The 144,179-nt window shown below is 40.2% G+C and overlaps 2 protein-coding genes and 1 pseudogene across 7 annotated transcripts; 1 reads left to right on the top strand and 2 right to left on the bottom strand.

Moving 5' to 3' along the window:
- The first annotated feature begins 32,086 nt into the window (after nt 1–32,086).
- On the top strand, nt 32,087–111,929 carry SYTL4 (synaptotagmin like 4). Of its 4 annotated transcripts, none has more exons than XM_055338560.1 (18): nt 32,087–32,211; nt 80,081–80,157; nt 84,779–84,959; nt 85,217–85,432; nt 85,567–85,676; nt 85,910–86,012; nt 94,751–94,852; nt 95,315–95,390; nt 96,485–96,575; nt 96,687–96,790; nt 97,538–97,630; nt 100,037–100,215; nt 100,515–100,617; nt 101,307–101,468; nt 105,309–105,417; nt 107,431–107,530; nt 108,289–108,497; nt 110,304–111,929. In XM_055338560.1, the coding sequence occupies exons 3-18, from the start codon at nt 84,850–84,852 to the stop codon at nt 110,450–110,452; spliced, it is 2,016 nt and encodes a 671-aa protein (XP_055194535.1). In that variant the 5' UTR covers nt 32,087–32,211; nt 80,081–80,157; nt 84,779–84,849; the 3' UTR covers nt 110,453–111,929. The 4 variants fall into 4 exon arrangements, with proteins under 4 accessions (XP_055194535.1, XP_055194536.1, XP_055194534.1 ...); XM_055338561.1 differs by lacking the exon at nt 80,081–80,157 and adding an exon at nt 32,712–32,805; XM_055338559.1 differs by lacking the exon at nt 80,081–80,157.
- On the bottom strand, nt 45,459–45,890 carry LOC129518429 (ubiquitin-conjugating enzyme E2 B-like; annotated as a pseudogene).
- A 2,743-nt stretch (nt 111,930–114,672) lies between the features above and the next one.
- SRPX2 (sushi repeat containing protein X-linked 2) lies at nt 114,673–136,510 on the bottom strand. Of its 3 annotated transcripts, none has more exons than XM_055339078.1 (11): nt 136,179–136,510; nt 134,266–134,491; nt 129,991–130,071; nt 122,488–122,679; nt 120,547–120,723; nt 120,121–120,247; nt 119,850–119,971; nt 118,395–118,574; nt 117,908–118,041; nt 116,233–116,354; nt 114,673–115,198 (listed from the first exon to the last, which is right to left on the bottom strand). In XM_055339078.1, exons 2-11 carry the CDS (start codon nt 134,345–134,347, stop codon nt 115,018–115,020), a joined length of 1,398 nt encoding a protein of 465 aa, XP_055195053.1. In that variant the 5' UTR covers nt 134,348–134,491; nt 136,179–136,510; the 3' UTR covers nt 114,673–115,017. The 3 variants fall into 3 exon arrangements, with proteins under 3 accessions (XP_055195053.1, XP_055195052.1, XP_055195054.1); XM_055339077.1 differs by having other exon boundaries at nt 134,266–134,348; nt 136,179–136,509; XM_055339079.1 differs by lacking the exon at nt 122,488–122,679 and having other exon boundaries at nt 134,266–134,348; nt 136,179–136,509.
- Nucleotides 136,511–144,179: the final 7,669 nt, after the last annotated feature.

Here is a 144,179-nt window from a genome sequence, read left to right as displayed (position 1 = left end):
GGATGTCTGTTTCATTCCTCAAGTAGAAGTTTTCAGCTATTTTTTCTTCAAGTAATTATTCTTCCCCCTTTTCTCTCTCTTCTTCATCTGGAACTCCTATAACAAGAATACTATTACATTTAATGGGAGTCCCTGAGTTCCTAGGTCCACTCTCATGCTGCATAATTCTTTCTTCTCTCTTTTGTATAGCTTCATTAATTTCCATTAGTTTGTTCTTTAGGTCACTAATTTGTTCTGCTGCTTATTCCAGCCTGCTGTTCATTGCATCAATCCTGCTTCCAATCTTGTTTATTGCTTTCTTTAACTCTCATTGATTCTTTTTTAACTCCTTTATCCTATGGTAAGGGTCTCACTGATGTCTTTTATTCTTTTCTGAAGCCCAGTGGGTATCCTTATGATTGTTGTTTTAAATTCTCTATAAAGCATGTTACTTATATCTGTTTCACTTAGATCTCTGGCTATAGCCTTATCTTGTTCTTTCATTGGAGATAAATTCCTCCATCTTGGCATTTTGTATAAATCTCTGCCTTCTCTGTGTTAGTAACCCTAGTTTTTCTCCTGCTCTTGAAAATAATGGCCTTATGAAGAGGTCACATAGTGTTCAGGGCCTGACGCTTCAGGAAGTGTCTCTGGTGTGTGCTGTGTGCTCTCTGCTGTTGTGTTTTGGCTGCTCTGTCCTTCAGGCCAGTCATCTGCAGAGGCTCTCCTTGCCTATTATGGACAGTATTTGGTCCCTGGTGAGTTTTAACTAAGTTTTTTTCTGGTCTGCTTATGAAATGAGACATTACACCACCTCTACCAGAACTTAGGCCCTGTAGAACTCTCTGGTTGGGTGAGGTGTGGTGGGCAGAGGTTTGTGCTGGTCTTCTGGAAGAGGGGTCTATCATGCTGGGGTTGAGGTAAGCTTCACTGAGAAGGGCAGTCCTGCCAGAGCACTGGGGGTTTGGGTTCATCGTATGCAAGTTAGTTATTCTGTGTTGGTGCTGTACTGCTTCCTGTAGGAGACTCTATGTTTATGCTGAGATGCTCAGGAGGGAAATGGTACCAACCAGCTCCTTTGTTTTTGCAGAGATGTCTCCATGAATGCTGCCTCTCCTTGATGCACTCCAAGAAGAGGGAATAGTCTTCCTATGGTGTGCCCCAGTCTTTAGATCACTGTTTCCATACTGTCTGCCCTCAATTGTTTGCCTTCCTTTTCTCTAGGAACAGCACAGTGCCCTCCAGGCTGTATCAAAGCCAAGCCACTGACACTTAAAACTCTAAGCTTTAAGTCCCACTGGTTGCAAGAACTCATGAAATTCAGCTTCTCTTGTTTTCTAAGCCAATGGCTTTGGGGAAATGTTCTCCTTGTTCATTCTCTTGTGTGCTTTTCTCTCTAGCCCTACTATGCAATCAGGACTCTCTCCCCTCCATAGCATCTGTGATTTCTTTCTCCCTAAATTATGTCCCCATACTTGCTACATGGTTCAATTTGGCTTCGTCTATCCCTTTAGTTGTGGAGTTTGTTCTGTCAGTCTTCAGGTTCATAGGTATTTAGGATGATTTTTTAAGGATGATTTGATAGTTATCAAGTTGTGTTCATGGGGCAAGATGAGCATAGGGTCCTACTCTGCCACCATCTTCCTTCTCCCTCATTTTGAGTTAATTTTTATAAATAGTGTGAGGTAGGGAGTCTACCTTCATTGTTTTGCATGTGTTCTGCACAAAAGATTCACAACAGCTGTGTTTCAGTTTCAAAAAGGAAAGAAAACTTTATTATTACAGAAACCTAATAGAAACGGAAGAGGAAAGGAATCTATACAAAGATGAAGGTAATAGTAAGCTGTAAATGAGAATAAGGCAAAGTTACATCAAATTGGGTATTTACAACATTCAACTTCATCAGCTGGGGAAGCCCTGAGGAAACAGCCAGGCTGGAGTCCCAATTGAGAGGGCTAGGAGGAACATCCTCCCCTCAGGTGATACTTCCAACTAATCATTCACATAAGAGCCATATTTATAGCCATATTTAGAGGGCAAGTAATAGGGTTTGAAATTAAACATTTGTTTGACTATGTGCAGTTTAGAGTGAGCTGCATTTCCATGTTATCATGTGTTTATAGTTTCAAGGAGCCTGGGAGATGTGTGTCTGCCTCCTCTCTCAGATTCCATTCTTGGGGAGCCAGCCCAGAGTAGGAGGAGTAGGAGTAGGAGGAGTAGGAGGAGATGTGAGAGACAAGATTTATATAGCTCTTGGTGTCCAGAACAGAAGGGCCAATTTTAACCTGAGGCCAGATAATAAATTTTAAAGAATTAGGCTCCCAAAGTTATTCACACAGCATGAGTCTCACAAGCAACATTCTTTAGCCTGCTGGTGTATATGTAGAACCAGGTGGTCAGTTATGAGGGACAAATCACAAAAACATGTATCTATACAGAAAGCATGTGGATATCCATTGTACCAGTATTATTGATTAAAATGTCTATTCTTTTCCTATTACATTTCCTTGACATCCACTGGTCTATATGTCTGTCTTTATGCCAATACAATAGTGTCTTGATTCTATAGGTTTGTAATGAGTTTTAAAATCAGAAAATATGAGTCCTTCAATTTTGTTCTTCCTTTCGAAAATTAATCTATTCTGAGTTCCTTGAATTTTTATATGAATTTAAAATCATCATGTCAGTTTCTTCAAAGAAAGCAGCTAGAATTTTGATAGGAATTGAATTGAATTTGAGAATCAATTTGGGATATGTTGCCATACTAACAATGTTGTCTTCTGATTCTGTGAACATGGGTTGTTAACATTGGTTTCCTACTGTTGGTGTAACAAATTTACACAAATTTGCAGCACAAAACAGCACAAACTTACTATCTTATAGTTCTGCAGTTCATAAGTTTGAAATGGGTTTGTTTCACTGAGTAAAAATCAATATGTCAACTATGGGGAGTATATTTCCTTGCTTTTTCCAGCTTCTAGAAGCCACCTCCATTCCACATGGCTCATGACCCTTACTCAGTCTTGAAAGTCAGCAGTGCAGCATGCTTTTAATGCTTCTAACTCATACTTTTCCCTCCCTCTTATAAAGAAACTTCTGTTACATTAGGCCCACCCAGATATCCAAGATAATCTTCTCAACTCAAGACCTTTAATCGCATCTGTAAAGTCCCTTTTTCTATGTAAGGTAATATATTCTCAGGATTTGGAGATTAAGATGTGGACATCCTTGTAGTCCATTATTCTACTTACTACAGATATCTTTTCATTTATTTAGATCTTCTTTAATTTCCTTTAACAATGTTTTATATTTTTCAGAGAGGAGTTTTGTTAAATTTATCCATTGATATTTTATTCTTTTGGTTGTTTTCATAAACAGAAATGTTTTCTTATTTTTATTTTCATATTGTTCATTGTAGAAATACAATTGATTTTGGGATTTACAAAAATCCAATTGTTTTACATAAATAAAATTGAATTTTTGTATATTACTTTTGTATCCTTAAACCTTGTTGAACTCATTTGTTAGCTCTAATAGTTTTGTGTGTGCGTGTGTGTGTATGTGTGTATTACTTAGTTTTTTTATATACAAGGTTATGCCATCTACAAATAGAATGTTTTGTTTCTTCAGAATCAAATTGTATGACTTTTGCTTCTTTGTCTATCTTAATAGCCCTGATGAGAACCTTCAGTAAATGTCGAGTAGAAATGATAAGAGCAACATTCTTGTTTTGTTCCTTATTTTAGAGGAAAGCAGTCTTTTGCCATTAAGTATGATGTTAGCTGTGGGGTTTTCATAGATGTTCTTTATCAGGCTGACGAAGTTACCTTCTACTCTTAGTTTGTTGAGTATTTTTATCATGAAAGGCTGATTAAATTTTGTCACATGCTTTTTTTTGCATCAGATGTGCTGATTATGTAGTTTTTTTTTTTACCTTAATTCTATTGATATTTTGTGTTATATTGATTGTCAGCTATCAAACTAATTGCACTCCTGGGATAAAAGTCTACTTGGTCATAGAGTATAATTCTTTTTATACCTAGCTGGATTCAGTGTGCTAGTATTTTGTTGAGGAGTCTTGCATGTATATTCATTAAGAATACTGGTGTATAGGGATCCCTGGGTGGCGCAGCGGTTTGGCGCCTGCCTTTGGCCCAGGGCGCGATCCTGGAGACCCGGGATCGAATCCCACGTCGGGCTCCCGGTGCATGGAGCCTGCTTCTCCCTCTGCCTATGTCTCTGCCTCTCTCTCTCTGTGACTATCATAAAAAAAAAGAATATTGGTGTATAATTTTTTATGTGATGTGGTTGCTTGGCCTTGGTATCAGAATAATACTGGTCTGGGACACCTGGGTGGCTCAGCGGTCAAGCCGCTGCCTCCGGCTCAGGTTGTGATCCCAGGGTCCTGGGATCCGTCCCGCATCGGGTTCCCTGTGAGGAGTCTGCTTCTCCCTCTGCCTGTGTCTCTGCCTCTGTCTCTCATAAATAAATAAATCTTTAAAAAAAATAATAATACTGGTCTCAATGTGAGTTGGAAAGTGTTTTCTCTCATTTTTTGGAACAATTTTTTGGAACAGTTTGTGAATAAGTTATACCAATTCTTCTTTAAGTATTTGATGATTCACCAGGAAAGCTATCTGGACTTGGGTTTTTGTGTGTGCATGTGTTCGGGGTGTGTGGGGGGGTAGTTTTTGGATTACTGATTCAATGTATTTTTTTGTGCTAGGTCTATTCAGATTTTATAAATATTCTTGAGATAGTTTTGGTAGTTGTGTTTTCCTAGAAATTTATTCATTTCATCTAGGTTATAGAATTTTTGGCACACAGTTATTCATAATATTCTCTTATGATTCTTTTTACTTCTTGTAAGATTAGCATTGATTTCAAATCCATAATTTCTGATTTTAGTAATTTGAATCTTTTCATTTTTTTGCCTTGTCACTTTAATTCAACAAGTGTCAATTTTATTGATCTTCTCTAAAAACTGACTTGGGGCGGCAGCATGGGTGGCTCAGTGGTTTAGTGCCAACTTCAGCCTGATCCTGGAGACCTGGGATCAAGTCCCACGTCAGGCTCCCTGCATGGAGTCTACTCCCTCTGCCTGTGTCTCTGCCTCTCTCTCTCTCTCTCTCTCTCTCTCTCTCTCTCTCTCTCTCTGTGTGTGTCTCATGAGTAAATAAATAAAATCTTTAAAAAAATTTAAAAAACTGACTTGGTTTCATTGATTTTCTATATTGTTTTTATATTTTCTATTTCATTTTTTCTTACTCTAATCTTTATTATTTTTTCCTTCTATTTGTTTTTGGTTTAGGGTTTTTTATCCAGTGTCTTAAGATGGATAGTTACAATATTGATTTGAGGTTTTTCTTATTTTTTTCAGGTAGACATTTACACTACAAATTTCTCTCTAAGCACTCTTTTAGCTGTATGTCACCAGTTTTGATATAATGTGTCTTCATTTTGTTCAAATCAACATATTTTCTAATTTCTCTTATAATTTCTTCTTTCATTCATCATTTATTTAGGGATTTATTATTTAATTTCCACATATTTGTGGAATTCCCACATTTGTTCTTTTATTGATTCATTATTTCACTTCATTTTTATAGGAGAATATACTTTGTGTGATTTGAATCCTTTTAAATGAATTGAGGCTTGTTTTATGGCCTAGTATATGGTATATTCTACTAAACGTCCTGTGTGCACATAAAAATAATATGTTCTTCTATAGTTGGGTGGAGTGTTATATAGGTATCTGGTAGGTCTATTTGATTTATAGTGTTGTTCAAATCTTATGTTTCCTTGGTGATCTTCTGTCTAGTTATTCTATCCATTATTGAAAGTGGGGTATTGTAGTCTCCAACTATTATACATTATCTATGTTTAGAAAGTCTAAAGTCCATTATTTGTGGTGGGGTATTGAATGCTGCAATTCTGTTGATGAATTGCATATTTCTCCTTTCATTTTTCTGTTTTTGCTTCATTTATTTTGGAACCTCATTTATTAAACCTATATGTTTATAATTGTTACATCTTCTGATAGATTCTTTTGTCATTATAAAATTTTTATCTCTAGTAACTTTTTTGTTTTAAACTCATATTTTCTGACATTAGCCACTCCAACTTCCTTGTGGTTGCTGTTTGCATGATATACCTTTTTCCATCCTTTCCCTTTCAGGCTATTTGTGTATCTTTGTATTTAAAGTATGCCTTAGTGCACAGCATGTAGTTGGACCTATTTTTTAATCCAGTCTGACAAGCTCTGCCTTTTAATTAGATTGTTTAATTTATTCACAATGTTATTATTGGTATTGTTGGATTTGTACTCATTTGAAATTTTGTCTTCAAGTCTTATGTATTTTTTATTTTTCACTTTTATTGCTTTGTTTTGCATTATATGAATATTTTTAATGTAACATTTTAATTATTTAATGATTTTTCTTTATATTCGTTTTTATGTTTATATGATATTTATATACATTTACTTTATATTTATATAATATTTATATATATTTACTTTATATTATATTTTTGTATTTTTTTCAGTGGTTACACTAGGACATACCATATACATTTCAACTTATTATAATCTATTTCAAACTTATACTAACAATTCAAGTGAGTATGGAAACATTAGCCTTGTATAGCTCTATTTCCTCTTTCCCTTTTTATGCCATTATTGTTATAATATTATGCTTATGTTACAAACCAACAGTACATTATTATAATAACTATTTTATATGATTTCGTACCTATTAAAGAAGCCAAGAAAAGAGAGCAAGTATTCATGTATAGAATTTGTGATATTAACCTTCTCATGTATCATTTCTCATTGTCTTCACTTGTTTCTGTGGATTTGAGTTATAATTGTATGTCACTTCATAACTCCAAAACAGCTCCCACCCACTCCTGTATGCTGTTGTTGTCATACATATTACATAACTGTATGTAATAGACTTAATAATATTATATACAAATTGTTTTATTTAATTGCTTTTTAAATAAGAAATAAAGGAGAAGAAATAGGCAATTATACTATCTTTTATAATTCTATAATTACCTTTACCAGTAATTTTTTTCTGATTTTTAAAAAGATTTATTTATTTATTTATTTATTTATTTATTTATTTATTTATTGGCTCCTTTTGGGATTCTTTTGTTTTTTTTTTTTTATTTTTATTTTTTTTTTATTATAAATTAATTTTTATTGGTGTTCAATTTACCAACATACAGAATAACACCCAGTGCTCATCCCGTCAAGTGTACCCCCCAGTGCCCGTCACCCATTCACCCCCACCCCCCACCCTCCTCCCCCTCCACCACCCCTAGTTCATTTCCCAGAGTTAGAAGTCTTTATGTTCTGTCTCCCTTTCTGATATTTCTCACACATTTCTTCTCCCTTCCCTTATATTCCCTTTCGCTATTATTCATATTCCCCAAATGAATGAGAACATACACCGTTTGTCCTTCTCCGGTTACTGTGGCCAAGTTCAAAAAGGGTGTTGCCTGAGTTCTCCTCTGGGATTTTGATGGAATCTTGTCTCACATTTAGATCTTTCATCTATTTTGAGTTTATCTTTGTGTATGGTGCAAGAGAGTGGTCCAGTTTCATTCTTCTGCATGTGGATGTCCAATTTTCCCAGCACCATTTATTGAAGAGACTGTCTTTCTTCCAGGGGATCGTCTTTCCTCCTTTATCGCATAATTAGTTGAGCATAAAGTTCAGGGTCCACTTCTGGGTTCTCTGTTCTGTTCCATTGATCTATATGTCTGTTTTTGTGCCAGTACCACACTGCCTTGATGAACACAGCTTTGTAGTACAACCTGAAATCTGGCATTGCGATGCCCCCAGATATGGTTTTCTTTTTTTTAAAATTCCCCTGGCTGTTTGGGGTCTTTTCTGATTCCACACAAATCTTAAAATAATTTGTTCTAAGTCTCTGAAGAAAGTCCATGGTATTTTGATAGGGATTGCATTATACGTGTAAATTGCCCTGGGTAACATTGACATTTTCACAATATTAATTCTGCCAATCCATGAGCATGGAATATTTTTCCATCTCTTTGTGTCTTCCTCAATTTCTCATTTTAGACAGAAGGACACCTACAACCTGAAAATAAAAGGTTGGAGAACCATTTACCATTCAAATGGTTCTCAAAATATACCCTAAAAACTACAGAACACTTCTGAAAGAAATTGAGGGATTCTTTTGTTTAATAATAAATTTATTTTTTATTGGTGTTCAAATATTTATTTATTTATTTATTTATTTATTTATTTATTTATTTATTTATTTATTTATTATAGACAGAGAGAGAGAGAGAGAGAGAGAGAGAGAGGCAGAGACACAGGAGGAGGGAGAAGCAGGCTCCATGCCGGGAGCCTGATGTGGGACTCGATCCCGGAACTCCAGGATCGTGCCCTGGGCCAAAGGCAGGTGCTAAACCACTGAGCCACCCAGGGATCCCCTCTGAGTAGTTATTTTGTTTTTTTAAAGATTTTATTTATTTATTTTTTATTCTTATTTTTTAATAATAAATTTATTTTTTATTGTTGTTCAATTTACCAACATACAGAATAACACCCAGAACTCATCCCGTCAAGTGCCCCCCTCAGTGCCCCTCACCCATTCACCCCCACCCCCCGCCCTCCTCCCATTCCATCACCCCTAGTTCATTTCCCAGAGTTAGGAGTCTTTATGTTCTGTCTCCCTTTCTGATATTTCCCACACATTTCTTCTCCCTTCCCTTATATTCCCTTTCACTATTATTTATATTCCCCAAATGAATGAGAACATATAATGTTTGTCCTTCTCTGATTGACTTACTTCACTCAGCATAATACCCTCCAGTTCCATCCACGTTGAAGCAAATGGTGGGTATTTGTCGTTTCTAATGGCTGAGTAATATTCCATTGTATACATAAACCACATCTTCTTTATCCATTCATCTTTCTGTGGACACCGAGGCTCCGTCCACAGTTTGGCTATAGTGGACATTGCTGCTATAAACATCGGGGTGCAGGTGTCCCGGCATTTCATTGCACCTGGATCTTTGGGGTAAATCCCCAACAGTGCAATTGCTTGGTTGTAGGGCAGGTCTATTTTTTAACTCTTTGAGAAACCTCCACACAGTTTTCCAGAGTGGCTGCAGCAATTCACATTCCCACCAACAGTGCAAGAGGGTTCCCTTTTCTCCGCATCCTCTCCAACATTTGTGGTTTCCTACCTTGTTAATTTTCCCCATTCTCACTGGTGTGAGGTGGTATCTCATTGTGGTTTTGATTTGTATTTCCCTGATGGCAAGTGATGCAGAGCATTTTCTCATGTGCATGTTGGCCATGTCTATGTCTTCCTCTGTGAGATTTCTCTTCATGTCTTTTGCCCATTTCATGATTGGATTGTTTGTCTCTTTGCTGTTGAGTTTAATACGTTCTTTATAGATCTTGGAAACTAGCCCTTTATCTGATAGGTCATTTTCAAATATCTTCTCCCATTCTGTAGGTTGTCTTTTAGTTTTGTTGACTATATCCTTTGCTGTGCAAAAGCTTCTTCTCTTGATGAAGTCCCAATAGTTCATTTTTGCTTTTGTTTCTTTTGCCTTCGTGGATGTATCTTGCAACAAGTTACTGTGGCCGAGTTCAAAAAGGGTGTTGCCTGTGTTCTACGCCAGGATTTTGATGGAATCTTGTCTCACATTTGGATCTTTCATCCATTTTGAGTTTATCTTTGTGTATGGTGCAAGAGAGTGGTCTAGTTTCATTCTTCTGCATGTGGATGTCCAATTTTCCCAGCACCATTTATTGAAGAGACTGTCTTTCTTCCAATGGATAGTTTTCCTCCTTTATCGAATATTAGTTGACCATAAAGTTCAAGGTCCACTTCTGGATTCTCTATTCTGTTCCATTGATCTATGTGTCTGTTTTTTGTGCCAGTACCACACTGTCTTGATGACCACAGCTTTGTAGTACAACCTGAAATCTGGCATTGTGATGCCCCCAGATATGGTTTTCTTTTTTAAAATTCCCCTGGCTATTCAGGGTCTTTTATGATTCCACACAAATCTTAAAATGATTTGTTCTAACTCTCTGAAGAATGTCCATGGTATTTTGATAGGGATTGCATTAAACGTGTAAATTGCCCTGGGTAACATTGACATTTTCACAATATTAATTCTTCTAATCCATGAGCATGGAATATTTTCCCATCTCTTTGTGTCTTCCTCAATTTCTTTCAGAAGTGTTCTATAGTTTTTAGGGTATAGATCCTTGACCTCTTTGGTTAGGTTTATTCCTAGGTATCTTATGCTTTTGGGTGCAATTGTAAATGGGATTGACTCCTTCATTTCTCTTTCTTCAGTCTCATTGTTAGTGTATAGAAATGCCACTGATTTCTGGGCATTGATTTTGTATCCTGCCACACTGCCAAATTGCTGTATGAGCTCTAGCAATCTTGGGGTGGAGGCTTTTGGGTTTTCTAAGTAGAGTATTATGTCATCGGTGAAGAGGGAGAGTTTGACTTCTTCTTTGCCAATTTGAATGCCTTTAATGTCTTTTTGTTGTCTGATTGAGGAGGCTAGGACTTCCAATACTATGTTGAATAGCAGTGGTGAGAGTGGACATCCCTGTCTTGTTCCTGATCTTAGGGGAAAGGCTCCCAGTGCTTCCCCATTGAGAATGATATTTGCTGTGGGCTTTCATAGATGGCTTTTAAGATGTTGAGGAAAGTTCCCTCTATCCCTACACTCTGAAGAGTTTTGATCAGGAATGGATGCTGTATTTTGTCAAATGCTTTCTCTGCATCTAATGAGAGGATCATATGGTTCTTGGTTTTTCTCTTGCTGATATGATGAATCACATTGATTGTTTTACGAGTGTTGAACCATCCTTGTGTCCCAGGGATAAATCCTACTTGGTCATGGTGAATAATTTTCTTAATGTATTGTTGGATCCTATTGGCTAGTATGTTGTTGAGATTTTTTGCATCCATGTTCATCAGGGATATTGGTCTGGATTCTTTTCGGTGGGGTCTTGTCTGGTTTTGGAATTAAGGTGATGCGGCCTCATAGACCGAATTTGGAAGTACTCCATCTCTTTCTATCTTTCCAAACAGCTTTAGTAGAGTAGGTATGGTTTCTTCTTTAAACGTTTGATAGAATTCCCCTGCAAAGCCATCTGGCCCTGGACTCTTGTGTCTTGGGAGGTTTTTGATGACTGCTTCAATTTCCTCCCTGGTTATTGGCCTGTTCAGGTTGTCTATTTCTTCCTGTTCCAGTTTTGGTAGTTTGTGGCTTTCCAGGAATGCATCCATTTCTTCTAGATTGCCTAATTTATTGGCGTATAGCTGTTCATAATATATTTTTAAAATCGTTTGTATTTCCTTGGTGTTGGTAGTGATCTCTCCTTCTCATTCATGATTTTGTTAATTTGAGTCTTCTCTCTCTTCTTTTTAATAAGGCTGGCTAATGGTTTATCTATCTTATTAATTCTTTCAAAGAACAAACTCCTGGTTTTGTTGATCTGTTCCACAGTTCTGGTCTCGATTTCATTGAGTCCTGCTAGAATTTAAATTAACTCTCTTCTTCTGCTTGGTGTAGGATCTATTTGCTGGTTTTTCTCTAGCTCCTTTAAATGTAAGATTAGCTTTTGTATTTGAGTTCTTTCCAGTTTTTGAATAGATGCTTGTACTGCGATGTATTTCCCCCTTAGGACTGCTTTTGCTGCATCCCAAAGATTTTGAACGGTTGTATCTTCATTCTCATTAGTTTCCATGAATCTTTTTAATTCTTCCTTAATTTCCTGGTTGACCCTTTCATCTTTTAGCAGAATGGTCCTTAATCTCCACCTGTTTGAAGTCCTTCCAAACTTCTTGTTGTGATTTAGTTCTAATTTCAAGGCATTATGGTCTGAGAATATGCAGGGGATGATCCCAATCTTTTGGTATCAGTTAAGACCTGATTTTTGACCCAGTATGTGGTCTATTCTGGAGAAAGTTCCATGTGAACTTGAGAAGAATGTGTATTCAGTTGAGTTTGGATGTAAAGTTCTGTAGATATCTGTGAAATCCATCTGGTCCAGTGTATCATTTAAAGCTCTCATTTCTTTGGAGATGTTGGGCTAGATTGAAGTCACCAAGTATAAGTGTATTATTATCTAAGTATGTCTTAACTTTGGTTATTAATTGATTGATATACTTGGCCGCTCCCACATTCGGGGCATAAATATTCATGATTGTTAGGTCCTCTTGTTGGATAGATCCTTTAAATAGGATATAGTGTCCCTCTTCATCTCTTACTACAGTCTTTGGGATAAACTTTAATTTATCTGATATAAGGATGGCTACCCCTGCTTTCTTTTTTGGACCATTTGAATGGTAAATGGTTCTCTAACCTTTTATTTTCAGGCTGTAGGTGTCCTTCTGTCTAAAATGAGTCTCTTTTAGACAGCTAATAGATGGGTCTTGCTTTTTTATCCAGTCTGAAACCCTGCACCTTTTGATGGGGTCTTTCGGCCCATTTACATTCAGAGTTACTATTGAAAGATGTGAATTTAGTGTCATAATGTTACCTATTCAGTCCCTGTTTTTGTGGATTGTTTCCTTGGACTTCCTCTTTCTTTTACAGGGTCCCCCTTAATATTTCTTGCAGAGCTGGTTTGGAGGTCACATATTCTTTCAGTTTCTGCCTATCTTGGAAGCTCTTTATCTCACCTTCTATTCTGTATGAGAGCCTTGCTGGATAAAGTATTCTTGACTGCATGTTCTTGTGTTTAGGACGCTGAATATATCCTGCCAGCCCTTTCTGGCCTGCCAGGTCTCTGTGCAGAGGTCTGCTGTTATCCTAATGCTTCTCCCCATAAAGGTTAGGGATTTCTTGTCTCTTGCTTCTTTAAGGATCTTCTCTTTATCTTTGGAGTTTGCAAGTTTCACTATTAAATGCTGAGGTGTTGAGCAGTTTTTATTGATTTTTTTGGGGGGGCAGGGAATCTCTTTATCTCCTGGATCTGAATACTGTTTCCCTTCCCAAGTTAGGGAAGTTCTCAGCTATGATTTGTTCAAATACACTTTCTGGACCTCTGTCCCTTTCAGCGCCCTTGGGAACCCCAATTAAATGTAGATTTTTCCTCCTGAGGCTGTCATTTATTTCCCTTAACCTATCCTCATGATTTTTTAATTGTTTTTCTATTTTTTCCTCAGTTTCCCTCCTTGCCATCAACTTGTCTTCTATGTCACTCTCATTCTTCTACCTCATTAACCCTCATCGTTAGGACCTCCAGTTTGGATTGCATCTCATTTAACTGACTTTTAATTTAGGCCTGATAAGATCTAAATTCTGCAGTCATGAAGTCTCTTGAATGCTTTATGCTTATTTCCAGAGCCACCAGTAGCTTTATAATTGTGCTTCTGAATTGGCTTTCTGACATTGAATTGTAATCCAAATTTTTTAACTCTGTGGAAGTGAGGACTATTTCTGATTCTTTCTTTTGTGGTGAGTTTTTCCTTCTAGTCATTTTGCTCAGTGCAGAGTGGCCAAAGACAATTTGTACTTGATAGAAGTGCAAACTCTTCTTAGTATAGCGTTCCAGCTGTTGTCTCTTTAAATCTCAGACCAAATTCGTAGGTTTTCACGATGATTTGAAATTTATCTAGGTAAGTTGGTGGGGACAGGTGACTTGGGGACCTTACTCTTCCAACATCTTGCCCCCTCCCCTGCTGTGTCTCTGTTTAACTGGAGTACCCTATGGGCTCCTCTTCCATTGTTCTGGCCCTCACTGGGCTCTGGTAACTCTATTACTTCCTCTGACCCCTTGGCTGTAGGGATGGTAATGGTTTCTCACTCATACTTCACTACCCATTGTTTCTTCCTATGACTGGCCACTCACTGTAATTAGTCATTTCACAAACTATTAATCCATATCATGTGGAGTGAATTATTCTGTTGTCAGCACCCTGCTGATAAAGTCTGTTTGTATCTTCATCTTTTGCTTTATCTCCATGATCTTAAATAACAATAATGCTGGAAGTGGAAAACTCCCCACTAGGGTGTTTTTCTGTACACTTTCTGGGCTGTTCTAGAGTGCTTGGAGATAGAGCACGAGGGAAATAAAAATGACTCACCTAGGAGGTTTACTGTTTTAAAAAAGAAGTTTAAAAAATCTATACAAGTAATACATGGTCCTGACAGAAAATTTAGGAAACTACAAAGAGAAAATAAAAATCTCCAGTGATCTCACTCTACAGAAATAACCACTGATAACATATTGAAAAATACCTTTTTAAACTAAGTTGTACACCTCCTAAAACATCCACAATTCCTGAAGCAGTGCTAGCTTGAATTCTTGGGTTTTTAGAATTTTCACAACTTCTCCCATCTGTGATAGTTTGTACAAACAGGGGCGATTGAAGAAGAGAGAAACACAATGGAGGAGGAAGTAGATCTGGGGTGGTTTCATAATTCAGCCCCTTTCTGGACTGTCATATTTGATGCACTGGATGGACCCCACCCACACCAAGTCCTGCTGTGCTGGGCTGGGCTTGTGTGCTCTCTGGGAGGGGTGCCTTTTCCAGTTCTCACACTCAGAGGAATCTAAGCCAGAAGCATAGGTAAATAAGCCAGTTGCACAGCTGGCTGCTCTGTACAAAGCTCCTTTGGAATACATGGAAACCTCTAGAGCAGCCAGCCCAGATAGAGAGGTTAAGAACCAATTAATTCCTCAGCAGGGGATCCCTGGGTGGCGCAGCGGTTTAGCGCCTGCCTTTGGCCCAGGGTGCGATCCTGGAGACCCGGGATCGAATCCCACGTCGGGCTCCCGGTGCATGGAGCCTGCTTCTCCCTCTGTTTGTGTCTCTGCCTCTCTCTCTATCTGTGTGACTGTCATAAATAAATAAAAATTAAAAAAAAGTTAATTCCTCAGCAGCCCTGAAAAGGTTAATACCAAATTAACTGCGGAACACAAATGTGTTCCCACAGGGCAGAATTTAATCTCATAGCGCATAATAACTTCAATCTTCAGAACTGGAGCTTATTTTCTATATGCCAAGGTCATTTTGTTTTCCCGCAGAATCTAAAGAGCCAAAAATCCCTGCTATTTGATTCTTGTATCTCCTCAAAAGAAATTACACTATTATGTATGTGTAGAACATCTTGTACCTATCCCCTGTATTTGCTTTTCCACTGCCCAGTGTTATGCTGACCTCAGATAATCAACCCTTTTGTCATCAAGTTTATAAATTAGGCTGGGTCTATAAAATAGACCCCAAAGAGGGGGTATCTGCACAGGCAGAAATGTACACACAGTGGAGTTACTCTCAGTTAGCTGATTGGTGCCAATGTACAACTTTTCTTCCTGGGGAATATCCCTTCTGACTTTTGTCTCACTACTTCAGAACAACTGAAGTATCAGCTTTCAACTAGTTTCCTCTTTGGGAGAGTTAGCAGTAGTAACAGAAGGATGGAATTTAGATATCATCCTTCTTGCTTGTGCTTTCTTTCTTGTTCTATTATTCTTCAAGCCCCTAGTTTCACTCTAAATAGATCCTGTTATGAGTCTGTTTTTTTTTAAAAAAACAAGATTTATTTATTTGAGGGAGAGAGAGAGAGAGAGAGAGAGAGAGAGAGAGAGAGAGAGAGAGAAACACAAGCAGGGAGGAGGGGCAGAGGGAGAGGGAGAAGCAGGATCTCTGCTGAGCAGGGAGCCCTATGCAGAGCTAGATCCCAGGATCCTGGGACCATGACCTTGGCAGAAGGCAGAGGCTTAACCAACTGAGCCCCGTAAGGACCCTATAAAGCTGCTTTTTTAAAGACATAAAGGAAGAGATATTATGTGAAAAATCTGTCATTGACCAACTGTAGGATTCAAAGTACAGCAAGAACCAATCTTCCTATTTAAAAAAAGACTACTTTCACTTTAACTCTGCTAGTCAAATAAATATGTTTCTTTTGGAAATCTTGTTGCACCTTTTCAGTTAATGTTGAGGTGAGCTAGTTGTAAGTTTACTGAGCTTCAAATAGAAAGGTATCTGGGAAGGGTGGACTCTCAGTAAATTTGTTTGCTCAAAATTAGTGCCAGGATTCAACAGATTTGCTGAAGCTTCCTAGTTACTGCTTGCACATCTAACTGAAATCTATTTTTGTCAAGCTTCATTCTCACAGACCTTTGGATACATTTTAGGAAGAGCCTCAGGATTGTCAAGCAGGAGTGCAAGAAGAACAACAAAGAGAATTTTAGGAGAAGAAAGCAGGAACTAAACCCAGGGGAAGAGGGGGGAGGGGCAAGATGGCGGAAGAGCAGGGTCCCCAAATCACCTGTCCCCACCAAATTACCTAGATAACCTTCAAACCATCCTGAAAATTTACGAATTCGGCCTGAGATGTAAAGAGAGACCAGCTGGAATGCTGCAGTGAGAAGAGTCCGCGCTTCTATCAAGGTAGGAAGACGGGGAAAAAGAAATAAAGAAACAAAAGGCCTCCGAGGGGGTGGGGCCCCACGAGGAGCCTGGCTAGGGCCGCGGCGAGTGTCCCCAGGACAGGAGAGCCCCGTCCCGGAGAAGCAGGAGCTGCACCAACCTTCCCGGGCGGAAAGGGGCCCGCAGGGAGTTGGAGCAGGACCCAGGAGGGCGGGGATGCCCTCGGGCTCCCTGGGACACTAACAGACACCTGCGAGCGCAGGAGAGTGCGCCGAGCTCCCTAAGGGCTGCAGCGCGCACGGCGGGGCCGGAGCAGCTCGGAGGGGCTCGGGCGGCGGCTCCGCGGAGGGGGCTGCGGGGCGGGAGCGCGAATCCAACAGCGCAGGCCCCGGAGCACAGGGCGCCGGGACACAGCCCAGGATCCGGCCTCCCCCTGGGACAGGCAGAGGCCGGGAGGGCCCAGGACAGCGAGGACGCTCCTGTCCCGAGCTGAGCAGATCAGCGGCCCCGCCCCGGAGCCTCCAGGCCCTGCGGACAGAGAGCCCCGTAGTTCCAGCGGAGGCTGAATCCAGGCTTCCAGAGCTGCCATAGCCACTGGGGCTGTTCCTCCTGGGGCCCCACGGGGTAAACAACCCCCGCTGAGCCCGGCAGCAGGCAGGGGCAGAGCAGCTCCCCCAAGTGCTAACACCTGAGAATCAGCACAGCAGGCCCCTCCCCCAGAAGACCAGCTAGACGGACCAGTGATACTCCCCCGTGTTCCAATACAACTTGTTTTTGGCCACTCTGCACTGAGCAAAATGACTAGAAGGAAAACCTCACCTCAAAAGAAAGAATCAGAAACAGCCCTCTCTCCCACAGAGTTACAAAATCTGGATTACAATTCAATGTCAGAAAGCCAATTCAGAAGCACTATTCTACAGCTACTGGTGGCTCTAGAAAAAAGCATTAAGGACTCACGAGACTTCATGACTGCAGAATTTAGATCCAATCAGGCAGAAATTAAAAATCAATTGAATGAGATGCAATCCAAACTAGAAGTCCTAACGACGAGGGTTAACGAGGTGGAAGAACGAGTGAGTGACATAGAAGACAAGTTAATGGCAAAGAGGGAAACTGAGGAAAAAAGAGACAATCAATTAAGGGACCATGAAGACAGATTAAGGGAAATTAATGACAACCTAAGGAAGAAAAACCTACGCTTAATTGGGGTTCCCGAGGGCGCCGAAAGGGCCAGAGGGCCAGAATATGTATTTGAACAAATCCTAGCTGAAAACTTTCCCAATCTGGGAAGGGAAACAGGCATTCAGATCCAGGAAATAGAGAGATCCCCCCCAAAATCAATAAAAACCGTTCAACACCTCGACATTTAATAGTGAAGCTTGCAAATTCCAAAGATAAAGAGAAGATCCTTAAAGCAGCAAGAGACAAGAAGTCCCTGACTTTCATGGGGAGGAATATTAGGGTAACAGCAGACCTCTCCACAGAGACGTGGCAGGCCAGAAAGGGCTGGCAGGATATATTCAGGGTCCTAAATGAGAAGAACATGCAACCAAGAATACTTTATCCAGCAAGGCTCTCATTCAGAATGGAAGGAGAGATAAAGAGCTTCCAAGACAGGCAGGAACTGAAAGAATATGTGACCTCCAAACCAGCTCTGCAAGAAATTTTAAGGGGGACTCTTAAAATTCCCCTTTAAGAAGAAGTTCAGTGGAACAATCCACAAAAACAAGGACTAAATAGATATCATGATGACACTAAACTCATATCTGTCAATAGTAACTCTGAACGTGAATGGGCTTAATGACCCCATCAAAAGGCGCAGGGTTTCAGACTGGATAAAAAAGCAGGACCCATCTATTTGCTGTCTACAAGAGACTCATTTTAGACAGAAGGACACCTACAACCTGAAAATAAAAGGTTGGAGAACCATTTGCCATTCAAATGGGTCTCAAAATATACCCTAAAAACTATAGAACACTTCTGAAAGAAATTGAGGAAGACACAAAGAGATGGAAATGCTCATGGATTGGCAGAATAAATATTGTGAAAATGTCAATGTTACCCAGGGCAATTTACACGTATAATGCAATCCCTATCAAAATACCATGGACTTTCTTTAGAGACTTAGAACAAATTATTTTAAGATTTGTGTGGAATCAGAAAAGACCCCGAATAGCCAGGGGAATTTTAAAAAAGAAAACCATCTCTGGGGGCATCACAATGCCAGATTTCAGGTTGTACTACAAAGCTGTGGTCATCAAGACAGTGTGGTACTGGCACAAAAACAGACACATAGATCAATGGAACAGAATAGAGAACCCAGAAGTGGACCCTGAACTTTATGGTCAACTAATATACGATAAAGGAGGAAAGACGATCCACTGGAAGAAAGACAGTCTCTTCAATAAATGGTGCTGGGAAAATTGGACATCCACATGTAGAAGAATGAAACTGTACCACTCTCTTGCACCATACACAAAGATAAACTCAAAATAGATGAAAGATCTAAATGTGAGACAAGATCCCATCAAAATCCCAGAGGAGAACTCAGGCAACACCCTTTTTGAACTTGGCCACAGTAACCGGAGAAGGACAAACAGTGTATGTTCTCATTCATTTGGGGAATATGAATAATAGTGAAAGGGAATATAAGGGAAGGGAGAAGAAATGTGTGAGAAATATCAGAAAGGGAGTCAGAACATAAAGACTTCTAACTCTGGGAAATGAACTAGGGGTGGTGGAGGGGGAGGAGGGCGGGGGGTGGGGGTGAATGGGTGACGGGCACTGAGGGGTACACTTGACGGGATGAGCACTGGGTGTTATTCTGTATGTTGGTAAATTGAACACCAATAAAATTAATTAAAGAAAAAAAAATAAACCCAGGGGAAGAGATTTGCAGATAGTCCCTTGTGTAAGTCTGAAGAAGGAAATTTTGATACGCATTATCAAAAAGGAATGGCAACAGCAAGTTAGATGGAGATGTGGCCTCAATATCCTTGAAATGAAGCTTGTGATATTAACATAAGGTATAAACAGAGTGGGGGAAAGGCCAGTAATGCAGGTTGTGGTATGAAATGCTTAGACTATATATCGGCAAAATTGTTCTTTGCATTGAGGCAACAGTTGACAATTGAGTAATTGAGGCATTATAAGGCAGACAGAATTCTATTATAATGACCACTATTCCCATGGAGAATTACATATGGTGCTAGAGCAGTCTTCAGTGGTGTTCTTAATAACAAGAAAAAAGTTGTACAATCCTTGCTTTCTTTTGATTCTGGCCCATCTAATAGTCACTCCCTGTAAGGGAAGGATTCGTTTAGTAATGATATAAAAGACTGCATAAAAAGAACTCTTGTGATTGTTTTCTGGAGTACTGAGATTGTTTCCCACTCTACAGAATTGGGGAAGGAGAATATTGAGAACCCCGAGGAGATAGAAGAGATAGCAGCACTTTTGGAAAGAGGGAAAGGCAGACTGAATCCCAGAGGCCTTTGGCCAGAGAGTGGGTTTGGGCCTGAGAAGGGACCCTGAAGTTACACATTAGAAAGGCCTATATGTGGGGGCACCTGGGTGGCTCAGTTGGTCAAGCATCTGCCTTTGGCTCAGGTCATGATCTCAGGGTCTTGGGATTGAGCCCCAGGTCAGGCTTCCTGCTGAGCAGAAAGCTTGTTTCTCTCTCTCTCTCTCTTTCCCTCCCTCCCTTTTTGCCCCTCACCACCACTCATTCTCTCTCTCTCAATAAATAAATAAAATCTTGTAAAAAGAAAAAAGAAAGGCCTATACGTGGAGTATATTACGTCCATCATGGCCTATTTTATCATAATCAAACTTTATCATTTTGCAGATGAGAAACCGAGGAATAGTGAGATAAATGCCATAGTCATGGTTTCAAGTACACATGACTACTTTTATGAGTTTCTATCTTTTGATTCCCAGGTCAGGAATGGGAATCATGCCTTATTGGACTATAGTGCCTCCAAATAGAAATGTACCAGAAGAAGATGGGGCCTACTCAAGTATAAAGAACCAAACAAAGAGTTAACTGATTTTAGAGTAGATGCCAATTTTTTTTCCTTTTAAAGTTTAACAGAAGCAAACAAAATGTAGAAAGTATTAGATGATATCTTCTGCCTTAAGAACTTGATCTGTATGTGCCTTGAACACTGAATCATCCTACTATGGTATAATAGAAGGATATAGTATTTAAAGACTTATTTTTTCACTTCAAATTAATGTTACCTAATTTCTACTGAGCCACAGCTTCCTCATCTGTAGAATGGAGATAATAAAACTGCCTAATTTTTAGTGCTATTGTGAGGATTAAAAGAGATAATGCATATAAAGCACTTTATAAAAATAGCTCAACAAATACTTGTTTCTCTTTCCTTTTCCACTTGTACAGAAGCTTGTCTTGTGTGTTTTAGCTTGAGTCAAAAGCAGTGGTTCTAAACAGTTCTCTGAATGTATTTAAAGCCCTTTGAGCCATTTGTAGAATGGTCCATCTCCCTGTAAGTCAGCATTTTTCCAAATATGGGTTTTAGCATACATTCAAATGTACTTTTGCTCATCCAGCAAGACCAAGTGAAACCCCAGCCAACAAGAACTTTATCGTTATGACTTCTTTTTCCTCCTCCTTATTATCTTAGGCCCCAGAAGACAGGACTGAATTTCATAGGCAGCTCTGTAATTCAGCACAAGAGAAACAAAGCTAAAAAGCACATCATAGTTGAGGGGCTTTACTTGCCCTCAGGCAGGGTTTTCTTAGCCTTAGCACTATTGATGTTTTCAGCTGGATACTTCTTTGTTGTGAGAGACTGTCCTGTGCACTACAGGGTGTTTAGCAGCATCCCTGGCCTCTACCCACTAGATGCGAGTAGCATCCTTCCCTGAGTTGCAACAACCAAAAATGTCTCCAGGCCTTGACAAGTGTCCCCTGGGAAGGGGTTTAACATTGTTACCAGTCTTAGAAACAGATCAGCTAGCTGTTTGGCATACAAGTGTCCTATAGAGGAAGACTAATGCAATCTTTAGGAATGATTGGAAATTCATAGGACAAGGAAGATTGAGGGAGATGAGAGTTCAGGTAGAGGAACAGTCTGGATTTAGAAAGAGAACCTAGTTCATATGCCAGGCCTTATGGATACAAAGATTAGTAAGACATAGGTCCTGCTTTTGAGAAGCTCACATTTTAGTAGGATAAGCAGCCACTGGAACAATGGGAAAACTGGAGTGAGTGTTAGAGGAACGGCACCCATCCTAGAGTGTACAGGGAAGGCTTTCCAGGAGAGATTACATTTGAGCTGAAGAATAAGTATTAGCATGGATAGGATGAAGGGAGAATGAGAGACATGTAAAAGAATTTGGGATTTGGAGGGAAATGCAGATCATTTAGATTAGGAGAAGAGCACTCAAGAACAAGGAGTGGTGGAAGAGAAGGCTTATTAAGATAGATTAGATAAGAAGCAGATCTTTAAAGTCCTCCAAAGCCATGTAAAAGACTCACTTCTGAGAACTCTCAGGAGTCACTGAGTTTCTCCATGATCCAATTTGGATTTAGGGAACATTACTTTGGAAGCAGTGTGAAAAATAGATCAGGAGCAGGGTGACTAGTTAGGAGGCTATTGTAGTCCAAGTGATTATGACCTGAGTAGTGGCAGTGGCATGAAATCAAGACTTACTTAGGTGGTGAGAATAACAGAATCTGGGGACTAATTATATATGAGGACAGTTTCTGGCTTGTGCTGCTAGGTAGACTGTAGTGCTGCTATTCACTGGGATAGAAAACATTGGTGCCAGAAGTTTGGAAAGAGGATGAAGTTTACATTTGGAAAAGTTAAATTTGAGGTGGTTGTGATCATTGAGGTGGGGATATTTGGTAGGCATTAAATATATGAGTCTAAAGATCAGGATAAAACTTAAGGGAAATTTATAAGATCGAGAGTCGTCAGGGGAAATTGAAGCCATGGGAATGAATGAAATCATCTAAGGAGAATGTGTGAAAAGGGATGGGGGCAAGGATATTCCTGTGGTTTGCTTCTTTATTTGTGTCACCTCCTCTAAGAGTCTCTCCTTGAGTGTATAAAATATCACCCTATCACTCTCTATTTCTTTACACTGCTTTTTTTGTTGTTGTTGTTTTTTAAATGATACATCGGTATCTTTTGTTATATATGTAACCCATTTACTTTTCGGTTATTCCCAGATATTTACAGTAGTTTAACTCACAGGCATTAAAAAGTTCAACCATTCAGACTAAAAATTTCCATCTCACATTCAATTTAAAGCTTCTTCTCCAGCCTCCAACCTCCAGCACAGCTCAATTGGAGATCCCACAGATCTCTAGCGGAAAATTGTTCTTTCATGCTCCTTTCTGCACCTCCTCCCCTACTTGCTCTGCTGCTTCTGACTCCTCTGGGGTTGAGGAGTGGGGTGGGTAGGGAGAAGGAGTCTTAAAGGGAAAGTGAGAGGCTTAATTCACTGAAGCTGGTATAATCTGGCTATCAATACCCTTTGTGAGGTTGATGTCCAAATACTGGCTTTTATTGTGCTGTGCTTTTGTGGTTTCTTTAGAAACCCCTTCACTCCACATCCTCCTAGTGGGGACATCTACCCAAACCATTTCGTGATGGGAACAATGGATCCTCTGACTGTTTTCCCACACAGCTTTCTTCTCATGAGATCATCATTCTTCTGCTAGAGTTGCCAGCTATACTAAGAAGAAACTATCTGGCCCATAGAAGACATGGTCCCTTGGAAGTCTAGATACTTTTCTTTTCCCTGCCACTGTGAACAACTTCAACCAGGCTTCTGTCTTTAGACTTCTTCAGGTAAAAGTCACGCATAAGTTTCTATCTTCTCCAGATACCACAGGACATGCGTGAGGTTCTCTCATGAACTCCTTCTGCTTCAGTGGCAACACCGGCAGGCCTACAAATTTCTGTAGCACGGTAAGCCTTCAGGCTGGAAGTAAGATGCCAGTCTCCCCCTTGAAAGGTTTAATTAGGACATGTTTACTTGGCTTGAGGAGAGGAGCCATAGTGCTTTTTACTTTCATGAATTTCCTCCAAAAAAAAAATCCTCTTTTCCTTCCTCAAATTCATCTCTAGAATTCTGTGTAAACTGGAGTTGAATGGTGAAGAATTATAATTGAAACACCAGTTTGGCTACTTCTTAGCAAGCTCTATTTGATATATTTATCACTGAGAGGTGATACAGATTGCTACTTAAGAGCATGGACTCTGGAGCTATACTGTCTGACTTCAAATCTTGATTAATCATTTGACCTCTCTGTGCCTCAGTCTCTTTATGTGTAAAATGGGAGTAATAATAGTGTCCACATCATGGAATTTTTGTGAGGACTAAATGTGTGTGTGTGTGTGTGTGTATCTTAGATTCATACCTTAAAACAGTATTTAGAATAATAATACGTGCTATGTGTGTTTGCTGTTAGTGCTATTGCTTATTTTTCTTTGACTTAGAATGTAAGCTCCATGTGCACAAGACCTTTTTGTTTACTGCTGCATTTCCAGCTACTAAAACAGTGCATATAAGAGGCACTAGTAAATGTGAGCGCTCTTGGACACCTTCTGAATAAATTAATGTGACATTTAAGCCTTAAATGTTAAGATGTGGACAGAGCAAGTGGGGTTTGAGATGATTAAGAAAGATAAGCAGAGAGGAGATTCAGGAGGCTGTGATGTTCCAGAAGCCATAGGAGAGGAAAATTTAACAAGGAAGGATTGGGCAACAGTGTCAAACATTGCTAGAATGTCTTGTTTCCACATCACGGGATTTAGGAAAATAAAACTAAAATACAGTCAGTACATTTTGTAATAAGGAGCCCCTATAGTTTTGCTTTCATACCCTGGTAAGTAATGGTTTTATTTTCCCCAGAAATGCTTTTTATTAAAATGAAAAACCACTTTGAATAGGTCTTAAAGTCTTTAGCACTGCATTATCAACCTCCAAAGAACAAACCAGTCCTGGACTTACTTAGTTTTGTCCATAAACACAAAGGACCCAACCTCAATACAACTTAGTACATTTCCCCTTGATCTGGATTCTCCTCTTGAATCAAACAACAAAACCTACTGTGAACATCTGCTTCTAACTCCATGCTACTTCCCCTTCTGAAAATGTTCTACTTTCCTCCTACCCACCTTCTCTCTTTTCAAAAGTATAAGTGGAATGTATAAAAATCTCTTATAACTCAGTAATGAAAAGATAGGGGCACCTGGGTGGCTCAGTCAATAAAGTGTCTGCCTTTAGCTCAGGTCATGATCCCGGGGTCCTGGGATAGAGCCTCGCATAGGGCTCCCTGTTTAGCAGGGCATTTACTTCTCCCTCACCTCCCTGCTCATGCTCTCCCTTGCTATCTCTGTCTCTCTCTCAAATAAATAAAATCTTTAAAAAAGATAAATAACCCAATTAAAAAATGGACAAAAGATATGAATAGACATTTCTTCAGAGAAGATATATTAATGGCTAGCAAATACATGGAAAGATGGTTAACATCATTACTTACTATGGAAATGCAAATCAAAACTACAATAAGATACTACTTCACACCCATTGGGATGTCTATAATAAAATAAATTAGTACTAACAGATGCCACTGGGGATGTGGAGAAATTGGAAACTTCATGCATTGTTGGTGGGAATGTAAAATGGTGCAGCCACTTTGGAAAGGAATTTGGTGATACCTCAAAGGTTAAATATAGAGTTACCATATGACTCAGCTATTCTACTCCTAGGTATACAGACCAGAGACTTGAAAACATGTGTTCAAAAAAATCTCATAGGGACCCTGGGTGGCTCAGCGGTTTGGCGCCTGCCTTCAGCCCGGGGCATGATCCTGGAGTTCTGGGATTGAGTCCTGCGTGGGGCTTCCTGCATGGAGCCTGCTTCTCCCTCTGCCTGTGTCTCTGCCTCTCTCTCTCTCTGTCTTTCATGAATAAATAAAAGAAATCTCATAGATGAATGTTTATATCAGCATTATTTATAAGAGCCAAAATGGGGCAATAACCCAAATGTCCATTGACTGATGACTGAATAAGCAAAATATGGAGTATTTGGTGGACTATTATATAGCCATAAACAAAGAATGAAGAATGATTTGAGTGATGTCATCAATGAGAATAGAGAACGCTAGAGCTCCTTTAATGGTTGCAATTAGCCACTGAATGAAGTCCAGATTTCTTAACATGACTCATAAGGCTTCTGAAGTTTTATTCTCTACCCATCTATTGTGTTTTAAATTGTGTTCCCCCTCCCCAATTCAAATGTTGAAGCTCTAAATCCCAGTACCTTAGAATGTACTCTAATTTGGCAATAAGATCATTGCATATGTAATTAGTTAAGATGAAGTCATTTGGTTGGGCCCCAATGAAATATGACTATTATCTTTATAAAAAGGGGGAAATATGGGCACAGGGACACACACACAGGGAGAATGCCATGTGAAGATGAGGGCAGAGATCAGGGTAATGCTTATATAAACCAAGAAAGGCCAAAGATTGTCAAGAGACCACCAGAATCTAGGAGAGAGGCATGGAACAGATTTTTACAGCCCTCAGAAAGAATTATCTCTGCACCATGATCTCAGACTTCTAGGCTCCTGAACTGTGACACTTGAACTTTCTGTTCTTTAAGCCACTCATTTTGTGCTATTTGGTTATAGCAGGCCTAGAAAACTAATACACCATCTTTCTAGCCTCATCTCTTGTCATTTTTTCTTTACACTTTATGCTTCAGCAACACCAACTTTATAGTACTTACTTCCTTTGCATAGACCTGGTGTTTCTAGCCTTTTAGTTTTTGCTTATGCTATTCTTCTGCCTGCAATGCCTTTTTAGTCTAGGTTTGGCCCTACTTATTCTTTAAGATTCAGAGAAGGTATTACTTTTTCCAAAGACTCCTCACTAACCACTCCCCACAAGGATATAAGTAGCCTTCCTATGTGCTTCTACATGTCCTGTGCATCTCCTCAGCTTTGTATTTTCCACACTGTATTATAATTTCCTTCCACTTCACGCAATATACTATGAACTCCTTGAGGAAAGGGCCACCAAAATCCTATGGCCTAGCACAGTATACTTTGTACATAGTGGATGCTCAGTACATTTCTTTGAATGAAGGGACTTGTTTCCAGTGTTTATTCATTTTCTTTTTTTTTCCCATAGCACCTACTAAGTGTTTCACATACAATGGGTACTCAGTACATCTTGGCCAGTGATTCTCAACTAAGGACATTGGGCAATATCTAGAAGCATTTTTGGTTAACACTGCTGGCATCTAGTGGGTAGAGGCCAGAGATGCTGTTAAACATCCCAGAATGCACAGATAGCTCCCCACAAAAAAACATCATCCAGTCCAAAGTGTCAATTGTATGGAGGTGGAGAGATCCTAATCTTGACTGAATAAAAGACTGAATCTACTTTTTACACCATACACTCACTATAGATCATTAGTGTACTAAATTTGCTTTGTCAGGAAACCTGATTTTTTTTTTTACAGAAGTAAACTATTTCCCAACAGGAAATGAAGGGGTGGGGGGAGCCTCCTGGCATCCAGAATTAAGATTTTGGTAATTGAAAAATACCTGATCAATAAGAGAACAGAAATATAAATTACATTATCTTTAACTCTGAGATTCTCTACAGCAGTGAAAATGAATGAATTAAAGCTATATATATCAACAGGGATAAATCTCCTAAGCATAATGTTGAGTGAAGACGGCAAATTGCAGAAGGTACATACAGAGTGAAACTGTTTATATAAAGTACTACATATAGTTTGGGGATAGACACATGTAGTAAATGTATAAAGATATGCATGGAAAAAGATCAAGATCGAATCTGGTGAGTAGTGAAATAGTGAAAACCTCAGGATGGAGGTGTATACAAAGGGCTTTAATTGCAGTGGTAATGCCTTATTTCTTAAGCTAGGTAGTGGGCATATCCTTATTATATTATTCTCTATACATTTATGTATTTTTGAAATATTTAACACTTTTATAAAAGAGTAATTGCTCAATATTGGTGCATCCTATCACCTGGGGCTGAGGAAAATCTCCATCTTACTAGTTTGCACTAGCCAGAACTCCCTCAATGTGACAAAATCAAACAACTCATTGAATCCAGTCATTCACTATAGGACAGGACTTTACATGGTATACATAGAATAATATTGCATAAGTCCCTGTTTCCATTGTCCTGCAATGTCTAAATTTTGTGATAATCATGTATTTACTGAAATTTCATGTTATGCAGTCTAAAAATATATTCAATTTTAGTATTGTTCATTATTTTTTCGAAACTATGAAAATGCACTTTGATGTTCATCATTTAAAATAACAAGATAATGGAAAGGGGCACTTGGGTGGCTCAGTTCTTTAAGTGGCCATCTCTTGATTTCAGCTTAGGTTATGACCTCCGGGTCCTGTGATTGAGCCCCATTTGGGTTCCGGGCTAAGTGCAGATTCTGCTTGAGGATTCTTTCTCTCTCTCCCTCTGCCCCTCCCCCTGCTCTCGCATGTCGTCTCTCACTCTCTCTCTCTCTGTAAAATAAATAAATAAATTTTTACAAAAATAACAAGAAAATGGGAAAAGGACAGTCTTTTCAAAGACTGAAAAAAAAAGATGACTGGAAACTGGATATCCATATACAAAAGAGTGAAGTTGGACCTTAATTACAACATACACAAAAACTAATTCAAAATGGATCAAAGACCTAACCATAGACCTAAAACTATAAAACTATTAGAAGAAAACATATAGACTTTGGATTTGGCAATGATTTTTTTTGGATATGACATCAAAGCACAGACAGCAACATAAATAAATTGACCTTCATTAAACTTAAAGAATTTTGCACATCAAAAGATATTATCAAGAGAATGAAAAGACAGTTCACTGAATGGGGGAAAATATTTGCAAAGCATATATCTGATAAAGGATTAATACCCAGAATATGTAATGAATTCCCACAACTCAACAACAACAAATGGAATTCAAAAATGGGCAAAGGACTTGGATATGTCTCTAAAGAAAATATATAAGTTGAACAATAAGCACAAGAAATGATGAATAACATCACAAGCCATTGGGAAAAATGTAAATCAAAACCAAAATGAGATATCACTTCGGACTCATTAGGGATGGCTATTATATAAAAAAACCACAAACAAACAAAACTCCCCAGAAAATACCACGATTTTGTGAGGATATGGGAAAACAGGAATCCTTGTGCATTGCTGTTGAAAACAATTTGGCAATTCCTTGGAAAGCTAAATATAGAGTTACCACATAATATAGCAATTCCACTTCTAGGTATATGCCAAAAGAATTGAAAGCAGAGACTCAAACAGATACTTGTACACCAATGTTCATGGCAGCATTCACAATAGCTGAAAGATGGAAATAATTCAAATGCCCATCAACTGACTGATAAACAAAATGTGGTATATTTATACAATGGAGTATTATTGAGCCTTAAAAAGAAATTCTTTTTTAAAAAAATTTTATTTATTTATTCATGAGAGACAGAGAGAGAGAAAGTCAGAGACATAAGCAGAGGGATAAGCAGGCTCCTTCTGGGGAGCCTGATGCGTGACTCAATCCCAGGACCCCTCAACCACTGAGCCACCCAGGTGCCCCAAAAAGAAGTTCTGATACATGTTACAACATGGGTTTGCTTATACTGGACCCCTCATGATATTTGGTTATAAGAATTTGAGCACAGAATCCTTGTGGCAAGCAAGGAGGATCAAACAGAAATGGACAACACAGAGTCTGTGGGAATAGGCCATTGCCTAACTTTGTTTTGGTTCATTGTTTATGTGTGTCTTTCTCTGTGTATTTGCAGTAGGTGAGCAGAGACTGTCATAGGGTAAAAGAGTCGGATTCTCACATCCTGTTTAATGAGGTGGATGTTAAAGAGTGAGAAACTGCACAAAAAAAACCCAAAATATCTGGAAATTTTGCTGGGGAATAAGGGGATTGGACTAAAATGTTTTCTGGAGTCCCTCCTGGCTGAGGGTGTTTCCAGCTTCTGCAAGCATCATCTGCAAAAAAAGGAGCAGAAAAGTGCGTGGTCTAAATTCCCACAGGCCAGGTTAGGGAGATAGAGCATATGCAAAGCCTAGGGCTGAGCACAGGTCCTGAGGGCTGAGTCGGCAAAGCTAACAAAAGGATTTCCTTTTTGAAGTGGCTTTTCTTCACACTTCAGGCAGTGCATGGGATACTGGAGGGCTAAAATATGGAAGCAAATTTTGGGTAGAACCTGGGAGCTAAATTTTACTGTTTTGTCTGTTAGAATTAAAATGATTTTTTTGGAGGGGGGAGTCTGGATGGCTCAGTTAAGTATCTGTCTCTTGGTTTCCACTCAGGCCTTAATCTCATGGGTAGTGACGTTGAGTCCATGTCAGGCTCCGTGCTCAGCAGGGTGTCTGCTCAAATAAATAAATAAAATTTTTAAAATTATTTTTTCCCAAGCTTTTTCAAAAACAATTACTTATATTGTCAAAGCCATATGGTTCTCATTATAACAAAGTTGAAAAATACAGAGAAGTAGGAGGACAACCAAAAATTCATTTATTTCCATCACATAGAGACAGCCACTACTAGTATTTTGCAGATTTTGTTCTAATCTTTTCCCCAGGCAAATCGACCCATTTTCATTAACTGTTGTGATCATATTTTATATTAAATGTTGTATCCTGCTTTCTATTGATATTAGAGCATAAGCATTTTCCTGTCATAACCTATGCATAAATGTCAGTTTTATTGGCTATATAATATTCCATTGTATGACTATATTAAAATTTACTTAACCATTGAACCATTAGGTTTTTTCTTAGTATTTTATTATTCTAAGTAATACTAGGATTAGCATAGTTGTACAAAAAATTTGTGTATATCTGTTTTCCTTAGGACACATTCATTCATGCATTATATAAATATTAGTGAAGGCCTAATATGTTGCCAGGTACTATGCTAGGTGTCAAATTTCTGCCTTGGGTGGCATGTTATCATTTACTGAGATAGGAAACACTGGAGGAAGAGCAAATTTAAGAGAAAATATGGTGTGTTCAGCTTTGGATGTGTTGAATTTGAAATGTCTGCAAGACATCCAAATGGAGATGTCAAGAACACAGAGTTCAGTGAAGAGTTCTGGATAGAGCTATAAAATCATAGCTGTGGTCATATAGATGGTAATTAAAGCCAAGTGAGTGAAAGAGATCATTTAGCGAGACAATATATGCAGCCTAGCTCTGAGCATGTCTATCAGAGGTTAGATAGCAGAAGTAGAATCTACAAAATGCTAAAAAAAAAAAGAATCTACAAAATGCTTCAGAGGAGAGGGCAAAAGGGTAGGAGGAAAAGCAAGGCTATGGAATTACAAATGTCATAGGAAGACTTTCAAGTAGGAGGAAATAGTTAATAGTGCTAAATGTAGGGAAGATGTCAAGCAAGATAATAATTAAAAATATCCCATTTATTTATTTATGCATTTATTTTTAGAAGATTTTATTTTTTATTCATGAGAGACACAGAACAAGTGGCAGAGACATAAGCAGAGGGAGGAGGAGGCTCCCTGCGGGGAGCTGGATGTGGGACTTGATCCCAGGATCCTGGGATCACTACCTAAGCCAAAGGCAGACACTCAAACACTGAGCCTACCCAGGCATCCCTCCACTTTATTTTTTATTTATTTACATAGATTTATTGACATGGGGGTCATTCATTGGTTGGGTATTTTGTTGAGCTCAATTTCAGTAGAGTGTTGGAGAAGGATGCCAAGTTGGTAGGTGAGAAGAAGAGAATAGAGATTGCAAATGTACCTGCAAAGTACATTTTCAATCAATTTGCCCATAAAGAGGAGCTGGAGAAGTATCTAGTTTGTAGGGAGGACTTTTTTTTTTTTATGATGGTAGACTTGGGATGTTTAATTGAGCATGGTTAATGGCTGATGAGAAGGCAAGGCGGGGGACAGGAATCTACAATTACTGGGTAGATATAAATATTCTAAAGTCTAATGATGTATATTGCCCACATGCCTTCTAAAAGGGTTTTTAATCAACACACTCTCCCACCAGCAATTATGAAAGAACTTTGTTTTTGGTAGCTACTTTGTAATTAAATGTGATAAAAACAAACAAATACTTTGCCAAAGAGTCTCGTTATTGTTCTAATCTGCTCTTATTTGATTACTAGTGAGTTGAATGTTTTAAACATTTGTGTCTGTGTGTATGTGTGAATTTTAGTTTAGGTCCTTTGTCTCAAACATTCCTATTTTAGACGCTTTTATTTGCCGCTGTTATTGGCCTGAAAGTTAAAGGATCCGAATGGTATCGTATTTTATCTTCCCAAATCATATGGTCTAGAGTCTTCATCTTCTTATAAGGACACGACAGTTTGACAACTTTTGGCTCAGCTAAGCGGAAGAGGCAGGAGATTTATCATCTGAGTGGCCACAGATGGAAGTGAAAAGGGGGCCACGTCCAGGTTTAGACCCCAATCCTCGGCCCTTAAGCTTCTTTTCCTAACCCAGGAGAGTATCCCTCTAGTGACTTAAAAGTCTTTGGCTCTCAGAGTACACTTTGGGTGGCGCAGCCCCCTACTAAAGGGCCCAGAGAGCTGTGCGGCCCCTTTAAGAGTCCAGCTCCTCCCCGCTCCAGGGAAAGTTGCAGCTTTTTCCGCCTACCGGGAGGGTGAGTAGGGCCGGCCGCCAGAGCAGGATTGCAGTCTTCCAGGACCCGGAGACCCTCCGTTGAATCCGGCACTGGGACGTCTTACCCTTTCGTGGCACCTGTTGCAGGTGACAGGTACGTCTGCGGCCGGGGGCCGCCCCTTCGCCCTGGGACCCGGGCTCCTCCCGGGCCCCTCCCTGCTTCTCTCTGCCTAAGCGCCCCCCCACCCCTATCTCAGGGATCTGCGCCCTTCCCTGCCCCCGCCCCCCGTCTGTGATCTCCCAATCTTTCCTTCTCCCTGGCTGACCGCCTGTCCCGTCTCCCTTGTCTGCCTCCCTGGACCGCACCCCCCACGCTTTGACTCCTGTCTGCTTGGGGCGGCCCCTCCCCGCCAGTTTGCGTTCCCTCGGGCCTCTTCTGGCCCCTTCCCTGGCCCACCGGTCGCTAACGGAGGCTGTACCCGTTGGGGCTCTGCCTCCTCCGGGTCTCGCCTCAAGCAGAGTTGCTCGGCTTTTCCCGCCAGCCCCGGCTGGAGCCCCTCCCGAGCCGGCCCTGGGGGCGGGTGGGGCCGAGCTCCCAGCGGGAACTGCACCCTCGGAGACCTCGAGTCACCTTTTCGGTGGTTCCTCTCTCAGCGCTTGGCCATCGCGCCGGGTCTCGGTCTCGCCCTGCTTCCGGACCTCGGACCTCGCGGCGTCAGCTTCTCTGGCCTCTGTAGGTCCGCCAAAGGTAAAGGCTGGAGGCAGGTTGGCTGTGAGTCTTGCCTCAGTGGGCTCCCCCTGAGCTTGGGGCAGGGGACCCAGCTGTGTGCTCTGGAGTTGAACTGCTTCTTGCCACCCTTGGAGCAGGCGTTGGAGGTTTGCTCCTGGAAGAGGGTCCCCAGGGCCCTCAGAAGGGGCACAGAATGCTCTTATCCCCTGTGATGGTTTGTAGAGGGCCAGGAAACCTGTTCCTCCAGCCCCCAAAGTTGAATGAGATAGTTAGGAGTTTTTTGGCCGTGAAATCATTTGGTTAGAATTCTGGTGAAGGAAAAGGTGATCTGTTTTTCATTAACCAATATTTTCTTCCCCCACTAAGTACCCTGCTCCTTTAGGACCAGAGGACCTAGCATTCCAGAATATTGATTTTGGCAGAGTTGACCCTAGACCTTGTACAGTTGTGACAGAAATTAATCGTCACTGCCTCCTGGACCTCTTATTTTTAACTGGCTTCTTTTCTGTTCTTTCAGCTCCCTACTCCCACTCATCATAAACCCATTAATATTAAGGTGTTAATGACCTAATGTGTTTACCCCACTGGGCTGTGGAGAGAACAATGCAAGGAATTGAGGCCCTGATGAATTTTTTTTGTTGCAGTTCTAGGGTTTTTTTTTCATCTGTTTTGTTTTTTTACATGTTTGTTTGTTTTTAGCACGTGCTAGAATCCAAGTAGAAAAAGACCACCAACTTGGCTTGTGAGACTTCTCCTGGCAGGGGATGAACATTTCTGCTAACACAATTTTAGGTGCCTCACTTTAGGTCAGAGTGGTGAAATGGACCTTGGAGGCCTATTCTGCGATAATTGGTCAGTGAGTCAATGTGGCATTCTGCTTGATGCTCTTGGAGCTCTTCCCCCTTAATGCTACTAATAATGGTTGTTAGGCTCTATTGAGCCATGTACTCTGATAAGTTCTTTACACACTTATCTCATATTATCCTCATAGTAACTCTGTGTGGCAGACACTACAGTTATAACCATGTTATGATGGAAAGGAAAATCAGAGATTTAGGTGCCTTGCCCCAAATCACCAAACTGGGCCATGTGGCTGCAGAGCTTGTGTTCCTATCCCCTGTCCCCACCGCTTCTGCTGTCTGAGATTTTAGGAACACTAAATAGCTCACAAGTAAGGACTCAATGATTGAAACTTGCCCTTCCAAGCTGAAACCTGAGTTTTGGTCCCTGACTCCATTTCAGATGTGCTGCGGAGACTTTGGCCCACTTCTCTCACTGATAATCTGACCCTCCTTCACCACTTCACTTCTAACAGGGGACCACTTGCCACTTTATTACTATAAGGACACAGCCCTGAATGTACCTGGCTGAATGAAGCCTCTGGGGCTCTTAGCTCAGTAGGGATTGTCCTGAAATGAGGAGAGGGTTACTACCCTCTGGATTCTAGGGATGTGCGTCTGACTCAACTTCTGCCTTTCCTGCTGGCTAGGGAAGAAATGAGGGTGTGGTAAGTGATAAGGATTTCCCAACAGTCAGCCCAGAGAGCCTGAGGGTGAGTGTGTGCTTGTTTTATCGTGCGGTGGACAGAGTACTGGAGGCAGGGACCATACTGAAGAAAAAATAGCCTCACTGATTCCATCTCTGGACCTTTGCTCAAATGGCTTCTTTTTCCAGAAAAGCTAACTTGCCACCCATACCTACTCTCCTGCTGTGAGCTCCTACTCATCTCTCAAGATCTAGCTCTAAGGTCCTCTCCTTTGGGACAGCCTTACTGGACATACAATTACTTTCCCTGGAACTGGATTACCAGTTACCCTGTCCTAAATCACTTTGTTTATACCTCAGGAAAGCCCTTCACATCCTTCTTTGTTGTTTTTCCACCTGGAAGGTCATTAACCTCTTTAAGGGCAAGGTCTGGCTCTTTGGAGCTCTTTCTCTTAAGTACAAGAGATAAACAAGGATTCGTGCTAGGCTGGGGATACCAGGCCTTTAAGGCCCAAGCTTTGATGATGGTGGAACTGGAGCACACAACAAAACAACTTCCTGAGGCACTTGAAATCCGACCTGACCTTCCGGAGTTTGTACTTAAATACAAACTTCAGTGAGGCCTTCCCAAACCATGCTATTGAAACTTAAAACTCCATCCCTGAACATTCTATATAACCCTTCCCTACCTATTACTTGAATATAACACATTTTTTTTCATTTTTCTTTCTTTTTTCTTGTCCCTCCTCCCTCCAGAATGTAAGCTCCCTGTGGGCAGGGATTTCTGTTTTATTTACTAGTAGACCCCAGCACCCATAACCGAGCCTGGCACATCATAGATGCTTAACTCATATTTGTTAAATGAATTAATGAATGACATTGCCATTCTAGGAACTGGCGGTTTTTTGTGCTCTCCTGGACCTTATTTTATTTTTTTTAATAAATTTATTTTTTATTGGTGTTCAATTTACCAACATACAGAATAACACCCAGTGCTCATCCTGTCAAGTGCCCCCCCACCAGTGCCCGTCACCCATTCACCCCCACCCACCTGCCCTCCTCCCCTTCTACCACCCCTAGTTCATTTCCCAGAGTTAGGAGTCTTTATGTTCTGTCTCCCTTTCTGATATTTCCCACACATTTCTTCTCCCTTCCCTTATATTCCCTTCCACTAATATTTATATTCCCCAAATGAATGAGAACATATAATGTTTGTCCTTCTCCGATTGACTTATTTCACTCAGCATCATACCCTCCAGTTCCATCCACGTTGAAGCAAATGGTGGGTATTTGTCATTTCTAATGGCTGAGTAATATTCCATTTTATACATAAAACACATCTTCTTTATCCATTCTTCTTTCGATGGACACCGAGGCTCCTTCCACAGTTTGGCTATTGTGGACATGGCTGCTAGAAACATCGGGGTGCAGGTGTCCCGGCATTTCATTGCATCTGCATCTTTGGGGTAAATCCCCAGCAGTGCAATTGCTGGGTCGTAGGACAGGTCTATTTTTAACTCTTTGAGGAACCTCCACACAGTTTTCCAGAGTGGCTGCACCAGTTCACATTCCCACCAACAGTGTAAGAGGGTTCCCTTTTCTCCGCATCCTCTCCAACATTTGTTGTTTCCTGCCTTGTTAATTTCCCCCATTCTCACTGGTGTGAGGTGGTATCTCATTGTGGTTTTGATTTGTATTTCCCTGATGGTAAGTGATGCAGAGCATTTTCTCATGTGCATGTTGGCCATGTCTATGTCTTCCTCTGTGAGATTTCTGTTCATGTCTTTTGCCCATTTCATTATTGGATTGTTTGTTTCTTGGCTGTTGAGTTTAATAAGTTCTTTATAGACCTTGGAAACTAGCCCTTTATCTGATAGGTCATTTGCAAATATCTTCTCCCATTCTGTAGGTTGTCTTTTAGTTTTGTTGATTGTATCCTTTGCTGGGCAAAAGCTTCTTATCTTGATGAAGTCCCAATAGTTCATTTTTGCTTTTGTTTCTCTTGCCTTCGTGGATGTATCTTGCAAGAAGTTTCAGTGGCCGAGTTCAAGATGGGTGTTGCCTGTGTTCTCCTCTAGGATTTTGATGGAATCTTGTCTCACATTTAGATCTTTCATCCATTTTGAGTTTATCTTTGTGTATGGTGCAAGAGAGTGGTCTAGTTTCATTCTTCTGCCTGTGGATGTCCCATTTTCCCAGCACCATTTATTGAAGAGACTGTCTTTCTTCCAGTGGATAGTCTTTCCTCCTTTATGGAATATTAGTTGACCATAAAGTTGAGGGTCCACTTCTGGATTCTCTATTCTGTTCCATTGATCTATGTGTCTGTTTTTGTGCCAATACCACCCTGTCTTGATGACCACAGCTTTGTAGTACAACCTGAAATCTGGCATTGTGATGCCCCCAGATATGGTTTTCTTTTTTAAAATTCCCCTGGCTATTCGGGGTCTTTTCTGATTCCACACAAATCTTAAAATAATTTGTTCTAACTCTCTGAAGAAAGTCCATGGTATTTTGATAGGGATTGCATTAAACGTGTAAATTGCCTGGATAACATTGACATTTTCACAATATTAATTCTTCCAATCCATGAGCATGGAATATTTTTCCATCTCTTTGTGTCTTCCTCAATTTCTTTCAGAAGTGTTCTATAGTTTTTAGGGTATAGATCCTTTACCTCTTTGGTTAGGTTTATTCCTAGGTATCTTATGGTTTTGGGTGTAATTGTAAATGGGATTGACTTCTTAATTTCTCTTTCTTCAGTCTCATTGTTAGTGTATAGAAATGCCATTGATTTCTGGGCATTGATTTTGTATCCTGCCATGCTACCAAATTGCTGCATGAATTCTAGCAATCTTGGGATGGAGGCTTTTGGGTTTTCTAAGTAGAGTATTATGTCATCGGGGAAGAGGGAGAGTTTGACTTCTTCTTTGCCAATTTGAATGCCTTTAATGTCTTTTTGTTGTCTGATTGCTGAGGCTAGGACTTCCAGTACTATGTTGAATAGCAGTGGTGAGAGTGGACATCCCTGTCTTGTTCCTGATCTTAGGGGAAAGGCTCCCGGTGCTTCCCCATTGAGAATGATATTTGCTGTGGGTTTTTCGTAGATGGCTTTTAAGATGTTGAGGAATGTTCCCTCTATCCCTACACTCTGAAGAGTTTTGATCAGGAATGGATGCTGTATTTTGTCAAATGCTTTCTCTGCATCTAATGAGAGGATCATATGGTTCTTGGTTTCTCCCGGACCTTAAACAGCCCCTTGTCTGTCACCCTACAGCTGTAAGTTTGCCCCAAGGCTTGGGTCCCACACGGCTTTCCTTCTGCTAAGTTTTGCTTTGAGGCTGCATTCCTGATGACAACTTTGACCTAGTTGGAAGTACTTCTCTCTTTTTTGAAGGCATGAGTCTCTGGATGGAAACTTCTAAACTAAGCATGTAAAGAGTCTGTGCTCTTTGTTGGTTGGAAGGGAGACTATCACTGAGAGGAGAGGATGTGGATTGTCAGATGTCTTGAGGCCTTTCAGACATTTGGTGAGCTCAGCGAGCAGCTGGGGAAAGTTACTGTGTAACAGGGAAGTGACCACCCCGAAAGAATAAAAGGCGGCATGAGTTTGGCTTCTGTCCTTGCATTTTCCTTAGCTTTTCAGGCATGAGGTGGTTATTGGATTATAAGCTTTATGGAAAAGCTATTACTGAGTGCTATGTGTGTGGTACTTGACTAGTTTAGTTTTGTTCTGGGAGAATTATACAGTGTGAGGAAACCACGATGTAACAAAAAAGAAAAAAAGTATTATTGTCTTTAAATGTGGTTTGAGGGTTCCTGGGTGGCTCAGTCAGTGAAGCATCTGCCTTCAGCTCTGGTCATGATCCCAGAGTCCTGGGACTGAGCCCTGCATTGGACTCCCTGCTCAGTGGGGAGCCTGTTTCTCCCTCTCCCTGCCGCTCTGCCTGCTTGTACTCTCTCTTCTCTCTCTCTGTCAAATAAATAAGTAAATAAATAAAATCTTTTAAAAATGTGTTTTGAAATATTCACAAAGAAAAAAACCCCTAGAATTCCTTAAAAGACAGGGTTGGAAGGAGTTGGGTCCTTTGATGTGGTGGTACATATGTGATTTCCCACCATTTAATGTGTATTAACTTCTTAAAACTAAAGTCTGTTTTAAAAAACTTCTGCTTAACCTCATCTACTAAATGTATCTCCTCAACCTCTGAATATTGGAGTGACCTAGGACTCAGTCCATCCACTTTTTTCCATCCAGAATCTTCCAGGGGGCGCCTGGGTGGCTGAGTCAGTTAAGCTTTTGCCTTTGGCTCAGGTCCTGGGATCGAGTCCTGCATTGGGCTCCAGTTTGGAGGGGAGTCTACTTTTTCATCTCCCTATGTCCCTCCTGCTGCCTTGTGCTCTGTCTCTCAAATGATAAATAAAATACTTTTTTAAAATTAAAGATTTTCTTTATTCCTAAGAGACATAGAGAGAGGCAAAGACATAGGCAGAGGAAGAAGCAGGCTCCCTGCGGGGAGCCTGATACAGGACTTGATCCCAGGACCCTGGGATCACAACCTGAGCTGAAGGCAGCCGCTCAAACGCTCAGCCACCCAGGTGTCCCTAAAAATTTTTTTTAAACAAAACAAAACAAAGCAAAACACCCAGAATCTTCCTGAAAGCACTCATCCAGCCCCATGGCTTTAAATACTGTCTATCTATATACTCATCATTCCCACACTTAGATGTCTGACTCAAGCTTTTCTTTTTCCTTCTTTTTTTTAAAAATTTATTTATTCATGAGAGACAGAGAGAGGCAAAGACATAGGCAGAGGGAGAAGCAGGCTCTATGCAGGGAGCCTGATGGGGGACTAGATCCCAGGACTCTAAGATCACGACCTGGGCCAAAGGCAGATGTGCTTAACCGCTGAGCCACCCAGGAGTCCCTCAAGCCTTTCTTTTAAGCTGCATCCTCATATATCCAATGGCCTACATGACATCTCTACTTGGATGTCAAATAGATATTAAATGTGGCATGGCCAAAATGGGACTCCTGACTCTTCTCGGATCCCTAGCCCTTTCCCTCAGCCCTCTGTATCTCAGCAAAATGGCACCATCATTCATTCAGCTGCTCTAGCCAAGATTCTAGGGTCACCCTTGATGCCTCCCCTTCTCTCACCTCCCCACATCCGATTCATCAGTAATTCCTGTTGCCCTGATCTTCCAACTGTGCCATCTACTCTGCCACATATCTCCATCTCCTTTGCCTATTACCCTAGTCCACGCAACACAAGGCTGCAATAAACATCTTCGTGGAGTGCTCAAATTGGATGTAGATATAGATATACCTGCACAAATATTTCTGTAGGATAGCTTTCTAGTAGGAATTATTGGAACAAATGATATTTACATTAAAAAATGTGAATAGGTTTTGCCAGAGTGACATCCAGGAAGGTTTACATTCTTACCACAGGGAGTGCTTTTCTGTATGCCCTTGCAGAGGATGGACAGTCTTTTTAATTTTTACCAGTTTGATAGGTGAAAAATAGTGTCTGACTGATGTAACTTACATTTCTCTTATTATTAGGAAGGCTGAGTGTTTTTTTCATGTGTGTTAGCTATTTGCATTTTTCCTGAGACTTGCTCCTTTATACCCTTTTTACATTTTTCTTTTGGGTTATATATTTAATTTGCTTGTAAGATCACTATGTTTGTTAGGGACAATTTATTCATTGCCTGTTACACGGTGCAAGTTTTTCTCTCTTGTCACATGGCATAACTTTGTTCATGATGTGTACCCCTCTTGTAATCAGATAACAGACACTATAAAACATTGTAAAAAACATGTTCATTAGATTTGGCAATTAGGAAGTCAGTGACGAATTGACATCAGTGCAGCAGGAGGAGAGAAGGCATATTGTAGAGGATTGGGGAGTAAGCACTTTCAAGAAGGACTGATGACGAATATGGTATATACTTTGAAGAGGCTTGGCTACAATGGGAAGGAGAGAGTGTTCCTTATAGACAGTTAGATAGAAGATAATCTTAGACAGAAGATAATCTTGTTAATAATGTTTAGTTTTGAATATAGGAGATGAGCCCATTCACATGTAGATGGCATAGAACTTGATGATACATAGTTGCTAAGGAAGCAGAAGGGTGGGGGCTCCAGAGTGAAAGAGTGGAAAAGACTGGCCTTAGAGAAAGAAAGGTAGCTCTTCCATTGAGAGGAGGGAAAGGGACAGGATTGATGAAATTGTGGGAGCACAAGATTTTGAAGAAGGTCCCATCTGATGTGATCAATGAGGGATTGGGATAGCATTTGAGAAGGATGAAAAGAGGAGCTTTTTAGAGGCCTAGCATATCACCATATCATAGTGAGCCAAGAAAAGCTTGGATATCTTGAATTTGTCTCCACCCTGTCACAGAATCCTGTATCCATTCTCTTCAGGAGCACTTATCAGTCCAGGTGTAGAAACAGAGTGTAGATGAGTTAGTTTGGGGATTTTTGGGGGTAGCTATGACAGAAATATAAGAGGGCAGGAGACTGGACAGTGACGGCATAATAGTTGAAATGGTGGAACCCTGTGGCTGTCATATCTGTGAATAATTCTACTTTGAACTTGGGTAATTCTTTTTTTTAAAAAAATTATTTGTTCATGAGAGAGCCACAGAGAGAGGCAGAAGCATAGGCAGAGGGAGAAGCAGACTTCCTGCAGGGAGCCTCTTGCGGGATTCGATCCCAGGACCTGGGATCATGACCTGAACCAAAGGCAGAGCTCAACCACTGAACTACCCAGGTGCCCCAAACTTGGGTAATTCTTAAGAGATGGAAAATTTTCATGTCATCTTGTACTATTTGTTGTTTGTAGCTCTATTAATTCAGGCATCAGAATAGATTTAGTATCAGTGTCCTTAAACTGTGGTTTGCAACTTATCAGAAAGCATGGGTTGATTTACTGGGGGCTTACAGTGTGCCAGTTTCTAGATGAGGTACTCGAGATATAGTGGAGAAGAAGACCATGGCCTCTTTTTTTCCCATGGAACTTACTTCAGCAGGAGAGGTATGTGTGAAACAGCATCACGTAAGTAGTGATTTCATCACAATTGTGGTAAGTTCTATGAAGTTTAATTTTTTAGAAATCACATTGTCACATTGCTTTCTCTAACAGGTTTTACCAATTTACATCTGCCAGCAAAGTATTAAAGTACCTCTTACATCTTCCCGTTTTGAAATTGAATACTGTCTGCTAAAAATTTTACTGAATTGATAGACACATATGAAAATATTTTCATTACCAGTAAGAGTGAAACTTTTTCTTTCTTACATCTATTGGCCATTTGATCTTCTGCCTTCAAGAAATACCTGTTCATGCTCATTTTCTGTTAGATACTTACCTCTCCTTGTTTTTAGTAGACCTCTTTTCCATATTTGAACCCATTAACCACCCTTTTCTCTCTCTCCTCCCTTAGCTCAGGAAACTCTAAAATGTATTTTACCCAGTCTCTGGCCATTCCCTTTTGATCTCTTTTGAACTTATTTCTTAACTACTTTGGAAACTTTCGTGTGACTAGGGATCTGACTACATTTTTATTACTTGACCCAACAAAAATGATATATGTCTTCTGTTCTCCTTTCCACATCTCATTCCCCAGAGGTAACAATATTAAATTTGTGTCTCTTTCCAGACATTTTCTATGCCTATATAAAATATTTCCTTCCTCCCATCCATCCATCTATCCATCCATCATCCATCCAGCATGTTAAAAATACAAATGGAATCATAATGTATATGTTTTGCAATGGATTTTTTTATCTAATGGATTTTTACTTAATATTTGTGGCAAGCCTTCAATGTCAGTAAAAATAGAACTATCTCTTTCTTTTTAACAGTGGCATAGATGTCTTAAAATGTATGTGTAAAAGGAGGAGTTAAGATGGCAGAGGATTAGGGGGACCCTAAGCCTGTCTTGTCCCTCAAACACAGCTAGATAGTTATCAAATCATTCTGAATGCCCAAGAAATCAATCAGAGGTCTGAGAGGACAAAAACTGCAAGTTTACAAGTAGAAAAGTGACTACCTTTTGGAAGGCAGGAGGTGTGGAGAATTGAATTGGGGGAGATACTGCTGTGTCTACAGCAGTAGGGAGGAAGCCTCCTTTTGGAGGATACTGTAAAGTATCATACACAGCAGAGCACAAAATCTGAACTTTTGGAAGTTTGCTGTGGTTGGGGATGTTCCTGGATTACAGGTGCTCAGGTGACAAGCTGGGGTAGAATCCCAGGTGTGACACCATTGTCTGATGTCTTGGAATCCATCCCCTGGATTCCAAGAAGAATGAGTGGTGCTTAAGTGCAGCACTATTCCCAGGCATAGGAACAGGGATACTGGATGGAGTCTTGGTGTCAGCTGTCTGCTCTGTTTTGCCATAAACTGTGAACTGTGAACCTCAGTCCTGCAACTGCTTTCCTGTGATATGCTGGCAAATGGCAAAAGCATGATGAGACCCTCCCTCACAGAAACAGTGTGGGTCCAAGCCACGGAAGTCCCTAAAATTTGGAGTTTTGAAACTCAGTCACAGACCTAAGATAAAAAAAGCTCAGACACAGGCAGGGTGAATGCAGGGTTCTGACAAAAACAGGGGACACAAGAGTGATTGATTGCTCTTCTGTGAGGTTTCACTGAAGATGGGGGATGCAGACTTTCACCTCCAGGGCTAGAGAGCTGGGCACTGCCATATTCATCCCATCAATCAACACTAAAAGCTTTCAGGGAGCAAAAGACTGCCACCTCGTGGAGGCTGGAGCTGCTTACACGAAGGCGCACACCACTGTGCCCAGGAGTTGCCTTTCAACTAGGGCAATTCCACCTGAGAATCAGTAAAACAGGCCCCTCCCCCAGAAGACCAGCGTGATCAACTTGCTTGTACCAAGTTTACTGATCATAGACTACTGCAAAGCTTTAACTATAAGGGGAAAACAGGATCTAGTTTCCTTTTTGCTTTTATTCTTTATTTTATTATTATTTAATTTCATTTTATTCCTATTTTTAAAATTCCTTTAAAAAAAACCTTTAATTATTGGGATCCCTGGGTGGCGCAGCGGTTTGGCGCCTGCCTTTGGCCCAGGGCACGATCCTGGAGACCCGGGATCGAATCCCACGTCAGGCTCCCGGTGCATGGAGCCTGCTTCTCCCTCTGCCTGTGTCTCTGCCTCTCTCTCTCTCTCTCTCTCTCTCTCTCTCTCTCTCTCTGTATGACTATCATAAATAAATAAAAAAATTAAAAAACCCTTTAATTATTAATTTAAAACTTTTAAATTTATATATTTATATGTATATTTTTGTTTACTTTTCTTTTATTTTTTTTTATTTTGGGACCTAAGTTCTCTCTCTCTCTCTCTCTCTCTCTCTCTCTCTCTCTCTCTCTTTGGTCAATTCTCCCAAATTAATATCCAAGTTTATTTTTTTGTATACTTTTTATTGGAGTTTTATTTGCCAACATATACTATTAACACCCAGTGCTCATCCCATCAAGTGCCCCCTCAGTGCCCATCACCCAGTCACCCCAACCCCCCGCCCACCTCCCTTTCCACTACCCCTTGTTCGTTTCCCAGAGTTAGGAGTCTCTCATATTCTGACGCCCTCTCTGATATTTCCCACTCATTTTCTCTCCGTTCCCCTATAGTCCCTTTCACTATTTTTTATATTCCCCATATGAATGAAACCATATAATGATTGTCCTTCTCCGATTGACTTACTTCACTCAGCATAATACCCTCTAATACCATCCACATCGAAACAAATGGTGGGTATTCATCATTTCTAATGGCTCAGTAATATTCCATTGTATACATAGACCACAGCTTCTTTATCCATTCATCTTTCGATGGACACCGAGGCTCCTTCCACAGTTTGGCTATTGTGGACATTGCTGCTAGAAACATCGGGGTGCAGGTGTCCTGGCATTTCAATGCATCTGTATCTTTGGGGTAAATCCCCAACAGTGCAATTACTGGGTCGTAGGACAGGTCTATTTTTAACTCTTGGAGGAACCTCCACACAGTTTCCCAGAGTGGTTGTACCAGTTCAAATTCCCACCAACAGTGCAAGGGGGTTGCCCTTTCTCCACATCCTCTCCAACAGTTGTCGTTTCCTGTCTTGTTAATTTTCCCGATTCTCACTGGTGTGAGGTGGTATCTCATTGTGGTTTTGATTTGTAGTTCCCTGATGGCAAGTGATGCAGAGCATTTTCTCATGTGCTCGTTGGCCATGTGTATGTCTTCTTTGGTGAAATATCTGTTCATGTCTTTTGCCCATTTCATGATTGGATTGTTTGTTTCTTGGGTGTTGAGTTTCATAAGTTCCTTATAGATCTTGGATACTTATCTTGGTGAAGTCCCAATAGTTCATTTTTGCTTTTGTTTCTCTTGCCTTCTTGCAAGAAGTTACTGTGGCCAAGTTCAAAAAGGGTGTTGCCTGTGTTATCCTCTAGGATTTTGATGGAATCTTGTCTCACATTTAGATCTTTCATCTATTTTGAGTTGATCTTTGTGTATGGTGCAAGAGAGTGGTCTAGTTTCATTCTTCTGCAGGTGGATGTCCAATTTTCCCAGCACCATTTATTGAAGAGACTGTCTTTTTTCCAGTGGAGAGTCTTTCCTCCTTTGTCGAATATTAGTTGACCATAAAGTTGAGGGTCCACTTCTGGATTCTCTATTCTGTTCCATTGATCTATGTGTCTGTTTTTGTGCCAGTACCACACTGTCTTGATGACCACAGCTTTGTAGTACAACTTGAAATTTGGTATTGTGATTCCCCCGCCTCTGATTTTCTTTTTCAATATTCCGCAGGCTATTCGGGTTTTTTTCTGATTCCACAGAAATCTTTTTTTTTATTTGAAAAAAGTTCAGATTTACAAAATGTGTATCATTCTGTCATGAAAACTCTGCACCAACATTATACACTTGGAAAAAAATACAAACAGGATATATTACAAGTTTATGTAAGCAATGACTTAGTTCACACCATGCAATAAAAAGTACAATAATCAAGATATACAAGCTTTTGTAGCTTCTAAACTGAAGGACTTTTTTTTTTCTGCAGAATCCTTAAAACTTATGGCACTTAAAATTTGTTAGCCTTTCTACTGAAAGGTTAATTATACACAACAATGATGAAAAAAATTAACAGACAAGTTGTCTATTATGAATCATTCCAGGTTTGTTAAACAATGGTTGAAACTCTTTTCTCATATTCTCGTTTGTTTTCCTGATAAAGCTGTGCTGCCTGGCTATTTGCTGGACTGTTTGGATTTGGTTCATCCAGCAGAGACTGAATTGATGTTAAGATAGAAGGTACATCATATGCTGGACTCCATCAATTCTGAAGGATATCATTTGGATGAAACATTTTGGATAAAAACCCAACAGTTAGTGGTTTATTTGGATACTCTTCAGAAAATTCTATTACTAGTTTAAAAGTACCATCTTCAAAGGGTGTCCCCCTTGGGTCCAAATATAACTGCATTCCACTGCATAATGTTGTTTATAGATGGCATGCCACTGACACCCACAGGTGGGTCCTCTTGGAATCGCTTAAATCCCGCATGAGCCTCCTCCGGGCCAGAGTTGACATGCTCCCCAGCTGCCCCGGGGTCAGTCTGATTCCACACAAATCTTAAGATAATTTGTTCCAACTCTGGGAAGAAAGTCCATGGTATTTTGATAGGGATTGCATTATATGTGTAAATTGCCCTGGGTAACATTGACATTTTCACAATATTAATTCTTCCAATCCATGAGCATGGAATGTTTTTCCATCTCTTTGTGTCTTCCTCAATTTCTTTCAGAAGAGTTCTGTAGTTTTTAGGGTATAGATCCTTCATGTCTTCGGTTAGGTTTATTCCTAGGTATCTTATGGTTTTGGGTGCAATTATAAATGGGATTGACTCCCTAATTTCTCTTTCTTCAGTCTCATTGTTAGTGTATAGAAATGCCACTGATTTCTGGGCATTGATTTTGTATCCTGCCACACTGCTGGATTGCTGTATGAGTTCTAGCAATCTTGGGTTGGAGTCTTTGGATTTTCTATGTACAGTATCTTGTCATCTGTGAAGAGGGAGAGTTTGACTTCTTTGCCCATTTGAATGCCTTTTAGTTCTTTTTGTTGTCTGATTGCTGGGGCTAGGACTTCTAGTACTATGTTGAATAGCAGTGGTGAGAGTGGACATCCCTGTCGTGTTCCTCATCTTAGGGGAGAGGCTCTCAGTTTTTCCCCATTGAGAATGATATTTGTTGTGGGCTTTTCGTAGATGGCTTTTAAGATGCTGAGGAATGTTCCCTCTATCGGTACACTTTGAAAAGTTTTGATCAGGAATGGATGCTGTATTTTGTCAAATGCTTTCTCTGCATCTATTGAGAGGATCATGTGGTTCTTGTTTTTTCTCTTGTTGATGTGATCTATCAGGTTGATTGTGTTACGAGTGTTGACCCAGCCTTGCATCCCGGGGATAAATTCCACTTGGTCATGGTGAATAATCTTAATGTATTGTTGGATCCTATTGGCTAGTATCTTGTTGAGAATGTTTGCATCCATGTTCATCAGGGATATTGGTCTATAATTCTCCTTTTTGGTGGGGTCTTTGGTTTTGGAATAGAGGTAATTCTGGCCTCATAAAAACGAGTTGGAAATATTCCATCCCTTTCTATCCTTCAGAACAGCTTTAGTAGAATAGGTATTATTTCTTCTTTAAACATGTGCTAGAATTCCCCTAGGAAGCCATCTGGCCTTGGACTTTTGTGTCTTGGGAGGTTTTTGATGACTGCTTCAATTTCCTCCCTGGTTATTGGCCTGTTCAGGTTTTCTATTTCTTCCTGTTACAGTTTTGGTAATTTGTGGTTTTCCAGAAATGCATCCATTTCTTCTAGATTTCCTAATTTATTGGTGTGTAGCTGCTCATAATACTTTTTAAAAATCGTTTGTATTTCCTTGGCATTTGTTGTGGTATCTCTTCTTTTATTCATGATATTATTAATGTGAGTCTTTTCTCTTTTCTTTTTAATAAGGCTGGCTTGGGGTTTATCTGTCTTATTAATTCTTTCAAAGGGGGATCCCTGGGTGGCGCAGCGGTTTGGCGTCTGCCTTTGGCCCAGGGCGCGATCCTGGAGACCCAGAATCGAATCCCACATCAGGCTCCCGGTGGATGGAGCCTGCTTCTCCCTCTGCCTGTGTCTCTGCCTCTCTCTCTCTCTCTCTCTCTCTCTCTCTCTCTTTCTCTCTCTGACTATCATAAATAAATAAAGAAAAAAATATTTAAAAAAAATTCTTTCAAAGAACCAACTTCTGGTTTTGTTGTTCTATCTACAGTTCTTCTAGTCTCTATTTCATTGAAATCTGCTCGAATCTTTATTATGTCTCTTCTTCTGCTTGGTGTAGGTTTTATTTGCTCTTCTTTCTTCAGTTCCTTTAGGTGTGAGGTTAGCTTGTGTGTTTGAGTTTTTCCCAATTTTTTGAGGGATGCTTGTATTGCGATGTATTTCGGTCTTAGGAATGCTTTTGCCGTATACCAAAGATTTTGTACGAGTGTATCTTCCTTTTCATTAGTGTCCATGAATCTTTGTAATTCATCTCTAATAACCTGATTGACCTATTTATCTTTTAAATGATGCTCTTTCACTTCCACGTGTTTGAGTTTCTTCCAAATTTCTTCCTGTGATTGAGTTCTAGTTTCAAAGCATTGTGGTCTGAAAATATGCAGGGGACAATCCCAATCTTTTGGTATCAGTTGAGCTGATTTGTGACCCAGTATGTGGTTTATCCTGGAGAAAGTTCCATGTGCACTTGAGAAGAATGTGTATTCAGTTGCGTTTGGATGGAAAGTTCTGTATATATCTGTGAAATCCATCTGGTCCAGGGTATCATTTAAGGTCCTTGTTTCTTTGGTGATGTTGTGCTTAGAAGATCTGTCATTTGAAGAAGTGCCATGTTGAAGTCTACTACTATGAGTGTATTATTATCTAAGTATGTCTTCACTTTGGTGATTAATTGATATACTTGGGAGCTCCCACATTAGGGGCTTAAATATTCATGAGTGTTTGGTCTTCTTGTTGGATAGACCCTGTATGTATGATATACTGTCCCTCTTCATCTCTTACTACAGGCTTTGGAATAAACTCTAACTTATCTGATATGAGGATTGCTACCTCAGCTTTCTTTTGAGGACCATTTCAATGGTAAATTGTTCTCCAACCTTTCATTTTCAGGCTGTAGGTAACCTTAGGTCTAAAATGAGTCTCTTGAAGATAGCAAATAGATGGGTCTTGCTTTTTTATCCAGTATGAAACCCTGCATCTTTTGATGGGATCACTTAGCCCTTTTATGTTCAGAGTAACTATTGAAACATATGAATTTAGTGTCATCGTAATACCTATTCAGTCACTGTTTTTGTGGATTATTTCTTTGGGTGTCCTCTTTCTTTTACAGGGTCCTCCTTAATATTTCTTGCAGAGCTGGTTTGGTGGTCACAGATTCTTTCAGTTTCTGCCTATCTTGGAAGCTCTTTATCTCTCCTTCTATTCTGAATGAGAGCCTTGCTGGATAAAGTATTCTTGGCTGCATGTTCTTTTCATTTAGGACCCTGAATATATCCTGCCAGCCCTTTCTGGCCGGCCAGGTCTCTGTAGAGAGGTCTGCTGTTAATCTGATATTTCTCCCCATATAAATTAAGAATCTCTTGTCTCGGGATCCCTGGGTGGCGCAGCGGTTTGGCGCCTGCCTTTGGCCCAGGGCACGATCCTGAGGACCCGGGATCGAATCCCACGTCGGGCTCCTGGTGCATGGAGCCTGCTTCTCCCTCTGCCTGTGTCTCTGCCTCTGTTTCTCTGTGACTATCATAAATAAATAAAAAAAAAATAAAAATTAAAAAAAAGAATCTCTTGTCTCTTGCTGCTTTAAGAATTTTCTTTTTGTCTTTGGAATTTGCAAGTTTCACTATTAAATATCAAGGTATTGAACAGTTTTTTATTACTTTTTTTGGGGGGGTGGGGGTCCTCTTGGATCTGAATGCCTGTTCCCTTCCCCAGATTTTGGAAGTTCTCAGCTATGATTTGTTCAAATATACTTTGTGGTCCCCTCTGTCTCTTGGGTTTTCTGGAATCCCAGTTAGATGTATATTCTTCCTTCTCAAGCTATCATTTATTTCCCTAAGCCTTTCCTCTTGGGGTCTTAATTGTTTTCCTTTTTTTTCCTCAGCTTCCTTCCTTACCATCAATTTGTCTTCTGTGTCAGTCACTCTCTCTTCCATTTCATTAACCCTAGCAGTTAGAACATCCAGTTTGTATAGCATCTCAATAAATCTATTTTTAATTTTGGCTTTAGTAGATTTCAATTCTGCAATAACAATGTCTCTAGAGTCCGCTTATACTTTTTTTCCAGAACCACCAGTAGCTTTATAATTGTACCTCTGGGTTGAATTTCTGACATCATATTTAAATCCAGATTCTGTAACTTCTTGGCAGAGAGTACTTTTTCTGGTTCTTTCTTTTGTGGTGAATTCTTCCTTCTAGTCATTTTGTTCAGTGCAGAGTGGCTGTATGAGTGGGATGAGTCAAAAATACCAACTATGACCTAAGTAAAATATGCCCTAGATGATTCTGAAGAGATCAGAGAACAGAAAATAATGGGAAAAAAAGAACAGAACAAAATAAAACAAAAGGACACCTAAAGTAAAAAACAAATTTGAAAACAAATTAGTAAAAGTAAAAAGCAAAAAACCATAAACCATGAAGAAAAAAGAATAATAAAAAAATTAAAGAAAAGAGGGAAATGAAAAAAAGGAGGGGATAGTGGTGGTGAGGAAGTGGTAGTGGAGAGAGAATGTAGTGTACCTGAGGGTCTTAGAGGGTGATCCTCTTGATTCTGAGTGTATCAAGTTCTGTATGTTAGACGATGCTCAGTCCCAAATTAATATAAACCAGCAATACTTGTAGAAAACCCCAACATTGACCACCAAAACATAAACAAGATAAAAGGGGGGCAGAATGGGAAGGAAGAGAGAATATAATCTCACAGAATGAACCAACATGGTATTTCACTTGGTTCTGGGTGTATGTTGGTCGTGTTTTTGAAGGTACTAACTTCCACCATTGTAAAGCAAAACAAGGCAGAAAAAAGAAAAAAGAAAAACCCTTATCTCTTATATCTACCAAAATTAAAATGAATACGTTGAAGGGAGTCCAGAAGTGAGAAATATAGCGAAGACATGTAACTGTAGAAATATGAAAGTCAAAAAAGGAAAACACTTAAAAATGGAGAGCTGGTAAAATATTATAGTTAAGGTGGGAAACCGAAAAGATATTGGAAATTTTTAGTCTGATATAAAAACAAGTCATAATGGAAACATAATGGGAAAAGAAACAAAAAAGGACCCTCTAGTTCTACATAATATTTTCCCTCAGTCCTGGAGATTTCCAGTACTGCTTAGTCAATAAACTTGTTCTTTCTTTTTTCTTCCAGCTGGTCTTCTGGGGGAGGGGTCTGCTCTGCTGATTCTCATGTGTCTGTGCCTGGGCATAGATGTCCGGCTCCCTGTGGGTTGCCAGGCTCAGTGAGAACTGTTTATCCTGTGAGGCCCCTATTCCCTGGTGGCCCCACCCCTCCCAGGCAAAGGGTGAAGCAAGGAGGAAAAAGAACAATGTTGGCAGCCAGATTTCCAGCTCTGGAGTCAGCTCCCACTTGTAACTAATGCAGTCTCCCAATCTGCACTGGCTTAGATGCTCCCGGGGCCGGCGCAGGTGCACTGATCTGCACAGCTTGCAGGTGCCCAGTGGCAGGAGAGTTCTCACTGTCCTATGCCCTCCTCACTTCCACCTGTCCCAGGGGGAGTGCAGGATCATGGGCTTTGTCCGCTTGGGGACCTGGGATCTGGGGCCCTGTGCTGCTGGAATCGTGCTCCTGGGGCACACGGCTTCTGAAGGCAGCAGGGCACAGCCATCTCCATCTGGAGTCAGTCTGCCTAACCAACTGGCTTCTCCCAAATGCCCCGCCGGCTGTGCGCTCCAGCCCTTTACCGAGATTGGTCCAGTTTGTGGGGCCGGGATCTAGGTTCTTTTAAGAGGCAGACCAAAACACACCCAGGATCTAGTTTGTTTTGCTTTCTTTTCTTTTCCTTCTTTTTTATTTTGTTTTGTGTTTTTCTTTCTTAATTTCTTTTCTGGACAAAATGATTAGACAGAGAATTCACCCCAAAAGAGAAATGGGAAGTAGAACTCATGGCCAAGGATTAAACCAGTATAGATATAAGTAAGATATCTGAACTAAAATTTAAAACAATGGTTATAAGGGTACTAGCTGGGTGTGAAAAAAGCATAAAAGACACTAGAGAATCCCTTGCTGCAGAAATAAAAGAACTAAAATCTAGTCAGGCCGAAATTAAAAATTCTATAACTGAGATGCAATCCCAAGTTGAGGCCATAAAAACTAGGAAGAATGAAGCAGAGGAGCAAATCAGTGATATAGAAGATAAACTTATGGAAAATAATGAATCTGAAAAGAAGAGGGAAAGAAAGGTAATGCATCATGCAAGTAGACTTAGGGAACTCAGTGACTTATTAAAACATATAACATTTGTATCACAGGAGTCCCAGAAGATGAAGAGAGGAAAAGGGGCTGAAGGTTTATTCAAACAAATTATATCTAAAAGCTTGCCTAATCTGGGGAAGGAAACAGACATAAAAATCCAGGAAGTACAGAGAACTCCCATTAAATTCAACAAAAGCCAACCATTACCAAAGCATATCATAGTTATATTCACAAAATACACAAGGAAGGATTCCTAAAAGCAGCAAGGAAAAAAAAAGTCCTTAACTTACAAGGGAAAACAGAACGGTTCATAGCAGATCTATCCAAAGAAACTTACCAGGCCAGGAAAGAGTGGCAGGAAATATTCAACATGCTGAATGGGAAAAATATGCAGGAAATAATTCTTTATCCACCAAGGGTGATATTCAGAATAGAAGGAGAAATAGAGTTTCCTGAACAAACAAAAACTGAAGGAGTTAGTGATCACTAAACCAGCCCTGAAAGAAATTTTAGGGGGGATTCTTTGAGTGGAGAAAAAAAAATAGCAAAAGTACCAAAGACTACAAATGACCAGAGAGCATTACTAGAAATATCAACTTTACAGGTAACACGATGGCACTAAAATTATATCTTTCAGTCATCACTCTGAATGTGAATGAATGAAATGTTCCATTCAAAAGACATAGGGGACCAGAATGGGCAAGAAACAAGATCCATTTATATGCTGCCTCCAAGAGACTCATTATAGACCTAAAGACATCTGCATATTGAAAGTGATGGGATGGAGAACCATTTATCATGCTAATGGACATCAAAAGAAAGAGTAGCCATACTTATATCAGACTTATATCATACTTATGCTAGATATTAAAACAAAGACCATAATAAAAGATGAAGAAGGGTATTATAGTTAAGGTATCTATCCATCAAGAAGATCTAAGAATTGTAAATATTTATGCCTCCAACATGGAAGCATCCAAAATATATAAATCAATTAATAACAAAGAAACTCATTGATAATAATATAATAATAATAGGTTTTAACAATGTATTTACATCAATGGACAGATCATCTAAGGAAAAAATCAAGGAAACAATGGCTTTGAATGACACACTGGACCAAATGCACTTAATCGATATTTTCAGAACATTTCATCCTATAGCAGCAGATTACACATTCTTTTTGAGTGTACATGGAACATTCTCCAGAAGAGATCAAATACTGGGTTGCGAATCATTTCTCAACAAGTACAAAAAAATCAAGATCATGCTATGTATATTTTCAGACCGCAACACTATGAAACTTGAAGTCAACCACAAGAAAAAATTTGGGAAGACATCAAATACATGGGAATTAAAGAACATGCTACTAAAGAATGAATGGGTTAACCAGGAAATTAAAGAGGTAATTTAAAAATACATGGAAGGAAATGAAAATGAAAACACGATAGCCCAAAGCCTTTGGGATACAGCAAAGGCAGTCCCAAGAGGAAAGTATATACCAATACAAGCCTACCTCAAGAAGCAAGAAAAATCTCAAATACACAAACTAACCTTAAACCTAAAGGAGCTAGGAAAGAAACAGCAAATAAAGCCTAAAGCCAGCAGAAGAAGGGAAATAATAAAGATCAGAGCAAAAATAAATTATATGGAAACAAAAAAACCCTAATAGAATGTATTAGCCAACTAAGAGCTGGTTCTTCGAAAGAATTAACAAAATTGATACATCAAAAAGAAATGAGAAAGGTTGCAAATAAATAAAATCACGAATGAAAGAGGAGAGATCACAACCAACACCAGAGAAATGTAAGCAATTATAAGAGAAAATTATAAAAAAATATATGCCAATGAACTGGGAAACCTGGAAGAAATGGACGAATTCCTAGAAACCACCAAACTACCAAAGCTGAAATGGGAAGAAATAGAAAATTTGAAGAGACCCATAACCAGCAAAGAAATTAAATCAGTAATAAAAAAATCTCCCAACACACAGAAGTCCTGGATTAGATGGATTCCCAGAGAAATTCTATCAGGCATTTATTTTTTTCAAAGATTTTATTTATTTATTCATGAGAGACACACACAGAGAGGCAGAGACACAGGCAGAGGGAGAAGCAGGCTCCGTGCAGGGAACCCAATGTGGGACTCGATCCCGGGTCTCCAGGATCACGCCCTGGGCTGAAGGCAGGTGCCAAACCACTGAGCAACCCAGGGATCCCCCTCTACCAGGCATTTAAAGAAGAGTTAATAGCTGTTCTTCTCAAATTGTTCCAAAAATGGAAATGGAAGGAAAACTTCCAAACTCATTCTATGAAGCCAGCATTACCTGGATTCCAAAACTAGACAAAGACCCCACTAAAAAGGAGAATTGCAGGCCAACATCCCTGATGAACATGGATGCAAAAATTCTCAACAAAATACTAGCAAATTGAATTCAACAGTACATTAAAAGAATTACTTACCATGATCAGGTGGGATTTATTCCTGGACTGCAGAGGTGGTTCAGTATTTGCAAGTCAATCAACGTGATATGCCACAATAATAAAAGGATGAGAACCGTATGACCCTCTCAATAGATGCAGAAAAACATTTGATAAAACGCAGTATCCTTTCTTGATTAAAAAACCCTCAACAAAGTAGGGATAGATGGAACATACCTCAGTATCATAAAGGCCATAATGAAAGGCCCACATCTAATATCCTCCATCTCAATGGGGAAAAACTGAGAGCCTTCCCCTACTGTCAGGAAGAAGACAAGGATGTCCACTCTCACCATTACTATTTAACACAGTACTGGAAGCTTTAGCCTCAGCGATCAGACAACAAAAAGAAGTAAAAAGTATCCAAATTGGCAAGGAAGAAATGAAACTTTCACTATTTTCAGACAACATGATACTCTGTGCAGAAACCCTGAAAGACTCTACAAAAAAATTTTTAGAATATATGAATTCAGCAAAGTTGCAGTATATAAAATTAATGTGCAGAAATCTGTTGCATTTCTATACACCAATAATGAAGCAGCAGAAACAGAAATCAAGGAATCAATCCCGTTTGCAATTGCACCAAAACCCATAAGATACCTAGGAATAAACCTGACTAAAGATGTGAAAGATCTGTACTCTGAAAACAATAGAACACTTATGAAAGAAATTGAAAATGACACAAAGAAATGGAAGAGCATTCCATGCTCATGGAGTAGAAGAGCAAACATTGTTAAAATGTCTCTACTACCCAAAGTAATCTACTCATTTAATGCATTTCCCATCAAAATACTGACAGTATTTTTCACAGAGCTAGAACAAATACTCCTAAAATTTGTATGGAACCACAGAAGACCCTGAATAGCCAAAGGAATTCTGAAAAAGAAAAAAGAAACTGGAAGCATCATGATAATGGATTTCAAGCTATTTTACAAAGCCAAAGTCATCAAGATAGTATGGTACTGGCACAAAAACAGACACATAGATCAATGGAACAGAATAAAGAACCCAGAAATGGACCCACAACAATATGGTCAACTAATCTTTGACAAAGCAGGAAAGAATACCCAATGGAAAAAAGTCTCTTCAACACATGGTGTTGGGAAAATGGGACAGCAACTTGCAGAAGAATAAAACTGGACCACTTTCTTACACCATACACAATTTCAAGCTGGATAAAAGATCTAAATGTGAGATAGGAAATCAAAATCCTAGAGGAGAACACAGGCAGCAACCTCTTTGACCTCAGCCATAGCAACTTCTTATTAGACATGTCCCTGGAGGCAAGGGAAACAAAAGCAAAAATGAACTATTGGGACTTCATCAAGATAAAAAAAAGTTTCTGTGAAGTCAACAATCAACAAAACTAGTAAGTAGCCCACAGAATGGGAGAAAATATTTTCAAATGACATATGTGATAAAGAGTTAGGGTCCAAAATCTCTAAAGAACTTACCAAACTCAACACCCAAGGAACAAATAATCCAGCTAAGGAATGGGCAGAAGACATGAATAAATCCTTTTCCAAAGAAGATATCCAGATGGTTTACAGACACATGAAAAGATGCTCAACATCACTAATGATCAGGGAAACACAAATTAAAACCATGATGAGCTACTACCTCCACCTGTGAGAATGGCTAAAATTACACAAGAAACAACAGGTGTTGGTGAGGATGTGGATAAAGGGGAACCCTCCTGTACTGTTGGTGGGAATGCAAAGTGGTGCATCCATTCTAGAAAACAGTATGAAGGGTCCTCAAAAAGTTAAAAATAGAGCTACCCTACGATCCAGCAATTGGCTTACTAGGTATTTATCCAAAGAATACAAAAATACAGATTCAAAGTTGTACATGTATCCTGATGTTTATAGAAGCACTGTCAACAATAGCCAAACTATAGGGAGAGCCCAAATGTCCATGAACTGATGAGTCGATAAAGATGGGTAAGGATGTGATATATATATATATGTGTGTGTGTGTGTGTGTGTGTGTGTACACACACGATGGAATATTACTCAGCCATCAAAAATGAAATCTTGCCATTTGCAACAATGTGGGTGGAGCTAGAGTATATTATAATGCTAAGAGAAATAAGTCAGAGAAAGACAAATACCATATAATTTCACTCCTATATGGAATTTAAGAAAGAAAACAGGTGAACATATAGGAAAGGGGAAAAGTTAAAAAGGAGAGAAGGAAACAAGCCATAAGAGATTCTTTTTTAAAAAAGATTTTATTTATTTGAGAGAGGGAGTGTGAGCACAGGAGCAGGGGATTGGAGGGAGAGGCATAAGGAAGGAGAGGGAGGGAGCCCACCCAACGTGGGGCTCTATCCCAATACCTAGGGATCGTGACCTGAGCTGAAGACAGATGCTTAACCAACTGAGCCACCCAGGTGCCCCTCCCCCACCTTTTAAAGAAGATTTTAAGAGTTTTTAAAGATAGAGAACAAACTGAGGGCTGGGGGAGGGAGGTGAGTAGGTGATGGGCTAGATGGGTGATCAGTGTTAAAGAGGGCACTTGATATGATGAGCACTGGGGTTGTATGTAAGTGATGAATCACTGAATTCTATTCCAGAAACCAATATTACACTGTATGTTAACTAAGTAAAATTAAAAAAACAAAAGAAGAACAGTGACCTAGTATTCCATTATATGTATGTACCATAATTTACATAATCACTTTCTTATTGATATGTTTGTGTTATTGTATACCTTTTTTTCTTATTCGAACACCAAGCATCCCTATGATATATATTTGTGTCTGTACTAGAATATCAGTAGGATAGTTTTTCAAAATGGAATGACTCCATGAAAAATGGTATGTGGTGCTCAAGATCCAGAGTGGTCTAGGAAGGTAAAGCCTGATTGCCATCCACTGACATTCTCTTGACCTTAGAGCAATTTCAGGTGGCGATTGGGGTGGAATGCTAGACTTTGGTAGATTGAGAAATGATTGAGGATACGAGGAGGTATAGACAATGAATATAGAGAATTCCTTGGAGAAATATGACTCTGAATAACAGAGAGAGTGTAATATGGGAAAGGTTGAGATCTAGGGATGGGCTTTTTTTTTTTAATTTAGTAGGGACTAAATTTTTTTTAAGGCTTTTAAATCATTTTTAAAAGCTGATGGGAAGGAAGGGATAATGAATGGAGCAAATTCTTTGCTCTTACAGGGCAAAGTTTTTCTGCTGGATGGGAGAGGAACCAGAATGAAGTAGAGGGTTTACCCTTAAATAAGAGGAAGTACATTACAGGTGGGAAGAACAAAAAGTGAATATAGAGGAAAATAGGTTTACAGATTTGGTGGCAGGAACTTGTCTGAGGGCATTTATGTTTTTCTGTTATGTAACAGGAAAGGTCATCCTTTCGAGCAGTGGTTGAAGTGGGGCAAGGTTTGGTTGGAGATCTGCAGTGTTTGAGGAAGGTTTAAAATAGTTATTGTGGTGAGCAGGAAAGCATAGTTGGAGTGTCAGGCAGTGTTGAGGTGAGCTTGGTGACTGAGAATTCATATTGATAACCTACCAGACTGTGATTTTTTTCCCAGCAGATCTCATCAGCCCCGGTGCAGGCATAAAACACAATTGGGCTTTTCTAGGGTTATGTTTTTTTATAAGATATATACAATTAAAATGGGTTATTGAAAATATTGACAGAGTGAAGTTGAAACGATAGAATTCAAACTGTCTAGGAACAGAAGTGAAGAAGCAGAAGGGTATTTGAATTAGCGATATCAAAAGGGAAGTCCTGGATGATAAGCTCTTAGGTGTGCCTGAATGACATTTAATATTTTTGATGCCAGCTCATTTAATCAACAAATATTGGGATCCCTGGGTGGCGCAGCGGTTTGGCGCCTGCCTTTGGCCCAGGGCGCGATCCTGGAGACCCGGGATCGAATCCCACGTCGGGCTCCCGGTGCATGGAGCCTGCCTCTCCCTCTGCCTGTGTCTCTGCCTCTCTCTCTCTCTCTCTGTGTGACTATCATAAATAAATAAATAAAAATTAAAAAAAAGAATCAACAAATATTTATTGTATGCATATTATGTGCCAGACAGTGCTCTGGGCACCGAAGGTACAGAGATGAACAAAACAAAGTCCCTTATCTCATACAGCTTACTATCTAGTGGGGGAGATTATTCATTTTTGTGAAAGGGCATCCTCATTCATATGCTGATTACTGATTATGAGTTATATTTAGAACTAATAATGATAAGGTCAAATATTTACATATGCAGAGTGAGGAGAGTTCAGCTAGACATTTTAAGTGCCTTGCTTTATTGTAAGTTATATTAACTGAATTATAAAAATTTATACCTCCCCCCTTAAAACTTTTTAAGGTACTTTCATTTGGTATGTCAGAATTGAAGATAAAACAAATATATACACGTGTGATTTGAACATTTTAGAAGTTTTAATTTTTATATGCTTTAGGAGTTTTTAATATCAGGATATTTCTTCTAGCTATAGACCAGATGTTGATAATGCATGTACCAATCTTGTTCTAGGGATTTGATGTAATGTGTTAAGTAATTATGGTTAAGCAGTTTAGAAGGGAAAGGAGGCTTGTAGGACGTTCGTATTTTTACCTTTATTTTGTATTCTCCAATCTATACCTACTCTTCTATGTATATATATATATATATTATGTATATATTTATTGATATTTTATTTGAAAGAAATTAGCATTTATTTGATGTCTTATAGGCTTTAAATAAACCTTAAAATTATCTGCTACACATACAGAAAAATTTAAGTTCAATCATAGGTCATTTGATTGTGTTTAAGGTTTCTGTAGCCATAGCTAGATCACAGCTCTCCTAAAATCAAAAAAGAAACCAAATGCATGAAATCACAGTTATGTGTGAACATGGGCTGGATTTGTCACAAACCATCATGATTTCTCATCTAAGGGAACTGCGTGGGTGATTTTTAGGTGACATGGCCTGCAAGAAAGAACTAGATGATTAGCGAGAATTCAGTTTAGAAATCCCCACCGTCTGTGATCCTGGTAGGAGAGGGTCTCCTGTGCAAGGCTGATGGTTTATAAAAGCTTGTTGACTAAGGAAAGATAGTGGTGTTGCACACAGCCATGAGACTTCTTGAAAAATGACAAGGTATCAGCTCTTACCAGACCTAAAAAAATTGTTTTATGCATATGAATGAGCTGGATTTTAAAACAGTATATATTTTTTCAGTTGGGGATTTTTGATCTTTTTAAGCCTTTGGGCTGTTAAGGAAAGGGACTTTGGCAGAGAAGAGGATGAACTGGCCATATCCCAAACCCCATCAACCTCATGGGGCTCTTGTGAACCTTCCTGGCTTATGTGAGAGGTAGCTTTAAGTATAGGTCTTGCAAGCTGGAAAGCCAAATGGTATTTGACATATATATGCATTTCTCCTGTTGCCAAGGGTGGTATTTGGACACATGGTCTCATTTTTATTATCTTTTATATAGACTTATTATATGCCCCATGTTTATGGAGATCTTTCTTCGAGGATTCATGGTAGGTTTAAGATGTCTGGAGTCGCGGAGGAGCATGAAAAAAGTGTGAAATCATGAAAATAAGACCATATTTCTTTGTATCCAAAAAAACCACTCTGCAGGAGAAATATATATATTAAGACACCCAGCTTCCCCCTGGGCCTTACTTTAGAGAAGTATGTATTATGTGTAAGTGGGAATTTCTTCAAACCATTTATGAACAGAATTTGGTGGTATTGAAAGGTAACCATGTGGTTTCAGTCTGGAGGAAGTTGTCCCCAACTATGATTCTCAGAACTAACAAAAGAGATTATATTTTAGTTACATCCCCCATATGCTCCTACTGTCCTTTAGAACAGATATCCTGGATGAGGGGAGGTCAGAGGGCTGAAATAGTAAGCCTGACTGAGGGCCTCTCAAATGTTCACTGTTACTGAGGACTTTTTAAAAAACTACAGTTACTGAGGGTAAGGTGCCCCTTTTCCAAATATTACTATGTATAAGCAATATTATCAGAAAAAAGAAGAGACTGTGTAGCATAGCAGTTAAGAGCTCAAACTTTAGAACCAGCCTGCCCGGGTTCAAAGGCTAGATTGCCACTTACAGGATGTATGACCATGGGCAAGTTATTTATTTGATCAGGGTATGCCTCCCTTTCTTCACTTGTAAAACATGAGAATATAGTATCTGCCTCACAATATGATCATGAGGACTACCTCATCTATATGAAGTGCTTAGAAAAAGTGCCTGGTACACAGTAAGCATTATAGAAATATAAGTTGCTTTCTTCTCCTCCTCTTTCTTCGTCTTCATCAATTGGTGGATATCTTTAAGATATCTAAAACTGCTAATGCCTCAGTATATGCAAACTCTACTTTTGTAGAACCTGTTTTGAAAAACGATTGTCAGGGGCCAAAGAACCTAGTGCAAGCCCCAGATCTTGAGAGGTAGTTATAAATTTCTCATTGTTAGGGGAAAATAACAACTTGGCTACCAAAACACTTTTGAGGATGGACCCCAGTGTAGGGAGGTCTAGGCACATTGTCTGCAATTGTGGGGGTCTGGACTCTAGTGGACCATTGGGAAGCCTCAGTTGCCCTTTGGGTTTGGAGCCTTGATTCTGATTCTCTACTTTATCACCACTCTTGTTTTTCTTCTTTTGATCCTATTTTTAAAATTATGCTATTTTGTTTTGTTATATGTATCCTTTTAAGTCATTTTAAATCCTGTCTGGAACAGTGTGTAAATAAATATATTTTAAACTGATCATATCCAGTTACTAACATTTGCTTAATATTTATGCCTGTCAGCCTACCTCCATGCAAAGTGGTATGGTGACTTTCCATCTGGGAAAGACTACTGATCAGATTTCTCAAACATCATAGTAAGATGTCAAAACAGCCATATGCTTGTATCGTTTTCAAAGCATATGATTAATAATAGTTAAAATTAAACAGCTACCAAATTGGCTGCTTATTCTAGACTGGGCACTATGCTATGTCCTTTACTCATGATGTACACTGGAATCCTCACAGCCTTAGGCAAGAGCTCCTATTATTAATCACTACTTTTACAAATGGGGAAACTGAGATTCAGGGAGGTCAAATAACTTAACCAAGGTCACACAGCTAAAAAAAAAAAAGTGGTGAAGCTCTGATTGGGAGTCAGGCAGTTTGGCCACAGATCTAGTGCTTAGAGGCACTATTCTAAGCAATAATGCTCTTAATTAGAAATCTAGCACACCAGAACCCAAAGTCCTAGTAGAAGAGGCTGTTCTGTGTTACAGAACATTCATGGGTTATGCAGGTTTTACCTGAGTGTTATGCTTTCAATATGCCCCTTCCCATCTCTACTACCACTGCCTTCTCCTTTGGGCTCTCATCATCTGCCCCCTGGATTTATATCACAGCCTTCTCAAACCTATATTCTACATAACTGTCAGAGTGGTCTAATAAGCTTTTGCCTTACCTAAAACTCTTAAATGCTTCCTGTTGTCAAAGGCTAATTATCCATGTTTCTGAGCATAGTACATCAAACTCTTCCTCTTGCATAATAGGATCCCCACCCCCTGTTTCTTCCACACCTTCCCTTACTGTTTACTATCCAGTATTGCTGTACTGCTTGCCCATACCATGTTGCTTTAATGCTTTGTGCTCTACTTCATTAACCAACTGGTACACAGTACTTAAAACCAGTTCACGTGCTATCGCTGGTATTTTTTTCTAGTTCCCTTTCCCCAAGCTGGAGTAGGTGTCCCACCTTGGTATTCTCATAATACTTTGTGAATATATTTCTTTGATCACCATGTTCTTTTATGAGGATCTATTTAAGTGTTTCTATTTTTTTTAGATTTTGTTTTTATTTATTCATGATAGACATAGAGAGAAAGAGAGGCAGAGACACAGGTAGAGGGAGATGCAGGCTCCATGCAGGGAGCCTGATGTGGGACTCGATCCCTGGACCCCAGGACCATGCCCTGGGCCAAAGGCAGGCGCTAAACCGCTGAGCCACCCAGGGAACCCATATTTAAGTATTTCTTTCAATAGACTGTGAACTGCTTTTGGGCAGGGCTATGCATGATTTTATCCTTAGCCAGTTAGCATAGCACTTACCAAGTAGCTGGCCCTCCTAACCAGCGACTATTCTGTAAACAGTGCAGAATATAGAGCTTCAGGTCAGAGGAATGAAATAGGATTTTGAAGGCCTGAAACCACACAGACATTCAAAGGTAACTACCAGGACAGTAGAAGGAAGTCTCACAGAAAAATCGTTGGGCTAGATACATTAACATGATTTAATCCAGGAACCAGAAGGGGCTTGGCGGGGGCGAGGGGTGGGGGTGGCGGGGGGGGGTGGCAGATGCGGGGGGGGAGTAGGAGTCTGTATCCAAAGAAAACTTCGAAAGACTGAGAAACCAGATTTAGCAGTTTTGCAGTTTGAATCTACCTTAAATTTGTTTGAATGGACTTATTAAATATCTAAAACCAGGTACATTTTAATAAAATATTTAGAGTTATTTTCTTGCAGGGACATCACCCTAAAATTGAAAGGGACAGTTGATAAAGTAACCAACGCAGTATCCAGTGGAAACATATTATGGACTATAAGCAGTGTTGCATGTTCACTCAGCTGTTACCAACCAAAAAATGTTAACAGTTGGTGCCTTTATGCATAGGTGGCTAAATCCAAACAAGGAGGTTTAGGGAAATCCTGCATTTCTGGGAGCTTTCTTTTCATGGAATCTTTTCCTTTTTTCCTTTTTTTTTTTTTTGTGAAGTGTACAGACTTAGCACATAATCAGTTTTGGTCTCATTTTTCTGTGCTCTGAAATCCACTCTGTTACCTTTAAATTTTCAAATAGTTTTTTTTTTCCCAAAGGGGGGTGGATTTTGCCACATTTTAAGGCCTGTGCTTCACTGTGTTTTGGAAACCCATACATATAATAAGTCTTAATTTTGACAGTGCTTAAGATTGGTCCAACTCACACTTGATGGGATGAGCACTATGTGTTATACTATATGTTGGCAAATTGAACTCCAATTAAAAAATTTACAAAAAAAATAATAAAAAAGATTGATCTATCTCAGAAATTGTTACAGTCTTGGTTACAATTAGTTAATAGAGTTCACTTTGGAATGTACTTTATAGGACCACAAATCCCTATTCATTATGCTGCCCTACTTGCATCAGGGCAACTGCATTACAATCATCAGAATGATTTATTCTTTCCTAATTAACATACATTATAAATATATGCAAGCAGAATCATGATAACATATGCTAGTTAGTAAAAAAGGATTCCCTTCATCCTTCTTTAAGCAACACATTTCCTAACTTTTTTGATCATTCTCCCTTAGCACTAAAAATTTTGATCACCCCTACTACATGTATATTTATTTATAAATAATGTATTAACTGTACTAATATTATATAAGACATTCATTTCTATAAAAATAGAAATAAAGATATAAGATGAACACTTTAAAAATTAATTTTAATATTTATTAATGGTATAATAACCTTTGCTCTCATTTTTTTCCCTCTGCGCTCATTTTGATGAGAACACTGACATTCAATGTGCTTTGTTTAAACAAAATATTGGTTTATGATACAGCTATTTGAAGGTCTGATTCTAAGTTCTGTTTATTTTTTTTACTTGATTCAAGTGACTGTCAGAGCTGGAAAAAGATACTTCACAAAACATATAAATCTAAAAATAAAAGAAGCCCATTGTTGATGCACTTACTAACTAATGATACTCACTTCTGGGAAACAATTATGCAAAAATTTTGTTGCTATTTCATCTTCTTGGCTCTGAGCATGCTGTCTTCTCACATTTTTAAATTCAGGTATAATTAACATAAATTGTTATATTAGTTTCAGGTGTACAATATAATGATTCAACAATTTTATATGTTTCTCAGTGCAGCCACTGTGGGAAATACTATGGAGGTTCCTAAAAAAATTATAAATAGGGGTTCCTGGGTGGCTCAGTTGGTTAAGCATCTCCTTTTGGTTCAGGTCATGATCTCAGGTCCTGGAATGGGTTGAGCCCCAGTGTCACTGGGCTCCCTGCTCAGCGGGGAGCCTGCTTTACCCCCTGCTGCGGCCCCTCCCCCTCCTTGTGCATTCTTTCCCCACCCCTGTCTTTCAAATAAATAAAATCTTTTTAAAAAATAAAAAGAGAATTCGTATATCATCCAGTAATTCCACTATTATCTTTTCACATTTTTCTTTTTTTTAAATAATAAATTTATTTTTTATTGGTGTTCAATTTGCCAACATACAGAATAACACCTAGTGCTCATCCCGTCAGGTGCCCCCCTCAGTGCCCGTCACCCATTCACCCCCCCGCCCCGCCCTCCTCCCCTTCCACCACCCCTAGTTCGTTTCCCAGAGTTAGGAGTCTTTATGTTCTGTCTCCCTTTCTGATATTTCCTACTCATTTCTTCTCCCTTTCCTTCTATTCCCTTTCACTATTACTTATATTCCCCAACTGAATGAGAACATATAATGTTTGTCCTTCTCCGATTGACTTACTTCACTCAGCATAATACCCTCCAGTTCCATCCACGTTGAAGCAAATGGTGGGTATTTGTCATTTCTAATGCGTAATATTCCATTGTAGACATAAACCACATCTTCTTTATCCATTCATCTTTCAATGGACACCGAGGCTTCTTCCACAGTTTGGCTATTGTGGACATGGCTGCAATAAACATCGGGGCGCAGGTGTCCCAGCCTTTCATTGCATCTGTATCTTTGGGGTAAATCCCCAGCAGTGCAATTGCTGGGTCGTAGTGCAGGTCTATTTTTAACTCTTTGAGGAACCTCCACACAGTTTCCCAGAGTGGCTGCACCAGTTCACATTCCCACCAACAGTGCAAGACGGTTCCCTTTTCTCCGCATCCTCTCCAACGTTTGTGGTTTCCTGCCTTGTTAGTTTTCCCCATTCTCACTGGTGTGAGGTGGTATCTCATTGTGGTTTTGATTTGTAGTTCCCTGATGGCAAGTGATGCAGAGCATTTTCTCCTGTGCGTGTTGGCCATGTCTATGTCTTCCTCTGTGAGATTTCTCTTCATGTCTTTTGCCCATTTCATGATTGGATTGTTTGTCTCTTTGCTGTTGAGTTTAATACGTTCTTTATAGATCTTGGATACTAGCCCTTTATCTGATAGGACATTTGCAAATATCTTCTCCCATTCTGTAGGTTGTCTTTGAGTTTTGTTGACTGTATCCTTTGCTGTGCAAAAGCTTCTTATCTTGATGAAGTCCCAATAGTTCATTTTTGCTTTTGTTTCTTTTGCCTTCGTGGATGTATCTTGCAAGAAGTTACTGTGGCCGACTTCAAAAAGGGTGTTGCCTGTGTTCTCCTCTAGGATTTTGATGGAATCTTGTCTCACATTTAGATCTTTCATCCATTTTGAGTTTATCTTTGTGTATGGTGCAAGAGAGTAGTCCAGTTTCATCTTCTGCATGTGGATGTCCAATTTTCCCAGCACCATTTATTGAAGAGACTGTCTTTCTTCCAATGGATAGTCTTTCCTCCTTTATCGAATATTAGTTGACCATAAAGTTGAGGGTCCACTTCTGGATTCTCTATTCTGTTCCATTGATCTATGTGTCTGTTTTTGTGCCAGTACCACACTGTCTTGATGACCACAGCTTTGTAGTACAATCTGAAATCTGGCATTGTGATGCCCCAGCTACAGTTTTCTTTTTTAAAATTCCCCTGGCTATTCGAGGTCTTTTCTGATTCCATACAAATCTTGAAATGATTTGTTCTAACTCTCTGAAGAAAGTTCATGGTATTTTGATAGGGATTGCATTAAACGTGTAAATTGCCCTGGGTAACATTGACATTTTCACAATATTAATTCTGCCAATCCATGAGCATGGAATATTTTTCCATCTCTTTGTGTCTTCCTCAATTTCTTTCAGAAGTGTTCTATAGTTTTTAGGGTATAGATCCTTTACCTCTTTGGTTAGGTTTATTCCTAGGTATCTTATGCTTTTGGGTGCAATTGTAAATGGGATTGACTCCTTCATTTCTCTTTCTTCAGTCTCATTGTTAGTGTATAGAAATGCCGCTGACTTTCGGGCATTGATTTTTTATCCTGCCATGCTGCCAAATTGCTGTATGAGTTCTAGCAATCTTGGGATAGAGACTTTTGGGTTTTCTATGTAGAGTATCATGTCATCGGCGAAGAGGGAGAGTTTGACTTCTTCTTTGCCAATTTGAATGCCTTTAATGTCTTTTTGTTGTCTGATTGCTGAGGCTAGGACTTCCAGTACTATGTTGAATAGCAGTGGTGAGAGTGGACATCCCTGTCTTGTTCCTGATCTTAGGGGAAAGGCTCCCGGTGCTTCCCCATTGAGAATGATATTTGCTGTGGGCTTTTAAGATGTTGAGGAATGTTCCCTCTATCCCTACACTCTGAAGAGTTTTGATCAGGAATGGATGCTGTATTTTGTCAAATGCTTTCTCTGCATCTAATGAGGGGATCATATGGTTCTTGGTTTTTCTCTTGCTGATATGATGAATCACATTGATTGTTTTACGAGTGTTGAACCAGCCTTGTGTCCCGGGGATAAATCCTACTTGGTCATGGTGAAAAATTTTCTTAATGTGTTGTTGGATCCTATTGGCTAGTATCTTGTTGAGAATTTTTGCATCCATGTTCATCAGGGATATTGGTCTATAATTCTCCTTTTTGGTGGGGTGTCTGGTTTTGGAATTAAGGTGATGCTGGCCTCATAGAATGAATTTGGAAGTACTCCATCTCTTTCTATCTTTCCAAACAGCTTTAGTAGAATAGGTATGGTGTCTTCTTTAAACGTTTGATAGAATTCCCCTGGGAAGCCATCTGGCCCTGGACTTTTGTGTCTTGGGAGGTTTTTGATGACTGCTTCAATTTCCTCCCTGGTTATTGGCCTGTTCAGGTTTTCTATTTCTTCCTGTTCCAGTTTTGGTAGTTTGTGGCTTTCCAGAAATATGTCCATTTCGTCTAGATTGCCTAATTTATAAGCGTAGAGCTGTTCATAATATGTTTTTAAAAGTGTTTGTATTTCCCTGTGTGGGTAGTGATCTCTCCTTTCTCATTCATGATTTTATTAATTTGAGTCTTCTCTCTCTTCTTCTTAATAAGGCTGGGCAATGATTTATCTATCTTATTAATTCTTTCAAAGAACAAACTCCTGGTTTTGTTGATCTGTTCCACAGTTCTTCTGGTCTCAATTTCGTTGAGTTCTGCTCGAATCTTTATTAACTCTTTCTTCTGCTGGGTGTAGGATCTATTTGCTGTTTTTTCTCTTGCTCCTTTATGTGTAAGGTTAGCTTTTGTATTTGAGTTCTTTCCAGTTTTTGGATGTCTGCTTTTATTGCGATGTATTTCCCCCTCAGGACTGCATCCCAAAGATTTTGAACGGTTGTATCTGCATTCTCATTAGTTTCCATGAATCTTTTTAATTCTTCCTTAATTTCCTGGTTGACCCTCTCATCTTTTAGCAGGATGGTCCTTAATCTCCACGTGTTTGAAGTCCTTCCAAACTTCTTGTTGTGATTTAGTTCTAATTTCAAGTCATTATGGTTTGAGAATATCCAGGGGACGATCCCAATCTTTTGGTATCGGTTCAGACCCAATTTGTGACCCAGTATGTGGTCTATTCTGGAGAAAGTTCCATGTGAACTTGAGAAGAATGTGTATTCAATTGAGTTTGGATGTAAAGTTCTGTAGATATCTGTGAAATCCATCTGGTCCAGTGTATCATTTAAAGCTCTCGTTTCTTTGGAGATGTTGTGTTTAGAAGACCTATTGAGTGTAGAAAGCACTAGATTGAAGTCACCAAGTATAAGTGTATTATTATCTAAGTATGTCTTAACTTTGGTTATTATTTGATTGATATATTTGGCAGCTCCCACATTCAGGGCATGTATATTGAGGATTGTTAAGTCCTCTTGTTGGATAGATCCTTTAAGTATGATATAGTGTCCCTCTTCGTCTCTCACTACTGTCTTCGGGGTAAATTTTAGTTTATCTGATTCGAGGATGGCTACCCCTGCTTTCTTTTGAGGACCATTTGAATGGTAAATGGTTCTCCAACCTTTTATTTTCAGGTTGTAGGTGTCCTTCTGTCTAAAATGAGTCTCTTGTAGACAGCAAATAGATGGGTCCTGCTTTTTTATCCAGTCTGGAACCCTGCGACTTTTGATGGGGTCATTTAAGCCCGTTCACGTTCAGAGTTACTATTGAAAGATATGAGTTTAGTGTCATCATGATATCTATTCAGTCCTTGTTTTTTGTGGATTGTTCCACTGAACTTCTTCTTAAGGGGGAATTTTAAGAGCCCCCCTTAAAATTTCTTGCAGAGCTGGTTTGGAGGTCACATATTCTTTCAGTTCCTGCCTGTCTTGGAAGCTCTTTATCTCTCCTTCCATTCTGAATGAGAGCCTTGCTGGATAAAGTATTCTTGGTTGCATGTTCTTCTCATTTAGGACCCTGAATATATCCTGCCAGCCCTTTCTGGCCTGCCAGGTCTCTGTGGAGAGGCCTGCTGTTACCCTAATAATCCTCCCCAGAAAAGTCTCTTGCTGCTTTAAGGATCTTCTCTTTATCTTTGGAATTTGCAAGCTTAAGTATTAAATGTCGAGGTGTTGAACGGTTTTTATTGATTTTAGGGGGGGATCTCTCTATTTCCTGGATCTGAATGCCTGTTTCCCTTCCCAGATTAGGAAAGTTTTCAGTTATGATTTGTTCAAATACATGTTCTGGACCTCTGTGCCTTTTGGCGCCCTCGGGAACCCCAATTAAACGTAGGTTTTTCTTCCTCAGGCTGTCTTTTATTTCCCTTAATCTATCCTCATGGTCTTTTAATTGTTTGTCTCTTTTTTCCTCAGTTTCCCTCTTTGCCATCAACTTGTCTTCTATGTCACTCATTCGTTCTTCCACCTCGTTAACCCTTCATCGTTAGGACTTCTAGTTTGGATTGCATCTCATTCAATTGATTTTTAATTTCTGCCTGATTAGATCTAAATTCTGCAGTCATGAAGTCTCTTGAGTCCTTTATGCTTTTTTCTAGAGCCACCAGTAGCTTTATAATAGTGCTTCTGAATTGGCTTTCTGACATTGAATTGTAATCCAAATTTTGTAACTCTGTGGGAGAGAGGACTGTTTCTGATTCTTTGTTTTGAGGTGAGGTTTTCCTTCTAGTCATTTTGCTCAGTGCAGAGTGGTCAAAAACAATTTGTATTGGGAAAAGGAGAAAAAGAGAGGAGAGAAAGAAGGAAGGAAAAGAGAAAAAGAAAAAAGAAAAAAAGAAGAAAAAAGATAAAAAGAAAAGAAAAAGAGAAAGAAAAAGAAAGGAAAAAAGGGTGGGGAAAGCAAACAGAAATCAAAAAGAAAAAAAAACAAAAACAAAAAACACAAAACACGGGGGAGTATCTTCTGCTTATGTATACTTTAAGTCCCTTGACTTCCCCTGGTACTTCTCCGTCTAGTTGGTCTTCTGGGGGAGGGGCCTGTTGTGCTGATTTTCAGGTGTTAGCACTTGGGGGAGCTGCTCTGCCCCCTGCCTGGTGCAGGGCTCAGTGAGTAATGTTTATCCTGTTTATCCTGTGAGGCCACCGTGAGGCACAGTGGGCATTGTTTACCCCGTGAGGCCCCAGGAGGAACAACCCCAGTGGCGGCGGCCAGCTCTGGAGCCCTGAATTTAGCTCCTGCAGTAACTACAGAGCTCTCCGTCTGCAGAGCCTGGATGCTCTGGGGGTGGGGCCCCTGATCTGCTCATATCCGGGCAAGAGCGTCCTTGCTGTCCTGTGCCCGTCTGGCCTCTGCCTGTCCCGGGGAGAGGCTGGATCCTGGGCTGTGTCCCGGCACCCAGTGCTCCCGGGCCTGCGCTGTTGGAATTGTGCTCCCGGCTGCGCAGCCCCCTCTCTGCGGAGCCGCCGCCTGAGCCCCTCAGAGCTGCTCCCGGGTCCAGCCGTGTGTGCGCTGCAGCCCTTTAGGGAGCTCGGCCACTCTCCCCGGAGCGCAGGTGTCTGTTAGTGTCCCCGGGAGCCTGAGGGCATCCCCGCCCTCCTGGGTCCTGCTCTAACTCCCTGCCAGCGCCTTTCCTTCCGGGAAGATTGGTGAAGCTCCTGCTTCTCCGGGACGGGGCTTTCCTTTTTTTTTTTTTTTTTTTTTGCCATTTTCCATTTGTTTGTTTATTTATTTATTTCTTTATTTATTATTATTATTATTTAATAATAAATTTTTTATTGGTGTTCAATTTACCAACATACAGAATAACACCCAGTGCTCATCCCGTCAAGTGTCCCCCTCAGTGCCCGTCACCCATTCACCCCCACCCCCGGCCCTCCTCCCCTTCCACCACCCCTAGTTCGTTTCCCAGAGTTAGGAGTCTTTATGTTCTGTCTCCCTTTCTGATATTTCCCATCCATTTCTTCTCCCTTCCCTTATATTCCCTTTCGCTATTATTTATATTCCCCAAATGAATTCTGGGGACACTCGCCCTGGCCTTAGCCCGGCTCCTCGTGGGGCCCCTCCGCCTTGGATGCCTTTTTGTTTTGTTTTGTTTTGTTTTTCCGTCTTCCTACCTTGATAGAAGCGTGAACTCTTCTCACTGTAGCATTCCAGTTGTTCTCTCTTTAAATCTCAGGCCAAATTCGTAGATTTTCAGGATGATTTGAAGGTTATGTAGGTAATTTGGTGGGGACAGGTGACTTGGGGACCCTACTCTTCCGCCATCTTGCCCCTCCCTCTCTTTTCACATTTTAAACAAATGATTCAAAACTCACCGAAATTCTTCATGGAAGAGGTACAAGATAAAACACATTTTAGGCTACAAAACTAAATAATAATGGAAACAATGTCAAATTTATTGTGTATTATTTAATCTTTATTCAAAAAAAACATCTGCACAGTGAAGGAAACCATCGAAAAGGCAGCCTACCGAATGAGAGAAGAGATTTGTAAATGATATATCTGATAAGGGTTTAATATCCAATATACATAAAGAATTTACATAATCCAACACCAAAAAACCCCCAAATAATGTGATTAAAAATGGGCAGGTGAACTGAATATATATTTTCCCAAAGACATACAAGTCAACAGACACATGAAAAGATCTTCACAGTATCACTAATTATCATGGAAATGCAATTCAAAAACCACAATGAGATATCACCTTACACCTGTCAGAATAACTAAAATAAAAAAGACAGGGGTGCCTGGATGGTTCAGTTAGTTAAGTGTCTGCCTTTGGCTCAGATCATGGTCTCGGGGTCCTGGAATTGAACTCTGCGTCAGGCTCCCTGCTCAACGGGGAGCCTGCTTCTCTCTCTCCTTCTGCCCCTTACTCCCCTGTTTGTGCTGTTGCTTAAATAAATAAGTAAATAAAATCATTGGGGAAAAAATGCCCCAAAACCAAAAAGACAAAAAATGACAAGGATGTGGAGAAAAAGGAACCCTTGTGTGCTGTTGGTAGGAATGCAAATTGGTGTAGCCTCTGTGGAAAAGAGTATGGAGGTTCCTCAAAAAATTTAAAATAGAATTACTGTATGATTCAGTAATTCCACTGCTGGTTATTTACCCAAAGAAGAAGAAACTACTAATTGAAAAAGATATATGTACCTCTGTTTATTGCAGCATTATGTACAATAGCCAAGATATGGAAGCAACTCAAGTGTCCACCAATAGATGAATGGAGATTGTGTGTGTGTGTGTGTGTGTGTATAGATAGATTGGTAGGTAGATAGATAGAGGAATATTATTCAGCTGTAAAAAAAGAATGAGAACTTGCCATTTGTAATGACATGGGTGGACCTAAAGAGTATAATGCTACGGGCAATAATTCAGTCAGAAAAAGACAAATATACAATTTCACTTGTGGAATTTAAGAAACCAAACAAATGAAAAAAGAAAAAAGACAAAAACCCACACTCTTAAATACAAGAACAAACTGGTGGTTCCCAGGGAGGAAGTGGGTGGGGGGATGTGTGAAATAGACAAAGGGGATTAAGAGTACACTTCTCTTGATGAGCACTGAATAACGTATAGAACTGTTGAATCATATTGTACACCTGAAGCTAGTATACCACTATATGTTAATTATACTTCAATAAAAAATAAGATGCATATAAATAGATATAATAAAACATCTCTTAGAAGAAAAAACCCCTCTGACATAAAACAACATTTTATTGTTTGAATACATTTAGAATTTCCTAGTGTTTTATAGGTATTCTGGGGGGGTAAAACCTCTGATTACAAGATATGGTTATATTTAATTTTAAAACTTTAAAAAACAAAAACAAAAACAAAACTTTAAAAAACAACCTTTATGGAGGTATAATGTACATATGATAAAAATTTACATATGATAACCTACATTTTAAAAAGTATAGAGTTTGATAAATTTTGACATCTGATATATATATATATATATATTTAAACTATCACCAAAATCAAGACAGTAAACATTCATTATCTTCAAGTTTCCTTGTGCCATTTTATAATCTTTCCTTCCTATCCTTCTCTACTATAAAACCCCTATCCAGCAGCTACTGATCTGTTTTCTGCCGCTATACATTAATTTTCATTTTCTAGAGTTTTATAGGTATTCCTTTTTGTTCAACTTTTTTTTTCAGTCAGCATTATTATTCTGAGACTGAGCTGTATTGCATATTGTAGTAGCTCATTCCTTTCTATTATTGAGTAGTATTCCATATACCACTTTTTAAAAAAATCCATTCACATCTTAATAAACATTTGTGTTGTTTCTAGTTTTTGGCTATTATAACTAATGCTGTTATTAGCATTCACATGCAAATCTTTGCATGGACATATGTTTTTGCTTTTCTTGGGTAAATACCTATACATAGAAAGGCTGGGTCATATGGGAGATATATGTTTAACTTTTTGAGAAATTACTAAAATCTTTTCCAATGTGGCTGTACCATTTATATTCCCACTACAGTGCATGAGAGCTCTACTTGCTTCAAATCCAGGTCAACATTTGTTATACTTTTTAATCTAGCCATTACAATAACTGTGTAGTGGTATCTCATCATGATATTAGTTTGCATTTTACTTAATGATTAATGATGTTGAGTGTATTTTCATGAGTTGATTTGCTATTCATATGTTTTATTTGGTGATATATTAAAATTTTAAAAAATTAAAATATAATCCACTTAAACCCATTTAAATTTAAACCATTTAAAAATTTGGGTTCTGTAATTTTTCTATTTTTTTATTTTTTTCTGTAATTTTTTTAAATTATAGTTTTGAGATTTCATTATATACTAATATTCTGGATACAAGTCCTTATTAGATATACTATTTGCAGATGTTTTCTTCTAGTAAATGTCCTTTTATTTTTTTATCAGCATCTTTCAAAGGGGAAAATTTTTAATTTAATTAAAAAAATTTTTTGTATATTTTTTATTGGAGTTTGATTTGCCAACATATAGTATAACACCAGTGCTCATCCCCTCAAGTGCCCCCTTCAGTGCCCATCACCCTGTCACCCCATCCCCCCACTGACCTCCCCTTCCACTACCCCTTTTTCATTTCCTAGAGTTAGTAGTCTCTCATGTTTCGTCACCCTCTCTGATTTTTCCCACTCACTTTCTCTCCTGTGCCCTATGATCCCTTTCACTATTTTTTTATTTCCCATATGAATGAAACCATATAATGATTGTCCTTCTCCGATTGACTTACTTCACTCAGCATAATACCCTCCAATACCATCCACATTGAAGCAAATGATGGGCATTCATCATTTCTAATGGCTGAGTAATATTCCATAGTGTATAAAGACCACATCTTCTTTATCCATTCATCTTTCAATGGACCGAGGCTCCTTCCACAGTTTGCGTATTGTGGACATTGCTATAAACATTGCGGTGCAGGTATCTCCGCCTTTCACTGCATCTGTATCTTTGGGGTAAATCCCCAGCAGTGCAATTGCTGGGACACAGGGTAGCTCTATTTTTAACTCTTGGAGGAACCTCCACTCGGTTTCCCAGAGTGGCTGTACCAGTTCACATTCCCACCAACAGTGCAAGGGGGTTGCCCTTTCTCTATATTCTCTCCAACAGTTGTTGTTTCCTGCCTTGTTAATTTTCCCCATTCTCACTGGTGTGAGGAGGTATCTCATTGTGGTTTTGATTTGTATTTCCCTGATGGCAAGTGATGTGGAGCATTTTCTCATGTGCTCGTTGGCCATGTCTATGTCTTCTTTGGTGAAATATCTGTTCATGTCTTTTGCCCATTTCATGATTGGATTGTTTGTTTCTTGGGTGTTGAGTTTCATAAGTTCCTTATAGATATTGGATACTAGCCCTTTATCTGATACGTCATTTGCAAATATCTTCTCCCATTCTGTAGGTTGTCTTTCAGTTTTGTTGGCTGTTTTTTTTGCTGTGCAGAAGCTTTTTATCTGATTTGAATTAACTAATTAAAATTTAATTGATATTTAATTTTAATAATCATAATATATTTAATAATTAATTTAATTATAAAACTATTTAATTATACCAATTATAATTTATTATTTAATTATAATTTAATAATAATAATTTTGATTAATTATATTTGATTTGAATTAATTTTTTCTACTACAAAGTATAATCTGCTGCTAACCCCATTCTGCGTATTTTTTCATCTCAGATGTTGTAGTTTTTATCTCTAGGTTTGATTTGGGTATTTTTTTTATTTGGGTATTTATAAAAGTACTTCCATGTCTTTATTTACCTTTTAAAAATTCGAATGCAGTTAAAATGACTGTTCTAATGATTTTTTTTTTGCTAATTCTAACCTTTTGTCAGTTCTTGGTGAGTTTATTATGATTTATCTCCTCTTCATGGACTGTATTTTCCTACGTTTTTGCATGCCTGTTAATTTTTTAAATTGAAGTATAATTGACACATAGTGTTATATTAATTTCAGGTTTACACCATAATGATTTGATAACTCTATAAGTTATGCTATGTTGAATTCACCTCAAGTGTAGGTACAATCTGTTACCTTACAACACTATTAAAATGTCATTGACCGTGTTCCCTATGCTGTACCTTTCATCATTGTGACTTATTCATTCCAAAACTGGAAATCTGTACCTCCCACGCCCCTTCACCCATTTACTTGTTATTCCACACCCCCTGCACTCTGCCAACCACTAGTTTGTTCTTAGTTTCTTTTTTTGTTTATTTATTTGTTTCATTTTTTAATATTCCACATACAAATGAAATCATATGGTATTTGCCTTTCCATATATGACTTATTTAATTTAGCATAATACCCTCTAGCTTCATCCATTTCATTGTAAATCATGCCTGTTAGTTTTTTATTGGGTACCATATATTGTGAATTTTACTTTGCTGAGTGCTGCATATTTTTATATTACTACAAATATGCTTGAGCTCTGTTCTGGGATGTACTTGAATAACTTGGAAACAGATTGATCCTTTCAGGCTGTTTTGTTTAGATTTATTAGGCAGGACAAGAGCAGTATACATATTCTGGGGCTAATTAATTCCCATTATGGAACCAAGACTCTTATGAGTACTTTGTCTCACGCCCTGTGAATCATAAAGTTTTTCAATTTGTCTGGTAGAACAGGCACTACTCCTGGCCCTATGTGGGTAACAGTGTTCTTTTGAATCCTTTCAGTTGGTTCTGTCCTTGGCCTAGGGTACTTTCATCACAGGCATGCCATGCACTGACCAGTGCTCTGCTGAATACTCAAGGGAAACCCTTGGCAGCTCCCCAATGATCTGTGTGCAACTCTCTCAGGTACTCTGTCCTATGAACTTTAGCCACCTGGGTTTTCTGACTCTCAGCTCTGTCACCTCAGCTCAAGGAATTTACCAAGTTCTGCTTACATCCCTGTTCCCTGCACCATAGCCTGGAAACTGTCTCAAGACAGTGAGCCTGGAAAATCAGAGTTCTCACCCTATTATTATCTCTCAGGGATCTCAGATCTTCATTGCCTGATGTTCAGTGTCTTGAAAGCCACAACTGTTTCATATATTTTATCCATTTGGGGCAGTGGCTTGCTTCAGGCAAGGTGGAAATCCATTTTTTTGTTACTTCATCTTAGCTAGAATTAGAAGTACACTGACATTCAAAAATCCCAAATTTTGGGGGCAGCCTGGGTGGCTCAGTGGTTTAGCACCACCTTCAGCCCACGGCCTGATCCTGGAGACCTGGGATTGAGTCCCATATCAGGCTCCCTGCATGGAGCCTGCTTCTCCCTCTGCCTGGGTCTCTGCCGCCCCTCCCCCCCGCCGTGTCTCTCATGAGTGAATAAAATCTTTTAAAAAAATCCCAAATTTTCATTACCAATTATAATTTGTAGCCCAGTTTCATTCTAACCTTTCAAAAATATAGACACTATCACATTTTTTGTCATAGCTATATCAATTCTGATTATCTATATTCAAGAATATACAGAATCTGACACATAGCAGTGTAAATCTCATCACTAGTCAGTTCCTGTATAAAACATAGTATCGTTTGCGTAACAACAGCAGTTTAATTTGGAGCTTCTTGGTTAAACTAATATACTTTGAAAGACTCTAGTTCACTTTTTCATGTTCAGTTAAGTATAAATTTTACCAAAATTGTCCATTTTCCTTGGTCCAAACAGCAAAATGCTCTTAACATATCACTTGATGGGACATAACCGATAATCCAATAGAATTTATATGCAAGACCATCACATAATTACTACTTGTAGGTTTATAGTAACACATTAGTACCAGTTCAGTCTTTTTGTCCTTGAACATGGATCAGTTTTTCTGAAATTCTGTCACTTGAATATTGTCAGCATAGTTTCTCACTTCTAAAAACAATGAAACTTTAAATAGTGTCTAGATGCACTTTAACTCACGATTTGTCTATATTCTTTAAAAGAAAGTAAATGCCATTTTCAAGTCCCAGTTAAGTCTTTTTTTAAAAGATTTTATTTATTTAGTCGAGAGAGAGAGAGAGAGAGAGGCAGAGACATAGGCAGAGAGAGAAGCAGGCTCCATGCAGGGAGCCTGATGTGGGGCTCAATCCTGGGACCCCAGGATCATGCCCTGGGCTGAAGGCAGGTGCTCAACCACTGAGCCACCCAGATGTCCCCCAGTTCAGTCTTAAAGCATGAGTACACATATAAACCTGACAAAATAAAGTAACAGATAACATTCTCTGTTATCAACATTCTATTTTTTAAGATTTTATTTATTTATTCATGAGAGAGAGAGAGAGAGAGAGAGAGAGGCAGAGACACAGGCAGAGGGATAAGCAGGCTCCACGCAGGGAGCCTGATGAGGGACTCGATCCTGGAGTCCCAGGATCGTGCCCTGTGCTGAAGGCAGGCGCTAAACCACTGAGCCACCCAGGGATCCCTCTGTTATCAACATTCTTTTTTGTTGTTGTTATCAACATTCTTGAACACTACTTCAAGCACTTTACATATTTTAAAAACTCATTTAATCTTTATAACAAGCCCCAAAGTGTAGGTAATTATCTTCATTTTACAAATGAGGAAATTGAAGCAGTGAGAGGTATAGTAACTTGCCCAGGGTCACACAACTATTGAATAGTGAGGTTGGAATTCAAATGTAAGCAGTCTGGCTCCAGAGTCTGTACTCTTAACCATGACACCATCCTGCTTCAGGAAAACAAAAACCACTTTTCTCTCAGCTCTATTACTGCTCTTCAATTTCTGTGAGTTAAGTTTAAACACATAAATAGATTTCTGGGTGAAGGCATTCAGTAAACATTTATTGAACTTATATTGTGTATCAGACACTGTGCTAAGTAAGTTCCTGAGGATATGAAGTCCAGATACAGTGCCTGCCCCCAAGGAGGTTGTATATGGTATAAGTTTCCAGTTTGAACATGCACTATGTATTTAGGAGAGAGAGAGGTACCAAGGTGCCCAACAAAGTAAACACAGTTTCAACTTTGGGAGCACGAACAATGATTTTTAATGTAAATACTATTTTTATAAGGATTTCTACATTTTTAATCATCCTTTTCATATTTTGGGCCCTTGTCCAAGGTCATATACCTAATAAGTAGCAAAGCTAAGATTTGAATCTAAGTCTGTCTTACACTATTATGTTCATTCTATGCTTCCTACCAGTTGACCCAGTTTTTTGTTTTTATACCTCATCTTCAGAATTTAAAATAACTCGAGAGCAGTCTCGCCACCACTTCTTGAAAACTAGCTGTTAGTATTAATGTTCACTTATTAATTATTATTATCTTCTAATCTCTAGGTTTAGTGTATAATTAGATATATCTACTTGGATCTGTAATTGAGAGAGAATGTTAACCTTCCATTTTGATAGATTTTCAGCTTCCCCTGGCTTTTGTATTTGGGTTAAAATATCCTGAATTTTGAGTGGTAAGTGTATATAATTTTCCAAGTCAACAAACCATCCTTTCTAAAATAACTTCCCATGGGTATGAGGTCCCACAAGGGTGCCATATTAAGATATTTAATCTGAGTCTTGACATCCCACAATTAACATGGAACAAATTGTCCATCAGAGTTTGGGCATGGACACTCATGTTCCCTGAGCTGTGGTTTTCTCAATAGATAATCCTTGCTCTTTTGACAACACATCTGGGACTGAATTTCAGTGAAGAGTGTTAACAAGTAATTTTGGGGTTTGGTTTCTCCACTAAACTGTAGTATTCATCAGCTGGGAGAATATGAAAGGTCACAGGTTTCCTAACTTCAAACCTGTCTGGTTTTACCTGTGCATCCATTATTTTTCTAAGTTATGTTTTTCAAGATGTGTTATATCACCTACCATAAAACTATTTGCATAAAAAGCATTACTTTTATTCCACATTTTCCTTTTTGAATTTCTAGAAGACATTCTACAGTATGGGAGTGACAGTGGTGGAAAAACAGCCTGCAGGTTTTCTTCTTTTAAGATATTAATGATAGATTTGGTACAGTTCTAATTTTTTTTAAAGATTTTATTTAGTTATTCATGGTAGACCTAGAGAGGGAGAGGCAGAGACACAGGCAGAGGGAGAAGCAGGCTCCACGCAGGGAGCCCCACGCAGGACTCGATCCCGGGACTCCAGGATTGCGCCCTGGGCCAAAGGCAGGCGCTAAACCACTGAGCCACCCAGGGATCCCCTACAGTTCTAATTTTTGTTTGACCTATGAGTTACTTAGAAATGTCTTTAAATTTCCATAATGTTTTGGGATTAGAAATGATCTTTTGTTATTGACCTCATATTTAATTCCGTTGAAGTCAGAGACCCTGATCTGTATGAGAATGGTTTCTCTGAAATTTACTGAGACTTGTATTATAACTTAGTACATGATAATTTTTGAGGTAGATGTTCCATTTGTACTTGAAAAGAATGTAATTTTCCAGTTGGATATAGATTTCTATATATGTCCACTAAATCAAGCTTATTTTGTTGTTGAACTTGTCTATATATTTATTAAATTTTTATCTGCCTGTTCTGTCAATAACTGAAAGAGGTATGTTAATCTTTCATTTTGATGGTTGAATTTTTAATTTTTCTTTGGTATACTTAATCTTCCTTTATATATTTGGAAGTGTTAAATTAGGGCATACAGGCTTATTTACTCTATGAACTGATTTTCTTTATGTGTTATAATGCTTTTATTATCTCGAAGTTTTATTTTTCAGATGTTAATGTAGCTATATCACCTTTCTTTGGGTTGGCATTTACCTGGTATATCTTTTTCCATCTTATTTCCCATCTTTCCTCATCTTTATGTTTTAGATGTGTCCCTTGTAAAATGGCACTTAGCTGGATTTTTAAAAATGTTATCCAGTCTGTTAACTTCTGCATTTTAACGGGTGAGTTTTGCTCATATATGTTTTTTTAATGTTCACTAATAACATTGGAGCTTATTTTTACCATCTTCTTTTTGCTATTTGTCTCATTTTTTTTCCTATGCTTTCCTTTTTGTCCTTGCTTCAAAAAATTTTTTTCTTATCCTGTTTTCTTCTCCCCACTACTGATTATGCAAGATTGCATCTCAAGCAAACTGACTGGTGACAGGGTTAGGGTTTGAAACTACCCATGGTCAGAGGTGGGGTTGGGGTGAGATGGCTTTTCTGAAAGGAGTCATATTGGCAAGTTATGGGGGAGAGGAGGCAGGGAGCTGAGTATGTCATAGGCGGTGGATTCTAAATCTTTTTTCTCTACAAATGTGAAACAAGGATGTCTGATAGGAACTGGAGGAAAGGGAAGTGGGAGTATGAGATGAGACTAATGAAGGCTTAAAAAATAGAACCTGAAGCAAAACTAGGTAAAGCAAAACTAGGTGAAAACCTGAACTAAGAGCCAGTAAAAAGACATAAAAGTGACAGTGAGGGTCCACCTGAGTTGGAGACCAAGAATTGTGTAGGGCTTGGGTATAGGAGCATAAAAGGCAAGACTATAGCTTTGGTACAGATTTGGGATTTTGATGGGCAGTTGTAGCAGAGGGATGAAGATAGATGGATATGGAAGATACTTGTGAGAATGGTTCAAACATTGAGTCATTTGGAGTCCAGTTTGGGTTGGAAAGGAAAACAGATCAGCAGGAGGCAAGGAGACCAAGAGAAAATGAAAGATGGGGGATCCCTGGGTGGCACAGCGGTTTGGTGCCTGCCTTTGGCCCAGGGCGCGATCCTGGAGACCTGGGATCAAATCCCACGTTGGGCTCCCGGTGTGTGGAGCCTGCTTCTCCCTCTGCCTGTGTCTCTGCCTCTCTCTCTCTCTCTCTCTGTGTGACTATCATAAATAAATAAAAATTTAAAAAAAAAGAAAATGAAAGATGGACTTAAGAGACTGTGGTCTTTTTTTTAAGATTTTATTTATTTATTCATGAGAGATACACAGAGAAAGGCAGAGACACAGGCAGAGGGAGAAGCAGGCTCCCTGCAGGGAGCCCGATGTGGGACTCGATCCCGGGACTCTGGGATCATGCCTTGAGCTGAAGGCAGATGCTCAACCACAGAGCCACTCAGGCGTCCCACGAGAGAGACTGTGGTCTTGAAGTGGTTGAAGAACAGGTCTAGTGGGAATGAGCTATGGTCAGAAAAATGGGGATTACTGAATTTAAGATTTTAGGAGGAGGCAGTTCTGGTTGATCTGGTCCATAAGTGAAAAACAAAGAGAAGATATACAACATTAGCAGTTCCATTTTCTTATGGTGCTGTATTTATTTCCTCAATGATGTTCTTACATCTGTTGGTCTTAATATTACTTGGTCTCATTATTGTGTCAGTGTGCCTGTTTTATTACTTATCATTCCCAGTGTACCTGTGCCAGCCATCCTTGGTCTTTAGCTGCTAGGCAATTGGTAGATACCTATTTTATTCATGAGCAGCTGATATTTTAGCCAGTGCTCCATTCATAATCACATAGAGGAGAATCCATTTGCACAATGCTTTTGATTGCTCTGATAAACATTTTACAATAGTTTTGGCCATGATCCTGCCTGGACAGAGCCTTTAGAGTGCTAGCTCTAGAATCAGATTGCCTGGGCTTGAATCCCAGCAACTTTACTTACTTTGTTTACTACTGGGCAAGTTAACCTAACCTTTCCTGGATCCTCATCTATAAAATAGGGATAATAATACTACTGCGTTCTTAGGGTTGTTGCGAGGATTAAATTAATATATATAAAGTACTGCATTGTCTGCCATTATTGTCAATTCTCAATAAATAGAACTGATGGGGTGATGATCAGCAGTAGTGGCAGCAAGTGCAACACTTTTTTTCACAATATCATGTTAGGTGCTGGGCCAGATACAAAGAAGAATATTGAAAAAGCCCTTGTTCTCAGAGAGTGTAATATTCTCCTTGGTTTGAAAACTAAGAATTATTTCTCAAGATTATCTAAGAAAGGGTCCATGAAGGAAACTTAGTGTCTTACAGTTCAATAAAGACCAGGAAATAGCCAAGTCAAGAAACTGTTGATGGAACCTTATAACTATGCTGCGTTGTTTATAGTCTTCATTGTCCTGTAGGTAATTGGAAAAAAAAAGAGTGGAAAAGTGCTCATGGTCTAGTTTTAAGGGAGAGCAGAAAAGGAAAAGATGATCCTCATTTCCTTTCAGCTTTGTCTACCCTGAGCACTTTGACTGACATGACTACCAAATCGTACTTTCAGATACAGTCACTCTTCCTGAGGACCAGCCCTGTGCCTCCAACTACTTTCTGAGCCTAATTACCTGGATATCCTGTATGTATGTAGCACAAACTCACTATGACTAAAATGAAACTTCTTGCTTTACTTCCATACCTGTTTCTTCTCTTATAACTCTTCTCACTGTTAGGATTATTACTAATCTATCAGTTGTTAAACCAAGACAGGTAAGGTAAGGCATCTTTGTGCCTTCTTCATCCTCTTAGTCACTCCATTCTGTTACTTCTGCTTCTCAAACTTGATTCTCTGCTCTTTGTCTTGCTGCCCTGGGTTACGCCTGCCCTGTAGCAGATTCAGCAAGTATGTGTATTGTTAAACATGGATTTCAAACATTGTGATTGGCCCTGTAACATAACAGTATTTCACTTTCTTGATAACTTTGTGAAATATATCATTTTGCACATGAGAAACTAGAGGGTGACAAATAAAATGACTTGCCAAGTTGGGTAGAGGTGCACTTGGTAAACCTAGATTGTCTTTTGTCTGGACTATTACAGCAATCCCCTGTCTCCTCTGAAATTTCTTTTTTAGGACTTAAAAGTAAGACTTCTTTACGTAAAAAAATCATAACTATATACAGTAAAAAAAGTGAAAGTTGCCCCTCCCAATCCTCCGCAAGAGAAACCAATGATCGTGGTTTTTGTTCCAGACTTTTTTCTCTGCATATACAAATGTATAGGTAAATACTTTACCAAACAAATCATTCAGTATAGTCTGGCAACTACTTATTTTTTCTACTCCAAGATGCATTTTCAAACAGATCTACCACATTTCTTAATGGTTGCATGGTATGCCATTATATGGAAGTATTTTTTTTAAAGAACTTCTTTGTTTTGTTCTTACAAATAATGTTACAGTAACATTCTTGTATATATATTGTTCTATGCACATTTGTATGAATATTTCTATAGGTAGATTCTTAGAAGTGGTATTGCTTGGGTAACGAATGCACATATTTTACAGTGTGTTATGTACTTCCAGATTGCACTTCAGTTTGTCTTTTGAATCAGTTCTTTTGTACTAAAGCTAGAGTAAAATGGATTTAATCATTTAATTTCCCAACATCAAAAACAAAGCAACAACAAACATGTTTGATGGACTTCTATTGTCTATGTAATAAATGCAAAAATTCTTAATTTTCAAGAATGCAAGTTATAGGGGTGGCTGGGTGGCTCAGTCAGTTAAGCCTCTGCCTTTGGCTCAGAGTCCTGGGATCATGCCCTACATTGAGGCTCCCTGCTTAGCAGAGAGTCTGCTTTTCCCCTCTCCCTCTCCCTCTGCATCTCTTCCTGCCTCTCTCCCTGCTCATTCTTTCTCTCTCTCTCAAATAAGTAAATAAAACTTTAAAAAAAGAATGAGAGTTATAAAATTTAGCCCAAACCTATCTTTCCTACCATTTCCTCCCACCAACAAAAATATGCTGCTTTATAAGGAAAAATTCACTTCTTCTGTGAAACCTTCCATGTATACGGGTCATTCTCTTCTCTCTCTATGCAAGATAGAATTAGTTGCTTCCTTCTTTAGGTTCCCATAGCATTTAATTTATTATCCCTCTGATAGCACTTAGTGCATTGTACTGTATTTATGCATATCTGTGTCCCCTACTAGTCTGTGAACTTAAGGACAGGAATTCTGTGTGTCTTAGTCATCACTGTATCCCTAGCACTTTGCACAATGCACATCAGAGTGAGTGCTTAACAAATGTGCATGAAATGGGTGAAGATATTCTTCAGGTAGTGGTAGCAACAAGAACTTTGGGAGATAGAGTAGGTGATGGAACTTTTAGAGTATAGCATAAAGCTATCTGAGTCCTGAGAACACAGAAGCTGGTCAGGAAAGGAAAAATGGGCTTCAACTGGCAGAAGTCCCTATGTGGTTTTCTTCTCTACTACAGAGACCAGCTGTCTGATTATTTGGTTTAATAGATTTGGGACTTGGGAAAATGTAAAGTATTGAAAAATTGGATGATCTAGGATTCACTTGCTGTAGGGAGAGTTCAACTCAGCTGTTCTGTGCTTAATCCAGACTAATGTGCTCATGCTGAAAGACTCAGCCCTTTTCCAGAGTCATGAATAAGTTATCCTTCTTGAAAATCCAGAGCTGCCTCATTTTCAAGGGCAGGATTCAGGTGGGAGTAGGAATGGTAAATAGGTCAGATATTTCTGCATTGTCTTTTTGTCCTGGCTTAAGGGGAAAGTAGTCTACTAAGAGGTTCTAGGGCTGTGGGACTACTCTGGAGTAAATTATCTGTGTGAAAAGTAGTCCTTATCTTATTTCAGGCAACTGTGGTGGCATTCCTGGTCTGATTGATTTGAAGAAAGAAGAGTAGAATAAAAATATAGAATAAATCATGTCAGAGATACTTGACCTCTCTTTTCTGTCTGAGATGGAGAGGGATTTGATCCTCAGTGTTCTACAACGAGATGAGGAGCTCCGGAAAGCAGATGAGAAAAGGATTAGGTAAGCATTCCAGAAAAAGCATGGGTGCCCAGACCTTTGACCAATTTTATCTGGACCTTTCCTTATACCTCCCATGTGACTTTCAGAAGAACTTATGTATCAGTATACAATTCCTCCCTTGGGCTCTGAAGTTGTTGCTTCTGTAGAACCAAATTTTAATTACCAAACCAAAGTCTTACTGTCTACCCCTCAACAACTCTCCATGCAACCTATGCAGACTGTGAACGCACTTGTGCTTCTCTTTGGGTTCTTGGCAGGCGACTGAAGAATGAGCTACTGGAGATCAAAAGGAAAGGGGCCAAGAGGGGCAGCCAATTCTATAGCGATCGGACCTGTGCCCGGTGCCAGGAGAGCCTGGGCCGTTTGACTCCCAAGACCAACACTTGTCGGGGTTGTAATCACCTGGTGTGTCGGGACTGCCGCATCCAGGAAAGCACTGGTACCTGGAGGTGTAAGGTGTGCACCAAGGAGATGTGAGTATCACCTGTGGAGAGAGGCAAGGAGGCCCTGGCTGTGGGGAGAATTTCCCTCCTCGGCCTTTGTTAGTTGAATGGCAAGAGACATTTAAAAAAAAATTCACTTGTCACTTTCCTTTATTCCTTCTCAGAGAGCTGAAGAAGGCAACTGGAGATTGGTTTTATGATCAGAAAGTGAATCGCTTTGCTTACCACACAGGCAGTGAGATAATTAGGATGTCCCTGCGCCGCAAACCTGCAGGTACTGGCCCTGTCTGGAAATGGTTTTGTTTTGTTTTGTTTTTGAGGTACTTGACGTCAGTGAAAGATCCCTTGGCTTGGAATCCTATTATATGTTCTTACTAGTGGTGTCTTTACTTCATGGGCTCTGTGGGGAATATAAAGATTATATTGCATCCCTTCTGCAAGTGGGATGTGTTTCCATCCCCCTCCTCTCATTACCACCACTCTGCCATGCTTTTGTTTACCTCAAAGTGAATAAAAGAGAGACAGTGGGACAGTCTCTTCTTCATCAGTCACAGATGGATGATATCTGGCCAGGAAGAAGGATCATTCAGGAGCAACAGAAGGAGCCCAGGTAAGAACTAACAATCATTTACAGAGATGCTACACATCCTTTGAATTCTATTATTTTAAACTTTGTTCTATTTATCAAAGAAGAGCTGTTTATGACAGGAAAATTTGGAAAGTATAGAAAAGAATAAAGAGAGAGGGGGAAAATCTATTGCTACCACTCACATGTTAACATTATCATTTTGGAATATTTACTCTCTTCTTTTTAAGACCAATTTAAAGTTGAATAAAAATAACACATACTCATGATTAAAAATTTAACCTGTACAGGAAACAATAAAGAAAGCAACAAATCACCCAAATTCCTAATACCCACAGTACTCATATGTGAAAATTATTTAAGGCATCATTTATCTATATATGTAGGTAGAAGGATGGGTGGGTGGATAGACTGAAAAACCTGTATAATATTGGATCATAATATATACATTAAAAGCATGCTATTTAATTTTACTTGAATTTAACAGAATAAAACAGAGGAAATAAAATTGAAGAATTGCTCATCTTCAGATAAATGTTTCTTTACCATAAAAGATATTAATCTTTAACATCCCTCTAAGTTTAAGAAAAAAAATCATAAAATCTATTGAGTAGTCATTTTTTTCCTAGTGTCTTTTAGGTAATAGTTTTATTGAGATAGAATTCACATACCATACAATTCACCCATTTATAATGTATAATGCAGTGGTTTTTAGTGTTCACAGAATCGTGCAACCATCGCCTTAACTGATTTTAGAACTTTTCATCACCTTAATAAGAAACTCTATACTCTTTTAGCTAAAACTCCCAACTTCCTTATCCTTTCCCACCCCTAAGCAATCACTGATCTACTTTCTCTCTATATATATTTGCCTATTCTGGACATCTCATTTAAATGGAATAAAAGAATATGTGATCCTTTGTGACTGTCTTTTCTCACTTAATGTAATGTATTCAAGATTCATCCATGTTATAGCATGTATCAGGACCTAATTTCTATTTATTGCCAAACAATATTTGATTATATATTCGAATGTTCTATTGTATGTATATACCACATTTAATTTATCCATTCATCTGTTGATGGACATTTGGATTGTTTTTACTTTTTGGTTATTATAAGTAATGCAGCTATGAACTTTCATTATGAGTTTTTGTATGGACATACATTTTCATTCCTTTTAGGTAGATACCTAAGAGTGGAGTGCTGTGTCAGTCACTTAGTCATTTTTAAAAAATCTACCTGTTTCAATATTATCACTGTACTCTGTGCTATGAAAGAGAAGGAAATTAGGGGCACCTGGGTGGCTCAGTTGGTTAAGTGGCTGCCTTCGGCCCAGATCATGATCTCAGGGTCCTGGGATCAAGCCCCCATTGGGCCTCCTGCTCAGCAGGGAGTCTGCTTCTCCTCTCTCTCTGCCTCCTCTCCCCTGCTCGTGCTTATGCTCTGTCTCTCTCTCTCAAATAAATAAATAAAATTTTAAAAAGAGATTAGCTTTCTTATACTTTCTCCAAATACTTTACCCTACTCTCATTTTTTATACTCAAATTACTTTTACTTTGACAGCACTTCTAACATTTACATTCTGTTATGCAACCATAAACCATCTGCCTGTTTTATCTGTTTAGTTTTTGTTCATATTTAACAGGAGTATCCTTATAACCTTGGACCATGGCTTCTTTGTATTTCTGAATTTTTTCCTTTCATTTTTTTCTTGGTTGTTTGGATTTTATCACTGAGAAGTTCCTTCAAGAAGGGCTTGCAGAAGCAATATTTATTTTACTCTTTCATGTTAAGAATGTCTACCTACTGACTTAATACTTGAATGGTATCTTGGCTGGATATTGTATTCTTGAGTCACACTTTTTTTCCCTTATAATTTGTAGACATTATTCCATTGTCTTCTACTATTGAGTGTGACTGTGATGAAGTCTGAGGTCAGCAAGCCTTCTGTTTTTCTCCCTTGTAGGTAACTTACTGTGCGTATGTGTGTAGGTACACACATGTCTCAATGGTGATCATTCTGTATCCTCCTAATATGTACCCTTGATGAGTCCTTTGTTCATTGCTGGAATATTTTTCTTTTTTTTAAGATTTTGTTTATTCATGAGAGGCACAGAGAGAGACAGAAATATAGGTAGAGGGAGAAGCAGGCTCTCTGCAGGGAGCCTGTTATGGGACTTGATCCCGGGATCACACCCTGAGCTGAAGGAAGATAGATGCTCAACCTTGTGCTGGGCCCCTTGGCTTCTGCTGGCTGGCATTCATCCATACACCAGCCAGCCTTCTCTGTTTCTGCTACTGTTAGAAATGTCCCTGTTACTGTTCAGACATTCTCTAGTACATTCTCAAACCTTCCTTAATTGTCATCTGAGAGTGGCCACCTCCTATGCATACAAATCAATCATTATAATTTTCCTCAAGAAATTCTGGGAAGAGGAAGTGGTGGTTGGGCTGGATGAGAATATTTCTGCTCTAATCAGCAAGCCTCTCTTATTGATGATGTAAGGACAATTTCTACCAGCTTTGGGGGAGGCAATAAGAAGAAAAAAAGGGATACTTTGCTCTCCCCTTGACAGAGGTAATTGCCTTAACTGCTACACAATGTTTCACTCTCAACCTCTTACACTCTCATTCCTGAGAAACCCCTGAGTTGCTCTCTTTTCTGGCCTCATATTGTTTTTCAATAGGTTAAGGTTACAACTATTAATAAGCTAGGGCTTTTGCTCCGAGGCTGTCAAACTAGCCCTTTTCAAGTCTGTAAAACTTGTGTAGCAATTAAGAGATATGAAATCTCATATATTCATGTAAGTAGCTCTTCTATTCATGTTTTTGCCTGGCTATAACTGGAGATGCTTTTAAACTACAAGCTTTTTTATTAAGTAGAAAATATGCTTATTGAGAGGAAGGGCAAGATGTTCCTAGTGACCTGTCTAAAGAATCCCTTTTACCAAAGACAGCTTCTATCAAATGAGAGCAAGAATTGTACTGATTCTGAACAATGTAGGGGCAGGACAATAAAATCAGGACATTTTTTAAAATTGCCTTTTTATTTTTTTAAGGATCTTATTTATTTATTTATTCATGAGAGACACACACACACACACAGAGGCAGAGACATAGGCAGATGGAGAAGCAGGCTCCCTGCAGGAGCATGAGGTGGGACTCAATCCCAGGATTCCAGGATCATGACTTGAGCCAAAGGCAGACGCTCAACCACTGAACCACCCAGGTGTCCCTGGAAAATTTTTCTATGTCATATCCTCTGAGCTTTTCTTCTGTTTTATTAGTTAAATTTCCCACCCTAGGGACGTTGGATTTCTTATTTATTTATCCTCCTTTTCTTTTAGTATCGAATGCAAGAGAAAAGAAAGGTAAAAGCAATTCACTGTGATTAACCCAACCTTTTCCTCTATGCTTTGATTTTCAGCCATTTTCTTTCCTCCCCTTTTCCCCTTTCGTTTTGCTATATCTAATGTACTTTTAGAATGAATTATCTTGGGATACCTGGGTGGCTCAGTCGGTTAAATGTCAGACTCTCGATTTCAGCTCAGATCATGATCTCAGGCTCATGATCTCAGGGTCCTGAGGTCAAGCCCTGCATTGGGCTCTGTGCTCAGTGCTCTTCCCTACCTCATGTGCCTCTCTCTCTCTCTCTCTCTCTCTCTCTCTCTCTCTCTCTGTCTCTCTGTCTTTTTTTTCTCTCTCTCTATCTCTCAAATAAATACCTAAAAAAGTGAATTATCTTGATTAGGTTTTAATTTATTCTTTGCTCTCAATCTTCCTTTTACTTCTGTCTATTTGTTGTTTTTCCATCTTTCCTGTTTGCACTCTTATGCTTTATCAAATATATATTCTTATTGAGTTTCTATATAGTATAAAGCACTCACAAGCAATCTATTTTCTGAGGGTTATACTCTTCTCCAGAATAGTTCTTTGACCATCTTGCAAGTTGTTTCTATTTCTCCACCCCATGGCAATTTATATATTTATCTGCCAGACCATTTCTTCTCGTATTACTCATGTTGAAGCTAGGAAGTTCTTCTGCCTATATCTTTTATTTGCTCTGATATAGTGTGTGAATTCTCCTTGACACCTCCTTCTCACCTCAACCTGAAACAATTTATCTCTTCCATACACCCAACTGTACTTCAAGCATAAAATATTGCTTTCTATATACTTCTTTTATTGGAACCTAAGGGGAAAACAAAAGGCAACTTGGGGGTCTTGGGGTTTGGTCTGCTGAAATTCTCTTAAATGTCCAGGCTCACATGGTCCAGCTTTGGATACATCATCTAACTCCTAGCAGTGTCATGAGAGATGACATACACCAGCAGTCTTGTCTGCATCTGTTGATACCTGGGACTACAAATCTTGAGAACTTTTGTTTTCCTTGTCTTATTCCAGGACTGCCTACTCACTCTGTACATCTCTGTACATCTCTGTATTGGATGGAATTTTGCTGAGCTAAATCATTCTTCTGTTTTCTTAGCCATGACTTTTTGAACTTTATAACAGGAGCCTTTACTCCTTATTTGGTAGCTGCTGGTGGTTTTTTTTTTTTTTTTTGGCTTTTTACTTGTGTTTTTCCCCTAAATTTCCCTGAGCCAAAGGGAAATGACTTAATCATGTTTTGTATGATTGTTGAAAAGCAATATTAGAAATATGTAAAATGAGTCCCCAGTAACCTCACTGCTTCTGCCCCAGACTACTATTGTTAATGGGTATTACTAGTTTTGGTGATGGACTACCAGACTATCTAAATGTACAAATATGGATTGGATTCTTACATTTTTAATTTCTTTTTAAAAAAACTGTCATACTACATACATAGTAAATGGTAAAAAATGAAAGAGAGAGAATTTTAAAAACTCAATAGTATAGATAATCCAGTAGAAACTTGGCAAAATATTTGAACAGACACTTTGCCAAAGGCAAGATACAGGTATTGAATAAGCACATAAAAAGATGCTCTCAACACCTTTAGTTATTAGGGAAATATGAAAAAATCATAATAAAATGCTACTGTATAACCATTAGAATGGATAAAATTTAAGAACTAACCATACCAATTATTGGTGAGGATGTAGAGCAACTGGAATTCTCCTACACGTTGGTGGGAATGTGCAGCAGTGCAGCCTCTTTGAAAACCAGTCTAATAGGAGTTTAGTTAAATATGCTTTACCTTGTGTTTCACCCATTCCATTCCTCAGTATTTACTCAAGAGAAGCAAAAGCATGTGTCCTTGCAAAGACTTGTACATGGATGTTCATAGCAGCTTTGTTTGCAATAGCCAAAACCTGGAAACAGCTCAAATGTCTATAAACAGGCAAAGGGATAAATTGTGGTTTGTTTATACAGTGGAATACTACTCAGTGATGGAAAGGAATAAACTATTGATACGAGCAATAATATGGGTGAATCTCAAAATAATCATGCTGAGTGAAAGAAGCCAAACAAAAGAGAGGGCATACTGTATGATTCTGTTTATATAAAGTTCTAGAAAATGCAAACCAAAGAGTAGTGGCAGATGCAGATCAGCACTTTCTGTCTGGGAACAGAGGTAAGCAGGGAGGAATGGATTATGAAGGAGTGAGTGGAAGCTGTTGAGAGTGATAGGAGTATTCACTAACTTAATTGCGGTGCTGGTTTCACAAGTGTATGTACATGTTAAAACTCATCAAATCACACACTTAACCATGTGTTACTTATGTCAGTTATAACTCAAGGTGTAAAAGGAACAATTATAGAAAAATAAAACATCGGCACCTCTCCATGTCTGCACTAAGGGTCTATCATTCTTTTTGCCATATGTATGGTGTTTCATGGTATGTATGCACTGTGATTTAATCCACACAGCATTGGGTGGGTGACTCATCTGTTCTAGGTGATGAGGCCCCCCTTTTCCTTGGTGGATAAGGATAAAAACAACTTTTATTTTCTGAATCTGATTAACACATCTGACATCATCGGTCAGAATGTAATTTCTGAGACCTACTGCTTCTGGCTGTCTATGACCTCTTGTCTCATTGGATCCAGAAGACTTATTTATCCTAAACATGGAAGCAGATTAAGTGGCCATAAATGATCTTTGCCATAAAATTATGGAGTCTCAGAGGTAATCAAATTCAGCCCTCTTATTTTTACAGAAAAGAAAACAAGATAAATAATTTACCTGAGATCATACAGATAGTTAGAGCCCAGGACTCTCATCTCTTAGTCTATTTTTTACTGCACAGATGCCAATAATTGCCTTTTTGCCCTAGGGTTATTTGTATCAGCTTTGGATTAGTACGTATTAATCATTAGGACAAAATACAAGCAGAAAACACACTCCATGGGTTATTGTTAAACTACTTCTCTAGAGGAATGGTTCTGCTTTGGATTCTTTATTCTTTGGAGCAAAGGGAGAAAAAGAATGATTCTAAAGTAAAAATGAAATCAACTTCCCTGCTGCGCCTTGAACTATAGAGCTATCTCTCAGGAAATGACCACTGTTTCACCTCTTGCATGCCCTAGGATTTCAACCCCTGCTGCCTTTTTTCATAAAACTATTGCAAACATGATGTCATAACTTGGAATGTTTATTCTTTACTGCCTAAGACATTATAGATTCTGGTTACTTTGTTCTTTTTTTTTTCCTGGTTACTTTGTTCTTTGTTCATATGTTAATTGACATATTTTTAAAACAAATGTCTACAAATGCCTACTATTTGCCAGGCACTGTTTTAGGGCTTGGGATACACTGGTAAATACAATAAAGTTCCTTGCCTGTGGAGCTTAGATTTGGGGACAGGGAGACACAGACAATAATCAAGTAAACATATCAAATCAGATGTTGACAAGTGCTATAGAGAAGACAAAGCTGTCTAAAGGGATAGGGAGTGGCAGGAAGACATGTGTGTACACATGCTGTTTTACTTAGGATTGCCAGGGAAAAGTCTCAATAATACAGTGATATCTGAGCAAAGACATGAAGCAGACAGGGGAGCAAACTTTTGAGAGGATCTGGGGGAAAAGCATAATGGGCAAAGAAAGCGGAAGATGAGTTTGTATTTGGTGCGTTTGAGTAATCTGGAACTGAGCGAGCAAGGGGAGAGTGGTAAGAGATGAAGACAGAGAAGGGATGAGAAGCATATCACAAAAGACTTTGTTGGCGCTTGTAAGGAATCTCACTCCGAGTGACATGATGTTTTTTCTATTTTGAAATTGAGGTGAAACTCACATGACATACAATTAATTGTTTTAACAATTTTAAGGTATGACATTCAGAGGCTTTTAGCACTTTGAGAATGTTCTGTAACCATCGCTTGCCACTGTCTAACATCAGAATATTTTCATGACTTCAAAAAGAAACCCCACACCCATTCAGCATTCTCTCTCTGTTTCCTCTAGTCCCTAATCTGCCTCCTTTCTCTGTAGATTTGCCTGCTCTGGATACTTCACATAAGTGGAATCATATAAAATATGTCTTGCTTCTTTCATTTAGCATAATGTTTTCAAGGTTCACCCATGTTGTAGTATGTATCAGAACTGTATTTTTTGACAGTAATATTTCATTGTATGGACATACTACATTTTGTTTATCCATTCATCCATTGGTGGACAGACTATTTCCACCTGTTGGCTATTGTGAATAATGCTGGTATGAACATTCATGTACAAGTTTTTGTGTGGACACATGTTTTCAGTTCTCTTGGGTATATACCTAAAAGTGGAATTGCTGGGTCATTTGGTAATTCTATATTGGATTTATATTTTAAAAGCTCATTTTGACTGTCTATTGAGGTTAGATTGTGTAGGGGAAAGGGTAGAAGTAGGGAGTTCATTCAGGAGGCTATTGTGACCATAATGTGACCAGTAGCTAGGTGATGGTGGTTTGGATCAAAGCAACGTCAGTTGAGGGGGTGAGAACTGGTCAGTTTCTAGATATAGTTGAAGACAGAGCCAAGAGTATTTGCTAACAGATTGAGTTTGTATTGTGAGAGAATAAGGGGAGTCAAGGGAAACTGTTAAGATTTTTGACCAGAGAAATGAAAGGAGGAAGTTGCCATTTGATGAAATTGAAGGAAAAGCAGATTTGGGGGAGGATTAGGGCTTTAGTTTTGCCCTTGCTGTGTTTGAGACATCCAAGCAGAAATGGCAAGTAGGCTGTTGGAAATACAAGCCTGGCATTTGAGTGAGAGATAAATTTAGGAGTTATTGGTTTATAGAGGATATTTAAAGCCATGAGATGAGATGAGATCATTTAGGAATAATTCTAGATAGTGAAGAGAAGCAGTCTAAGGAACACGCCTGGACACAATCCAAAGATTAGAGCTTTAGGAGATGAAAGACCAGCAGAAGACCCTGAGAAGGGGACCCCAGTGAGGTCAGAGAACCAGGAGAGAGTCATGTCCTGGCAGCCAAGTGAAATTAATTGAGATCCTTTTTTTAAAAAAAGATTTTATTTATTTATTCATGAGAAATACACACACACACACACACACACACACACACAGAGGCAGAGACATAGGCAGAGGGAGAAGCAAGTTCCTTGCAGGGACTCGATCCAATAACCCTGGGATCATGACCTAAGCTGAAGGCAGACACTCAACCACTGAGACATCCAGGCGTCCCAGCCGAGCAGTTTTAAAAGTATACTCAGATATTTATCGTAGAAAGACCACTCAGGCTCCCATTGTGAATGGGTTGGGAGGAAGCCTGATTCCCAGCAGGAGAACCTACTTCCTTTACATATTGGCCTTTGGTTTTTATTCTAGTGTGCCATTTGATGTGCCTAAGCTGAAAAGTGGAAAGAGTGCACTGGAGGCCGAGAGTGAAAGTCTGGACAGCTATACAGCTGACTCAGATAGCCTGTCCAGGTGAAATCCCTGCGAGTGCCTGCACCTCCGACTACATTTTGTTGTCAAGTTCAAGATGCAGGGCTCCTATACCTTCAGTGTGTCTTCCTTCTGTCCTCAGCAAGTCAAATGAAGTATTTTCTCTGACCTTGCCACAAGTTTGTCAGTAGTACATCTGCTGTTGGCTCCGAGCACAGTCTTCTGGAGCGTGCTAACTTCCATGGGCTGCTGTATCTTAGAGGAGTCTCCCTGGACCAGTAGCAACTGCCCCTGCTGTCCCTTAGGAGTGGGGGAGTAAGTGTGTTTGTGCAAAGTTGCTTATATGATTGTCTACATTCCTTCAAAGGTAAATCAGATGTGACGTTTACTTTCTGGATTTGGTTACTGCAGTGACCCCAAGCCAGTGGATCTCATTCCATAGAGCTTCCATAGATGGGGAAGTTGAGCAGGTGATTTTGTTATAACTTCTATATCTACCCCCAGGAGAGACTCTCTGGATAAATCTGGCCTCTTTCCAGAATGGAAGAAGATGTCTGCCCCCACATCTCAACTGGAAAAGGTAAGCTTTAGTTATTGGTCAGTTGGGATCTCTCTCTCTCTCTCATTTTTCTTCTCTTCTCTCTCTTTTTTCCTTCTCAGGAACAGTTTACATTGAGAATTCATCTAAATGGGGTACCTGGGTGGCTCAGTCAGTTAATCATCTGCCTTGAGCTCAGGTCGTGATCCCAGGGTCCTGGGATCGAGTCCCACATCGGGCTCCCTGCTCAGCAGGGAGCCTGCTTCTCCCTCTCCCTCTGCCACTCCCCCTGCTTGTGCTCCCTTGCACTCTATCTCTGTCAAGTAAATAAATAAAATCTTTAAAAAATATATTTCCTTATTTATTTCCTTATTTATTCATGAGAGACACAGAAAGAGAGAGGCAGAGACACAACACAGGCAGAGAGAGAAGCAGGCCCCATGCAGGGAGCCCGACATGGAACTCGATCCCAGGTCTCTAGGATCATACCCTGGGCTGAAGGTGGTGCTAAACCGCTGAGCCACCCGGGCTGCCCATAAATAAATAAAATCTTAAAAAAAAAAAAGAATTCAACTAAACAAATTTCAGTGCAGATTCACTTGGGAGCATTTAAGGTTTTGGTTGAACCACGTGAAAAAATAGGTTTTGTACTACTTCCTAGGATTAAATTAAATTCCTAAGATTAAAGTAATCTTTCCTGGGATGCCTGGGTGGCTCAGTGGTTGAACGTTTGCCTCTGGCTCAGGGCATGATCCCAGGGTCCTGGGACTGAGTCCCACATCGGGCTCCCCTACAATAAATATCTGAGTATACTTTTAAAACTGCTCAGCTGGGAAGCCTGGATGTTTCAGTGGTTGAGCGTCTGCCTTCAGCTTATGTTATGATCCCAGGGTCCTGGGATCGAGTCCCTGCAAGGAGCCTGCCTCTCCCTCTGCCTATGTCTCTGCCTCTGTGTGTGTGTGTGTGTCTCATGAATAAGTAAATAAAATCTTTACAAAATAAATTCATCTTTCCTTTAACTTTGTATAGTTTAGCAAAAATCTGACCTTTATTCTTCTTAAGGCTATTTTTCCTTACTTTATCCTTCCACCTTTCCTACAGTCCTTTTCCATTTCCTTGCCCTTATTCCTTCCTAGGAAACTCAACCTGGGGATCAAAATGTGATATCTGTTGATGAGGGTGAAATGATATTTAAGAAGAACACCAGAAAAATCCTCAGACCTTCAGGTAGGTTTCCTATCATGGCCTTAGAGATTGAAGTCCTGCGTACCCTGGATGTGTTCTTGGTGTGGAAAAGAATGGGTCTCTTATGATTTGGGTTTTTGGTCTTCCATTTAGAATATACTAAATCCGTGATTGATCTTCGCCCAGAAGATGTGGGACATGAAAGTAGCTCCTTGGGAGACAGAAGCAAATCTGTCCCAGGCCTCAGTGTAGATATGGTAAGTACCAGTGTATTGGTCACTATATGAAATTTGATAAATCTAGGGTTGACCTTAGTACTTGATACTCTTAATCAACCTGTTTAATTCTTTAGGAAAAGACAACATGAATCTTGATTCCTTCAAATTTCTAAAGTAAATCTGGTTGCTGAATTGCCTAAAGAAAAAGAGTGTCTTCGCTGTCTCTTTTATCTTCTAACATGATGCTTGATATCTAGTTGGGAGCTTAAATGAATATTTATTTTGATTAAAATATAAAGGGATGGTTGGGTTGGGGCAGTTGAATGGGAAAGAGATATTCTTATCTTATTCTTTTGAGATTGGAGAAAAATGGTTGGAATATAGTTTGGAAACCTGAAATTGGAGACACAGAATAAGGATTCATGTGTGCATGTGCACAGGACATCTCAGAGTTTAGCGATAATTATGGCTCCCACTTAAAATCCGGCATTGTGATGCCCCCGGCTAAAGGAAGCTTATCAGTTTTTTTTTAAGATTTTATTTATTTATTAGAGACACACACATACAGAGAGAGAGAGAGAGAGAGAGAGAGAGAGAGAGAGAGAGAGAGAAGGAAAAGCAGGCTCCATGCAGGGAGCCCAATGTGGGACTCGATCCCGGGTCTCCAGGATCACATCCTGGGTTAAAGGTGGCGCCAAACCGCCGAGCCACCCGGGCTGCCCAAGCTTATCAGTTTTTGAACTTTTCCTTACTTTATTAACTCTCAATCTATATTTATTGTTCTAGGAAGAGGAAGAGGAAGAAGAGGACATCGACCATCTGGTGAAGCTGCATCGCCAGAAGCTAGCTAGAAGCAGCATGCGAAGTGGTTCCTCCATGGTAAGTTCTATTAGTTCTGTAGACATGTTGGGGTACCAGGAATGAAGGAATATCTCTCTAGAACAGAGTCAGGACCTGGGGAAAGCATCCTAGTCACTCTTTCCAAGTAAGTGAGATACATCTGTCTGTTCATATCCTCAATTTAGATAGTGATTGCTTAGTGGACAGCTAGGTGACTTTCCTTAGCCTCTCCCCTGGAAGTAGTAAGATAATTAGACAGCTAGGGCTAAAGACATTCTTTTTTTTAAAACTTAAATTCAAGTAGCCAACATATAGTACATCATTAGTTTCAGATGTAGGGTTCACTAATTCATCACTTGCGTATAACACCCAGTGGTCATCACATCACATGCCCTCCTTCATGCCCATCACCCAATTACCACATTACCCCACCCACTACCCCTCTAGCAACCCTCAGTTTTCTATGGTTAAGAGTCTCTCATTTTTCTCCCTCTCTGATGACTTCCCATTCAGTTTTCCTTCCCTTCTCCTATGAGCCACTGCACTGTTACTTATATTCCTCATATGAGTGAAATCATGTAATTGTCTTTCTGATTGACTTATTTCACTCAACATAATACCCTCCAGTTCCATCCACATCAATGTAAATGGCAGATATTCATTGTTTCTGATGGCTGAGTAATATTCCATTGTATGTATATGTGTATATACATATATATACACATATACATACATACTCACACACACACACACACACACACACACACACTACATCTTTATCCATTCATCTGGTGATGGACATCCTGGGTCTTTCCTCAGTTTGGCTATTGTGGACATTGCTGCTATAAACATTGGGGTGCAGGTGACCCTCGGATCACTACATTTTTATCTTTGGGGTAAATACCTTGAGGTACAATTGCTGGGTTGGAGGGTAGCTCTATTTTTAACCTCTTGAGGAATCTCCATCCTGTTTTCCAGAGTGGCTGTACCAGCTTGCACTACCACCAATAGTGGAAGAGGGGTCCCCTTTCTCCGCATCCGTGCCAACATTTATTGTTTCCTGATTTGTTTATATTAGGGCTACAGATGTTCTTGATTACAGCTTTGTGAACAGTAAACCATAACTTCTCCCCCATTTTTGGGGAGAAGGCCATGAAGTGAGCAAGATAGTAAACCATAACTTCTCCCCCATATTTGGGGTAACAGGCCATGAAGTGAGCAAGACAATATTTCTTCATCAGAGTCCATTCCAGATCTCACATTCAAGAGCATTGTCATGAGAGGGGGCCCTGGCAAGGTTAATTGACATCAGGGTATGATTGAGAAGCAGCAATATCAATCAGAATCATGAAGTTAAAAGGGCATTTAAGAATCAGGGCCTAGTTCTGTCAGAAGTATGAAGATCGGTGTTTAGGGGACAGAGAGTCAGGAACTGGGGTGATTGGAGTTTGTTCCCACTCACACATGGAAATAGGGTGGCAGGCATACAGAACTGATTACTACCTGGGAGAAAGAGGTCTTTTTACCTCTGGTGGGATTCCCCCCCCCCAATTCTGACATAATCACTTTTTTCTGTAGGTCTTGATAGGGATAAGGCAGATAAAAGAAACCCACACATGTATACACACACACACACACACACCATGGAATATTACTCAGCCATCAGAAAATGAAATATCACCATTTGCAACGATGTGGATGGATCTAGAGTGTATTATGCTAAGTGAAATAAGTCAATCAGAGAAAGACAAATACCATATGATCTCACTCATATGTGGAATTTAAGAAACTAACAGATGAACATATGGGAAGGGAAAAAAGAAAAAAAGGAGAGAGAGAGAAGCAAGCTGTAAGAAACTCAATGATAGAGAACAAACTGAGGGCTGATGGAGGTGGGTGGGGAATGGGCTAGATGGGTGATGGGTGTTAAAGAGGGCCCTTTTGTGATGAGAACTGAGTGTTGTCTGTAAGTGATGAATCATTGATTTCTATTCCAGAAACCAATATTGCACTGTATGTATGTTAACTAAAATTTGAATAAAAAAAGAAACCCACAGATAATTAAGGCACTTTGTTTTAATTAGTAACTGACCCCTCGAGCCCACATTTTAGCAAATATAACATATACCAAAAACATAGTTTCATTTTACCTGTACTCCTTGTCTACCTTCTGGGGCAGGTGAAAACTAAAAATGAAATCTCTAAAAAGAGGGGAGAAAGAGAAGCTAAGAGCATAGGTGAGCCATGAACTGATTATTAAGCTCAAAAATTCTGAGTGTGCTCCTGGCTGTCTTGTACAAGACTATTGGCAGTGCTGGCTTATTGCAGGGGCTTCTGAAGCTTTTGTTTTGTTCGGTGACTGTGGCTTTATTATGAGGGAAGATTAAGCAACGTGAGAGGGGGAGCTATGCCTTTACCAGATGTTTATGGGTGCTTTATCTTCAGAGTACAATTGGCAGCATGATGAGCATCTATAGTGAAGCTGGTGATTTTGGAAACATCTTCGTGACTGGCAAGATTGTCTTTACCCTGAAGTATGAGCAGCAAACACAGGCTTTGGTCATCCACGTGAAGGAGTGCCACCAGCTGGCCTATGCTGATGAAGCCAAGAAGCGCTCTAACCCGTGAGTTCTTCTGGAACCTGACTGATGCTGAGATGAGAGCTTAGACCCTCGCGTCTATGTGGGTGCTCTTGAGCCGAGGTTATCACCTCCTGGGCAGACAGGGAGGTGTGATTGGGAGTGGTTAGGGGAAATACAAGAAAGGAAGGGACCAGAACTGGGAAAATGCAATAAGGACATGTTTAAGAGGGTTTGATGTGGCATTTTCATTTCATCATGGCATATGTACATGGAGAGCAGAGAGCTGAAGAATGGACTTGAGAAAAGACAACAAATGACTCAGTACTTTCCTTGGGTTCTAGATATGTGAAGACTTATCTTCTGCCTGACAAGTCCCGCCAAGGAAAAAGAAAAACCAGCATCAAGCGGGACACCATCAATCCACTGTATGATGAGACCCTCAGAGTAAGTATCTAGATCCTGAGAGTAGAACATATTCTGTCTTGTGCACTAAGCTGCAGCTATTCCTCTGCCACATGACTGGTTGACATGGTTTTCAATGAGATATACCATGGGCATCTGTTCATATACTAACCTCCTGGAGAAGAAAACAAAAGTGATCTGGCATTCTTGGATTGTTGTGAAATTGGAGATACATGGAACCACAAAATCTCATTTTATTTTATATTTTAAAATATTCTATTAGAGAGAGAGAGAGAGAGAGAGAGAGAGAACGTGAGTGGGGGGAGATACAGAAGGAAAAGCAGGGAGCAGGAAGCCCAAGACAGGGCTCCATCATGATCTGAGCCAAAGGCAGACCCTTAACCAACTCAGCCACCCAGCCGCCCCCACAAATCTCATTTTGAAAAGTCTTTTGGGATCAGGAGTTTCTGTGGCAGTCCTTTCTGAATACTCCATTGTTCTTTCACCTAGTCAAGGAAAAATTAATTTTCCAGGTCCTACCATGGAATATGGTAGGTTTTTGTGAAATGGGGTAAGTGAAGACTTTAAGGAAACTCAAAGTGCTTAGGGACAAAAGTCATTTGGTATTCAGGATTAAGGACTTTGGGTATGGTTGCTCAGATTTTGGAATAATCTTTTCTGAGGAATTACCATAAACTAATCATCTTGGGCTTCTGCGTTTCTTTTCGCAGTATGAGATCCCAGAATCTCTTCTGGCCCAGAGGACTTTGCAGTTCTCAGTTTGGCATCATGGTCGTTTTGGCAGAAACACTTTCCTTGGAGAGGCAGAGGTCCAGATGGATTCCTGGAAGCTTGATGAGAAACTGGATCATTGCCTCCCTTTACATGGAAAGGTAGTCTGCTTTGACAACATACACAGTTTGGATCTCTGTCTGCAGGAACAGCACTCTGCTGGAACATGTTTGTTTTTTTTTTTTTTTTTTCTGGAACATCTTTAAATGTAATCTGTAGAGTTCTAGCGCACTCTGCTGGGGTTTCTGAGTTTGACAGTAACTTTAGATGCACTAGCATGTCAAGTGTGCTATCTCTCTGAGGGCCAGGCAAAGGATGAAGCCATGGTTTTCCTTTGAAAAGTCTTTCATATGTGTGCCAAGCTTTGCCTCATATCCTTTCAGAGTCTGGGCCTATCCTAACATCGTCACTTGCTCCTCTTCTAGAGCTGACTTTTTGGGTATATCCTAACGTGCACTCCTTTTCCAAGCTAATCTTTTCACTAAAGAAGTAGGAAGTAAAATAATTCACGGTGTTCTAATTGTGCTTTTTGTCACACAAGCCAGGGAAAATTTTACTTTGGAGATGGCATCTCAGGTGAGATTGTAGCAATGTGCATAATAGTGCCTGGGATCTGAGTGCAGATCTGGATTTGAATCCTTGTTCTGTTAATTGCCAGCTAGGTAAGTCACCCCTTTTATAAAATAACTTAGGTGAATCACTTAGCCTCTGTGAGTCTTAGTTTATTCATCTACAAAGTGGAGATAACAATAATATTCCTGTTTCACAGGATTGTCCACAAAGTGCCAATGGACATTTAGTAGGTTACTGTCATTCCAGTTAAGATGAAATTGCTAAAACAGAGTTAGGATTGAATCATGATATGAACTGTTCAATGGCAAGGTTCCTTGGTAAATTTTTTTTACACTGGCATTTTTGATGCTAAAAATAGTACGTGGTGCATAGACTCTTTGGAAAGATAGACAAGAAACTAGTAGCAGTGGCTGCCTCTGGGAAGAGAGACCAAGGTGAGAGAACAAATTAGTTTTTTTTCTATATGCCCTTTTAGAAGTTTGAACTTTTTACCATGTCTATGTGTATTGCTTATTTTAAAAAAATTAAGAGTAAGAGGATTTGTTTGCATGTGTTTCAAAATTACAATGATGTAGAAATAAGTACATTAGGAGAAAAGTACATTCAATTCCCTAGAAATAACCACTGTTATCGGCTATTTGGATATCTTTGCAGAGATTTTATATTAAGTAGCATGGATAATCCCAGCATACATGCAGGGATTTATATTTTTTCCATTTTATACAAATAGGCTTATATGAACCTCATAGTGTACATGTATCTTGATTTTTCTCATTTAACAATTTACTGTTTATCATGGGTATCTTTCTCTGCCATCACTTACATATCTATCTCATTTTTATTGCTGTATAGTATTCTCTCATTTGCCTATATTATAAATTGTTTGCTTTTTTTGCTGTTAAAACTATTCTGTAACTTATCTTGGCCTTCTTATGTGGAGGTAATGTAGGAGAAATTTCTAGTGGTAGAATTGCTGAGTCAGTCATGCAATATTTTGATAGCTACAGCCTTTCATAAAAAATATTAACAATGTTAAATCTGCCCCTTTAAATACTAATAAAAACAGGAAGGCAATTATCACCAAACTATAGCATATTATTAGAAATGTAGAATTTCTTTTTTAAAAAAGATTTTATTTATTTTTTTTTTGAGAGAGAGAGAGAGAGTGTTTGAGCATGAGCTAGGGGAGGGACAGAGGGAGAGGGAGAAGCAGACTCCTCACCGAGCAGGGACCCCTGCCCCCCGATGCAGGCCTCCATCCCAGGACCCTGGGATCATTACCTGAGCTGAAGGTAGATGTTTAACCAACTGAGGCAGAAATGTAGAATTTCTTAAGCATTTGACACAGGAATCATTGAGGGGCCTACAGTTGATATAATTATATTGGAAATGTCACCGTAAACCATTACATTCTACTGCCAATAAAAGTGTCTTACATCAGAAGAAAAAAAACTGCATTACAATGGAGACATTTGCTCTTCAAAATTATTTTGAGCTAGAATGGAAATATGCCACTGAAAAAATACACCAATTTCTAGCTAAGGCTAAACTCCAATTTTAAGAGTCTACTGAAGTTCACAATCTGGAAATTAATAAGTTTGTAGACATTTATAAACAACCAAAAGTCCACTCCGGCATCACATATCTATTTTAACTTAAAAATTCTACATTTATTGCCTCTGATCTATCCTTTTTTTCCCCTTAGCCATCCATTTGCTCCCATCCAGTTTTCTCTTCTTGGCATCCACCTCCCTATTTTTTTTGTATCATTCCCACACAGTAAACTGTATGTACACATTCTGGGTATGTGTACATTTTTCCAAACCAAAGGGGATTATACCTTCCTGGCATTAGTATACTCTATGCTAAGACCTAGGTGAGAGGAGCCCCAGTGACCACAGCAGGTGATAGGGTATGTCTGATCTGCACCAGCTCATGTTCTGGACACAAAAGTGTAAAGAACAGAACTATGCCGAGAGAGCCAATAGAGCGAAGCAATTCTGGTCCCAACAGCCAAAGATAATAGGCCAGTTGCTGCTCATTCCACACATTCATGCATTCACTCTTACATTCATTCCTTAAATATTTGTGGAGTACCTACTATGTGTCAGGTACTTTGCTAAGTATCAGGCATACTAGGCTGAGCAAGACTAGGGTGATTCCTATCCTCCTGGCATGTAGGTTCTAGTGGTAGAGACAGCCAATTAATCAAAAGTAGCACAAATAAATATAAAGTTAGAAATTGTGGCATGTTCAAATCCTTGTAACAGAGTTCCACTTAGGCCTCAAATCTTTGCAAACTCTCTTTTAAAAAATACTTTTCACCTTCAAAAATCCTACAAGCAATACACACCATTCTCTTTAAAAAGACTGTACACATATACACAGGAAAAAGTAAAAGCCCCTTTTCCTTTCCCCAATCTAGTCCTCTCTGTAGAATAAACAAGTGTTATATGTATCCTTCTGGGTTTTTCTATGCCATGTAGTATAGTGGTTAAAAGCATGGACTCTGGAACCAATCTGTCTGAATTTGAGTCCTGCCTCTGCCAATTTCTGTGTGACCTTGGGCAAATTACTTAATCTCCCTGTTCCATAATCTGTAAAATAGAGATAATAGTACCTATAGGGATTATCTTGAGGATGACACAAAATGATATACATAAAGTACTTACAACAGTGCCTGGCATGTAGTACGTACAATATAAGTGATAATGATAATAACCAATATTTATATACATACATATTCACATGTACAAATTATATTTCAATATAAATGGGATACTTTTTCTTCATTTTGCTTTGTTGACTTAATTGTACATCTTGGATAGCTTTCGGAGTCAGCATGTATGGATTCCCTGCATGCATTCTTTTTGATGATTGCGTGCCATAATCCATTCACCATATGCGGGCATTAAAATCACTCATTTAACCTTTTCTATATTGATCACTACCATTTAGGTTGTTTACACTTTTGGGCTTTTACTAATGATGTTGGTGGTAAGATTCTTTTTTTTTTTTTTTTTTTTTGGTAGTAAGATTCTTCGTCATGGTATCAGTGCTCTGTGAGTCTGTGGCAACTTTGCTGGAAGACCTTTGTGGGTATTTAGAATCTAGTAACTGTATCCCCAAAAGTAGCAAAATAGTGGGCATAGCAGAAGACTTAGCTGGTTCTTCTGTAGCTCCTTCTGAAGGAACTGCCTTGGAAACCGGTGGCTGCCATGGCCAAAGGTCCCAGGATTGTATTCATAAGGAGGATTCTCTTACATCATGAAGCTGTTCTTGGGGTTAAGTTTCAAATCTCTTCTATGAGAGGTCCCAACAACTCCTGAGAAGCCCAGCATGACCTGTCGGGTTTCCCTGTGTTTCAGATCAGTGCTGAGTCCCCGACTGGCTTGACATCACACAAAGGCGAGTTGGTGGTTTCACTGAAATACATCCCAGCCTCCAAACTCCCTGTTGGGAGTGACCAGAAAAAGAGTGAGTTTTGGGGGGAGGGGCCTGTTGTAGCCCTTAGTGTTCAAGGGTGTCTGTGAGATAGGGCAGCTGGTGGCCAACACTATTGGAGAGGCCAGATTGAGATACTCCCTGGATCATCTTCTAGGGAAGATTCGTTTGCTAAGGAAGCCCTTTTCCACATTGTTTTCAACCAGAAGGGAATATCTTAGGGTTGGCACTCTTTTTTTGGCCATGAACCTGGCTTAGTCTTGGTCCAGCAATGGCAATCTATTAAGAGGGCAGAATAGAGCAGAAACATTGGGGATGAGAAAGGTGGTTGCAAGGGGTCGTGAAGTATAAGGGACAGGGATTTGAAGGTGGCGGAAGAGTAAACCAACACGGGAGGCACGGCGCTAGTGACTATGGATGTGTAGATGAATAAAACACATTTGCCCTCCCTTGAGAAGCTTCGTTTAGCAAGGAAGACAGTCATCTGCTAAAAGAGCACAGACACAGGAGTGATAAATTCTCTCTGGTTACATTTGGGAGAGTTTTAAAGAGGAAGTAAGGATGAAACTGGACTGCATATTTTACCTATTAGAAAAGGAAGTGGATGGGGTGAGAAGAGCCATTCTAGAAGAGGTAGCATGAGCAAAGGTCTTTATTAAAAAGGCATGGTAAATGTGGGGTCGTATGTAAAGTGTGAGGTAGCGAACTCCTTATTTCAGTGGTGCTGGAGTCATGGTTTGTGTATATGAGAGTGGAGCTGGAATTGTTGATAAGGCTGGTTCCTGACAGTAAAGGGCTTTGAGCATAATGGTAGGGCATTAGTGCAATGAGAAGCCAAAGTTCTTAGAAAGACACCTGTAGTAAGGTCTAATCTATAGGCTATGGGGATGAACAAGACCCCCAGGAAGGGTGTGCAGGATGATTAGAGAAGACAGGTAGTGATAGCGCACTGTAGGGAAGAGCAATATTTTAAAGGATGAAGACTGGATGAAAAGCTTGTGAGGGAGAGGGTTATTAGGAAAGAGCTCAAAGAACAAAAGAGCAGAGATAGTCAGTAGTGCTGAAATCCTATTGGAATGTCAGGCCGGTGAGGACTGAGAAGGCATGGCTTATTGACGTTAGGTAGTATTTTCAGTGGATTAGTGGAAGCAGAAGCCAGGTTTTAGGAGAAACTGGGCTGAGTGAATGAAGCAAAGAATTAGAGGTAGTGAGTGTGGGCTTTTTTTTTTTTTTAGAATAACTGATGGTGAAAGAAAGAGATAAGGGTAAAGGGAGATTTTCTTTTTAAAGGATTTTTTTCCTTTTTTAAAAAAGATTTTATTTATTTGAGAGAGAGCGAGAGAGCACAAGCGAGGGTGAGGAGCAGAGGGAGAAGGGGAAGCAGACTTCCCACTGAGCAGGGAGCCTGAAGCTGCTGGATCCCAGGACCCTGGGATTAGGACCTGAGCCAAAGGCAGATGCTTAATGGACTGATCCACCCAGATGACCCCTTTGTAAAGGATTTTAAAAAGAAGAGGTGAGATTAGTGTATATTTAGACTGAGGGGATAGGACTAGGAGAGAAAGAAATATTAAAAATGGGAGGTGGAAAAAAATAAAATAAAATAAAAATGGGAGGTGGGAGTTGAAATTGATGATGCCTGATGAGTCCTGTGAAGTGGGCATGGGATCAAGAACAAAAGTAGGGGAGTTCCCTTTTTAGAAATCATTCAACAAATATCTGGCAACTTTACTTCTCTAAGCTTCCATTTTCTCATCTATAAAATAGGAATAATAGTATATATCTTATATGGTTGCTTTGACAATTAAATGCTTAATGTAGAATCTGGCACATATAGCCAGTTTTCTAAAAGCATTTATTGCTTTTGTTGTTCTTATTGAGTCAGTCACTGTGTTAGGTCCTGAGAGTGGAAGCCAGGTGTGGTCTGATTTTCATGGAGCTTGCTGCCTTCAGAAGCAAGGGATGGAAGGGGCCACGTAGATAAAGAGCAAAAAGAGAAATCTGAAGGGGTAGGGGCTCACTTGCTATGCCTGACATCCCTCACAGGTAAAGGTGGGGAAGGGGGAGAGCTCCAGGTGTGGATCAAAGAAGCCAAGAACCTGACGGCTGCCAAATCAGGAGGGACTTCCGACAGCTTTGTCAAGGGGTGAGTCCCTGGATCAGCAACAAACTAACCAGTTCCAGGACAAGAAAGCTAAGCAAGGAACCCAAATTAACCTTTCTCTGTGGATGTTATCCTTGTATATCCTACCACCTCCAGCAACCAACTTTGTTCCTGAAAATAGGTAATAGCAAAATCTCCACAACCACCTTTGTACCAGTCTTGAGCTCAGTCTGGACTGTGCTGTAGTGTGGATTCCCAAAGAGGAGGGTGGTAGACAGATAGAGTGGACTTTTCCTTTGTTAAATAGACTTACGCTTTTAATCAATCCTAAATAAAAATCCACGTCCCCTGACTGTTCAGATTTAGGAACTCAGGACTTTGTTTCTCCCAATATTTAAGTAATGCCACCCAAATTATAGATCACCATACTAACTTAAGTTCTCTAGCAAATCATGTTTGGCTAGGCTTCTAGTTATTACTATTGTTTTTATCAAAAGATGACCTTGTCCAGTATCAAGGGAGTCAAATATTTAAAGCCCGTTTTGGGGAGGGTATAGATAACAATTTACTGATAACACTCTATCAATTTTCTCTCCAGGTTAAAGGAATTGAATCAGCTGAATGATCCAGTGGGGGTAGTGGGAACTCTGCTTCAGCATATTCAAAGGAGGGAGTGTATGTGCTAGGATCTGAATAATGACTTACCTTCCTGGGCTAGGCCTGTGGTCAGGGAAAGGGGAATTTAGATAGATATTTGCCAGCTTTGAGTAGGTTGTTGATTACTCCCCACCCTCTGCCAGATACCTCCTTCCCATGAGGAACAAGGCCAGTAAGCGTAAAACTCCTGTGATGAAGAAGACCCTGAATCCCCACTACAACCATACATTTGTCTACAATGGTGTGAGGCTGGAAGATCTACAGCACATGTGCCTGGAACTGACTGTGTGGGACCGGGAGCCCCTGGCCAGCAATGACTTCCTGGGAGGGGTCAGGCTGGGTGTTGGCACTGGTGAGAGCCTCTCTCCTGTCCTATTTTAAAGACGTCTTATGCAATTTCCTCCTAATATGCCCATACCCCTTCCTTCAAAGCTGCTCTATAGCAAGAGTTGTCTTCTTTTCTTTCAGTTAACATTTGGTCAATATTTACTGGGTGCCTACTATGTGCAGACCTAGGGGAAGGCTGTGCTCATGCACTGTTATGCGTACAGATAAATGTGACCCTGATCACCAAGAATGCCGTCATCTTACCACCAAAAAAATCTAATTTCTTAAACAGAATTGTCTCTATTGCCTCACATCTTAATCCACTGTGATCTGGCTTCTGTCTCACCACTCTGCTGAGCAGTTGCTTGTGACAAAGTTTTATTTTCATCTTACTAGAATTTTCATGCTATTTAGTGTAATTACTCCCTTTTTCCTGAAATACATAGCTTCAACTAATACTATACTTGTTTTACGGGTTTCTCAGTCTCTACCCAAATTCTAAATCTTGGTGCCTTCTTTTTTTTTTTTAAAAGGTTTTATTTATTTATTCATGAGAGACACACAGAGAGAGGCAGAGACAGGCAGAGGGAGAAGCAGACTCCATGCAGGGACTTGATCCCAAGATGCCGGGGATCATGACCTGAGCCAAAGGCAGACAGTTAACCAACTGAATCATCCAGGCACTCCTTGAGTCCTCTTTTTCCTCTCTGCAGTCTCGGCATGCCTACGGCCTTTATACTACTTGTATATTAATAAGTCACACAAAGCACTTAACACATGGTGTCTAAAATGATGTTTTTACAAATGTAAGCCAGTTCATATCAGTCCCCCACTTAAAACCCTTCAGTGGTTTACTACTGTACTTGGAAGACAATCCAAAGTTCTTGCCATTCTGACAGGCCCCTATAGATTCTGGACCCTTTGTTCTTTATGATCCATCCTATATGACTCTCCTGCTTGCTTACTGTGCTCCGAACACAATGACTCTTTCTGCTCTCCAAATATACCTACTTCATTCCAACTTCATAACCTTTGCAATTATTGTTAACCTCTGTCTGGCTCCTTCCCATCCTTCAGAGCCTGACTCAAATGTCTCCTTGGAGAGGCCCTCAGACCACTCCATCTAAAGGAGGCCCTGATCTAGGCACTACAGATCACCCTGTTTGTTTACTTCAAGACATTTATCTCACTATCTGAGATACTCTTGACTTACCTGTCTATTTTCTGTTTTCTTTTCAAATGTAAGCTGCCTGCAAGGCAGGACGTTTTTGTTTTGTTTTTGTTTTCCCTTTGTTCACCACTGTATCTCCCAAGCTTAGAAGAGTACCTGGTACACAGTCGGCACTCAAAAAATGTTTGTTGAAAAAAATGAATGTACAAGACAATAAGAATGAGGTCACAATCCAAACTTTGGGCCTGTAGCCTACAGCTAGAGACAAATGGTGTTTAGCTGCTGCTTCTTCCTCCCACCCCCCACCTTTTTAAAAATAAATTTTCAGTCAAGTTGGCAATAACAGAAGGGCAAATACCTCTGGCATGAGGTGTCAGACACAAGAGCTCTGTAATGGCCTCAGAATAAGAGGTCTGAAGCTACTGTGTGCTATTTGGAGTCTTCATTTCATCAACCTGAAGTCTCCTGATAGGCACTCAGGAGCACAGAGATAGCTTTGCAGAGACCACAGGGAGCAGTTCCCAGACTGCCATACCCATCAACCTGTCTTTGTAACATACTGTCTCTTATGGGATGGCTACCCTTGCCCTATAACCCATCTTTCCTGATGGGCTGAAGGAGTGGGTTCCCTGTTCAACCTCCTCTGGTGTTTCTCCTCAGGGATCAGTAATGGGGAAGTGGTGGACTGGATGGACTCGACTGGGGAAGAAGTGAGCCTGTGGCAGAAGATGCGACAGTACCCAGGGTCTTGGGCAGAAGGGACTCTGCAGCTTCGTTCCTCAATGGCCAAGCAGAAGCTGGGCTTATGAGCCCCTGATCTTCTCTGCAGGTCCAGCCCTGTCCAGGGCAAGTGAGAGAAAGTGAAGAAACCAAGAGCAAAGATATATAATTATGTGTGTGTGTGTGTGTGTAGATATATGTATACATATATATGTGTGTGTGTATGTGTGTGTGTAAACATATTTCTACAAATCTCATTATGCTAGAGTGATGCAGACTTGTTACCCTTTTTAAAGCAGGCTCAACAATAAGGGTCTGTTCAAAATGTTTTTATTTGTGCATAATCTAGTATATTTCCAGAGTCCATTCTTATATCTTTATGATGTTTAATTAACTTAAAAATCTTTTAAAACAAGTTTTTTTCTCCTGTCTTGCCATCCTTTCCCTCCTTCTCCAGGAAGCCTTGGCTACCTTTGGCATTCATATAGGTCTGTGTTTCCAGGTATGCCTAGTCTGAGGCTGAGGCTCTGGGAAGCAGGGTTGGGTTACTAAAAGATGGGAGAGAGGTGAGTAGGTCTGCCCCCTTCCTTTCCAATTTATATTTTTAACTCCATTTTTACCTTGATAAATTTCTGGAACTTGGCTTTTAACTCTTCTTGTTCTTAAACCATTTCCATATTTCTTGGGTCTAATGGTCTTCTTGGAAATGCTAAGAAAATTCCTAAGTTCCTTCCAGCTCCAGACACCTTCACTAGACTTTTAGGGAACCCTTATAATGGAGCTGATTTAGAAAAATAATTAGATGGCTTTTTGGTGGTCTCAGAGGACCAGAGTGATTGAGAGTGAAATGTTTCCCAGCTCATACTGGATCTTTGCATTTTATATAGATACAGCTGTTGGAGAGCATCTCCTTTCTCTAAAAAAAAAAAAAAACGACATTTTCACTCTCATATACCACATATTTCTTAGCATTTGTGTCCATGGTGTGGTACCACAAAGAATATGGCCTACATTACCAGAAGAGCCAAGTACTGTCCAAACGGGCCCAGTGTTTCTCCAGCCTGGCCACTGTTAGTGCTCTAAGAGAATGTGTTCAGAGAATCCCCCAGTTATTCTGACTTCCTTCTTCAAGTGATTTCAATTTCTATTTTTTTCTATTGTTTCCTAAACTTGACTTAGATGTAACATGGGTGTGATGTGATGAGACCTTTCTTAATAGGGTCTGGTGATCTGAGGTTCATTTTCTGAAACTCACTGTACCAAACTGACCTTTTTTTCCTTGCAAGTGTATCTACACAAAGTTGTTTGTGAAAGGGATCTACCAGAGAAGAAATCCCTATTGGTAGAATGTGCTGATTGTCCTATAAGGCCACTAGCTGGAGGGCAGCTTCAGTGGTTTCTACTGTAGAGATGAACTGAATGGAGGGGTGTTTTTAAAAGGTTTGTTTGGTATGGATTGATATTGTAACGGAAAGCATGATTTGGGATCCTGGGCTGTAACTTGCTGCTTTGTTCTCCATCCCCTGAAATGTATGTGTGCTCCAATAAAGCTTTCTCACTTGTCAAGTGTTTGTGTTTGTTAGTTTTATAGATGCTTTTCTCTCTGATGTCCTCACTTACTGTTGTTGCTGTTCAGTGGCTTGAAGGAGAAAAACCAAAGTGACAAATGCCCTTCCCTAACCATGCAGTGTACTAATTCAAAGAAAATTTTCCTTTCCCCACATTTTTGCCTGATACCTCTGCTGAGCTCCAATCTATTGACTTTGGTGTTTGGTCTCTAGGGAGAGACCTGAGAATCCATCTTAAAAGTGGCACCATTTCTCGATTTCTCTCTCAAGCACCAAGGGAACTCCTCCTCTCATTTTGTAGCCCCCTACCACTAAGAAGGAGAGGGGGATTCACAGGGGAAGGAAGGTGTTCTCTGCTGTGTTTCTTTCTGGATCCTTCAATATCTCTAGGAGGTAGGGCCTTTTTCCTTCACGCCTACTACCGTTATTTAGTTTTAGGAAAGAAAGAATACAGATGCTAAGCAAGCCATCTCAGAAATAAGGCCCTAGGGTTAAGAAACCTGGGTTTCTAGGTAGAGCGCAAGTGATTCTTGACTCTTGTGCAAAAGGCATTAATATATGTTGCATGTCTTTTGAATATGGAGCTTTGTGCTAGGCACATTATATATTATTTCCTTAATTTCTCCAAGTACCTTGTGAAGTAGGAAAAGTCCCATTTTTACAGATGAGGAAAGTAGAGTCCACTGTTACACAACAGAGTTGGGATTTGAATCAACGTCTGTTTCTACTGTGCCATGCTACTTCCTGTAAGGGTGTTATATGTGTTGTTAGCAAAGATATAAAGGAAAGGATGATTTGCTTCTTCTAAAATATCTCAAAGAAATAAATTTAGTTTACAAAGGAGGATAATCAGAATGCTTTGGATGTTACCTAACCAGCTGCTGACTTGATAGTTTGTACGTGTGTGTGTGTATGTGTGTGTGTGTGTGTGTTTGTGTGTATGAGACAGAGAGACAGGGAAATGGGGATGGGGATAGGTGGCAGGCAAAGAGAAAAAGAAACACATGTACAGGGTTGGGGTGAGACTAGCCCCTTGTCTGGCTGTGAGCCTGATTCTGCTGCTGCCTCCCCCTCCCAGTTAGTAGCTAGAATTTCCTGAAGCATCATGCAAAAGAGGTTATGGTAAAACTTTACCTAAAGAAAGCAAGATTGACTTGCCTGTCTGACTACTCAGTAAAATGAAACAGAACAAAAGCTTCCCAATTTTTCTAAGCTACCAGAGCATTTCTATGCGAGAGTCAGGTCCAGGTAGAAACTTTGTTCAAGAGGCAGTGGGCCTCGACATGTTAACCATTTGGGCCTTGACCTGCTAGCATGCCCTGGCTTGCCACTTGAGGTCTAGGTGATAAAGACAAGGAAGGGCATTTATTTTGACTCATATGCAGTCTTTGCCTTTGGAACCACAGACCTTGTCTGACCGGAGATATCCCATATTAGCTCATTGTATTTTGTCTTCTACCCATAACTTGTCTTTTGACTTTCAAGCTCCTGTATTTCCATGCAAGGAAGAGGGAGAAGGGACTTTTTTTTTCCTTCACGTTTGATCATTCACTCCATGCCCCGTTCCATTCAGCAACTGGCTAACATTTTATTTTGCATTTTATAAGTGAGATTTCCACTAAGCCTACAGTGGAAACAGCCTCTCTCTGATTCACTACTACCCCCATACGTTCTGGGCTTGTGATTTATGTCCCATCCCTCTTCTTTGGAGAGTGAATTTTCTTGGTCGAGAGCCTTCCATTTTCCTTTTCCTCCTGGGCCCACTCCTGAGTCTTGTGTCTGAGTAGGATTATATATAGAAGGTGAAACTGCTGTCTTTGCTGGGAGCAATCAGCGGTCTTTAAATGAAATATAGAAAAAATAGAGGCAGTCCAGTACAATAATTAAGAACACTGACTGGAGCCAGACTGCTAGTGTTTAAATCCCAGCTCTGTCACTTACTAGCTGTCTGATCTTAGGCAAGTTGCTTAACCTCTCTGTGCTCCCATTCCCTCATCTGTGACATGAGGCTAATAGCGGTACCTGCCTTATAAGGTTGTTGTGAAGGATTCAGAGTCAATGGATGGAATGTTTAGAATGATACCTGGTACGTGGTGAGTGCTTAAGCATTAGCTCTGGCTCTCCACTCAGCCTGCTTTCTTCTCTCCCTTAATTTTCCACTGGTGATCCCCTAGGCCAAGCTGAAGGAGAAAAGCTGCTGAGTCTTAACCATGACCCTGCATTCCATGAGTGTAAAAGAAGAAGGTTCTAAGCAGCATGGGAAGAATACCTTTTTTTTTTTTTACCTTCTCCACTAGTTTTACAGAGGCTTGGAGTGGTGGTTTCCAGGTTCCCTAGATCGTGAGCTGGGGGCTTCCCTGAGGAAGGGACTGCCCTGGCTGCCTTTTGTTATGGAACTGGAGGCTCAGTAAGAAGAGGCTGTTGCCTGTGAGCCAGCTGGAGGGGCCAGGACAAAACATTGTGCTCTGGCCTGATTCTTCTTCTTTAAGCTGCCTCCTGTTGCAGCATATTCCTTACTCTTAGATGAAGCAGTGGTTAACATAACATTTGTAACCCAATACCCTAAAAGGACAAATGACAAGTTCAAGGATATTTTCAAGCTCCCACCACCTCCAATGATAGAGTTAACCTGTAGGGGGAGAAAACCAGCTACACTTGCTTTAATGTCCCAGTCGTCTGTTGTGACAGTGCTGCCCTCTGCTGTCACCTCAGGGTAGAGGAACCATTTAAAACACAACCGGTTAGTGAATGAATTGAGAATTTACTTATCTGGAAGACTTTGGAGAGCTGCGCAGAGGCCTCCGGTTGGGAAAAGACTTTCACCCCCCAGCCCGTTGACCAGGACCTGTCCTAAGTCCTTGCCTAGCTTCTTATCTCCTCGAGTGCTACTTAAAGCAGAAACTTGCTTAGGGAAACTATTAGCCCTACAAAGGACGTCTGGGAATATCCCAGGATTGGTGAATCTCACCCACCTCAGGGTCCTGGCCCTAGTACCGTGGGGAGCCATTTCCTCCTTTTATTAGGCCCCAGTTTCAGCTGACTAGGGGAACTTTGCCCTTGACCTCCATCCATGCCCTGGCTCCAGTTCACTCGCATATGTCCCTTTGTTCCCGACGCTGGATCAGCTCCTGGTTGCTCAGTAGATAGTCATCAATGAATGTAAAGATTTCCTCGGGGGTGACAGGTTCCATGTAGCGTTCCCGGTCAATTCCTTGCTTGTCAATCAACACCATGTTGAAGTAGGAGGGAGTGAGGCGCTGAAATTGCCTAAGGAAAGGAGCCCACGAGGTGTGAGACCTTGTCTGGGCTTCATCCCACCAAGCTTTACTACCCTCTCACTTTTCACAGTTCTACCCGTGGACTAGATCCTTCCCTACCTGGTCTCTTGTCCCCATCCCCTCTACTACTGATCTTAAGCCCCTTTGTTTTTCTCTGCTTAAACTGTAGTCTTGCTGTCCCTTTGCATATAACTCTCTGCTAAGCTGTCCCATCCTTACCCCAGATGGAGCAACTTTGTTAATACCAGGCTCTGCTTCCCTCGTGGGAATATGTGACTAGTGTCTTCTAGAGTTGGGCTGGACATAACCTGCACAACCGTACATGGCAGCCCTGAGGTTGATTAATATTGCCCCGTCAACTCTTCTATCTGTAGATGCAAGTTCGCAATCTCCTTCCTCTGGATGTTTCTCAGTCTCTCCCCTACCTGCGACTCTGTCCCCACTGGGACCGAACCCTAGAGGCAGGTATTGTTTATAGAACAGAAAGCAATGATAGCTTTATTGGCACTAAGTGTACGTGGAGGCATTTGACGGGGGTGATAATGGATAGATGACGAGAAAAGTCAACTCCTACCACCTGTCACCTGTAGTCTTCTCCTTGCCCAGGGGCAGAGGAGTAGGATTCAGATTTTAGTGCCTAAAGATGCCTTTTGCTCCTTTGGAGACTGAAGAAAAAGAGATGAGGCCATGGCGCGATGAAATCAGAGGCTTCTCTTCTCTGAGTCATGTTTGGGTTCTGTGTCTCAGCCCTGCTGTGCTTCGGAGTCACCTAAGTTCCCTCATAAAAGCACAGTCTTCGGGTAGTTTGGGGTCGAGCCTGGTCCTTGGTCTTTTACAGGCTCCCTCTGCCCATTTAAGTTTGATATTCTACCACTCTCTGGTTTTACCTAATGCATCCAAAGGATTCAAACACAAGGCATGCCTCAAGACAGTAGTGTCTGTTGACTTTCCCCCAACCTTCCTGTTGCCAGTGTCCTGCCTGGGGTTGCTGCCCACCCCTTCCCTGTGGCCTCCAGCCTGGACCTGAGCTCCTCGATGATGTTGGCTGACAGCTGTTGCTCCCGGATGCGCCCCACCTCCTGAGGTGGCTGCCCCACCAGTTCAATGATGGTCATGTGGCGTAGGTCCAGTCCACAAGTGGATTGCTGGGAGAAAAGAAAAGGTTTTGTGGAATAGGTTCTCAGACTCAAATCTAAGGCTACTTCACTGATTCTTCCTGGGACCACACTGAGGCAGTGTAGGAAAGGAGGGGCTTCTCCCCCAACCATCACACAGTGGGGTTCAACAACTTTCCTCTGTCATTCCTAAAGCATTTGCCCTAACAGTATTTCTGTTATTCTAATGAGACCATACCAAACCTGTCACACCATGTGGTGTAGAGAAGCAAAATGTAACTGATGCATTGCAGGAATATAATCTCTCCTTGTACAGTATTGCATTGGCTTTAAACTACATAGGTTCTTAACAGATGGCTGTGGTGATATGATTATAATGGCTCTTGTTTATGGAACACATATACCTAATGCTTTGCAGGAATAAGCTAATCCTTATAACACCACTAACAAGATAGGTGGGATCATTCTTATTCTGTAGAGGGACAAAGTAACTTGCCTAAATTTGCAGGACAATAATATCCTGAGCCAAGATTCAAACTGAGGGCTGATACGGCCCAAGTGTATGCTCCTTACCACTAGGTGACATGGCCAGGGTCCTCTCTCAGTCTCCAGGACTTCACCAAAGTAGTGCCAGTGCTCTCTCTTTATTACCCTCTGTTGCCTTCCTCACACTGGGCAGGACACCCTGGAACCTTACCCTGGCTCTTCGTCAGTTGCAGGGTCGCCTCTAAGCCAGTTATCCAGAGTGAGGCTTAAAGCAACAGTAAAGGCTCCCTGTGCCCAACTCCTTGTTGAATCTTTGGGCTACTCCTCTAGTCCATACCCTACCCTCAGAATCACTGTCCTTACTGGCTGGTTCCTGTTCTTGTTTTTGCTTTCTGTTCAAGCTGAGGTATTGTCTTTGTCTGCCCTTTCTTTGGCAGGGTGCGGGGAGACGGGGTTGCTGGAGGAATTAGTTTTTTTTTTTTTTTTTTTTGGTATGGACACTCAGGGTCATCCCTTTAATAAAGCTGCTGCCATCATGGGCTTCTGAGTATTGATTTAGCAATTTCTAAGATTTAACCTGTAGAAATCCTCCTAAGTAGCATCGTCTCTTACCTGGGTATCTAGTCCCTTGCAGCTCCTCAGAGCCATTTCTCTTAGTCCTGTCCGTATACCCTGAATTCTCTTCAGAAACCTTTTCCTAAAATCCAGTGGATATATCTGTTGTGTCTCATCTACCTCTCCCTCCCCCACAAGTGGCTTTGGCTAGGTAACTCTTAATATGTTAAAAATTGTCATGTAATTCCCTCATTTTCCTTTGAAATGTCACAACACTTTTCCTTCTATTCTGCTACTATGGTGGTTAGGAACACATACCCTGGAGTCAGACTGCTTGGGTTCAGTAAAAACATAGCAGTTTTTAAAATGTGCTAAATCTGTCCACCATAAAACTGATCAAATGTTGCCCACAAAAAGTTTGAGGAAATGAGGTTTGTGCTGCAGAAAGTGCAACTCTTTGATTTGAAAGAGGTAAGGGAATAATGGGGTAGGCTTAGGGGGTAAGTAAAGGAGCTAAGCCCTGATGAGGGTGTGGGTCTCACCTGCAGCATAGAGATCTGCATTTTATAGTATCGGTTGGAGGGATCAGGAGCCGAGATGATGAGGAGTCGCTGTTTCTCGTAGAACTGATCCAGAAGGCCAGCAGCTGAGTTGACATTGACGTTAATCTTCATAGCTAGTGCAAAAGCATATGGTCAGAGTAGGGCTCATCCTTCATGCTAGCATAGTAACAACACTTTGAGGACTTTTAGTCTTTCATGTTGACCCTTTTGTTTGTTTCTGCCTTTCCTTGGGGGAAATCCTAAAAGAACACTTGGAGATTTTGAACCCTTCTACTTGGTGGGGGCGGGGGGCGGGTAGGGGTATTCTCTGGGGAGAACATTAGCCCCTAGAATAAACACATCTCATAAAACCCCATTCCCACATCATACACATTGCTATTGGACCCCTGCGCCATCCATAAGGACAGATCCTCCAAAGTAGCCCTGATTAGTTGTGTCCACTCCCCCTGCCGCTGGTTTCACTCACGAGCACAGATGGGTGGTGATCCTGACCACTGGCGGCTGGACTGGCAGACCCGGGAGGGGGTTCCTTGGCGTTCATAACCTCCATCACAGTGGTATTCACAGGTGGCACCATAGTTGTTCCCTGCTGAGGTGCAGGTGAGGTAGCCATGCTGTGGTGGTTTTAGAGTTGGGCAGCGTCTCACTGTCAGGAAGGAGTTCAAGTTAGGGGCTATGGTATCTCTTCCAGGGAAAAAAGTTTAAGAGGGTGGCTGGGCTGTGTTTTTTAGACCAGGAGACCTAGGATGTTCAGAATGAATGGCTTCTCTGTTTCCAGTGGCCAAGGGCAGAGCCAGAATTTTCCTCTTAAGGAATTAAATCTGAAATGCACACGAAGGTGTTCCTAAAATCTGGAGGTGCAAGTAAGTATACATATTATCATAAAAAAGACTATCAATCTGTGAAAAAAAAAGTTTGTTTTCAGACTTTGTGGACACCCCGCACGAAGATGATCACCTTACACAATTAATTTGAATATCAAAAATAAATTGGAGAAGACTTAAATACCCATAAGTGGTAGAACTGTTAGGCAAATCAAAATATATTCTTAGAAGGTTATGATGTTGTCATTAAAAATACTTCTGAAGAGTTTTTAAAAGCACGAGAAAACTACTTGTCTTGTAATGAAAGTGAAAAGGGTGATCTAAGATTGGATATACAGTATGATCTCAACTATATATTTTTTAAAAAGTATGTGTAGATAAAAGACTGGGAGGAAAATACCAGAAGATTAACAATAATTGCCTCTGGATGATGGAGTAATAGATTTTTCCCCTTTATATATTTATTTCCAAAATGTTCAATGACAAGTATGAATTATTTTTATAGTGAAAAAAATCAAAACAATACACTATGACACAAAAAGGAAGAATCAGACAGCCAACACCACCAATTTCAGCAGAGGTGAAAGAGAATGAAGGCTGCTTAGAGTTGATAATTGGAAAACTAAGAAAAGAAACAAATGCAGAGTATCATCATGAATTTTATCTAGATTTAGAATGAGAGGGATGCCTGGGTGGCTTAGCGGTTAAGCATCTGCCTTCCAGCTCAGGGTGTGATGCTGGAGTCCTGGGGATCGAGTCCCACATCGGGCTCCCTGCGTGGAGCCTGTTTCTCCCTCTGCCTATGCCTCTGTTTCTCTCTCTCTCTCTGGATGTTTCTCATGAATAAATAAAAATCTTTTAAAAAATAGATTTAGAATGAGAAAGTCTTCTTGGGGAGTCAAGGTTCCTGAAACGTGTATGTACATGTAATGCAGCTTCCTGAACAGCCCCGTGTAAGTGAAATTTTTTCCCCCTCTCCCAATATAAAAGAGGCCTCTGTTTCAGGCACAGAGTGGGGAGGGTTGTGGTGGGCATGTAGAGGGTCAGGGCAGAGCACGAATAATGAACAATGTAGAAATGGAAGACTTCTTTCTGACCTTGTACTTTCACAATGAACTTGCAGCTGGCTCGGTTATAGGCTCGGTCGTAGGCAGTGTAACGAATCACATGCTCTCCTTCGGGAAAGTGAGAGCCTGGCTCAGGGCCCCGAAGTGTCACCCTGCATGGGACCAGGTAAGAGAGCCACTGAGGAAAGAGACTCTTAGAACTGGGGTCTGGGGCACATCATCACTGTGGCAGCAGCCTGTGCAGTTGGGTGTGGGCAGCCTGAAAAACTGCGGGGAGGTATAAGGGGAATCCATTACTCACCTGGTGATAGTACCATCAGCAGAATCTTTCACCAAGGGTGGGTCCCAATATACTCGAGCAGTCAGTTTCTCTGGTTCTGCCATCTTCTCACGTGAGTGGGGACAACGGATCTTGGGGGGATCTATGTCTGCCAAGGTCAGAAATCAAGTGCTATCTCATGGGCCCCCGACCTTCCCTGGAGGGAACTCAGAGAAGCAGTACCACACTACTGGGTAAATAAAAGGTGTACTTGGTTCAAGACGCTCAATGAAACCAGGGAAGGAAGCCCAGCTCCAGGAGAAGTGATCACTTTGTTAAGCTTGTGCCCTGGGTGCCACCTTCATGGCGAACAGGAATGCTTTCTGTGGTGAGAATTCCACATCCTCTGTGGCTATAATGCCAGGATGGCTCTTTGTAGAAGGACAAATGGGAAGGACCGCCATTTACCTACACATACAGGTTCGCCTCCACTCCATCGCCCATCTTCCATGCAGATTCGGCTGCGGTCACCTTCCAAGTGGTAGCCACTGGAACAGCTGTAGTCACAGCGGGAGTCAAGAAGCATCCCGTTTGTGCAGGTGTAAGTGCCACTAGTGATGAATGGCAGTGCGTGGCATCTCACCTCTAAGAGAGAACCAAGCGGCAAGCTCAGTGGCCTGTGGGACTATCTGGAGGTGATGCCTGGGCATCTAGCACAGGGATAACCATATCAGAGACAGCAGAAAATACAGAAAACCCTACCCTAAACTGTCCTTATATTCTTGTGCCCAATTGCCTTTTTATTTTCATATTTTAAAACACAGCAATGCTCTTGGAGGAGAGAGGTCTTAAAGAGGTAAATTACTTGTCCAAGTGCATGGGCCTCAGAATCACACCCAAGTTTGGATCCCAGCTCCACCTCTTACTAGTTCTGTGGCCTGAGCAAATCACCTCATCTCTGTCTCAGTGTTTTCATCAGTAAAATGTGGATATTCCACAGGACTGTTGTGCAGATTAAGAGACAATGCATATAAACCTCTGGGCTCATTTAGGGCCTCAGGAGCTGTTTTCATATCTTGTTCCTCAAATCCTAGATGCTCTTTAGCAAATTCAAAGCTCCCCTTTGAATATAATTTTGGTGTGACCACAGCACCCCTCAGCTGAGGCTCACTTTCATGCAGAAGCAGGCTCATCTTATATCTGGGTAAGAATACAAGTCAGCTCAGTGCCTGGAATCCATGTGCTTTAGACACCACAAGACCTATAGAAAAAGAACTTCCTTGAAATCAGGGCCAAGGAAAAAGGTTAGTCTCTTCAGAATCTGTTTTCTTAGTATTATCTCTAATAAGGAAGGACAAAGCCGGATTCAGTGTTCTAACATAGTAATTAACTCATTCTAAGCACCTGGAAATATGTATGTCTCCATTCTTTTAACTGATTTTAGGTTCATGTATAGACATTTTATTTTAGTTTGTAAGCCCAATTCACATTCATTTTGGAAGTGATGGGATCTAAGTCCTAAAACAAATTACTTATAATCACATAGAGGCATGGAGTGGTTTCCTTCTTTCTGGCTATCAAGCTTCCCCTTTTCCTCCACCGCATTTTCTCTGATCAGTCCCATTTCTCTCTAAATGCTCATTGCTATGCAACCACTTTCACTGCATTCACGTGCACATATTTGCATTTCTACCCCATTAGTCTATAAGCAGCCTGGGAGTAATTAAGGAATTGAGTGAGCTCCTGAGGAGACCAATAGGGGGTCCCTCACACATGGATGCCCATTTTTTTTTGGATGTCCATTTGTAAATGGCATTCAGCGATGGACATATGGATAGACAATACTCAGCTGCTAAACATGGGTAGGCTGTAGAGCTTGAATAAGAGGTAGGGATTTGGGAGCTGACAGTGACATGATTTACAATGTGTGTATTAGTATTCCCACATTCTAGCCTTAGGGATTCTTCTTGACTTTCAGAAGAGAATGAAAAATAGCAGATGTGTCAAACCTTCAATGCCAAGGCCTTCTAAGGCCTTAGGGCAAGGAGTACAGCAGTTTACCATGAGTAGGAAAAAATCTGAGACCACACACATCCTTGAGAGCTCCAGAGAAAAGCCTAGGTTCACATAGGCCCCAGGCCCAAAATTTATATATATTCCTGGGTCCTCTGAGTCAGAAGGGCTGGTTGTTACTTAAATGCCCATATTTCTTGGGCAATAACCAAAGGGAGAGGAAAGGAGCTAGAATGTTAGGATAGAGAAAGGGCCTGCAGGGCACCTGTGGAAAATTCTCAACTTGCACTTGACAGAGGGCACAGTAACACCTCCAAGCATATACCCTCAAGTGGCTGACTGGATCGCTGGCCTCTCTCACACACATACGTCAGTACATGCACACATACCACTTACGCCTGCAGTAGGCAGTTCCAGACCAACGGCGGCTTGACAGGCATTGCACCGACCTTCGTCCAATCAGTCGAAAGCCCCGGTCACAGGAGAACTCACAACGAGTACCCAAACTGCTGTGATAATTCCCTCCCCTTGGAGAGTAGCATGTGGCTTCTCCATCCTGGATATTTAATGTATAACACCATCGGGGGACTGTAGCAATAGAAGAAAAGTAAGCTAGGCATACAGTAATCAAGACAGTGCAGTATTGGTGAAAAGACAGACACATAGATCAATGGAACAGAACGAGAGCCCAGGAAGTAAATCCATACAAGTATATCTATCAAAATGATTTTTGACAAAGGTGCAAAAGCAATTCAATGGAGGAAAGTTAGCCTTTTGAACAAATGGGGCTGGAGTAATTGAACTTCCAAAGGCAAACAAAACAAGACAAAATAAAACAAAACTTCAGCCTAAATTTTATAACTTATATGAAAATTAACTCAAAATGGATCATGGGCTCAAATGTAAAAAATAAAATTACAAGGGCGCCTGGGTGGCTCAGTAGGTTAAGCATCTGCCTTTGGCTCAGGTCATGATCTTGGGGTTCTGGGATGGAGCCCTACATTGGGATCCCCACAGGGAGACTGCTTCTCCCTCTCTTTTGCCATCTTGGTCTCTCTCTCTCTCAGATAAAATAAAAATAAAATAAATAAATCCTTAAAAATAATTACAAAACTTTGAGGAAAAAAAACATAGGTGAAAAATCTCTGACATCTAGCACTAGACAAAGACATCTTAAACATGACACCAAAAACTCAATTCATGAAAGAAAAACACCACAAAATTTAACCTTGTCAACATTTAACATTTTTGTTCTGCGAAAAGCACTATAATAGATGGGAAAAAAATCACAGACTGGGAGAAAATACTTGCAAACCACATATCTGACAAAGGACAGGTAGCTGCAATATATGAAGAACTCTCAAAACTCAACAGTAAAAAAGCAAACAATCCAGTTAGAACATGGGCAAAAGACATGAATAGACATATCACTGAAGAGGATATATATACTGATAAGCAAATAAGTACATAAAAAGATGTTCAGCATCATTAGTCAGTAGAGAAATGCAAATTAAAACAACCATAAGATACCATTATACACCCATTAGGATGTCTAAGCTTAAAAAATACATCAAGTGTTGGTGAGGATGGAGAGAAATTGGAACTCTCATACCTCGCAGAGGCAAATACAAAATGATACTGCCACTTTGGAAAATATTTTGGTAGTTCCTTGTAAAGGTAAATACACACTTCCTGCACGCCTCTGCAATCCTACTTTATGTATTTACCCACGTGAAATGAAAACCTGTGTTCATACAAAATGCTGCACACAAATGTTTAAAATATCTTAATTCATAATTAACAAAAGCTAGAAACAATTCAAATGTCCTGTGGCTGAATGGTTAAACTAACTGTGGTTTATCCATTCCAAAGAAGGAAGTGCTGACACATGCAAGAGCATGGATGACTCTCCAATGCAGTTTGTGAAGTGAAAGAAGCCAGATTCAAAAGTCTGCGTACTGTAGGATTCCATTTATGTGACATTCTGGATTAGGTGAAAATACAGGGACAGATCAGGGGTTGCCAGAGAACAGGAGAAAAGATTGGGGACAACTTCAAAGGTGTATCCCGGGGCAATTTCTGAGGTGAGGGAACTGTGGTAGTGGTTACCTGACTATATGCATTTGTCAAACCTCATAGAACTGTACCCCAAAAAGATTGAATTTTACAGTATGGGAATTTAAAATGACTAAAAAATGTATAACATAAATGTATAAGCTAGAGAGAGGAAGGGAACGTGATACCAAAGAAGGCTGCTTAGGAATGAAAGTAAGATCCCAGTTCAGTACTGAGCACAAAAGGTAATAGAGCCCTTTAAGTAATAAAGACATTAGAAAGACGTCTCGTTGGCTATACAAAAATAAATGACTCTTCAGGGAGTTCAGAATCTTTTTTAAGATTTTCTTTTTTTTATTATTTATTTATGATAGTCACACACACAGAGAGAGAGAGAGGCAGAGACACAGGCAGAGGGAGAAGCAGGCTCCATGCACTGGGAGCCCGACGTGGGATTCGATCCCGGGTCTCCAGGATCGCGCCCTGGGCCAAAGGCAGGCGCTAAACCGCTGCGCCACCCAGGGATCCCTAAGATTTTCTTTATTTATGAGAGAGAGAGAGAGAGAGAGAGAGAGGCAGAGACACAGGCAGAGGGAGAAGCAGGCTCCCCGAAAGGAGCCCCATGCGGGACTCAATCCTGGATCCCGGGATCATGCCCTGAGTCGAAGGCAGATGCTCAGCCACTGAGCCACCCAGGCGTCCCCAAGAGGTTCAGATTTTAAAGGAGCACATATAAACAGGCAGAGGCCACATGCCTAAGGATGGCATACATAGGATGGCACAGATCTTTTAGCCTGGGGTTGGAAAGGCTAAAGCCCCATAAGAGCTCATTCGGTTCCCAAATCCTAACAGACAAAAAGAGGGTTTTTTTTAAAAAGGGCATCAGGAGCTAAAGGAACAGAGAAAAGCTAGGAACCTCTGCTTGAGGGCAGCTGGTGAATGAAGACAGAAGATATTGGGAAAACTATCCTTTAAGCAACAACATGCTTGTGGCTTCCAGTGTTAGTTTTGAGCCTGTTCCTGTGATACATGACTGCCATCTGGAGCACCATCTCCAAATTACAGAAAGTCTCATAAATACTATACTTGCAGAGCTGCTGATTATATGTCACAACGATTTTATTTTTTTTATATAACACCTGTTTTATTGATTATATGTGGCAAAAGTTTCTTTCCTTTCTTTGTATATTTTTTAATGGAGTTCAATTTGCCAACATACAGCATAACACCCAGTGCTCATCCCATCAAGTGCCCCCCTCAGTACCTGTCACCACAAGGGGTGGTGGAAACAACACAATTTTACATGGGAGACTGGGACCCCAACGATCACTCCCATTCTCTTGCTCACCTATATTCTATCAAGGAAAATATACATCTGATTGGAATGAATGGATTGAGCAAGTGTAGTAAAGGGAAATATAAAGCTCAGGATAAATGCAGAGATGGTAAGAGAGGGCCTAGTTATTGCAAATAAGTTCAAATTTGCTGGCCCAGAGGAATCTTAGCATAGAGAAAACACATTGGAAGGCTGGAAAAGAGCAAAAACACTATTCCAATTTAGGTTTTGCCCCAGCTTTATTAAGGATACAACAGATGAATAAAATCATATATATTTAAGGTGTACATTGTGATGTTTTAATATACATATACATTGGGAAATGGTTACTGCAATCAAGTCGATTAACACATCCATAATTTCACATGGTTACCTTTTTTTTCTGTAGTGACCACACTTAAGATGTAGTCTTCTAGCAAATTTCAAGTATGCTTATTGACCATGGTCACAGTGTTGTACATTCCCCAGAAGAAAGAAGGCAACCTCCGGGAACTACAGCCTGGTGAGGCTGACAGCACTGATAGCAAAGGCTTCTAGAATATTTAAACACAGGCTTATGAGCAGTTAGAAAGAGAAGTAGTTATCTCCAGGTGCCCTCAAGAACAAGTAATTCAAGATTGACCTCATTTCCTCTTTGGGTATAGTTACCAGACTGGTAGAGCAAGGTAACTGGTGGCTACACTATATGGAAGTGAGGCATGTGACGATGCCTTTCAGACCATTATTGTGGAGTAGATGAAGACATACAGGAGAGGTGACAGTACAGTTATGAAGATTTACACTTGAACAACTGTACCCAAAGAATGCTCTTGGAAAACTGAAACTAAGAATGTGGCTAAATATTGCTTGGTAAAAATATCTGGTGGGAAATGTGTTAGCTGTTACTGAGTAGCTACCATGTGCTGGGCATAATGCTTGAACATTTTTTAAAATTTTCACATCCCTCATTTCATATAGTTCCCAACAGCCCTGTGAGGTAGGTAGGTGTTTGTCTCTATTTTGCCAATGGGGAAGTAACTTGCCCTTGAGTCCCTCAGCAAGGAAGGGGCAGAGCTGGGATTTGAAAAGCTTTGCCTAGTTCCAAAACCCACATTTTTTCTAATCACAGTATCTACCACTGCAGCATGTTAGGTTGCTATTTTGAAGCGTACATTTACGTTTTTGAATAGGTGACACAGCCACATGATTTGAAACACAAAAAGCATAAAAAGTTACACGGTGAAAAGTTTCTGTCCCACCTCTGCTCCCATGTCCACCCCCTCTTAGTACCCCCATAAAGAACCACTATTGTTTCTTTATGCATATAAAGCAAATTTTGCTATAGATTCCTTTTACCCCCTCCTTTTAACACAGAGTAGTATATTATGCTGTTTCCACCAATGCTTTTAAAAATAAACTTAATGTGTTTTAGAGATCTTTCCATATCACTACATAGCAAGCATGCAATTTACTTTAATAAAATAACATTTATAAAATACATAGCACAACGACTGGCACACAATATGTTTGTCCAGGGTGAAATTGTGAGAAGGTGGAGGGGCTGGGACTTGAAACTCAGACCCGTGTCCTCTTCTCTGTGCAGCTGTCTGCCTATCTCTTTTGGGGGGATTATAAGAAAACAAAGTGCTGGCAACAGAGGTGAAAGGGCCTTGTCTGTGATTATCTTCAGATAACCCAGACAGAGTTACCAGCTTGCCCGGGGCCAAAGCAATATGCTGGGAAAGCAGTGCCTCCAGAAGACTGAGGGCATACCTCAGAGAAGGGTTTCTGACTCCATGCCAGGAGTCAGGATTAGGGAATAAAGAAAGTTCAAGATCAGTGACAAATGGCACCAAACTACATGGTTACCTTGCTCTAAAATCATGATCTGGCTTTTACTAGTTCACTCTTTTTCTTTTTCTTTTTTTTTAAACGATGGGTTACATTTTTGATGAAAGAGATGGAATGAGTGTGGCTTTGCAGTCAGACAGACCGACCTGGGTTTAAATTCCTGCTCTGCCACCTCAGAGCTCTGCAACTCTCTAAATTTACCTTCTCTAAGTTTCCTGATCTGTAAAATGGGGATAATAAGCCAGTTTCAAAGCGCTGTTCTGAGAATTATATGAAATTGCATGTGCAAAATATATCTAGCCCTGGGAATGATATTCCCTAAATAAGCGTCTGGGTTTGAGCCACCAGCTCATTTTGCTTCAAGCAACAACACACTGCTGACAGGCTTTTTTTTTAAAATAGAAAGTCTCAAGCACCAGAATTGCAGAGCTATTGTAAAAACACAAAGATTTTACAAGGGAGACTGGGATCTCAGGTTGTACTTTCCCAGCCACCCCTCCCCACTCAACAGTGATAACCTCACTCAATTAGTTTAATGTCCTGAGACCAAGTTCCAAAAAGAGCCATGAGACGCTTGACCTCAAGGCCAAAGGCCACCATGTCACTTATGTTTTTCTAAGGGGCTTTATAACATTTAAAAACAACCAATTAGGCAGGTTAATATTCATCATAGGGCTGCTGGACCCTCTGAAAGAATCTTCTGCATCTGTTGCTTTTTGCTATCCACTTTTCCCATTTACAGTTCCCTACAATCTAGCTTCTGCTCCCAGGGTGCCAACCACCAGTAAACATTTCTTGAGCACTACTTTTTACATAGCTCTCCAGGGGTATCATATATGGCTCTTTCTGTTATCCTGCACCCCAATGTTTATAGCAGCAATGTCCACAATAGCCAAACTGTGGAGGTAGCCTCGGTGGCCATCGAAAGATGAATGGATAAAGAAGATGTGGTTTATGTATACAATGGAATATTACTCAGCCATTAGAAATGACAAATACCCACCATTTGCTTCAAGGTGGATGGAACTGGAGAGTATTATGCTGAGTGAAATAAGTCAATCGGAGAAGAACAAACATTATATGGTCTCATTCACTTGGGGGATATAAAAATTAGTGAAAGGGAATAAAGGAGACAGGAGAGAAAATGAGTGGGAAATATCAGTGAGGGTAACAGAACATGAAAGACTCCTAACTCTGTGAAACGAACAAGGGGTAGTGGAAGGGGAGGTGGGTGGGAGGTTGGGGGACTGGGTGATGGGCACTGAGGGGGGCACTTGATGGGATGAGCACTGGGTGTTATACTATATGTTGGCAAATCGAACTCCAATAAAAAACGATACAAAAAAAAAAAAACCCACCAGGTAACAATTTTGCTGAGATTAGTAAAAAGTAAACCAAAAGGGCAGTACATAATGAATGCCAAATAAGTGGTCCATATGAGAAATAAATATTTCAGAGGAGGTACATAGTAGGTACTCAAATATTTATTGAATAATGAATTGAAGGGAATGCATGGCTTGGAAAGCATAGAAACAAAGAATCTTAGAAATGGAAGAGATACTAGATATCACCTGGTCTTACTTCCTTTCTAATGCAGGAGTCCCTCCCTAGTTGGCATTCTTCACAGATACTTTTCCTGCCTGAACTAAGAAGGGTTCCTAGATCATGGAGCTTTTCCTAATTTTTGTCTCACTCTTTATATATATATATATATATATATATATATATATATATATATATATATATATTTAATAATAAATTTATTTTTTATTGGTGTTCAATTTGCCAACATACAGAATAACACCCAGTGCTCATCCTGTCAAGTGCCCCCTTCAGTGCCCGTCACCCATTCACCCCCACCCCCCGCCCTCCTCCCCTTCCACCACCCCTAGTTCGTTTCCCAGAGTTAGGAGTCTTTATGTTCTGTCTCCCTTTCTTATATTTCCTACCCATTTCTTCTCCCTTCCCTTCTATTCCCTTTCACTATTATTTATATTCCCCAAATGAATGAGAACATATAATGTTTGTCCTTCTCCGATTTTCTCCTACTTCCTCCACATCCCATCTCCTCCTGCCAGGCTGGTTTCTTCTTAGCTCCTTCCTCTGGTTGCTTTGTTCTTACCTCTATATCTCCAGCCAACTGCTTTGCTGAGTGCCCTCCCCTCCCTCTCTAGTTCTCAAAAATCCACCCATCATGCAAGGCCTAATCTAAATATCATCTTTCAAGATCCTTTCCCTGACTTCTTTTTCTTAAGCTCTATTCACATTTACTGCTACCACTAGTTTCACACTTACTGGCCCTACATGTGCTAATTTTATTTCCCTCTCACCCATCTCCCACCCCCATCCTGCCCCCAGCAGAATATAAGCTCCTTGAGGAGGACAAAACCTTACCTTAGATTTTTGTATCATCCACAGGTTTACCCTGAACAGGATTAGGCATATAGCAGATATTCAGTCAATACTTACTGATTAATAATAGATGGGTAACCTTAGTGCTAAAGGGGTAAGGTCATACAGCAAGTCAGTAACCAAGGTCATGATTGGAAATCACAGTCTGGTTCCCTGAGCAGCAGTTTTGGCACACATGAACCAAGCTGGATAAGCATGCTTCAGGGAGGGTCTACGTCTCAGGCTAGAAAAGGCCCTTCCTGAGCCTGAGAAGCAGGGAGGTTTACCTCGGTAGTCTAGGGCAGGGGCCTGTGGGACCTCTTCAGCATATACTTCATTGTAGCTTTCATCTGGGTAGTAGCCTGAACCTACAGTGAAGAAGATAATACCAAGATGACATACTAATTTCTCACTCAAGTCCTTCCCAAGTCTTTCCCTATCCAATGTGGTCCCTTCCTGAGGACGTAGCACTCTATAGGGAGGGAGCCAGGTGGATATTTAGTGGGGGAAAATTCTGCCTTGTAAGGCAGCAGAACTATTGTATGTAAATCTCAACATCTCAGGTGCATAGAAGATGAACTCCTGATTGTGGGGGTGGGAGTGACTTTCTGGTAGCACAAAAAGCTTCCATTCAAAAGAAAAAAAAATGAACTTCTCAACTATCCATCAATCCCACCAATCTGGACTATAATTGACCCATTTCCTTGATGCAACATACAATACAAGGTCTTGCTGAGATACTGTTGACCAAGCTCTGAGGATAGGCTGTCATCCCAGGTAGAAGGAAAAAATTAGTCTGAGTAAGTCTCCCCACTAGTGATAGGGCTGCTCATGGTCCCCAGAGATAAACAATTCCTCAACCTCCCACTAGCCCACAGGGCACCACCCTTTTGCCACCTGGTTGCCATTGCTAGGGGTGGCATGCCAAAGCCGAGGGAGGGTTCAAAAGGCAAGTGGGAATGAGCATAGTTTCATGCCTCGAGCAGTTTGTCCTGGTCTGTAGGAAAAAGAAGGCAGACTCCTTTGGAGAAATTTCCTGTTCCCCTAATTAGCAGAAGCTTTAGCAGTGAGCTGCTGAGCTGGTGAACATTCCCAATCCACCCCCATTCTGTTAAGTGGCCCAGACCCTGGTGGGGGCAGGTCTGTGGCTGTCTGGCAGACTAAACAGTGTGTTCCACCAGACGGCAGGAAATCAGTCATGAATACAAACTAATTGGAATACAACTTAGTCCTTTCCGGAGTGAAGTTTCAGGAAGTTCTGTTTCCAGCCTCTCTGAGCCCTAATGAATGCACGCGAATAGACCAGCCAGCCATGTCAGTGTCAGAAAACAATTCCTCATTTCCAGGAGAAGGTGTGCTTTCAGGACAGCGCTGGGTTTTAGTGCTGGAGCCCTTTGGCCTGTGTAAACACTCAGACCACAAGCTTGTCTGCCTCCTCTCTGGAAAGAGACACGGGCTCTCTGCACTAAAGAGTGGAGCAGAGGACTAGATGATGAAGCTCCTCCATTCCCCACAAGCCAAGACTGGGTGGTGGGGGGTGTTGGGAAACCATTCCAACTTGATGAACAAGGGAATGAATCAAACTGAAAGTTTGCCTTATGAAATCATGTCTTCTTGGTTTGCCTTCATTCCAGAGGAACGAGTTCATTTTTTCTTTCCCTTTATTATTTTTTTTCTGTTTTCCCAGTTCGGTTCCTTTCTTGGCTTTCTTATATTTCTCCTTAGGCTTCCTCTCCCTTGCTCGCTCTCTTCCCACATGGGAGGGTTCTTTGTGGGGCATGGAATTCCTGTCAGCTGTTTCAGTTTAGTATTAGTCTCAAAGCCTCACAGCTTCTGTAAACAGGAGACCAGATGTGTGTGATTCCCTAAAGGATTAGTCCCAGCACTCTTGTTCCAGTGTTCACTTGTGAAGAAATGCCCAGCAGGAAGGAAGCCTATGTTTACCAGAAGAGCAAACAGAAGTGTCAGAAGCCTATGGCTTGATAGCAGTAGCAACAACAGCAGCAGTACCAACACCACTGCTAACGTCACTCAGCACGTACTTACTTGTACTCTGTGTTCAGCCCATTGCATGTGTTATTGTATTATGTCACTCTAACATTTCAGTGAGGTAGACACTCTTATTGTTCTCTAATATACAGACGAAGAAACAGGCTCAGAGGAGTTAAGGGAGTAGCCCAAGTTCTCCCAGCTAGGCAGGAGCAGAGTGGGCCTTCCAGCTCAGGGTGGTTTGATCCCCTGATACCAAACTCAGATACTCTGCTAAAGATGGCAGATGGAGAAAGCTTTGGACAATATCCAGCAGAGGAAAAAAATCCAAGCTCTTTCTTGCAATCCAGCTTTTTTACCCTGTGTGTGGGATCAAAGGCCACAACGCAATTTCTCTCATTCCAGAATTACAGGGGATGTAGGAAAGCTGAGAGGAAGACTCAGGCAGATAATTCTAGTCTCCAGCAGGATGCAGAGGTAGCTGGACTAGGGCCACGTTTGCATCGTGATAGGAATGGGTTTAGGCCACCATACCAGTTTAAGCCTTTCCATTTCCTCTCTTTGCCTTTCTTGGGGTATTTTATTTTGCAAATATTAAGATACCTAGGTGATATATAAGAAAACAGAGGGGCACCCTCCCCACTTTGTTCTATCCGCCTACTCCTTTTCAGCACTGGGGAAGAGAGGTTTGGGCAGCATTCCTCAATTCCTTTGCATCAGTCAGAGATTACTGTGTGGTCTGTTACTGGGTCCCTCCAAATTCCATAGTACCTTTTGCCAGACCCTCTAAGCACTGCCCTTCACAAAGGTATGGTTGGAAATGTAACTAATAGTTGAAAACTATTTTAAGATCCACACTAATACTTGGCTTATGGTAATAAATATAATCTGACTTCCTGAACTACATAGATACGTCAATCCACACTTTATAACCCACTGTTCACTTTATCAATATTCTTAACTCTTCCCAACACCTGCTGATTATTCCTGGATCCTTTTTCTGATTAGTCCTGAATCCACACTCGGCTCCTTTCCTTGTGTCATTCCTATTTGAGGACAAAACTATAGCTAAGAATAAACAATGTTGGATGCACAGAGTGGTCAGTAAATAGTTGTTGAATGAATGAAGGGACAAATGAGTAGAGAAAGCTCAGATAGCTGAGCTAGTTGATGTAGGGGAGGATTATAAAAATATTTCTAAATTTCTCCCATCATGTAGCTAGCCTTCTAAGAACAGAAGAAGACAGAATTAGTAAGTTTGTAGGGCTGTGAGAGACCTCACCAACCTGGGCTCCTCAGAAGGAACCTCATGATTTTTATGGAAGTGGAGAGTGCCACCCTTGCAAGCAGCTCTTAGAAAGCTTTGAATGGGACTAAGTTTTTGTTTGTTTGTTTTAAACTGCTCTGTCCTCAAGACTCCAATAGCTTAGGTAAAGGCCCTTGTCCTGCATGAGGTTTCTTACAGGTGTCCAAAATTGGGCCTTGAGCCATTTAATCTCTACTCCCTAGTTCTCTGGCCTTTAGCTGGATTTTGGTCTTAGGTACTTGAACTGAAGCTAGAGGGAGTTTGGCAAGGGCAGCTGCACATATTATCTCCTGGAGACCTGGGGGTTCTTTAACCCCAAACAGTGTGTACTCTGCCAAGGGCTTGACTTGAATTTCTGCCCTTGTGCTTCACTTCCTACAAAGCCAGGTTAAGCCAAAGAGGGGAAGAAGTTTGCATATTTGTTTGAAAGCTTGGTGCAGCTGTTTCAGACAAACAGAGTTACTGCCAAAGGCCTCCACCAGGAGCTAAGGGCATGTGGAAAATTTTAGCTGCAATGACTGTGGCTGTGATTGAAGCAGTTTGTTATTTATTCATCTCTGGATATTTTCCTTACTCTATTGGTTGGGTCTAACTCCTTCGCCTACTCCTCCCAGCCCCCAAGAGGGCAGACACTGCAGGCCACAGAATATTCTTAGCACTTGAAATGCCATTTGGGCCCCAACAAAAACCTCTGTCTGCCACCTCATTATCCTTCCTTCATTTCTCCCCCTCCCCCTTTCCCTCTCCTCACTGAGTCTGTTCTCTTCAGCTCCTAGGGGCAAAGGATGACACATTCAAGAATCCAGAAATCTCCATCCCTTCTGAAGTAAGAAATGAGCCAGAAGAGACCAGGGAATTCCTGTTTAAGTGAATTGATCTGTATTGTCATTAACATCTTTGGCAGAAGGGGACCATAAAAGTCTTGTCTTATAAGTAAGGTCTAGAGAGAGAGGGAGGGAGAGAGAGAGAAGGGGAAAAGGAGAGAGAGAGAGGAAGCTGAGTGCAGAGGCAAGTAAGACAATGGCTTCAAATACCATGTTGTCCAACTCTCTCATTTTTGTGCTGATGTAGCCTGTTTTCAAACATCTCTTGTTTGCCTCCAAAGCCTCCCTTGGTAGCCAGTTGCAATGATTAACCGTCTTTGTTGTTGCAAATAGTTATTTATTTAATTTCAGTGTCTCTTACTGCAGTCTAATTCCCCCTTCTCCAGGACTGAGTCTGGGTCCTGCCTTCCTTGGAAATAATGGCCAACAGGTCCTTCACTTACCTGCATACCATGTTGGTGTCACTGCTGGAGTGAGGAAGAGCAGGAGACATAGGGCTCCTCTTTGGGTTAATTGACCGGCCATCCTTGAAAGGAGTCAGGATAAGAGGAGGTTAGGGAGAATAAGAATAGAGAAATGTGACCAGAAGTACCAGGGAAAAGGAAAATATCTTTCAGAAATCAGCCAACAGGGAACTTCCAAAAGTGAGAAGAAGCAGAAATGCAGGATCTGTGAGGAAGAAGAGAAATTTTTAAATTATTGAATGCCGGTTATATTGTCCCCTTTGTACGGATCTTCCACTTTACAGAATAACAAGATTCTATTTGTTATTTCTGAAATCTTTTCCTCCCAGGAGGAGGATGACATAAAACAGTCAATTCTCAATTAACCCTGGTAAGATCAGATGCAAACTTTTCATTGCCCAAGTTATAGAGAGGGACATGGAGGAATCAAGATCAGGAAAGGGCCAACATAAAGTCATACAGAACCAAGAGGGAATTCTGTGATCTAAAAGCTGCCAATTGATGGTTTCATCCATTTAACTAGTATTTCCTAGCCACTGGTCTGGGAAAGCATTAGCGTGTATGGACCAAGAGCTTGAACTCTGGAGTCACACAGATCTGTTTATGTATCCAATTCTGTTCATGTTAGCTATGGGGTCTTGGACAACTTCCTTAAATTCTCTGAGCCTCAGTTTCCTTATCTATAAAATGGGAATAATAATAATAATATCTACCTATATAATAGATTATTGCCTGGCACATAGGGAAAGCAATCAATATATATTAGATATTATTTATGCCTGACTTCATATTAGACAGAACTAGATGTTTCCTGTTTCTAGTCTCTTAGGCCATTAACTATAGCCTGGCTCTTTTCTTAGCTTTGGATTTTGAGACTTAGTGGTTTGGTAGTGGCTTTTGGCTTTCAAGTCCAGCCTAACCTTCTAGTTTTATTCTGCTGAGGCAGCAGGAGGTCAGTGAGGTTGGGAAAAACCTATTGAGGTACGTGAGGAGAGGGTAAGCAAGCTTCAGTTGCCCTCTCACTTCCTGTCCTGTCCTCACTCTAATGGGATGAGAGTTTTGTGGTTCCCAGTAGGCAAATACTTCATACAGGACAGTATTAAAACTTGCTGCCCATTGGTATAAACTGGCCACTGAACTTTTCAGCAAACACCCATTTACCCAACATGCTCTCAATGAAATGCAACGCTCAGGGGAGGAGTTAGTCCCAGAAATGGAGAAACAAAAAGATGGCAGATTCTGGCCAGAGTCCCTAAGGGACATGAGAAGTCCAAGAATGGCAAAAATTCATTTTCCAATTTTTGCTACTTGGCTTTAGATTTTGTCCAGAGACTGGAGAGGAAGCAGGATAGAAAACAAAATTGAGAACAAGTGAAGGAGGCAAGGAAAGTGGAAAGGTGTGGGAAGGAAGCTAGAAAGAAAAAAAAATCTGCCAGCGTTGAAGGAAAGAGGTAAAAGCAGAAAGAATAAACAAAAGGACAAGAAAAGAGAGATTAAAGAGAGATCAAAGAAAATGAACAGCTAGATAAACTCATCACTGACCCTTGTCACATACGCATTCTCAATCCAATTCCTTGGTTCTGGAGCAGGGGCTGTCCTTTTTAGACCCACTACTCTGCATCTGTGACTGCTGCCCTGCCTGCCTCCTCCCCGATCTGAGACTGAAAACCTAACTCTCAGAGCCTGCCACGGCTGCTGTGGGCCGGGGCCGGGAAGGTAGTGGGAACCTGTATCGGCAGCCAGGTCATGACTCAAATGGCAAGCAGGATATGATCCAGATTCATAAAAGAAGCCCCCACCACCAGTCATGTTGCTCATGTCCTGGGTCTCATTAACCCCCATGGTTGTGACATGAAGTAGTATAGTGTGGAGGGTTAAGCAGCAGATCTTACCTGTTTTATAGATTTTTGGTGCTCTCTTCTTTTTCTCCTTCCTCTCTGCTCCTCTCATCAGTTGGAAAAACTTCTATTTTAACATTCCTAGAACGAGTGGCGTCTGTCCGGGCCTCCGGGATTCTGTTAACACTGCCCAGATGTTAGGACATCCGCATCTGCCAAAAGTTTCCTTAAAGCTATATTATCCTCAAAGCTATAAGCTATTCCTCCCTCAGAGAAGGGTTTTAGAGAGGTAGGGGAGAAAGAACACAAGGATTAGAGGCAAACAGTCCGTCTGCCACAGAACAGGGGGAAAGTGTGAATGGCGCTGGCCCAGAGCCCATGAGTATAGTAATGACTAACAGAGACTGGCTGAAGGGCCTCCAGAAATGTGGTGTACTGAAGAACACTTCTTTTTTATGACTCAACATGACATCAGGATTGAATGAAAAGGAATTTCACAAATTCAAAGGAGAAGGGAAGAGTGTAGCTGACTTTGACATTCTCTAGAGATTTCCCCAGTGATTCCTTAGTACTTCCCAACTCTGGGTTGCCTTGCCATCCATCTACACAGGGTCAAACACACTTTGAAACTCTCACTGGTGATCTAACTTCTATGGACTTCAGTTTCTGATAAGATTATGTTGTCTACAAAAATTACTATGCACTTTTTGCCTGAAGAATCAAGACTGATTTCCTGTAATAAGAGTGGAGAGAAAACATGCTTAGAGAGGCTTTAGTGAGAGGCTGTTTAAGCAAACCTAGATGATCTGTGCATGGCATGGTAAGGTTATAGCTGTTGCTAAGCTGTTTCCCAGTGACCTCTGATGGAGGGATATGCTTTACTAAGCAAGCTTTCTCTTTAGTATCTGGTAACAAGAGTATTCTAACATAGTGCAGACCAGCTTCCCACATTCTCCCTCCTCTCAGAGTGGACATTTTCATCCTTGAAAAATCAGTGATTGTAAAATAATTTTTTTAGATGCTGTAGAAAGGGCTTCTTCCTTGTGTTCGCAAGCAAATTGTTAAAACCTTGTCAGTTATAAAGGGCAGAATTGGGATCCCTGGGTGGCGCAGCGGTTTGGCGCCTGCCTTTGGCCCAGGGCGCGATCCTGGAGACCCGGGATCGAATCCCACGTCAGGCTCCCGGTGCATGGAGCCTGCTTCTCCCTCTGCCTGTGTCTCTGCCTCTCTCTCTCTCTCTGTGTGTGTGACTATCATAAATAAATAAAAATTTAAAAAAAGAAAGAAATATGTATTGAGTGTCTACTATGTGCTCAACAGTGTGATAGTGGTATAAAAACTATATAAGACATGATCTTGGCCTCATTTATTCAATAAATTTATCATGCTTCTACTGTGTTAAGGAGGGTGGACAAAGACAAAATCCTTGACATCCTAACATACAATGAATTCAACAGTATTTATTGTCTATTATGTGCCACACACTGTTCTAGGTACTCGAGAAACATCAGTGAGTAGAAGAGACAAAAATTCTTGCCCTCATGGAATGGAGGAGGCAGACATTCAACAAAAATGTTCTTGATTACAATTGTGTGTGTTTAGGGAATTAGCATTCATTGGGCATCTATTATAAGTTCAGAATGGGGAACAGAGGTGAATATGAACTGTGTGATCCTTCATCTAATGAAGCTTACTCTCCAACAACCAGAGGGTTTATGTTTAGGAGGGGAGATAAGAGGGACACAAATAATTTGAAAACAGTAAAATTCTAAATAAAAGACCATATAAAATTCTAAAAGCCATGGTATAGACTGTGAGGACTGTATGAAAACTCTGTGGGAAGACATAGGCCTTGGTCTCTTCTCAGGCAAGGGAAGTGACATAAACAAGAGCTCATTGTTAGGTCGGGGCGGGGGGATGGGCTAACTGGTTAGAGGGATCAAGAGAGTGATAGTGAACAAAATTGAATAAACAGAGTAGGACCAGTTTACTCGAAACTCATATGTTAGGAAACAGTAAATCTATTAACTGTGTGTGTGTGTGAGAGAGAGAGAGAGAGAGAGAGAGAGAGAGAGAGATGAAGAGAGAGCATGAGCAAGCACAGAGGAATATATTCTACTTGAGTTATTTTCTTAAAAAAAAAAAAAAGCACAAACCTTTACTAGTCCCCCTTTTGGCAAAGAGTGCAGTCCGAACTCTTAGCAGGGCATACTATACCCTTCACAAGCAAGCTCCATCAATGTCCTCAGCTTAGTTTTAAACATTCACTTCATGACTTGTACTGGACATACTGAACCTTCTCGCTATTTATTTCATACTTTGGTGCCTTTGCACAGATACATCAACTCTACCCTGTATTCCTTTCCTTTTCCTGGACTGTTGAAACCGTATCTACCTTTGCTGTTGAGAAGTTTCCCTCAGCCAGATCTGGTTTGCCTGCCTTTTCTATCACATCACTTTGTACATGTCTCAATTATAGGTTTATCACACTTATTGTCATTGTTCACCCATGACAATCTCTGTCCCCTAATCTACTAGTTTGTTCATCTCAGACTGATCTTTGTCCCCTCCTAGATCGTAAGAGCCTAGGGGGGCAACAACCCTGCCTTAGTCTTCTTCATTTTCCCAGCACCCAACACAGTCTAGCACATGCTAGGCAGAGGATGCTGCATAAGGCCTCATGTCCCACTCAGAGCTGGAAGGAGCAGGACAGTGGGGTGACAGAGAGATGCTAAAGAGGAAAGTGAAGGGGGGGAATATGGAAATCATAGGGAGATCAAAGTAAAGGGATAAATAAGAGGGACAGCATCACTCTGAAGCACTGCAATGGGCAGTATGAAGAGCTTATAGAAAATCAAGGGGGCTAATTTCTAAAAAAAAAAACAGCATTTTTTTCAGTTCCCACTACTATCTGTGGATAACATCCTATTAGACACTGTGGGGTATAAAGTTAAATAAATCACCTCTCTGTATGATTTGGTTGGAAAGAAAAGACAAAGACACACAAAGAGACCAACAACATCTATACATACAAACGCAAAGTTCTTAAAGTTCAGTACCATTTTCAATATCAAGACATTTAGTATGAAGTTCCTTAGCAGTCAATAAGATACAGTTTTAAGAAGTATTAGATACGCAAACTGACTTGCCTAGATAAGATCTCAGCAAAGCTTAACAAAACCAAACTAGAAACAACTTTTCTAGAATACGGACTATGGCAAATTGATACGAAATTGTGAATTCTAGTATCATTCAAGAGTATTTCTCATTTCTCTGTGTCCCCAATGATATATATATTTTTTAATTTTTTTAAATTTTTTTTAAATTTTTATTTATTTATGATAGTCACAGAGAGAGAGAGAGGCAGAGACACAGGCAGAGGGAGAAGCAGGCTCCATGCACCGGAAGCCCGATGTGGGATTCGATCCCGGGTCTCCAGGATCGCGCCCTGGGCCAAAGGCAGGCGCCAAACCGCTGCGCCACCCAGGGATCCCCCCAATGATATATTATAAGCTTTTTTGGAGAAGGCAAGATCAGGGCTGGGAAGGAGGAAAGGATTCATGGAGAATCTGAAAGGAGTGGATGAAAAAAAAGTGAATGCAAACTACACACAGAAGAGAATTTCAGAGAAAGGATTCTTGAAAAGGTATTAGAAAGTGAAAATGGGAAAGGCATCATGTGAATAAGAGATAAGATGTATTCTGAGTGAAATAGTTGATTTTTTTAATGGTTCCTAAGACAGGGAGTAGTAATGTTCCAAGACATTAACCAGCAGCTCAACTTAATTGTTTTGTTTATGACAGGGCGATACTGGGATAGCTTAGGCATTTAGTTTATTTAATTTAATTAATCAAACTTCAAGTCAGTACTAAGTGGTTTAGTCTCACTAACTCACTAATCACTAAGTAGTCAGTCTTCGGTCCCACTTATGGCCAAAAGCTCAACAGGGATTGGCTGAGCACAAATGAACTCATCAATTGAGCATTGTGTCCTAGGGCACTGGGGAGAGTATAAAAGGAGGCGCAGGAGCCCTGCCACCCTGGCTCTTCAGTAGTTTCTGAACATGTAGATAGCAGGATGTAAGACAGGTAAGTAGAGAAGAAAATAGGAAATATAGGTACTCTTGTAATTAACTAAGGGTCTGAATTTGTGTGAGTGGTCAAACTATAAGCTCTGATACTAGAGAAAGAGGCATATATGGGCAGGGGTGGGGAGTCTGGATACAGGGGACTGAGGAGCATTCTCATTGAGTTGAGGTTGGGATGTGCCTTAAGTAGAGAGTAGGAATTTTGAGTGAAATTGGAGACTGAGAAGGGAAGAGGGAACAGATCTTGTCTATCAAGAGATAATCATACTGGTTTATTGTGGAACAGAAAATTCACGTTGCAAAAGCAGTAGGAAATAAGCTGATATAATATTTGCTGGGGGAAGAATACTTTTAATGCCAAAGAACAACATTTAAACTTAATCTTGAAGGTTACAGGAAATTAATAGGGAAGGGACTGAAATCCCTACTAAATATTGAATGTAAAACAAACAGCAACAATATTTAAGGAAAATATTTTCCTTTTTCCTGCGTTTTCAGCATCAAACATGTTTTTGTGGTCAGAAAGAGGGAGGAAAATAGACTGAACCAGAAAAAGTATTGAACTCTCTACCTTGCGCTCTGTGATGAGCAGGGTTACTTCTTAGGTGATTGAGCTATTTGAATGACAGTAAAGGTAAAACTCAACAAAAACCCAAAGTGCAAGGCAGAATTGGGGAAATCATTGAGGTTCTTGTGCCTCAGGGGCTTTGAAGAGCCCTTGTTTGTGGCTAAATGTCTGAATACAGCAGTCTTTGCTTGGGTTATTCCCAGCCAAGACAGCTGTTTATGCAATGGCAGCCATGTCTCACAGAGTGGGCCCTGTTTCTGGTGAGAGAGACAGGAGTTGGCAAAGCTTAGTCCTAGGCAAGTTAGCCTCTTTGAACCTGTTTTCTCATCTGTAACTTGAGGGTAGTAGCAGTCTTGACCTCATAATACGGGCTTTTGTGATGTATGCATGAGGTACCACCTGCCAAGTGCTTAGCAACGGTGGTTGGTACACAGTCAATGCTCAATATAACAATTTCTATCTATCTAGTTATATATATATATATATATAGATAGATAGATAGATAGATATAGATATTAGAATGTAATATCAATAATACAATTAAGTATTACAATATTAATACTTTAAAGATAGATATAGATATTAGAATGTAATATCAATAATACAATTAAGTATTACAATATTAATACTTTAAAGAATAAATGTATCTTATGACCTAGAGAATTACTATTTACATTGCATTAGATGGGATTAGATGCCCCTTTGGTCTGGGTTTGGGCCCAGACCCAGACCTAAATTTGAAGTAAACTGAACTTCTGGGTTTAGGGGCATGGCGGGGGTGGGGTGGGGTACGAGGGTGGAGCAGGGTAGGAGATGGTGGTGCAAGGTGTTGTGTCTATAGGAATATTAAATTCCATGTCAGCCTTTGGTTTAATCTGGCACTGACTGTTACTCAAACAAAGCAGCGTTGTAGTGGCAGAGGAAGGGAGAGGCGGAAAATCAACACATTCTTGGAAGTAAGATGTGGCTTTTGCTTTGACTGCTTAGTTTTTTCTCCAGCCGCAAAAATATTTCTTTGCTCTTGGGCTCACAACAAAAATCCCTTCCAGAACACTGTACAAACCTAAGCTTCAGAGGAAGTTTCCATTTAAGATGATAAAGAGTTAGCAAGACTTCCTTTGATACTTATTTTAATATAAGAACCCCTCAGATAGTGTTATTTAGCCTAGGGAAAAAGCTTTGCATCTACTTAGAGACTCCCTCAACCTCATTTCCTGTAGTTATGGCATGTATGTTACTTTCAAAATTGACATCTGCTATACTTCCTGATAACCTTCCTTCAGTGTTTATAGGTATATAGTTGTATCATTTACCCATTCTCTCCATGTGTCTATATGTTAGGCTTTTAAACTTATAGGAGAAAAGTTCAGTGTAAAGACTGTTGGTACGATATTCATTCTCTAGTAGTTGTTCTCTTGGACCTCAGACATCTGGTATGATACTAGAGGAGCTGGTCCTAGGTCAATATTCGAAGTACAGGGAAACTCTGTGTGACTAAGTCAATGGAACTTTATTGTTTTCTGGTTCTATGGTATATGTTTAAAGCAAGGTTTCAAGCAAAGTTTGGGCATCACTATACAATACAATAGCATTACAGTAAATGCCCACTGTGATGTTAAGCTTGTGTCAATGATGATGTAAAGGACTGACTGCAAGGGAACTGATACTGTCTTGTATTCCCATTATTCAAGAAATAGTACACAGTCTCTGCCCTTGAAGAGCTTATGCTTTATTGAGAAACCAGGCCTTAAATCATACACTGTGCTATAACATACACCAACCTGTTCATGATACATAACATGGAAACATATATGTTTTAAAAGGGAAAAAAATACACTTCTTACTTCAAATGCTATCCATAATTCATTAGGAATGTCCAGTTGTTAACTTTCCTTAAGAGTTAACTTGTTTTTGGTTGAAATTTCAATGGTCTGTGTCTTACCACATGGATAAAGAAGCATACAGATCTATAGTATTGTTAGTGTTAGGTATCAACTCATTTCCTAGAAGTAACTATTTTTTCTCATAAGAATATATTTTTATGGAGGGAGCAAGAAAGTCCAGAGGAAGTTTCACCAAGTGTATATTTTCCACTAAACAGAAAATTGAGTCTTGACACCCAATAGTGATCTTTCCTTTCTCCTTGATTACACCTGTCCTGAATTTCTAGAAAGATGAATGCTAGGGATTGAACTAATGTCCCTGAGTAAAATGGGAGACCAGTATGCCTATATAGAACTTAATTAGTTCATTTGTATTTAATTTGTTTTGTAAATGTGTTTTGAACCTGATGAGATAAAAAAAAAAAAAGACCTCCCTATTCTGAGGTTCTCATGAAAAGTACATTGACCTATTTAAATTGAGGGCAATTTGAATGGCTCATTTGGTCATTCTTGAAGCCTAAAAGGTGCCAGAAAGCAGGAACAGTGAGTATATATAATGTGTAGGCTCATTTCTTTTCTCCCCCTGCAACAATAGGCATAGGATTAACCTGTTTTGTATCGACAGCTCAAATACATGCACTTATTCTTGTGTGCTGAGCAAAGCACATGCACATGCATCCTGTATGAAACAGAGACGTTTCACAGATGTATCAAAGAACTTTAAATACCCTTTAAGGCTCTGTAATTTGTATAATCCAAATTTCATAGGTCTTTCAACTAACTCGACACTTGTCTTCACATTTAATCTCTCTGAAAGTTAAGCCCCAAACAAAAAGTGCCTCAGCTTTTATCACCAATGTTTAGAAGACCATCAAGAGGCCTGTTTTTTTTTTTATTCCACTTTACTGCAAAGATTGACTCAGGGCTGCCTCTAGACATATGGGACAGAAAACTTTTTGGTGATTCATTCCCACTCTGTAAGCAGTTTAACTCCTTAGGAACACATAATCTTAAATTCTAGGAACATCTCAGCCAATTGTGGGAACTTTAGGGGGATGGACAGCAACCCCACAACCCAAGCTTATATAGTTTGTGTAACAGGGGAGGGGATTGAAAAGCACAAAGATCTCTAGTTTTGGCTTTGCTGTTAGCTGTGTGACTTTAGGTTTCAGCCTCCTTGTGATCAGCTAGTGGTTGGTCTAACCTCCCACCCCTGAAATATACAGTGCCTTTCAGTTTTAACATTTAAAAGGGGGGCGTGTGTCACATTTACCTGGCATTCTCCACGGCACCTTGTCTTTTTAGAAGTTTGCAGATAATAGCCCAACTTACCTTCAGTATTAATTACTTTAGAACATTTTCCCTCAACGGTCCAATTGTTTACAGGATAAGGGAGGAAAAGATAATGAATTTTGCAAACTTCTGTAAGGAAATTGTCAAATTCATTAACAATCTTTCATACTTAGCTTTGGAGTTCTTTCAAGTGATTTCCCACAATCCATTCACTCTTAATGTCA

The sequence above is a fragment of the Nyctereutes procyonoides genome, unplaced genomic scaffold (assembly GCF_905146905.1).
Source record: "Nyctereutes procyonoides isolate TBG_1078 unplaced genomic scaffold, NYPRO_anot_genome, whole genome shotgun sequence".
NCBI classification, from domain to species: Eukaryota; Metazoa; Chordata; class Mammalia; order Carnivora; family Canidae; genus Nyctereutes; species Nyctereutes procyonoides.
The sequence above is the reverse complement of the archived record's forward strand: the minus strand, read 5'-3'. Positions and strand labels throughout refer to the sequence as shown.

Coding starts and splice junctions, on each gene's coding strand:
- SYTL4 (XM_055338559.1), top strand. CDS start 84,850: ATGTCAGAGATACTTGACCTCTCTTTTCTGTCTGAGATGGAGAGGGAT. Junction 100,216..100,514: donor GCCAAGAAGCGCTCTAACCC/GTGAGTTCTTCT, acceptor CTTGGGTTCTAG/ATATGTGAAGACTTATCTTC. Junction 107,531..108,288: donor TCCGACAGCTTTGTCAAGGG/GTGAGTCCCTGG, acceptor ACCCTCTGCCAG/ATACCTCCTTCCCATGAGGA.
- SRPX2 (XM_055339078.1), bottom strand. CDS start 134,347: ATGGCCGGTCAATTAACCCAAAGAGGAGCCCTATGTCTCCTGCTCTTC. Junction 120,724..122,487: donor TGGAACTGCCTACTGCAGGC/GTAAGTGGTATG, acceptor GTTCTCTCTTAG/AGGTGAGATGCCACGCACTG. Junction 118,575..119,849: donor GTTCATTGTGAAAGTACAAG/GTCAGAAAGAAG, acceptor CCTTCCTGACAG/TGAGACGCTGCCCAACTCTA.